The sequence below is a fragment of the Lissotriton helveticus genome, chromosome 8, assembly GCF_964261635.1.
Source record: "Lissotriton helveticus chromosome 8, aLisHel1.1, whole genome shotgun sequence".
NCBI classification, from domain to species: Eukaryota; Metazoa; Chordata; class Amphibia; order Caudata; family Salamandridae; genus Lissotriton; species Lissotriton helveticus.
Window position 1 is genome coordinate 1,498,263,546 of NC_136069.1, and position 144,179 is coordinate 1,498,407,724.

Below are 144,179 nucleotides of genomic sequence, written 5' to 3' on the forward strand. Positions count from 1 at the left end.
CAGGTGGTTGACCATGGAGCTGGGCTCATCCAAAGCTGATCCATATTCATATTGTTATTTTCATTTGTTTACATTTTATCTCCTATTGCTTGAACAGGTTTTGCCAAAAGTGAAGTGGCTATTGTTACTAATTTCACATCCACTTGATGAGTTACAAAGGTATCAATGAGCTTTCCTTGGAGGTCTGAGAGGCATTTCAGTAAGTCCTTTTTTGTTAAGGGGCTTGGATTATTATTTCTCGTCGCCATTGTCACTGGTTTCCTGGTGCTCATCAAGTGTCTCGAATGGAGTCTGACCCACACGTCATCCAACAGTAGCACAAATCACGTTTGTCTTGTTTGCTTTTGTCATTGAGCCGCATCCAGCTGCAAAAAGATGTCTTTCAGTACACCTCCTGCTAAGTGATGCACTCTTAGAGTAGGCCATAGGAGGCTACACCATCTAAATAACTGCCTGAACTTTCGTGGTTCCTTATGAGATTGGGGGAGGCGTGGTGCCTGGAGAACCGTGCCTCAGGTTCGCTTTAGATTCTGAAGATGTCCCTCTGACAGGGCACTCCCTTTCAAGCCTAGGGCACTGGCCATCCTCACCTCTGTCATGGATGCATTAGGAACTACAGGCGAGTGTGGCAACTCTCTCCCTGGTTTCCGACAGGCTCAAGGTGGCCAACGTCATGGCGTTGCACTTCCCCACCACCAGGCGGTACTGACATTAGTTTGCAGGTCTCTAGTTCCAAAGCCAGCCTGGGCTGCCTGTGCCAGGATTTCCCAGTTCATTCTGAAACAGCTGTCTGTAGTTCTCCATGGAGGAAGGTTCCTAAGCAGCCAATACGGCGATCGGCATAGAAGCCATCTATCCATGCTCCAGCATCGGTCATGCCTCCTTTACAAGTTAAAAAAAAAAGTGCCAAAAACTGGACGTATGTTACAATTTTGGCAACCAGATGCAATGGCAAACAAATCTAAAATGCAGGAATACCTAAAGTAGGAAGGGAACCCTCTGACATAAAGCAAGCCAAGGAGTGCATGAAATATGTACCCTTAGAAACAAGCATTTACAATGCAATAGGTCTCGCATTATTTAAGTTTGAGCTACTAGTACTGTAAATGGCAATGTTTTTATTTTTATTTATGCGCTATTTTAATTTTCTTTGCATAAAAAGGTACATATAAAATATGTGTTGTATAAAAATTCATTTATGCAGTATTTACATTTTCTTTGCATAAAAAAGTACATATACAATATTTCTTGTAGAAAAGTTAAACATTTTAATGATGTGCCTAAATAATTTTTATATGTACATTCTATTTGCAAACGGATGGGGGGGGGGTCTGAAAACTGAAGGAGGGCCTCGGGCCAGAACATCCTAACAATCATATTTTTTCATGTTTCAAATTATTTGTGGACACTTTTTCCAAAACAACATACTTGCAATTTAACAGCGAACAACAGGCTGACTCTATTTGGCCCCACCCCCTTTTGCGCCTATGACCCCTGTCCTCACGCCCTTCCCAGTGGAACTCCGGGCAATTTGTGGTATCCCTTAGTAAATCTTTTTAATTTCTAGCACACGAAAGGAGACCACAGTCACTTATGTGCCTGCGTCACCGTGGTGGATTCAAGAAGCTTCCCACGGCGTCCAGTTCTTACTGGAAAGCCGCTGTTATTGGCGAGCTCGCACTGATCCTAAACAAAGTGGTACTTTCTGTGTAACTGGTCCCCCCGGCCAGGGCAGACTGAAGTGGCTCTAACCAGATTTCTACTGCTCCTTGCTCAGTAATTGCTGCTTCTACATGCCGGCTGCAAACCTGAAAACACCTGGAGATCTTTTCCGTCCGTCTGAATTTCTTGAATTTAGCGGTTGTGTTTTTAATTTGCTACATTAAAATATTAATGAAGCACTCAACAAGAGGAACAATAAAAATACACCCTTTACATTTGTTTCACACCATACTATCCCACTGAGACACCCACACTGCCTTCAGCTACAACCCAGTTGTGCCCGGCTATATATACCTGGATGCAGCTCAATTCAAATTATGCACAAGAGTGATATGCTGCCTGGAAAAAAAAGTACCTTCCTGGAAAAAGCACCGTTTCAGCAAGAGAGACAGAAAGAGACGGGGCAGCTGACAACGGCAGATGAGGAAAAGCGGACTTCAAAATGAAATTAATCATACCTGAATACACTGGCACCTGAAGAACCTCCGCAACAGAAGCAGGCTGCACGATCGGGCACCGACCAGTTCTTTGCTTGCCGCTCCTGAGATGCATGCTACACGAATCACGGGCAGCCCCCCTGGTCCCCCCACATTGGCAGGCCACAATCAGTGATGGATGCGTGCCACACAGAGACGGTACAGACCTGGCTGCCTTCAGCTCGAGGGGTGGGCGGGGTAATCATGTGCCTGCGGCCTGCGCAGAGGCAGGCCCATTAATCATCGGACCTCCAGGCTCCAGTTCGTGACTGCTGTGCGCGAAGCGCTCAGAGAGGTGTGTGATTGTGGGCTCGTCACCCAGTTCAGCAGTAGAATTTTCCTGCGACCAGGAAGTCAGGCAGGCCGGGGGCGGTACTGCGGGACACCTCTGTGACGTCATTCCCGGGCCGCGCTCTGATTGGCTGCTGGCCCGGGACCTGACGTGCAGGAAGAGGAGCCGGCAGCAGGAAGTGGCGTGAGCTTTGCGGCCCCGGGGCTCCCGTGACCAGGAAGGAGCCCTGGATACTGTTTCCCTTAAAGTCCCGGTCCCGAGATGGGGGACCGGGTGAAGACCCGCGGGGCGAAGCGGGCGCACTGAGGAGGCGGGGCTCCCATGCGGAGAGAGAGCCTGCAGCTGCGGAGGAAGGGAAGGAGCCTGGAGACCCGGGGAGCGCCCGCCAGACACCGGTGAGTGGAGCCGGGAGGAGAGGGGCTGGTGTGTGTGAAGGGGTCTCTGTGTATGCGTGTAGGTGCGGCGGCGGCGACGGGGGGTGTGCCTGTGTATGCGTGTGTATGTGCGCATGCGTGAGTGCTGTGTATGCGTGTGCCTGTGATGTGCGCATGCGTGAATGTTGGTGCGCGTGCAAGCAGCTGAATCCAGCCGGGGAGAAGCGCGTGACAGTTTTTTGTCCGTCATTCCCCCGTGTCAGCTCGCTATAAGTCTCCAGCCTGGACGCATCCTTCGGATGCGATATCCAGGCGAGACCTAAAAAGGGCAAACTTGTTCTGTAAATACTCGGAGGTAAAGCTTTAGTTGATACAATTCAAGAAATAACTCTTATTCTTAGGCGCCCAACAAAAGTAATGAGGAATTAAATTAAACTATTTTCACAAGTAGCTCCATGGACATTCTTGGCAAATAAATTTGCAGGTTAAGAAATAATATATGCACTTTAATTTTTCCTCAAAACGAATAGTGTATACATTTTAGCTTCACCCCATAAATTGCAGTCTTTCCCTCACTGTGTGCATCTTAAGCTTAGGGGTTATGTTACCAGAATATTGTAGCCTAAATATCGTCTATCAAAAATAGCTTGTTTTAAATATAGTTTACAAAATAATCGCCACATTTCAGATAATAATAGAAAGTCTACACCCAAAGGCACAATATGTCTGTAAACTTTATTTAGGTCACAAATGTATGGTATGCGATATTTTTGTTATTGTTATTCTGACATACAACCAGTTAGAAGTGTAGGGGCAGATTTACTAAGGACTTCCACTGCACTTGCGTGACGCAAGGCAACACAAGTGCTTTAGTGGGATTTATTGAGCCAACTTGCGTGGCTCAGCATGGTTTAGTACAGTACTTTACATGGAAACAGAAGTTCTGGTATCCACTATCTAGAGTACCTGTTTTTTCCTGAAAAGAGGTGGTAATCTTCCATTAAATGTATTATAACTGGGCTGAGAAGTGCAGGTACTCTCCCTTTTCAATTAAAGAAGTGGCGGCACTCGGTACCGGATAGTACCTGCCCATTAAAAGCACTGGTGTAGTAAATCCAAAGTAACGCAAGACAGTGCATGAAGTGGCCTTGCATTTATTTGCAAAAGGGAGACATTCCATGGGTGCAGTATGGGCGTTCCCATCATCTTCATCACGGAACTTGACGGAGTAAGACGTCCGCCTCCATGCAGTTTTCATCCATGAAACTATAGGAACTCCTCGACAAGCATTTATCATCTCCACGTGTTTTCATAGTCATTGTGCGATAGCATTGAAATTTAAAGAGCCAACATTGGAGGCTTGGAATCGAGCACGGCGATTTAGCAACATACCGAACATCAGACCCGACATCAAAAACGGTCGCGATTTTAAAAACCACCTGGTAACTTCTAGCCTTAGAGTTCGAATCAGATTGTGGAGGCGTCGAAATTCAAAAGCTCCGTGTGCAGGAAGTTCGTGATTCCTGGCAACATAGACCTAATCAGCCATATTGCTGAGGCACATGTATACCTGTCTACGATAATAGAACTGTAAACTTAGTTGATTAGAATTGTTCACAAACCGAAGCGGCAATTCTATTTTAAGCACCATATGGATCCCCACAGTGTGAAATTCTAACCACTGTATCGTGAATCGCTGTCTAATTTCACTTTTTTGTTAGAAAGTTGTAAACTGTCTTGAGAAAGGCGCTGGCCGCCGAAACGCGTCGACACACAACTTATTCGCTCATGTTCACAAATTTTTTATGTATATGTACTTTCTAAGGAAGGTATATTTTTAATTATTGATGTAAGATACATGTATTTTTTTATGTGACTGTAATAAATTTTGTTACTACTTAGAAACTGTTCATTTTCCAGTGTTGGTCTTTACAATATTGTCTGACATTTTCGAAATACTGCCTAGGTAGTTTTTTCCTCAGAGTATGGGCGTTCCCACACATCCACCCACGGTTTCTTACATAATCCTCGATTTACTAAGGTTAGTAAACCTGGGATTGCGTCAAAATGGTTCGCTCCCCAGACCCAGGCATGATGAGGAGAATTTTTTTTATTTCTCTCAGTTACTTCCTCTTTGCATGTGTGCTGCATCCTGCATTGAGCTAAGTAAAAAGAGGGTGCTACACCAACAAAAATAAAAACAAAACCATGAGCGCTACAAGCATCTTCTCCTTGCACTTTAGAGGGTGTTCTTCCTACCGTGATGCAAGGCAGAAATCATGAAGACAAAAGGCAGAGTGCTCAGCCCCACTCCTCATTCCTCCCTGTGGTGGCAGCTGAGAATGGTCCTGAGTAGGTGTGAAAGGCAGACATTCGCAGGTACACAACAGAAACAGCAACATAGCTAAGAGAAGGGGTTAGAGGGAGCACAGTGGTTGCGAGCATATTCATGCATGCTTTGTGTATGCAGATTTAACACCTTCACTGCGGCGGCTATTCCGCCGCAGCGCTAAGGGGGCGGGGGGGCCGCGCGGCGTACGCATGCTGGTGACGGAACCGCTCCGTCACCAGCCTCGGTTGAGCTGTGCTCATGACGGAGCGGTTCCGTCATGGCCCCGCCCGCTCAATAGAACGCGTCGAGCGGGCCATGACGGAACCGCTCCGTCATCAGCACAGCGCTACCGCGGCTGATGATGGAGCGGTTCCGTCATCAGCTCGGAAGAGGTTAAAAGTAGAATTAAACTAAAAATGATTCAGATGGCTTAGTTAGTTAAACAGCACTGCAGAAAGGTGCGTAGATCTGAAAACCTTGAGTTTACATCCTAGCACGCAGTCTTACATGCTTCTACGGTCAATAAAATGGGTATCATTAAGTTAGTACAATTGTAGCATCTGTTATGTACAGTTCCTAGAAACTGTAGGCATTTGGCAGGAATTGTTATCTAAAAACAAATTTGTATTTATATAATGCACCCCACTTACTCACTTTTTTGACATTATGGCTCTGGTTCGGAGTTAGTTGGAGGACTAGAAGCTATTCACCACACCCAATAAAATCAGACTCCCCGGAATCAGGGCCTTAATAGTACTAACCAACTCGATGGTGTTCACTTTTTATTTTTTCTCGAGTGCAAAGCAAATAATATATAGATGTTTAAGCAACAGCATAAACAAATAATCCATTGCCCAGGGTAGGAACTTGACACCTCTACGTTACAGACGAAAAGCAAGAATTCCAAGAAGAATGTATGACTTTACCACACTTTACAGTTAAAGTAAGTTATATCATTTTAAATTGATTTTTTTGGGGGGTGGGTGGGAAACCCTCCCCACGTTTTTGTTTAGATTACAATTTATTATCTTTATTGGGGGAGCTGCCCGAAAACCATTTTTTTAACCTTTATCACCACATACACCTACCCACCCTAACCCTTAAAAGTACCCTTACCACCCTATACTCCTACCAACCCCAATCCCTAAAAATACCCATACCACCATATACCCCTACCTACCCGTATTTCCTAAATATACCCTCACCACTCTATATTCCCTACCCATCCCTAAACCCTCAGAAATACCCTTACTACCCTAGGTACCTACCCACCTCTAAACCTTAACAATACCGTAACCACCCTATACCCCTACCCACCACAAAACCCTAAAAATATTCTTACCGACCCATACCCCTACCAACCCCTAAACCGTAAAAATAACCTCATCACTTTATGCCCCTTCCCGCCCCTACACCCTAAAAATACCGTTACCACCCTATACCCCTAACCAAACCACCCCGAATCACAAAATACCCATAAAAGGGTCCTGGCTGCACTTTGAATGCTGGTATGTGGGTGCTCATTGGACTGGAGAGCTAAGGGCAGATTGGTGTCCAGTGGTGCCAACTAGCTGCGCAGGGGCTATTGGAAAGTATCTAAAGGATTCTAGGTGGCATGGTCAAGGAACTGAGATTCCTAGGGCTCAAAGTGAGGGTTTTTGAAGGCTAGCTAAGGTGCTTTTTGGACATTTTCGAGTCATCACAGAACAAGTCTGCAAGCTGGATAGGATGTTCTTCAGTGCTGAATGAAGGGCTCTAACAGCCAGCAGAAGAGGCCCCTTGGCCTGCCCCAGCCATAGGGTGTCAGAGCCTGTAAGGACTGGCTGAGGAAATATGAGGGTCAACTCAAGACTTTTCAGTGTACGGTAAGGGCCTCTGGAGACAGCTAAATGTTTCTTGTGCGTTCAATGGCCCAGTACAGGGTGAGTTGCTATGGGCAATTTACGGGTGCTTGTGGAATGGCAGAAGACAGAGGCGGTTGACCGACTCAATCACAGGCGGAAGGGGTGTGAAGATCTGAGGCTTAGTGTGGCTGTCAAAGGACCGGTAGAGAGTCTGAGGGGGCCGAGAACTAGCATATGGTTGGCTGAGGACTAGCCTGGGATATCATAGGGTTTTGCTAAGGGTCTTGCTGGCTGATAACCTTGGAGGGCTGACAGCCGGTTAGGCAGTAATTCAATCATAACTGGGAGCACTGAGCCTCTCAAACGCTTTGGCTCAGGTACAACTGCCCCTGTAGCCCAAAAGATAGCTATGCCCCTGCTAGCACTGCTGCTGACCATGCTGTACCTTACCTTTAGGGGTCAGGGAAGCTTGCACTGCTTCGGACTGGCTTGCGCCTGGTTGGGGGAAGTGGTGTGAGTGTGAAGCATGGACTGATGTGTGCCTGGTCAGTGAGTGCGCGAGGAAGGCTTGCATTGCTGCCGCTGCATACACTGCTGGGGACACTTTACATTTAATGCATAGAGGAGGTGAAGACGTAAAAAATGCAAAATCAGGTTTGTTCTGATATTAAATGAGGCTAGTCATTTTTCAGCTTCACGCTTTTTAGATTGCATAATTCGGGAGGGGACTGGCCAATTAATTATTGCTCAGGGAGGTGAGGGGCTTGCTAGGCATCAAATGTTTGAAGACCCCTTCAACCCTTGAGTGGCTCCTCAAGTCTCAACAACTTGGAAACTCCTCTATAAACTTTGGGCAGTATGGTATCTGCAAGTCTGAAGGCGAGCTGTATTTTCAGATTTCCTTCCTAAGCCTGGAAGGATATTCCACACCAGAGAGCTGCCCACATGCTCATTGGACGAACATAGCTCCACCCAGCACCTCAACCAATAGATGGAAGTCACAATTCTGAGTGTGAGAGCAAGATGGTCCCACGGCACACCTGCCTGCTGCACTACGCATGCTCTGTTCGATATTTTATCTACCGTTCCAGAACATAAAGGGCTTTATGGAAGGTGAAGTAGGCAAATCTGTCTTCTGGGAGAATCAGAGCTGGTTCGCAGTGAAAAACAAAAGGGATGCATTATCAAAATCAATGTTAAATCGATTCAGGTTTTATTTATTTACAAAGATTTATTTTGCAAATTATACACTTTCATTAACTTGACAAACAAACCGCGCGGGAAGCATTACTCCTTCAGTTCTTCTGCATCAGCTCTCGGTTCGGGAAGTTGCAGCATTTTTAAGTAGAGCGAATAGTGCCTGGAACTTATGTAGGCACCAAACACAGCTTGCAGAATGAAAACGTAGCTCATCCTTTTAAAGACTGGTTTGGACACAGACATCCAAAAGCGCAGCATGTTCCCTTTCTCTGGCATGGGAGCAGAGCTGTACCTAAGAAAGATCAAATATGGAGAATCTTTAGCATATAAAAATACTTCTGAGAATACACACCGTCATTACTTGCGTGTTATTACAGTGGCATAACTAAAGTAAATACCATCTTCTTTAAGGTCAGGTTCTAAAACTAGCAAATTCGAAATTCTGTTGAATTTCTTTGTGTAACTCTTGGATATATCACTGCAGGAGGGAACTTTTTTGTTTAAAAACCGCATTCCCGTCTATAGTTAATCCCTTCAACGCAACGACTGTGCTACCGGGAATGCTCACAAGTTGATTTTATGTTTAAAAGTTCCAATTCATTAATTTAAGGAGTTCTAAAAAAAAAAAAAAGAGTCTATTCCTCTTCAGGCAGAAAAGTCCACATACATAGTGATTTTTTGTTGGAGATTATATCTGCATTATGGAAGGAAAAAGGAGAAGGAAGGTAAATATCGAAGGTTGATGCGGTTGTTACTGCTTACATGTTTATGCAGTTAAGAATAACTGGTGAATTTTCCAGGAATTTCCCTTTTATTTTTGGCTTCACAGGGTCTCAGTTCAAGCTTTAATACAGTAAACAGGTGCATGTTGGCTTCATGCCTTCCTCAATGTTTGCATTACACATTAATGAAGCAGGCTGAATTTAAGATTTAAACCTGCTCTGATTGGAGAACAACACATAAGCATAAAGAGAGGACTGTGCCTTCAAAGTGTTAAATATAGTTCATCCCGCCGCCATATTACTCTTGTTGTATATTATGGCAGATCCACTGTTTTCTTACACGATTTCGACATATTACAGTGTAAATTCTCGTGCTACATTCCAGTTCATCGTTATTTTGCACATTATGCCATCTCAGTTTGGACCGAGCCATAGGCCAATCAGCCTTGACCCGGCTGCAATGAGAACAGTCCAGCCCAGTCGAGCACAGCACTACCAGGCCAGCTCCTTCCTGAGCTGGAACACAAGCAAACCAGGGCCAGTTTCGCACTGTCCTGTGTTGTTGGTGTTTCGGGTCAGGTAGGCTCTGTCCTGTTCCCATTGGAGCAGGGTCTAAACTGAGGTGCATGGTGTGCAAAATAGGGCTAGACTGGGGTGCAGCCCCGAATAATTACCAGTGGCTGAGATTAATTCAAGTATTCCATCCATCACTTTTAGTATACTTTAGAGTGTCACCCTAGGTAGGATGGGCTTAACTAGACGTGGGTCCCATGCACACTGTCACTGAAACAGAGTTACATGTAGCTGAGGAGCTCAAACTAGAGCTAAGCCGTCCTAGGCTGCTGTGTTCCAGTACAGGGAGGACTTTGCCTGTCGGTACAGGCTTGATTTTTCCACTGGAGCAGTGTAAAAACTGATTTGCATATGGCTGGGTCCAAACTGAGGTGGCATGATGTGCAAAATAACAATGGAGTGGGGTCTCTCTCGAGTAATTACCACTGGGTGAGATTAATTCAAATTCCATCCACTACTTTTTTGTATACCATACCAGTCACCCCTCCATGGACTGTATGCTGGCCTTAGGTGTTTTGGTCCGTATGGTTTGGGAGGACATACTGTGCGCCTGTGGTTTCGCCTTACTGGATCCTATTAGGTCACAATGCAGCCAAACCATTATTACAGTCATGTGTTGTGAAAACTCCCTACTCCATCTTTCCAAATATGGCATGTCTCTGATAGGTAGTGATGTGTACTTCCTTTGGCATGTTGAGAAATGGTGGACTTTACAGTTAAGGGTACTTGTACTGTCTTGACTTCCTGCAACAGACTGGCATCGGCATCTTTAATCACATCATGGCAAATTATATCTCAGCCGCGTAATATAATCGGACTAGGATTCTAGAATATACAGTGCCAAGGAAAGTAATATCCACGAGGTTATTGTGCCATTAAAATGATTTTACAAAAAAGAACATTGTTGGTTGACTAATGGGCAGGAAGAAAGTATCTAATGCAACTCTGACTGCGAGGTGTCCCTATGGAAAGCTCCAACATTCTATATGTCAATACAATGCACTGTAGCGAAACAAATCTAGCCATAACAGATACATGATGGATGTGAACATTATAGCGCTTTACCTGCACACAATCCCGGTCCTTCTGGACAGGCCAACATGAACAGGCCACACTTCTGTAAACACCCAAAATGGCATAGCTCCATCCTAACTCAGTGTATTCAGATTATAGAACATATGATAAGGTTGGAGCGATCGGAGTACCCACCTGACCCGAGTAAAAATGATCTGGCTCAGTAAAATTGATAATACCAGCACTTAATGTACAAGTGCCAAGAAACAATTCTGCGTGTAGGGTGCGCTACATCAGAAATCATTAGTAATAGGACTATGGCCTTAGACTTCCTAAACAACCACAGTACCCTACACCAGGTTGCCTGCTACTCTACTCGGTATTTAAAGTGGATCCTGCGGTGAAAGAGACAAATCCCACCTGAGACAGGGAAAATATTAGGACCCAGAACTAGGGAACTACGGGTAGGAATACATTCTAAGGATGACATTAGAAACACAACGTTGCTATAATAAGGACCCAAAGAAGAATACGTAATGGACCTGACAAAAGGTAAAAATTAAAGAAGTAATGTTAAAAACAGGAAAGAGCGTGATGTAATGGAGGCACGTGATAGTGATACCAATAAATACATTCCTAGAACCGCACTTTTAAATTCCTCCTACCAGCTATCCCACCTGCTCCCTCTATGTTCATTTCATCTCTCCTTTGGCCACACCCCCGTTGTTGAAATGGAGGTTATTTGGGAATTGTTAGTTTTCATAAGTTCAGTGTCCAGTTGAACCACAGTTTGATATTATTTTGATGTATTTTCCTTAAGCTTCGGTTTCTTAAAACATTGTATGTAAAAGCCTTGGCTTCACCATGCTTCAAGGAGCTATAGGTGGCAGGGTTCGAAAAGGCACAAGCGCATTCATGCTCTTTGCTGCAGCGCCCTATGTATATATATCACAGAATAACAGGCATATGTTCATTAGGGAAGTCACTTTGGTTAAGAGCACCTTCATTTACCAAACTCCAAACAATTTATTCATACATGTGTATGGAAAATCCAACTTACCTGGCAGCGAGTCCAGCATTTATTGGCAATGCTAATGCAATGGGGTACAGGCCTCCTACCACCGAGCCAGCCAGGGCACCTCTCACCACTGCACATGTAGCGCAATTCAAGTCACCTAAATCAAGCAGATATTAATGTTAAGAGCATTGCAAATGAAACTATAGGGTAATGGGTCTAATTGTATTTTGGTGAACCCTCTTTACCTGTACTCAGAGCAGTTCTGCTCAGCCTAGAAGATCTTTTTTTTTGTGGAAAGGGCTTAGGGTGTCATTAGGGTTAGTTAAGAGGTGGGAAAACAACCAAGTTTTCAACAGAGCAATCTCAGTTGGCTCTGTTATCGGAAACACTTGATGGGGCAGCCCACCCGTCAAAGTGGCGGATGCCCTACCTTATTTAGGACTGTGCTTCGGTCACAGATTAGGTCGAGCCTAGCGCAGAGCGCATGCAGTGCTCTATGGGAGGCTTCTGGTGAGGGCTCAAAACTTCTCTGTGTGGGTCGAACTCCTCCCACACATCTGATTGGCCTTTGCATGGGTCTTTCAATAATGAAAGCACGCAAATGGCCAAAGGCGGGTGCATGTCTCACCTCTTCTTCAAATGTTCACTCCCACTGCGTTTTGCTCTCGAGAGCGAGCAGCAGCGCGCCGATGGCAGCTGCACTCCTAGTGGCTCAGGTTACACGCTACGCGCCGTGCTTTCGCTCGTGTTCAATCCGGGCAGCGCGGTCCCCTCCCGTTCTGCGTCTGTCCCGCGACACTTCTTGTGTCAAACAACTCTCCCCCGGGACTCTGCGGCTGCCGTCCCTACGCCTGGTCTGTGTGCCCTGTCATATCTCAAGAGTGCATGCATCCCCACTCTCTGTACTTGTGTCTGTTGTCTCTGTGTCTGCAGTGCCAAGAAGCTACTGCGCTCTGTACACGTGTTTGCGTCTTTCTACCCTGGCACGGCCTAACTGTATCAGCCTCTGAGTTCTGCAGGACACTCAACAGAAGGGCAAGCATAAAAATCCTGTCAAAACACAGGCGCTCCCTTGTATGTGTGTGTGGAGGTGTGTTGTGTGTGAGCGCTGTGTGCCCTCGTGTTCTGTACTACAGGGATAGCATAAGAGTAACACAACACACACTCAGCTGTATAACAAACAATAAACAAACTACACTCACTTGCCGCGTCTGTGTGCTGCTGAAATGTGGATACCATGCAGCTAGTAAAAATAAAGACCTAAAAAAGCAAGATGGGGCCGTGCTGTACCGCTGGAGGGACGGAGGGGTGCGGAAACAAAGTCACACACTGTGCGAAGACTTTAGCTCCTAGCATCCTTCCAAGGTCAGGGCGTGGCGCTCCTCTGACACTTAACTCGTTTTTAACTGTCCGTTTGTGTTCACAAGTGGTGAGGATCCAAATGTCCGACCCTTTCCCTCCCCATCCGAACAGGCCCGGATTCTGTTGCATAATTCCAGTTTGGTTTTTATTATGTCTAGACAGCGGTTTTACATTCTGTTTCACCTTTCCCCACAAAGCGCTTTAAAGTTAGACGTGTTGCTTTGCAGCTGTTGTTTACTAAAAGTGCATCTCTTGAATCGTTCAAGGCTCTTGTGAGCCTCTGCCAAGGATGTGTAAGGGAGGCAGGGCAGATGGGGAAGCAAGGATGAGGCGTGTGCATTCCAGGGTTATTCCCGTGCAGGAAGCCGGCAGGATATGAGCGGTGGTGAGCTTTACTCTTTCACTGCAGGTAGAAAGCTGGGTGGGGGAGCACGCACTGTTGGCGAGTAAGCAGGGGCAGGGTGTGTTCAGCACGGTTTACGTGTGTACGGTAAGCAGGGATGTGACGTGTACATGACAGTTTACTTACAGAGAGAAGGCACGAGGAGTGCATTGCAGATTTGAAACAGGTGGTGCGTGTATGACATTTTACTTGGGTAAATTATGTATTTCAGTTGTACGTTTAGAAAGTAAGCAGGGCTCGGATGCGCGCAGTACAGCTTTATTTTTAAAAAAAGTAAGCAGGGCTTCGATGCCTGCAGTACAGCTTTACTTTACAAAAATGAAACTGTACAGAGGACATCACATCCCTGCCGGCCTCACACACGTAAAGGTGTAAAGTACACACTGCTTGCTTCCTTTGTAAAGTGTGTAAATAACCATTTACAATTATAAAATATATTTGTCCGTTTTACTTATGTAAAATGAGCAGGGCACTCTGTACATCGCTGTACTTTTCTATAGTATGAAGGTATATAAAGGGTACATATCAGTTTTACATGCGTACTGTAAGCAGCGGGTGTTGCGTGTGTGTTACCGTCATAGTACTACCCGCATTCAGAGGGTTACTTACCCTTCACTTCTACTTACAAAGCATGGATGAAATGCGCACATTACAGTTTGACTTTTATGAAATGTGCCAGGCAGGTTTAATAGGGGTGTGTGCCTTTCGGGGTTACTCATGTAAACAGGGCTGTGAGTGCATCTTTTATTTTTGTTTATGTAAAGTAAGAACGGATACATTGTCTAAAGGACAGTGTTACTTATGAACCGTAATTTAGAGAAGAGGCATGTACAGAGAAGTGGTGTATGTCAATGCTTTACTTCTCTAAAGTGATCAGACCTTGCTGTGTGCATTAACCCCTTGGCCGTGGCGGTAATTCCGCCGCGGCGGAGGGGGGGCCCGCGCGGCGCCGACATGCTGGTGACGGAACCACTCCGTCACCAGCCACGGGTGGGCTGTGCTAATGACGGAGTGGTTCTGTCACGGCCCCGCCCACCTAATAGAACGCGCCGCACAGGCCTGTAATCAACGCTGCGCAGGCGCAGCGGCCGGGCCGTGACGGAACTACTCCGTCATTAGCACAGCCCACCCGTGGCTGGTAACGGAGTGGTTCCGTCACCAGCATAGAAGGGGTTAAAGTTCTACCTCTGTAAGCAGGGATGGGATTGTTTCTCTGCAGAGCCACTTGGGTCAAGTCAGCAGGAGGGATGTGTACATCCTAGCGTCATTGGTGGAAAGTTAGCAAAGGTCACACGCTTACTTCTATAAATGAAGAGGGTTATGGAATAACACGCAACAGATGCTAGATAGTGTACGTTACAGCTTTACTCCTGTACAGTAAGCAGGGCTATGACATAACAGGCAACAGAGGCTAGTGAGTGTACGTTACAGCTTTACTACTGTAGAGTCAGCAGGATATGAAATACACACCAGAGGCTAGTGAGTGTACCTTACAGCTTTACTCCTATAGCGTAAGCAGGGATTCCCTCATCTTGGCTTCGGGACACCGTTTGCACCGTATCCCCCCCCTTCCTGCACTCATTCGCCCTGAGTGTTACTTCCGTTACAATGCCCATCTCCCTCTCTACTCCTCAGATCATTGGCAGCGAGTGTTCCCAGGGCACACGGATCACATACTGCATGGGTGATCTGCTACCACAGCTCATACGGGACAACAGTAGTAACATTGCAATTAAGCCCTGGGACTGCGGTGTAGGCAGCCGCGCTGAGTGACCTGCCAGTAGTGCTAGACATGTGCAAGGAGGCAATAGCCCAAGCGATATATGGTCCAAGACTGCAGTTGAAACAGCGTTGCATGTATGTGTGACCTGAGACGACTGCTAGTGCCAATACCTCTAGCTAACAGTCCCAAACGCGAGACCTATTGGTTATGCCAATGCTTGTTTTTCCCAATGAGACCCATCTGTTTGTAATCAAATAGAAATCTCTCCCTAGCGTTTAGAAGTACAGCACTTGGTTGATCCATTGACCCCCAGGTAGGTTTGAGCTATAGACCTTTAAAATACATACACGCAATCTGGCTTGTAGCCTTGTACATTACAGATGTTAGTATTCCACAACTTCATTTCATCGGTTGTAATACTTAGAACTCTCCCAAGACGATTATGGTTGCCAGAGGAGGTTTCTGAAGCTATTTTCAATCAAATGTATCCATGGCAAAAAAGAAACAAATCTACAGTACGATCAATGCACCAAAAAAAAATCACTCATGACCGTATAGGATATGAAGTGACGGTAAAGCCTCTGTCACGCTGAAAGTTTCATCAAAGGAGAAAAGCAAAGTACCAGAAGAGGAGGTTGCAAAATCGAACAAGGGTAACCCAGCATACCATTAGGAACTTTGGTACTCTACTGTAATATGGGCTAAAAGTCCCTCTCAGATTCACTTTAAATTCAATAATGATCTATATGTACTTAAATACTATTCAGCAGATGCAGTTTTTCAAATTAACTGATATATACGAAATATGCAGCATAATAATGACAGTTTATGCGGAAAACTAACAAGTGCACATTGTTCGGTGTGACTACGCAGTGATGTGTGGAAACTTTTTAAAATTTGTGTTTTAAGAGGAACAGTTGGCAACTCAAAATTGGATAATCACGACACTTTGAGCACTGTTAACTTCCATGGTTCAAATGCAAATGCTGATAACATTTCACTTTGAACTAAGGGCCTGATTACAGGTTTGGCAATCCATCGGGCCGCCGAACCCGTGGTGGTGGTCCCTGGACTGCCAGCCTGGCGGTCAACCTGCCGTATTACAAATACGGTGGTGGGACCGCCACAGGCTCGCTGCAACCACCGGGGATCATGGATTCTGCAGCGGTGGTCAGAGGCCCTAATATGCTGGCAGTGCCGCTGCGACACCGCTGGGCATATTAGGAGTTTCCTTACGCCACACTTTTCATAGCAGTGAGGCCGCCATGAAAACTGTGGTGGTCAGGAAACAAAAGGGGCCTACAGGAATGAAGGCCGTCGCAAAGTGGACGAGGAGCAGCCGTCTGAAACTGAACTCAGACAAGACGGAGGTCCTCATCCTCGGCCTCACCCTCTCTGCCTGGAACAACTCCTGGTGGCCGACCACACTGGAAACAACACCAACACCTGCGGACCACGCACGCAACCTAGGATTCATCCTCGACTCCTCCCTCTCCATGTCGAAGCAGGTCAACTCCATCTCCTCCACCTGCTACCACACCCTCCGCATGCTCCGCAGGATCTACAAGTGGATCCCGACCGAAACCAGAAGAACGGTGACCCAGGCCCTCGTCAGCAGCAAGCTGGACTATGGCAACGCACCCTACGCAGGAATCCCGGCCAAACGCCTACGACGGCAGCATCGCATCCAAAACGCCTCCGCCCGCCTGGTCCTCAACATCCCTCGTCGCAGCCACATCACCACCCACCTGAGAGACCTGCACTGACTCCCCATCAACAAGAGGATCACCTTCAAGCTCCTCACCCACGCACACAAGGCCCTCCACAACACCGGACCAGCCTACCTGAACAGCAGACTCAGCTTCTACACCCCCGCCCGCCAGCTCCGCTCCGCCAACCTCGCCCTCGCCGCCGTTCCACGCATCCAACGAACAACCTCCGGTGGCAGATCCTTCTCCTTCCTTGCCGCCAAGACCTGGCACACCCTCCCTACCCATCTGCGGCAGACCCAAGACCGGCTCAACTTCAGAAGACTCCTCCAGACCGGACTCTTCGAGCAGTAGCAGCACCCCCTCCCCCAGCGCCTTGAGACCCTCACGGGTGAGTAGTGCGCTTTACAAGTTATTGATTGATTGACAGGACCCCCTGTTGCCTCATGGCCATGGGGTGCCTACAGGGGGGCACATGTTGTGCCTCCCTTTGTGCAGTCACCCCCTTTCCTGCACGGCATGGACTTTACACAGGCTTTAGAACTCTCATTGCAGTGCCTTTTTAATAGGCACTGCCGTAGGAATGCCAAAGACCCGCCTACGTGACCACAAGATAACTCGTAACCTGGCGGTCCGTCGGAGGTCGAGTTTGGTGGCCTTGGCGCAGGGCGCAGACGTGGTGGCCTGCTCCAAAACGCAAAAGTCGTAATCAGGCCCCTTAGAATGCCAACAGGTCAGCGCCTGGATGCCTTCCGGGTAGCTACGCCCTATAGAAGTGCTGTTTCATTCATTCAACAGGTGTGGCTTATAACTAAAGGGCCTCTTCAATCACTGATGAGTTTAGGCACTAAATTAGTCATCACACATGCATTCTGCCACTCATTCTTGACCTCATAATAAACAGATCAGTCCAATGGCATCGGACGTATCCTTGCCAAATAAAACAATCGTGTTCTATGGCATCTGACTTAACAATTCCAAAAGAGCCAATCAGGCCTATAACATTTATCAATGGTCTGTTAACTTCACCAACTCAGACCTACGTTTAGGTGCATACTGCACTAAAATCCACATCCTGCTAAATACATGAACTTTTCCCCACAAAAAATTCCATAACATTGGACCTGCTGAAATTTTACTGAGGGTGAAAACTTTATTGTACCCAGTAATTATAAGGTACTATAAACATCTCACCACTTACAGCAGCCAAACTTTGGAACTCTTTACCCCAAATATAAGATCCACGGACAACTGCCTTATCTTCAGAAGGCTACTCAAGAGTTGGCTCTTCCCGACATAAAGACCATACTCAAACAAAAATATACAGCATATCCCTCTGTATACAAGCATTTATTTGGAGTGTAGATGTGTACCTACATGTGTATTGCTTTGTATAAACGTGTATAATGATTATTTTTTAAATATATAGATATTAGTTAGTTCCGCTTAACAAATGTTCATATAGCCTTATAGCCCGCCGTAGCGGGCTATACAGGCTATTAAAGGCCCGCTGAATCGTTAAAGGCCTGAGCCGAAGGCGAGGGACTTTAACGAGACAGAGGGACTTTAATAGCCGGTATAGCCCTGCTACGAAGGGCTATAAGGCTATTAGAACATTCTGCTACTAGAGGGCAGAATGTTCTAACAAATTAAACAAAGGGTTCTCGGAGCTCGAGGGGATATAAATCCCCTCGAGCTTTGAGAAGCCTTTGTAGAACATTGGAATGTTGCTCTGCGGGCCTTTACCGGCCCGTAGAAGCAGGGAGCACTCCATTGTCTGCAATGGAGCTCTCAACATTCCAATGTTCTAATATTACTTATAGTTACATTATTCCATGTTTAACATGTATATAGGTGACCGTATAAATAAGTACATCTCTTATAACTATTTATCTACAGTTGCTTTACTGTTGAATTACACTTAAAGAAAAACAACACTTGAAAGTCTGAGTCACCTATACACCTTCCATGTACTTATGTATCTTTATATTTATTACTTTGCTTCTAATTCAGCATATCCAATGCACTACTCTATATCTCTTGCAATACATCCTCTACCTCCGACTCATCTCAAACCTCATTCTACTACTCTTTCTAATGCACTACCCTATTTCTCACCCAATTCCTCTCTCACTATATCCTCTACCTCCACTCGCTCTCATCCCAAAACCCATGCCACTACTATGATCCCCAAAATAACCCTTTCTAGACTCTTCCCTCCACTACCCCTCCTTGCATCATCTCATACCAATTTTACTATTCAGATTTTCAAAACAAGCTTTTCTAAACCTTTCCCTCTGACTCTTCCCCCTCCATCTACCCTTTACTCAACCCCCTCCCCAAAAAAACCTTTCTATCCCTTTTCGATCCCTCCACTATCCTTTTCAATCGAAATAACAGACTAAAATGTCAACCACTTAAATTCATTTTATATTCCACTATACTTATTCACCACCAATCATTTTTGTGTTCCGGAGTAGCGTGCTACTCACCAAAAAAGAGCTTTGACGCCTCGTATGGGGTAGTAAGCGCTATAGAAATGCCATTACAATAAATTACAATCCAAAATACTATATCGGGCATAAGCCTTCTCACAAAGCAGCCATTGGGCAAACAGTCAGTAAAATCAGACATAAGTATAAAGTTACCGTTTACAAAACGATATATAAACCTTCCAAAGGATTATCACAGTACAAATTGTCTACTTCCAATGTTTGTAAAATGGTAACCAGCACCAAAACCCTTGCTTATTAGCATACCACTAAACATCTAAGATTTTGGCAGGGGGTGCAGCCCCTTGGGAAAGGTCATGTGCTCCCCCATCCAAAATCACTCTTTATACCCCCCCCCCCCCACACACACACACCGGGAGGCGGATGGGGGTGATGCTGGGTGGGTGGAGGTACAGTGGATGGGCAAGTGGGGGATGCCCTAGCAGTCAAAATGTTAAACTCAAAGTTATAGTTAAATTATAGACACATTTTACATCACTTATGTATATGACAACTACAATAAAATATAACAATAGAATTGCTGCCTAGCAGAGGTGAGTACTGTGATTATATGAAAGTCATTGAGTCAAAGCCCACACTAAACTTTCTAAAGTGGCTAAAAAAATAAATAAAAATAAATGTTGGCTGCAAAGCCTAACAAACATTAACACACGTGATTAAAGTAACTCACACAATCTGCAGAGACTTACCTGAAAGCAATGGCGTGGTTACAGCTCCATTATAAACTATTACTGTTGTCAAAAAAGGAAGAACGGCCATTGGCAAACTAGATGTAAAGCGAGCCTGAGTGACATTCAGGATGCGTCTGAAGAAGCTGTTTCCGATCAGACCAGCAAAGGAGCTGTTGATTCCTATGAAGACGGATCCATATGCAAACACTTTCCTACAATTGAGAGAATGTTAAAAGCATTAGTTTAACATGACTGTGTGTACTTTTTCTATGTTTACGCATCAGAAAGTACTGTGTGCATAAAGGTTGGAAAATCAAAATGTTGTGGAGATTTCTTAAGTGCACTCTCACCCGGGTGGGTATTTTGGCACTGACAGACTTGTCAAGTAACACGCATCAGGTGTGATATTAACGCATTTTAGCGCAGTGGTCCACATCACCGCACTAAAATGCAACGTCACGCATTTGTGGAGTCCCCTTGACACCACTGTTGGTGCAGAGGAAGAGACAAGCGGGACCGAAATCGCCGATCTGGTGCTGCCCTGGCTGTAGCAATGAGCATTCTTTATCAATGGCTCAGCTGCTGCGGGCCGTCCGGCACGGCATTCACGTAACGTGGTGCGGTCACGTGAATGCAACGAACACTAGCAGGTGTCAATATAGCCAAGGATATGCCCTCATGAAAACCGACCACAAAGTTTCAACAGTAAACATTCAAGCAACTTGCAAGTGTCCTAATCTGGTTGGCCAAAAACAAGTACCAATTTCTGTTAAAAGGTCCAATCTTTTATTTTAATTAACTCCTCGGTCCCTTTGGCACCAATATGCGATAGTTGGAGCCGTTTTTGAATTTGTTTTTCCCCTTTCGCCACTGTGGTAGAAATCACGCAAACATAAGGATCTGTCACCATTTTAGGTAGGGATATGACAGGCAGGGGCGACCATTAGTAAATACAAGCAGGGTTGTAACTTCGTGCCTATTCACAAACATTTCCAAATGATTTCTCCACCCCAAAATTAAACGAGTTCATTATAATATAAATATATTATATTATTGCAGTAAGAAAGCTTTCTGTGAAAAAAGGAGGCTATAGCTGTCCACCTTCTCACTCCATATTATTGAAAGGAGCTTCTTTGCTTTGCAGATTTGTCAGATACATATCGACTCCCATAAATGCATCCACACCACAGCAAAGGCTGTGAATATGGAAGGTTTTTGCATAAAATCTAAAATCGATGATGACTATTCGAACATTGTTGTGTATGGATTGTTTTTTATATTTATGAACGCTTTGATATGCTTACTTTTTATTCGTTGTAATGACTGTGCAAGAAATCGGTTTTTAAAGAACAGACTAAAATAATATATACATAGGGTATGACTTAATCAGCTCCTACAAAGACATGAGAACATTACAGAATGACAAGTCAAACTAACATTTTCAGCCATTTGGTCGTCCCATTGATGTCCAAGGTCAGCCTCCAAAGGCAGCAGCTCTGTCGTGCTTCCAGGGTTTCCATCTGAGATAAACTGGCATGCGATTATCCTAAATGAGCATGAGTCACAAAGCAAATGGATATTATGAAACCTGGCATTGCTCTGAAATTCCTGGAAGAACACTGGATAAGCCTGGATTAATGTGTCCGCGTCCATGAGCGGACTGGCCGCCGGGCAAGCGGGCAATCCCCCGGGAGGCTGGAGCCCCAGGAAGCCGGCTTTGACACTTGGAGGCCGTTTCGACCTCCAGGAGACCTCCTTGATAGAGTTGCACTGGTCCTGAGGCGCACTAGTGTGTCTGCACATGGGGGCTGAATGTTTCATTTTTGCCACTGCTGTTTTAAGCTCCCAGTCCGGCTTTGCCAGTGTATGCTTGCTTCCTCGGAAAGGGGGGGTGGCGGGGGGAGGATCTGAGGATGTCAGAGGGTCAAGGTTCTGGAGCACATTTAGTCGGTGGTGTAGACCTCTTTATTTCTATCTATTGCATCTTCGACTCATCTACTTAAAGAGAAGCATTCATCTGTACAAAATGGGCAAATGGTTGTCGCTGAGGTGTGCAGTGATCTGCAGATCCCGAGTTTAGATGACAGCAGGTCTGCATCAGTCTTTCATCCATGAGATATGCAGTGATTTAAATGGCATGAGTTTAAACCCAGGCATGGCCGATTCAGTCTTTCATCCTTCTGAAGTAGGTAAATAGAGTACCATTACATTTGCTAAATAGTAACATGTTATTACAATGTTTATAACTAGCAAAAGTATTCCAATATGAGATATACATTCTAAATATCTTACTCATCCTCCATCTCATAGAACAAGTTCTATTTCTTCTGGTGGGTATTTAAGTGCAGATTCTTCACCTTGTGAATACCCTCACGCGTCAGACTGGATCTGGAGAGTTTGATCAGCATTGGTCCTGTGTGCCAGCAGGTGGCGTTATGTGGCTCAGCATTGACTTGAAACCGCCCGGAAGTGATGGAAGTACCACATATATGTGCCACCCCAGAGCGCTAGCATCAGTTACTTTCTTGAGTCTGTACACGTCGTTGAAGCTTACTAAATGATCAGGTATGACAGTGTGCAGATCTCTAAATTAGGATCTTTTATCGAAGGTGAAAACAGTCCATTCCACATAATGGGGATGTGGGAGTTTAGTAAGGAATCCAGAGTTAGATAGGTATATCCACGGAAAGAGCGCTAGTAAGTAACTTATTCTTCCAATGGATAATTCGAACTGCAGATTCCGCACCTTGTGCATAGATACAAAAGCAGTTCCACCCAATGTGGTGGGTCTGTGGATGGTCTCATAACAGAAAGTCCTAGAGAACTGAATCGGAAAAGCGCCCTTCACGCTAGACCTGGCTATAGTGCTTTGGAACATATGGACTGACACCCATGTTGCCACCTGGCAGATGTTCAGAACAGGAACTCCATGTGCCAACGCAGTGGTGGCAGCCTTCGCAAATGATCCCTTAGCCCCTCCAGGGGTAGATTCTTGGCCAATACGTAGCATATTTTTATACAGAAGACTATTCACCTTGACATGGCCCTTTTCTGTACTGCCTTACTTTTCTTCATCACAGCAAACCCAACTAAGACCTGATCATCCACCCGATGGCCATTGGTGCGATCAATGTAAAAACTCAAAGCTTTCTTGGGGTCCAAGTGACGGAGCCTGTCCCCCTCTTTTTAGAGGTGAGGTGGAGTAAAGAAAGCCAGAAGGGTGATGGATTATCTGACACGAAAAGGTGCCAGAATAAATTGGTGTTATGGATCTTTGACAGGAATGCTGCTCTAGTCCATAGCATCAGTTTATCTAGGAAAATGGTGGTGCATGGATTGCAATGATCATTTTGCCCAGCAAATGCACTTATGGTCAAAATTTGTCCACAGAGTCCTGAGAGAATATAAGTTGTTCCACTCACATTGGCCCTAGTACTCACATCATAAAGGAGACATGTCTGGTCCAACAAGTACTCTCGCTTGTCGTAGACCACCTGGCAAAATCTTTGAATGCCAGGCGGTTAAACTCAGCTGGCAACACCTATTGGATCATGTATGGCAGCTACACCCTGAGCTGGCGTAGGGGAGAATCCCGGCTCGACCTATCTCCACTGCCAAGAACACAGTGTCAGCACTTCTATGTGCTGGAATTCCCAAGAAGGCTCTCCCTCTGAGAGCCATTCTGCCTAGATTGGAGCACAAGGCTCTAGTATGGTTTCTCACCCTACCTCTCCTGCCCAGAGATCTGAAGAGGATCAGACACAACCAAGCCCAAGTTATCCTGGGGACTTCGGATTGGGCTGGACAGTGTGCTACCTAGAACTTCTGGACATGAGCATCTGTCCTCGGTTCCGGCTGCCGATTCAGGACGATCTTCTGTCGACAGAAGGGCAGGATATTGTACTCCGGTATGCACAATCTACACCTCCATTCCTGGAAATTGCAGCAGCCAGGCATCCTTCTTTAAAAACAGTTTACTCAGGAGGCTGGGATAAATTTGTGACCAGGAGTAATTCCAGTCCCATTACAGGCAAAGTTGTTGGATGTTTTGGTTTATGTGCAGTCTTTAGCCCAGCAAGTCATTGCAGAGGGCAGTGTTAAAGATTATTTGTCAGCCCTTTTTGCATTTCCCAGACCAAATGTCTTTCTCTAAAGCAACTGTTGTGATGCATTTTCTTAAAGCTCTGGTCCATATGTAGCCACATAAACATTTTGTAGCTCCACAGTAAATCCTTAAATTTGTTCTCAATGTTTTATCTATGTGCTTTTGAGCTAATAAATGGTTGTCCTTTGCATCAACTGACTCTCCAAACAGTCTTCCAAATATAGATAACTTCAGCTCATTACATGAGTGAGCTGCAAGCTCTGTCTGTTAGTTCACCATCCACCACCCTTCTGGCGGCTTGTCTATTTTCTGGTGGGCCAGAACAAGGCTTGGCCCAAATAACCATTAGTGTGTCCATCAGAGTTTCAAAATGTAGAAGCAGTTCTGTAGAAAGCTGTTCAGGTTGGAGGACCTCCGTAAGGATACTAGTCTTAACTTCAATGAATGGAAGTTGCAGGCCTAAAACCTTTGCAGACAGTCGGATTACCACAGCAAATAAAGGTGATCCCTCTGTGAAAGGGCTACGTTGAGAGACAATCTTGTGTCCAGGCAGGTGTCTAGTCCACTAGCATCCTGACAGTCCATACAAAAATGTGTCATCATAATAACAAGATGCATCATAACCAAGGTCTTCAGTATCAGTGTTAACTGTGTTGTGAGTTTGAGGTAAAAGGAATATGCAGCACATGAGGCAATGCCAGTGTTATGTCTAAGTCAGAATGAGGGTGAACCGGCTGCGCAAAAAGTTGCGGACAGTGCGACTTTGGTCAAGGTCATGTCGGGTTTGCTTCAGAGTCTGAAAACACAATAGGCTATTTCTCTGGGGTCAGTAGAGTCAGTGCCAGAGTCGACGTGGCAAGGACCAGTATGAATCATTGCATTGAGTTTAAAATCAAGTTGAACATTGGCCCTGAATATGCCACATGCTCTGCAGTGGGATCTAGAGGTGCCGATAAATCACTTGGTCGGGAAACGGGCCACAGGGAGCCCAAAGGGTGCTGAAGGTACAAAACATTGCTTCTTTAGAAACCTCTACTTGTAGGGGTGTCGCCAATGGACCTCGGAATTCTGGATGCATTGGTATCAGCTGGGGAACTGGTTCCTAGGTAGGGGTTCGAGAACAAGATCGGGGGCTATTTTCACGTCCTTTTCTGAACAGGAGTGATAAGACGAGGGTCATGCTTCGTCTTCTTGCATTTTAATTTCGACTTAGACTTACCTGGCAACTTGGAGTGTAAAGAGAAAATTTTGAGGGAAGGGGTTCGAGGATGGAAAGAGGTTCACTTCCAGTATTTTGACCTGGACTGACCCATATGCGCCTTCCAACAGTTTTTACCTCCGTAGACTTTAGCTTTGCAGTCCTGGGTCGACTTAGATTAATTCAGGCACAGTCTCTGCAGGACTTGGAGTTGTGCAAAGACCCTGGGCATGAGAGGCATAACTAGTGGGGATCTGCCACAGATATTTGCTTACACAGTCACTAAAATATTTTAACCTTGTAGTCTTCAGAGGGGACATGCACCCGTGTGCAATGTTAGTCAGAAAGATGAGAAAATATTGAAGAAGCAAGCTCTGGATTTGCAACCAGAGACGCAGAAAGAAAGAGTTGATGTTAGAACTGAGGGGTGATGCACAAATGTGGCCCCGGTGTCGCTTCAAGGGTGATACAAAGTTGATGCACGGCAGGACTGTCTCCTGCTGGCACAGGGGAGCAATGCTGAAAAAAAGGTTCAGATCCAGTCTGGCGCATGGAGGTATTCATTAGGTGAGGAATCTGGGGTTAGAAGTGTCTACCAAAAAGTGGAAACACCTTTATCTTGAAGTGGCACCTCAAGATACCTCCGGCGTTAGAAAAGGCCCACAATCTGACAAAATAGAATGAGCACCTGCATAAACCCAGATGCTCTGCTTCATGTATGCACCATATGTCTTATTCACAGTTTTGGACGAGGCTCTTTGTTTCTGGGAGCAAAAACCTGTTCCTAGTTGTGGAACCAAAAGAAAAAATTGGTACTCTGCAGAGCTGGAAGAGGGTAAACTTTTCTGTGATCTTAGATCCACATTTACAGTCTTGGCTTCCTCATATTATTGTAGATGTAAGAAACCAAAAATCACAGTAAATGAACTCCTAATCATGCTAAGGAACTCCCATATCACTTCTTAAGTGCTGTCACCCAAAACAACCTAGACAAGGCTACATTCTTCCCAAAAACTCTGCATATATATGTCAGCTTTCTTCACCAATAAGATCATCAATGTATGCACTGCTATGGCACTTTATGTCTGGACAGATTAATAAAAATGCTCCTCCCGGTTTGTAAACATTAACTTCTCCAAATCTTTTAACAACTGTTTATCCCACGGAATCTTTCCTTAAGTATTGAAGTCATTTTAAAAGGAGGCTTCCTTAAATCCTCATGATCTGAATAATTTCCGTCAGATCTTCCTGCTGCTCTCTCTAGGTAAGCTACTGGAGAAACTGGCTTTTGGCCAGTTGAAGATATTTCCAGACGAACACGGCCTTTTGGCACTTTGAGGCAGGGGTTTGAAGAGGGCACAGCACTCAGTCAAAGGTTCATTAGGTTCCTGATGTTCTCAGGAGACTTGCGGACCATGGTGGTGTCGGTCTCTGATTCTGTTCGATCTGTCAACAACCTTCACCGCCACCAACCACAAAATCCTACTTAAAAATCCTACAAACCTTTGCTTTCCTGATATGGTCCTTAAATTGGTAAAATTCTTTATGTGTGGTAGAACTTAGGCAGTAGGTTACTATCCTTCTCATATATAACACACAAATTAGGGAGGGCCTGAGGGACATTTAAAGACCTGCATAGGTTATATCCCCCTGTACTAATATATGAACAACCTAACAAACCTATGGGTCTATCATCTGAGAATTTAATCAGGAATGCATATTATATCTCAGCAACACATTGGTATGCTGAAGGGAAATCAGAGACAAGGATTCTGACTCATGGCGTCATACAGAAGATGGTTAACCCTGTGTTAGCAAAGTGAAAACTATATTCGGATTCCCATCAATATCATGTGTGATCAATATTATCATATGGTCCTCCGTCCTAGGTCTTGTGTCTCTAGATCACAGAGACAGCTATAGTACCCTCCACGGACTTATAGTTCACATGTACCAACATTTGGACAACCATAAGAATCTGATCTGACGGGTAAGTGCAGTGCAAAAACAGAAAAGTGCGTGAAATTTAAAATAGGATAGAGAATCTCATATATAATTTTTATTCAGCCAAGATCCCTTCCTAACTAAAAACCAAGAACAGCGCAAAGCATTACTACTGCAGTTTAACAAATATCTGCATAGGGGCCAACATGTTTCAGCCTTAACGGGAAATGGACCCTAGGCTTTCTTCAGGGCCTCTGTTCTTATATCTAATGCGACTGCAAAACTAGTGTTGGTGAAAAAACTCAATTAAAAGGAAATATTGCTGTAATACATTATTAACAGTAAAGGATATAAATCTCCATAAACTGTAAACTTCACTCCTTCGGCACCTGGTACCTCTGTTGGACCTGTAGCGGAAGAAGCAAAATAAATACACAAAACACGGAAAAACCACCTGTAAGTCAAGGATCATTCCTTCACTCAATTGCCTTTATTATATGTCTGACTTAAGTACATATAACCACTCACCCAGTGTGCCCGGGGAAGAGACCTCATCTCGTCCTGGACCTGGCTCAGGCGTAGTGAGACCCCGCTCTGAAAAGCAAAAGGACACTGGCACTAATCATGGGTTGCAGGACTCATTAGTCCTGTATGATCCCACTTATTACATATACCAGTGTGTATACCTCGCTTTTCAAGCAAACTCTGTGCTTCTTAGATCCTGCTCTCTGGGACCTCACCCTACCCCTCACATCAAATACTCCTCTCATTGTCAAAAACTTAGTAAATCAAGGAGATAGCCAGTAAACCTACAATAAGCACACAAAGTGGTGTGTCTCTGTCAATCTATTCCATCAACTAAGTGTGCTATACTGGCTTCAAAAGTATAGTTAGTAAAGGCCTTATGTGGCTCCTTACCTGTCCGGCGTTGCCTCTGGCCGTGGCTGAGACAGGGGGGAGGCAAGGAACCCTCCTGTGACACTCCTTATCATTGGTCACAGGGGGGCCTATCCACCAATCCGGAATGATTAATTGGCGGTCGAACAAATGATTGTATCTCTAATATATTCTATTTCTAGAGCCGTGTCTCTAGTTCCATCTTGTTGTCATAGTACTCTGATCCTCACTGTGTGCGTAATGTTTTCAAAAGATCGAAAAACTTCTCAGTGGTAAACCTCGATCGCGTGATCTCGCGATATGTCTTTGGACTACAAAATGACATCATGGCGTCAAAATTTGTAGTTTTATTATCCGTTATACTTAATTATGTTGTCTTCGCTAATCCTGTAAAGATGTAGTGTGTCTTATGGGCCATTCAATGTCCACGAGACTGCCGCTTACGAGTTAACAAAAACGGTCAAAAACACAAAGTCGGTGCCTGCCGGTGGAAATCTAGTAGTATCGCGAGACGTGTGCCACTAGACTTGTCTGAACTACAAGATGACGTCACCACGTCTATTCATGTAGTTCATTCTTCGAGACCCAATCATATCGCCAGGCTTGGTTAGAGGCACGCGTTCTCAAAAATATCATGATAACAGAAATACAGTACATTCCCCACTCAGAGGACCCAGTGCCTCATACAGATGGAAATTTGAAGTTTGAAGTTCTTGCACTAATCACATACAGTTCTGATAGTGTCAGTGGGCAAATTACCTAGTGTGGTCACTTTTAACTGAGTGTGGGTGTAATCCCTATTTTCACTTAAGGCTTAGCCAGGGTATGTCATCATTAAGCCCCTGTGTATCGGTACATAATTTAAAAACCCATTTTTGTTCCTTCTTAAAAAGAAAATTAGCTACGTCTGTGACATATGATGATATGAAGGGTTTTTCAAGTACGGTCCATGTAAAGTCTGTTTCTTCATGGTTTTTTACCAGGAAATGTCGTGTCGTGTCGTGTCAACTTGGAGACATTCTTCTTACATCGAAATGTGCTTTTGTGCTCTAGCATGCGAGTCCTCACTTTCCTGGTCGTTAACCCTGGTCAGCACCTTCAATACAAAGTCCAACAGTGTGCAGAAGATCATAAGACGACATTGGCGGATACTCAATAGTGGTAGAGAGAAGATAGAGTATCCGCTCTTTGCGTTTAAAAGAGCTAGTAGTTTGAGAGATTGTCTAGTGCACACTCGTCCACGAGAACAAACAAAGAGACAGTTAGGGACCCTTTGGGACCTACCTGCGATTACAGGGCATCACCCGTGTGGCACTTGCTCGATGTGTGCCCTCACGTGTAGTACCACCAGTATTGACATCGGCACCACGAGACCATGGGAATTGGGGCAATTTACCAACTGTAATAGTGAGAACCTAATCTATCAAATCACATGCCCCTGTAATGAGAAATACATTGGGATGACGACCAGGAAAGTGAGGACTCGCATGCTAGAGCACAAAAGCACATTTTGATGTAAGAAGAATGTCTCCAAGTTGACACGACATTTCCTGGTAAAAAAACATGGAGAAACAGACTTTACATGGACCGTACTTGAAAAACCCTTCATACCATCATATGTCACAGACGTAGCTAATTTTCTTTTTAGGAAGGAACAAAAATGGGTTTTTAAATTATGTACCGATACACGGGGGCTTAATGATGACATACCCTGGCTAAGCCTTAAGTGAAATTAGGGATTACACCCACACTCAGTTAAAAGTGACCACACTAGGTAATTTGCCCACTGACACTATCAGAACTGTATGTGATTAGTGCAAGAACTTCAAACTTCAAATTTCCATCTGTATGAGGCACCGGGTCCTCTGAGTGGGGAATGTACTGTATTTCTGTTGTCATGATATTTTTGAGAACGCGGGCCTCTAACCAAGCCTGGCGATATGATTGGGTTTCAAAGAAGAATGAACTACATGAATAGACGTGGTGACGTCATCTTGTAGTTCTGACAAGTCTAGTGGCACACGTCTCGCGATACTACTAGATTTCCACCGGCAGGCACCGACTTTGTGTTTTTGACCGTTTTTGTTAACTCGTAAGCGGCAGTCTCGTGGACATTGAATGGCCCATAAGACACACTACATCTTTACAGGATTAGCGAAGACAACATAATTAAGTATAACGGATAATAAAACTACAAATTTTGACGCCATGACGTCATTTTGTAGTCCAAAGACATATCGCGAGATCACGCGATCGAGGTTTACCACTGAGAAGTTTTTCGATCTTTTGAAAAAATTACGCACACAGTGAGGATCAGAGTACTATGACAACAAGATGGAACTAGAGACACGGCTCTAGAAATAGAATATATTAGAGATACAATCATTTGTTCGACCGCCAATTAATCATTCCGGATTGGTGGATAGGCCACCCTGTGACCAATGATAAGGAGTGTCACAGGAGGGTTCCTTGCCTCCCCCTGTCTCAGCCACGGCCAGAGGCAACGCCGGACAGGTAAGGAGCCACATAAGGCCTTTACTAACTATACTTTTGAAGCCAGTATAGCACACTTAGTTGATGGAATAGATTGACAGAGACACACCACTTTGTGTGCCTATTGTAGGTTTACTGGCTATCTCCTTGATTTACTAAGTTTTTGACAATGAGAGGAGTATTTGATGTGAGGGGTAGGGTGAGGTCCCAGAGAGCAGGATCTAAGTAGCACAGAGTTTGCTTGACAAGCGAGGTATACACACTGGTATATGTAATAAGTGGGATCATACAGGACTAATGAGTCCTGCAACCCATGATTAGTGCCAGTGTCCTTTTGCTTTTCAGAGCGGGGTCTCACTACGCCTGAGCCAGGTCCAGTACGAGGTGAGGTCTCTTCCCCGGGCACACTGGGTGAGTGGTTATATGTACTTAAGTCAGACATATAATAAAAGCAATTGAGTGAAGGAATGATCCTTGACTTACAGGTGGTTTTTCCGTGTTTTGTGTATTTATTTTGCTTCTTCCGCTACAGGTCCAACAGAGGTACCAGGTGCCGAAGGAGTGAAGTTTACAGTTTATGGAGATTTATATCCTTTACTGTTAATAATGTATTACAGCAATATTTCCTTTTAATTGAGTTTATTCACCAACACTAGTTTTGCAGTCGCATTAGATATAAGAACAGAGGCCCTGAAGAAAGCCTAGGGTCAATTTCCCGTTAAGGCTGAAACATGTTGGCCCCTATGCAGATATTTGTTAAACTGCAGTAGTAATGTTTTGCGCTGTTCTTGGTTTTTAGTTAGGAAGGGATCTTGGCTGAATAAAAATTATATATGAGATTCTCTATCCTATTTTAAATTTCACGCACTTTTCTGTTTTTGCACTGCACTTACCCGTCAGATCAGATTCTTATGGTTGTCCAAATGTTGGTACATGTGAACTATAAGTCCGTGGAGGGTACTATAGCTGTCTCGGTGATCTAGAGACACAAGACCTAGGACGGAGGACCATATGATAATATTGATCACACATGATATTGATGGGAATCCGAATATAGTTTTTCACTTTGCTAACACAGGGTTAACCATCTTCTGTATGACGCCATGAGTCAGAATCCTTGTCTCTGATTTCCCTTCAGCATACCAATGTGTTGCTGAGATATAATATGCATTCCTGATTAAATTCTCAGATGGTAGACCCATAGGTTTGTTAGGTTGTTCATACTATCCTTCTCAACCAAAGACATAATTTTGAGTTGTGGTGTTCGGCAGCAATCTAATTTTATCTCTTTCGCTATCAATCTATGTATACAGCCGCATGCAGCCGACTCCATCAAGCAGGGCTTCGCTTATACATGTATGCAGAGCCTAACTTGAGCCGGTGATTGTTAGTGGGGGCCGCCGGCTCTTGTTTTTGGGACTGGCGGTTGTTTTTTTTTTTTTTTTTACATGAGACATTTACAAATAACAAGAGAACGAAAAACATACAAAGAGGAAAGACTAAGGAAGAAAAAGATGGAAAAACGTCACAAGGGGAGGAAGCAGGAACCTGCAAGACTGAGCTTAAGGGGGAGTGTCTGGTAGTGCATTAAAGAGAGCTGAGGTGAATTGAAGGCTACGCAGCTTTGGTATTCGGTGCACTAAGATTTAATTGCTCCGGCCCCAGGCTACTGAGCAGAGCTTTGGGCACCAGAACTCATTTATTTACAAATTAATCACTGCCTGTATGCAAATGACATCCAGGAAACACTTTTACAGACAGGCTCTCCCTTTTAATGAAGCCCTGATGGACACACTGATGGACTATTAGCCCACACCTTGTTCTTAACCACCAGTAAATAGATAAGTCCTGAAAAGACATAGACCTGTACCTGGTGACACTCTTTTCAAAGTGCAACATCCTACGCCTACATTTAGGTGGTTCTTCAATCATTATCAAGGCACTGACTACTGTCAGCAGTGTGATGAATAACAGAAGCCAGGCCTCTTTAATACATAAATTGTATCATCCTACTTGTTCATTGTGTTCATCTAAACCATCTTTTTGCTAGCAGTTCCCAAAACAGGAACTGTCCCTTAAGGAAATTGATTTACATTTGTTAGCCACGGCGAAGCTGTGAAACTCCCTACTTTATGATCTGCAAGATCAAACAAACTTGCCTCTTTATCATTTTGTCCTGTATTAGTTATGTAGTATTCCCACATATGCAGGCCGGCCTCGGAGGCCTGGCAGCAACAGGGGCTGCTGGAGAGCCTGAGGCTACCTGCATGACCCATCAGCCGTGCCAGACAGGCACATCCGAACTCCCAGGACCCATTACCAAGCTGCTGAGGACATTAACGGCTTAAAATTTAGATCTATCCTGCAATCGGACTGATCCTGATGTTGCAGGTCTCCTGGCTAAAATGCAGCACTGGGTGGAGGAGGAACTGTGACGCTGCCCACAGATTGTACAATGCTACCTGCTACATGTGTGTGAGTGGTGGGAACAACCTAATGGTGCACCTTTTTGGCTCATCTTCTGAGATCTGCGCACTAAGAACTGAGTGTGCGATATAATACATTGTGCTCATCAGACCCCGGGGAGTGTCTGCATGGGGCAGTACAAAATAACTTGTTTAACTGTGTGAAGTGTTCCGTAGGTACTTGTGCTAATGCAGAAGCAGAGGTGGTGGCGCAATCAAATTTTGCCACTATCAAAAGGTTGAGCCAAAGCCTTGAGGCCAGCAGTTTGTACTTGGCCTTGAATGCGAGCAAACGTTTTGGAGGATTGAAACACATGGCAACTTGTCCCCTGCACTTCTGTAAATTACCTGACCACCTAACTGTCTGGAGGTTTGAATAACGGGTGTCATGCATAGGCACCTGCATCGGTGCTGTACATGGTCGAAAGCAACTATAAACAAGGTAAACTTGTTTCAAACCGAGCAGGTCAAGAAAACGCACAAACACTGCCCTGATGGTTGATCCTCCCATTCTCTCTAACTTTCTGCCAATCTCACTGTTGTCGTTCCCCATTAAAGAGTTTGAGACTTTGATCAATAAACAACTCTGCAGATATCTTGAGCTCAACTATATACTGGATCCTTCCCAGTAAGGTTTCAGGGCAGCCTATAGCATTGAGACGGCTCTTCTTGCTGACACCAACTGTATTTGGAACAGTTTGGACACTAGAAATCAGTGGTACTTATATTGCTTGATCTCTCCGCTGTGTTAGATACGGTGTCACATGCAGGGCTGATCAATAGACTTTATGACATTGGGGTGCATTCACTGGCCTTGGGTAGGTTGAAAGATTTTTGGGATGGTAGATCCCAAGGAGTGTCTATTCCCCTTTCAAATCCAGGATAGCAAGTATTACCCGCGGGATGTCTAAGGTATCCTCTTCAAACCCTATGCTTTTTAACATCTATGTAGCCCCATTGGCAAAGGCTGTAAGGCCCTTTGGTATAGAGATTTGGTTTTATGCAGACAAAACCTAATTAATGTTGTTTGGTCAAGACACTGACCAAACGAAAGCCAGTTTTGTGGCTGCTTAGATGAAACAGAGTTCCCGCCAATGACATGGAGGAACACTCAAAGTTTTCTTTGTGGGAAAGCACTTCAGAACTGGTCGGATGACTGGTGGCCCCTAGAATTGGGCAATCTACCTTGTCCAAAAATGGTGATAAAAAAACCTTGGCATTTAAATTGATGAAAAACTTTCTATAGAAAAGTAAGTGAATGTAACGTGCAGTTCCTGTTTTGGTATTTTTCACATTCTTAGCAAGGTGTGTCTGTGGCTTCTATTGTTCTATTGGAAGACAGTCAGATGGGCACTTATAGCTAGTCTCCTAGATTATGGAGATGCACTGCTGGTTGACATGAATCACTCTCTTGCGTCACAATTTCAGGTGGCTCAGAACATGGTGGCACACTTCGCCTGCCATTTACCAGCAGGCTCTCCGACAGGTGAGGTGCTGAGGTCTTTGCACCACACAGTTAGAAAACACTGTATCTTTTTACCCATAAAGCCCTGTATGGTGATGGCTCATTTATCTTCATTCCAGAATCAGTTTCTACCACCCTACTAGGGACTCTTTGATCATCTGGCACTGCTCTTGCTGCTCCTTGCCGTATTCGGACAACTCGAAATGCCAGTTGTTCCTATTTTGGGATCAATCTGTGCAACATGAAAGGATGCGGGAGGACACACCCCTGTAGTCACTCATTGTACCATATTTGTTTCTTTCACTCTATCTGATCATGACCTGTGCAGCATGCTCAGGAACCATATGTTGTAGGATATTCATATGTGCTGTAACATAACAGCCATCTACACCCAGGACCAAGGCTAGCTGTCGCCTGCTTAGGTCATATTTGGTGACAATGAGTAGTGTCGGCACACCCTACTAGGCAACTAACATTACAGGAATGGTGGACCCTTCTTGGTATGCAATTGAAGACATCCTACGCATGCAAGGGAGCAGGCGAGGCATACTTCTTGATGTCCTACCTGCAGACAAGACCGTGGACATTGAGTAAGACTGAACATTGCTGAGACTATGGGGCTGAGATGTGCTATGCAGGCTTAGATTATATCATGCAAGACTGGAAGCAGGTAACATTGGAAGGGACTATGTGTTAGATACTATGCTTAATGTGCGTTGCCAAGTTACTGAAATACCAATGTTACGCTCTCATTTATAAAATAAGTGGAGAAAAAAAATCAGACACACCATGATGGCAATGGTCCAAGAAACAGAAAATCATTAGTACCTGTCACCTTCTGGAAGTTGCTCCAGCTTTTTAATCAAGAATGCCATGACGTCTGGCCTTGAAAGGTCCATCCGGCCCATCTGCGAAGAGTCGGGTTCCACAAAACCTTTCGCCGACATCTTGACCTGAAAATTCAATAGGTAATCTGTAGCACAGTTTGCATGTGTTCATAGCCAATATATAAACTACAAGAAGGAAGGTGGCACAGGTGCCACCCCATTCTAGCATATTTGCAGACAGATATACCAGGCATGTGTACATAAGCTGCCTGGGTAGTGCTAATCAACACAAGCAATTTTTCATCCTTTCTTTGCACAGAAGCCTATGCTATTTTCTAAAAGAGCATAAACCACTACAAAGAGAAGTACAGCTGCATATAAACACAATTTGATGATCCAATACGGTACAAAAAGCACTTCTGTGCACATTAGTAGTCTACGACATCCTGCTACACATAAGCCTCTTCCAACATTCACAGCTTACATTTATTTCTTGGCGAGTTATCATTATACCTTTTTTGCGTATGAAAATGAAGAAATTACACTGTTTATTTATTACCGCATCACCCTAGGAGCATGCACTTTACACTACTTGAACCAGCATCACGTAATACAAACAATATCAATATCAGGGCTAAATACCATGAGCTTTTTAGACAAAATAGAGCGATACAGTCTCCATGGGTTCCCTGCCATCGCCATACCTGTATTTGCGCATCAGCACGGATGAGACACGCAAACGGCTCTATTGCCAGAGCAAAGAGGAGGGGGGACAGGGGGCAGCACTGTCTCATTCCTCTTCTAATAGGGGAGACCTCCAAGAGTGCTCCGTTTGTAAGGACCCTGGCTGACGGGTTGGAATAGAGTACTCGTATCAGTTTTTGGAAAAGTGTGGGCCGAATCCAACGCACTCCAGCACACCCTCCAAGTATTGCCTTTCAACCGTATCGTAGGCTTTTTCGAAGTCGATCAACAATAAAGCGAGGTATGGAGAGAGAAGGTGGTGGCAGGCCAGTGCAACATGGAGGCGTCTCAGGCAGTGCCTTGTGCTACGATTCGGCATGAATCCGCATTGGTCTGGATGTATTAGTGTGTGCTAAGTATTGGTTTAATTTGTATGGCCAGGATTGTGGCGTAGATTATAACTTTAGTGTTGATGAGGGAAATTGGGCTATATTAGGGAAGAGGTGTGGCGCCGCGGCCAGGGCGACTGACTCCGGAATCTGAGGATCACGGTTCGATCCCCGGCACCGGCGGCAGATTAGCCCAGCACCATGTGACTCTGGGCAATAGCTTGCTTAATCTTCCCGACGGCCCCCAGCGCCTAGAGACCCTAACGGGTGATTGTGCGCTTTACAAATGTGGATATTTATTCTGAACAGGTGGCCGAGGGGGGGTTTGTTTTAGGAATGACCACTACGGTGGGCATATCAATTTCTGGGGCGAAAGCGCCTTTCTCGCCCACCTCGCAGTACAGAGCGTGAAGGAGGGGGTGCTAGGGTTTCTTTAAATGCAATATAGTACTCCGCCAGGAACCTGTCTGGGCCAGGCGTTTTCTCAGACACGATCTGCGAGATTGCCTCCTCAATTTCTTCTCACGTGATGGGGTGGTCCAGACGTTGTGTATCGAGTTTCATTAGCCATGGGAGGGGGACATTTTGTAAAAAAGGGAACCGGACTCTGGTGTCTGAGGCTCAACCGCTGAATAGAGTGATGTGTCATAGTTAGCAAAGACCTGCGCGACAGCTGCAGGGATGTGGTGTATGCATCCCTGGTCGTCTTGGATCTCCAGAACTATCTGGTTAGCCAGGGGGCGCGAGGCCAGCCAGTGGAGCAGCTTGCCATTTTTGTCAGCCCAGCCATAAACTAGAGCTGTGGAGGCCCTCCACATCATTTTGGCCGATTCAAGCAATACATCACTTATTTCTTCTCGCAACATATCAAGCTGTGGGCGTTCAGCCTCACCATCCGCCACCACAGTGCTTTGCTCCAGGCGAAGGGCCTGGCCCTCCAGCTTGGAGAGGTGGCTCTTTTGTGTCAAGCGTTTGTGTTTGAGATAACCTTTGGTGTAGACTCTAATCGTGGCCTTGCCAGCTGCTCACAGCGTACCGTGTGAGTCGACTGTGCTCGTTGGTTTGGAAATACCGTTTGTGTTCTTTTCCAATGGCCTGTTCGTGATCCGTGCCTTGGAAGAACCAGGCGTTAAGGCTCCAGATGGGGCGTAGAGCTCCTGATGGGTCCCCTTTGTGTAGGTGAGAGGGGTCAGATATGCCACGAGCTAGGATTTGGATATTGGTGACCGCCCAGCATTCGGTGGCAGGCATAAGTAGCAGATCATTGCAGGAGTGGGTATGGTGGGCAGCGGAGGTGTGAGTATATTGGAGCTTCCTGGGATTCCATGTGCGCCATACATCGCATAGGCCTAGTCTGATGGCCCACCCTGCAAGTCATTTGGCGCTTAGGCTTCTGTGGGAGGACGGTGTCCTGGTGGCAGCTTTAGCGCATTCCATGACTGCTTTGAAATCCCCTCTGACCACTGTCAACCCCTGGAGAAAGGAGAATAGTACATCTACGATGGTACAAAGGGTGGGCTTGAGGGTCGCTGGAGGCACATAAAGTGACATCCGGTTAAGAGTGGCGCCCCCAAGCGTCCCCATAATGGGTACATAATGGCCCTGAGGATCTTTAATCTCTCTGACAATTGTGAAGGGATCGCCGCAAGAGGATCGCCACCCACCAGGAACCCCTTGAGAAGCCTGAGTGCCAGACCCTATCGAATCCCTGGCATGCAAGGGACAGTGGTTTCCCAAGAGATGCGTCTCCTTCAGAAAAAGGATGTCTGGGGTGGACCGCTGTGAATATTTTAGCACCGCCGTGTGTTTCACCTTGTCCAGGCCTCCGTTGATGTTCCAGGAGAGGACTCGTAGGGCCTCACACTCATTGTGGGGTGTAGCCATGTCACTTGGGTGTGTGTATGTGTGTAAGAGGGCATCCGATCAGGCAATCCATTGCATTTGATTGTCCAGGGCTACAAAATGGGAGTAAGCATCGTGCCCTGGGTCGAGGCTGGCGCACATGTGTAACAAAAACATTGTGCCAAGTGCTGGAAGAAAACACTTTGTTAATATTAATGAGATGGGTCGAACTGCGACCCGCTTCGATTTGGTATTTTGTGAACCAACCGATTTGTACACAGGTCGTTTCACAAAAAAACAATTCATTCAGCAAACTTCGCGCAGTTTTACAGAATGTACTGCACGTACATCAGGCCCTTTATCCCTATAAGTACTTGGGCAAATCTACACAAATATTAAACAGGCTCTCTGTAAAGGCAGAGCAGGATGGATCATCTCAACCTGTATTAAAGTGATCAGACCCTTGTGGTCTCCCTCCACTACCCGAACACAGTGACCGTTCACTTAAGTGATGCTGCGTAGAATCATCCTTGATGTCAAAATTGTGCTTTTTCCTGTTCATGTCTTTATAATTATGACCTCTCTCTATCAATCAATCAATCATTTGTAAAGCGCACTACATAACCGGGAGGGTCTCAAGGCGCTGGGGAGGTGCTACTGATCGAACAGCCAGGACTTGAATATCCTCCTGAAGGTCAGGAGGTCTTCGGTCTGTCGTAGGCTCAGTGGGAGGGTGTTCCATGTCTTAGCGACGAGGTGGGAGAAGGATCTCCCGCCGGTGGTTGTTCTTCGGGTGCGCGGGACGGTGGCGAGTGAGAGGTCGGCGGAGCGTAGCTGGCAGTTGGGGATGTAAAAGGAGAGCTGTCTGTTGAGGTAGGCTGGGCCGGTCTTGTGGAGTGCTTTGTGTGCGTGGATGAGGAGCTTGAAGGATATCCTCTTGTTGACAGGAGCCAGTGCAGGTTTCTCAAGTGGGGGTGATGTGGCCGTGTCGTGGTACGTCGAGGATCAGTCGTGCCGAGGCGTTTTGAATGCGTTGTAGTTGTTTGATGAGCTGGGTCGGGGCTCCCGTATAGAGGGCGTTTCGGTAGTCCAGTTTGCTGCTGACGAGGGCCTGGGTGACTGTCTTTCTTGTATCTGTCGGGATCCATCTGTAGATCCTGCGGAGCATGCGGAGGGTGTTGAAGCAGAAGGAGGAAACGGCGTTGACTTGATTGGTCATTGAGAGCGTTGAGTCGAGGATGATTCCCAGGTTGCGTGCGTGGTCGGTGGGTGTCGGGGCTGCCCCCAGTGCCGTCGGCCACCAGGAGTCGTCCCAGGCTGAAGGGTTGGAGCCGAGGATGAGGACCTCAGTCTTGTCCGAGTTCAGCTTCAGATGGCTGATCTTCATCCAGTCGGCGATGGCCTCATTCCTTCGTGGAGGTTGGCTTTGGCGGTGGTGGGGTACTTGGTGAGGGAGAGGATCCGTTGAGTGTCGTCGGCGTAGGAGACTATGTTGAGGTCGTGCTGTCGGGCGACGTGTGCGAGCGGGGCCATGTAAATGTTGAATAGTGTCGGGCTGAGGGAGGATCTCTGTGATATCTCTACACCTCTCCTTGTCTTTCTGGTCATCTCTCCCCTTCCAATCTCTCCTTTCTTCTCCCTTTCTCTCCATATTTCTCCACGTGGGGCCAACCCTCTTGCTCACTCTTCTCCTCCCCTTCCCCGAGGTGGCAGTTGTTGCAAAATTGTTAAATTGTTCTTGTTTGGTTAAACAGATGGGTAAAATGTTTTATAAAACTTAGCTGCAAAACCGCCATGGCTGGGCGCTTTAATTTCTTTGAGTGTGCAGAGTCTGCTTTTATCATTTCCTCTGTGGAAACTGATTTATGTAAGGTCTTCTTGTCTTCCTCTGACAGGTGAGGCAATTTCAATTTATTTGAATAATTAGAGCATTGTTCTGGCATTGTGTTGGTCATCAGAATACAGACCTTCATAGAATATTATGAAGATTTCTAGTAATTTTGGGGCATTAGTTTGGATACATTTTTATGTTCTGTAAGGGAAGTAAATCTTTTTTGGTTTTGTTTATGCTTGAGGGATGAGGCTAGCAGTTTGGTGGCTTTGTTGGCCTCACATAGTTTAAGGCCTTTAAATCTATTAATCCACACACCAGCTTTTTCACTTAAAGCCTTGTATTCACATTTTTTGTTTGTGAAACAGGAGAGAGTTTTTTATGTCTCGATTTTTAATGTGTAGTGATTCAAGTTGTTTTATTTCTTCTTTCAATGTAATTAATAAGGGTTATTAGTTTTATCGATTTTCGCTTTCATGTTGATTAGTGTGCCCCTTAAGGTTGCTTTTAGAGCATCCCAGAATGTTTGTATATGCCCCGTCAGTGAAGTGTTATCTGATGTACAATTTGATATAGTTTCTTTAATTTTTTCTATTTTGTCTGGATTAGCTAAAATGTCATTGTTAAATCTCCAAATGTTTGCTTGGGGTTTGTACCAGCAACCAATATAGTGATTCAGGAGTGATCGGAAAGAAGTTGTGAATAAATGTTTGCCTGGTTTATTAATTAGGTGTAGATTTCAGGGATGACAATATATTCAATTCTACTGTAGAAATTAAGTTTTTGTGGGGCAGAAAAGAAGGTGTAGTGCCTGGAGTTTGCGTTTTGAAGTCTCCAGGTATCCTTTAAGTTGTAATTGGTATAGAGCTTCTGTAAAACCTTATGGGCTTTGGGAGGGTGGTACTTGTAGCTAGACTGGTACTCAAGAATCATACCTAGTGGTAGGTTAAAATCGCCTCCAGCTATAATTAAATCTTTGGGTGGTAACTGGCCTATGTTGTATGATATAGTATTTCAAAAGGAGGGGTCATCATTATTGGGGCGCATATGTTAACAACATGAATATTTGAGTCTCCTCTGCTTAAAATGGATATCATCTATCTACCCTCGGTGTTGGTAATATAGGATAGGTTTCAAGTTTGTGGTAGGGTTTTTTTGTAAATTCGCGATGATTCTTTTTAAGGTCTCGACTACAGCATTGCTTTAGCAATGCATGTTTGTCGAGATTATAGTAAGGCTTACAAAAGTCCACCCAAACTGCGGATCGGGTACAGTTCATGTGAGCCGGGCATGTGCACATCGCACACCATCGGCATCAGACTCAGACTTCAAAGGAAGCCCCGCTCCCGCCACCCAATGTCGCTCCCCTGCCCCCGCACCCAGCCCCAAACTGATAGCTCGCTCTGCGTGGCATTTGCTCTGGATAACTCTCATTCCCCTGCGAGCATTTGGCTTTCACCCAGCACCAAACCAATGTCTCGCTCTGCGTGGCATTTGCTCTGGACAAAACACAGTTCAAAATATAAAAGCACTCTTACCAGGCTCATGCGCGTTGAAAATAATGAGGAATGATAGCTGGCAGCAGATGTTGTCATCCCCACACCACGTCATAAAGTGTTCTGTGAAACAAGGAGATTTACACCACTCCCATGGTTGTAACGCTTAGAGCCCCTCGCTTCTTTGTTTTTTTCCCCTTCGTATGCAAATTTGCTTCATTGAGAAGGTTCTTCTTGCTGTGACCTCACCCACTTTATTCAGCCTTCGTTTCCTCCTCGCAACCTTTCAACTTCCGCTCGTAGTGCCCAGACAAAGCGTTGCCCCGCGCACCCTCCTCTGGCTCTGTGCCCCTCCTCACCCTCCCACTGCCCTCATTCTGGCCTCCACGTTCGCACTGTTCTCTCGCTCTCTTAAATCCGACTAAAGCAGAGTTGCCTGGCCCAGATCCCCAGCCTTCTTGCTCCTAGGTGTTTGTTTTCCAGTGTGGAATGAGATAGAGCATTGTCTGTAATGTCTGAAGGTCTGAGAGGGAAAAGAAACACGCTGACCATCCCTACTGAACTGTTGTGTGCGTTCTTAAATCGGAAACTATTTAACGTATTCCAGATTCTCTCTCCCAGCGACCCGATTTTCCTTCTTCATTTGTTTATTAATTTAGTTTTAGAACTATCGGAAGCGTTAGTCATTTTTTTTCCCTCTTAAATCCTCCAGATATTCCCTTCATTGTGCTAAATGTTTTTGCTTCTAGCCTTTATTATTTGTTTTTACAGATTGAGAGCCCACCAGCTTCACAAACAATGTTTTGTAAAAAACACAAAACAAACATTAACCAAGACAAAACCAGACTTACTGGCTTTGTCAGTTGCCCTTTTGCTTTTCCAGTGTTTTCGTTTATTTCTGACTGCTTCCTCTCACCTTATTGCCTTACCCCCATCTCCCAGCCCCTTACACCCTGTTCCCAGTTGTTTGCCCCAGGCTCCTTCCTCAGCTCCCTGCTCCAACTCATGTTTCCAAACTGGGTGCCAGTTAAGCCTCTCTTGGGGCCTGATTCGTTATGCAGTCAGGCAGAATACACACACAGAAGCTGTGAAGAAAGAGCCGGTGGCAGGGTTTATTTATTTTTTCTGACACTTGTGGGAGAGCTGCCATCGCCTACACTAAAATAGGTGCACAACACTATTAAGCTCAAAGCAAAGTTATCAGGACAACGGCACTAAAATGCTTCATTTCCCACTACATTTCTCCCAATGATCCTCTCACAGGGCCCCCATTTCTCCTGGTGAATGTGCTTCTACAGCTCATGCATACACATCCACTTCTTCAGCCAAAACGCATTCTGTCACAGCCCAATCAGTTAGAAATCCATGGGTGAGCCCAGCCGTCAGAGTGGGCCTGGGCGCTATCAGGAGGCGTCAGAGGGTCAGTCCATGGGGTCTGGGGGTATCTATCGCCCTCATTCTATCTATCTATCGCCCTCACCCTATCTATCGCCCTCTCTCGATCTATCGCCCTCACTCTATCTATCTATCGCACTCACTCTATCTATCTCCCTCACTCTAGCTATCTGTCTATCTATCAATCGCCCTCACTCTATCTATCTATCGCCCTCACTCTATCTATCGCCCTCACTCTATCTATCGCCTCACCACAGCATCACTCAGCACCACCACAGCATCACTCAGCACCACCACAGCAGCACTCAGGGGCACCACAACATTACTGTGCGCTATCACAGCATCACTGAATGCCACAGCATTACTCGTCGCCACCACAACATCACTCAGCGCCACCACAGATCAATCTGTGCAACCATTCAACAACAACAACTGGTTCAAATATGTTCTCTCAATGTTTCAAGCTTTATTACAAATGTCACAAAAAGATGGTAATATTTCACTTCTGTTCTTGGATTTTCGTCACAATAAAATACACTGAACATAATCTTCACAAAAGTTATTTACAAAAGTTTAAGCTATTGCCATTATAAATTACAGTAAGCTTTATTTAAGTATTAATTATTAAAAAAATTAAAAGCCATTGTTATTTGTAATATCAATACATCCAAGTCACGTAAATACCACACATATTGCATTACAAATGCTATAGGTGTCACATTTGCGAAAGTTAAAACTATTGGCATTGTAAATGACAAAGCTATTAATTTCGCTATTTTCAAAACCAACACATAAATAAACAAGCACTGGCGTTGCCAATAGGTTTCGCATTTGGAAAGTTGGAGCTATTGGTTTTGTAAATGACATTTTATGTTTATATATTGTTATTGACAATGCCAATAACGATATATAAATATAAAATGTCATTTACAAAAACCAATAGCTCCAACTTTCCAAATGCGAAACCTATTGGCAACGCCAGTGCTTGTTGGGAATAACTGTTCAAAATCTAGTTTTCCGATGCTTAGACGTAAAGAAGGAAAACCGAAGTTGTTACCCACTTTTCTGATGTCATCTGAGGAAGACCTTCCTTCTCCTGTGTCCTGCTGTCTTACCCCGGGTGTCCAGAGATCTAAGCGTTGGACAAATGGTGGCTGATGGCCTATCTTGCCTTCTACCGCCTCTCCTGGGTCCCCACAGACTTGAGGGAGGCGGTTGATCTTGGACATAGCTGTTGTTACACCACATGCCCCCTTGCCCGGTCAGCATAGGTCAATGGAGACTTGCACTGGCAGAGGTGTGGTTGATAGGAGGCCAGGTGTTTTTTTAGGGGATGCCGTGTTTTGTAAGACTCTTCCATTACGTGCTTATATGGATGTTGAAACAGGGGCAGGTGATTGAGCGGACATATGATGTAAAGCTGAAGCTGGGTTAAAAAGTGAATAACTCGAGGTGTTTCCGCCTCCAGGTTTTGAGTGACGACGTAGAAAACTCGAGCTTAACGCCCGGTGTCTATTTAAGGTCATTGCGAGCCAGTTATAATTGTGTGGTGGCTCTGTTTCTTACCTTTGTTGCTTGTTTATGTCTCTGACAGAGGGAACATATTTACTGTAACACATTCAATTGGTGTTAAAGAACGTTTACTGTAAATACATGCAGAGCATGGTTGCAGTGATGTGCTGAGACTGCAGACTGTAGCTCAAGGAGGCAGTCCACAGTCACAGTCTATGTCTTCCTTTCAGTAATTCTCAGTGCCATCAAACATGACTGCCTGGCCAGTAGCTGTGCAGATTGCGGCAGGAGAGTTACAGAAAAAAGAGAATAATTCTCTTAATTAAGTTGGGTATGCTGCCATTTAAGGTGTCCGACAAGGTTAATGTGTCCAGATGAGTATATTATATTGTATTGCATGTCGCAATTATGTACTGCTAACACCGCTTAGGCACTCGAGTATGAGGACACATGTAGTTGTTACATGTGGAAATATACGAGTTGCAGTTTAATTTTTACACTAACAAAACAGAAATATGGATAATTACAGAAAAAATGGGGAAAACAAAGTGTGGTTAAATGCAGACTTAAATCGAGAACAAGATGTAGGATTGGCCACTGGAATACACATTGTCTATAAAAACGTATGCACCCGCACTCACCGACTGTCTTCTGGTGGGCGGGGCTCTCCTCCTCACACGGGAGCCTTGCTCCCTGCAGCACTCCTCCGGCGGTCGCTTTGGGGCCGCGGGCGGGGTTCCTCTCCTCCTGGGCTCTCCTAGATGCAGCAGGGCTCCCTCGCATCACGGGAGCCCTGCAAACCGGCCGCCATGCTTCTTCTTTCTTCCCCCCGGGCTGCGGGGGCGGGCACTTCCGGCCGGCCGCGCTGGGATTGGCCGGCCGGCCAACCACTTCCGGGTCGCTGCGGGCAGCGCAGCGGCCCTTCTCCTTAGGTAGGCAGGCGGGGGCTGATTTTTACGGGCAAATGCCGGGTGGGCACCGGCTCTAGATCACCATCAATCGGGGCGGGAGTGGACACGGACGGCGGGAGGGGGCGGGAGTGGACACGGACGGCGGGAGGGGGCGGGAGTGGACACGGACGGCGGGAGGGGGCGGGAGAGGACACGGACGGCAGGAGGGGGCGGGAGAGGACACGGACGGCGGGAAACGTGCACAGGACAGCGAGGGGACAGCGCATCAGTGAAAGGGGAGGGAACGGGAAAAAACGTAACTCCGCCCTGGGAAAAAATCTCGGGAACGCCCCCGAATCTGGTCCGGCCTTGACGGACAGATCTCTGTTCCAATGGCTAGCCTCCATTTATGGAGCTAGCCAATGGGACAGGGGGGCGTATTCCATTCTCCTTACTGGAAATCAAGAGATTTCTCTGGAGGCGGAGCTAAGAGCTCCGCCCTCCAGCGAAACCTAAAAATGTGTCATTTACAATACCAATAGCTTAAACTTTCCTAATGCGAGACCTATTGCATTGCAAATGCTTGTTTTGTGTATTGCAAGGGAGCAAGTGACTTCTGCGACCCAATTATTGCTGAATGTATTGGCTTCTTTTTGTGGAATTCTCATGTCTTGTAGTATAAGGATGTCCACTTTGGTTTTGAAGAGGTAGTCCACTATTTTGTGGCTTTGTAGTGAGCAGTCTAAACCCTTCACATTCAGGGAGACAATATTGAGATTGTGAGTGGGTGTGGGACGTGTCATGTCAATTAAAGTAGGGTTGGTATGCAAAAAGAATAACTATAGTAAAACAGAACACTTGGCTAGACTTATAGTCCCTTGTCAGTTATAGATATAAGAAGTAACTGATTTTGGAGTGAGTATTGGCATTGCGTTAAGCTATTCCTCATTGGGTATCGTAATTGGGATAGGAGCCAGTTAGTATCTTATGTGGACCTAGTCTGAGTGTGTACCTGAGACTCGGGTAAGACCTTCTACACATATGTCTCTGAATAATGGAAACAGAAACAAAGAAGTTCTTAACGGAAAAAAACAAAAGAACAATGAAAGAAAGGAAAAAGTCCACCCTCAACCCCCCTGTGCTATCCTCCCTCCCCCTGGTCCTCGTTGCACAACAGCGATGATGCATTGGCTGTGATGCGATGCAGAGTTTGACGTTGATGCTGTTGTCTTGGGAGATGCAAGGTCTTTCCTTTAAGAGCGTTGCATAGTGGTGGTTCCAAAGGTGAGCCACATGGATGCAGAGATGCGTTGGTTCACGCAAACAGGGGCGATGAGCCAGTTCCGTTTCAGCAGCAGTGATAGGTTGGACAAGTACCTTACGCTCACTTCCAAGGGTCCAGGACTGGAATGGCAACACTTGGCAGAGAATACGCAGAGATGGCAGAGTCCAGGTGAAAAAGCAGGATAGCTGGAAGTCGTTTATGTACTGAGACCTCAGATCGGGAGGCAAGCCAGTAAGCCCTTGGAGACACTCTGTGTTCTAAGGGTCAAGTGATGCAGGTCCAGTCCTTCTCACCTAGACCAGTAGGGCAGCAGGCAGCACAGCAACACAGCAGGTTTTCCAGAGCAAGTGGAAGTCCTTCAGCAGCACAGTAGTCCTTTCTGGCAGAGTGTCCACAGGTCCAGAAGTGTACTGAGTTGGCAGGGTCTTAAGTCCAGTTATTATATCCACAGTGGTGCCTTTAAAGTGGGGTAGACTTCAATGAAGGGCTTTCAACTGCACAGAGGTCCATCCTTCCTTCCTTGGATCCAGACTCACTACAGGGGGGTATGCGACCCGGTGTGTGTGGGCAGGACACAGCCTACTGAGGTGTAAGTGTGAGGCTGTGCCCAGCTCTTCCCTCCCATCCTGTCAGATTGGCCCATCACATCACACCAAAGCTCCCTTTGTGTGTGACTGCCTAGAGGGAATACACAAAGGCCAGCTGTCACCAGACATGCAATCAGATCAGATACAGGCTGCAGGTACAACGGGATAAGGAGCAGTAAAATGGTAACATTCTAAACGTGGTAAAACGATAAATTTGACTTTGCCATTAATGATGTTTTATCAGCAAAGGTACTAAACATGAAAGATCGCCCTCCTTCTAATTGGGAATTACAGCTTATTAGATGTAATGAGGAAGCCCTAATGTTAACCTATGGGAAAAGTAGGCCGTAGTGAAAAACAAATTTGAGACATGTAAAACTTAAAAGTATACGTCCTACCTTTTAATTACACAGCACCGTGCCCTATGGGCTACCTATGGTCTACCTTAGAGAAGCAGCAGGCAGGGTTTCATGCCACAATTCTACAGCAGGTCTTCTGTTCTCTGGTCAGCAGCTCTTCTTTGTCTGTATCTTCTTTGTAACCACTGAATCTGGAGTTCAGGGTCCAGGGATACGGCAGTTCGGGCTGGACTGTTCCCATGAGGCACAGGGTCAGACTGATTTGCATATAGCCATGTCTGAACTGGGGTGGCAGAGTGGGCTAAAGAACGGTGATGGATTAAACCCAGATCTTTTGACTGGGTGTGAGTGTTTTATTGATTCAGATGCTCCGTCCATCTCCACCCCCTTTTGTCAAGAACTGTGGCCCGAGCATTGGCTGCTAATAATACCACCATTTGCTGGAGTCGAATGGCAGTCCGTGCGCACTGTTCAGCCGACTTGGGAGCTGGTTGAGCTGCTTGCTAGTATGTAACACTCTTGATTAAATCCCCGCGCGGCACGGCATAAAGATTAGATACTGATTGCCAATGGCTAGTACCGCGACATTTTGGCAGTGAGGTCAGGAGTGTGAGTTTCCATGAGACTCACAGTTATAGGCAAGTGCGTGGGACAGGTCCTTAGGCTGCCGCCCACCCGTGGCCTGAGCGGTCAGCAGTTGAATTTCAGATTAGTAGCTCACGGAGCTAGCTTCTCTGTGGTAATGAGTGAACGACCTGACCCTGCCAGGCTCGGCGGCGGCTCACTAAACACGGACTGCGGCAGCCGTTTGCAGCTCAGCTGAGTTGTTCACCAGGCACTGAGAGAGGCTACTCTCGCTGACCGTTGGCTGTAGCTGCAAAAGTAAGTGTGCCTAGAGCGAGGGGCATAAAATTATTTGCGGACGCGCTGGTGGTGTAATGCTTTAAATTACAAAGTGCCTGCACGACACACAATCCGCACTTGCAGCCACACACACTTTATTTACACATTTTAGCCTGACTTGCACAGACTGCAGTGCTGCACTACCTACTAACAGTCTTACACAAACGGTCAACACATTCGACCTCTATGGGCGGTGCAGGACGTGCATGATCTGCACGATGTATTCGGAGCCTGCCCTGCATGATGAAAGGAGCGGGGGTCTGAGTGAGCGTAAATCTAGAAAGTCAAACAAAACCTTAGCTACATTCAAATTGTACCACCTGTGTCCAAAGCCAGCACCAGCCACGTGTCTGCAGACAGAGTGTGGCTTTTTACTACACAAAATATTTTGAGACTAAGACAACAAGCATTGACATAGCCAATAGGTCTCGCCTTTGGGACCTTATAAGTATTTAGCCATGCAGCACATTATCCTGGGTGCCAGAACATTTACTGTTCTTTATTGTGTAATGTCTAGAACAGCGTGGTGTGAGCAGCCGTCACGTTCGGTAAAACAACATAAACCCGAATTAAAGTATGAAGTGTTTTGTTAAACTTCATAAAGCACACTTGTGCAAATAGTTACATCCTGAGGAGCCGTAGTAGGACAGTTTGTACTCATGTAAGCTTTCAGAAAACTGTGGCCATCAGAGCACTCACTTAGAAGACAGTCACAGGTCTTTCTTGTGCAGGAACACACGGATGCTAGACCCAAGTTGTGCTGACCTAAAAATCACAGTGAGACAGTGAAGCCAAGTGCTAACCTACAAATGTGCTTTTTTATTACAAGGTATGCGATCAGCTGCCTGCCGCTCAGTGTTTAATGACTCAGACTCACTACCAACGGACACAACAACGAGGATGTCTATTGTAAAATGTCCTAAATACTGTGTGGCACCCGGCCGCCCATGCTGAGGCACTGGCAATCGCCGCCTTCTGGTAGGAGGCCTGAACCTGCCCGGCTGGAAGCAATTTTCATATGCTCAGCTCTCCACATGTTGGAGGGGCAACACTTCTCCGGCCCCCCACCTGACCTAGAAAACATAATCTGCCCACTTGTGATGGTGCAAGGGGGCAGAGGCGCACTTGTATGGTCCTGTCAGGGTCACCGTGCACAGTCACTGAACTCCGTTCGGTCAGCAGTATGACCCCTCTGCGTCAGCCCAGAGACCCTTTGCCTTAAGCAGTTCACCAGAAGCAAGACTGAGGCCAGTAAGCTGTGTGACCTGAACTGATGCATGATTTGCGGCGACTTAAAACTGTCCTGAGCTCAAAGACAGTGAGAGATAACCTCAGATAGTGCCCCAGCCTACCGTACGTAGGATGCCAATGCAGCATAGTAAACCACTGGTAAGCAGGGTGCCACCTTTTCCAAAGAAATACCTGCCATTTGTTCACCTCGTGTTTAAGATTTAAGAGTCAAACATGATATATAATCTTATAAAGACTCTCTTTATAAAGTTTATTCTGTCTGCTTACTATAATTAGCAGCCAGTGATCATTAAGTTGGCAGCTCCAGAACATTGTAAAGTGCCTTCTTCTTCTTACTGTTTAAGGTATGAACTAATGAGCAAAACATACCAGCTTTAAGTGCTTTTCACAATGTTTGCAAAGGCAATAAAATACTCCTCATGCCAATAAAAAGACAACCAGGTGTAACTCTACTGGTAAGTGGCCAGTTCAGGAGGGCTTACCTGTGAACTGCTGCAGTTAATAAAGGCAATAATCCCCAGAGGTCAGTCCAGCCCTGGTGAGACACAGGTGTTTATTACTGGGAGGATTGTGAATGTGCAGACTGAGAAGCATTCTCTACAGAATTTGAGCTGGACCAGGCCTGGTCCTATTTATGAGGTGACATTTGGGAAAGAAAGCGACTTTGAGGGTCACATGGAACTGGAGAGGGGATACACGGTTTCGTTCTGGTGCTTCTCAGCACAGTTTGATCAGTTTATGCAGAGGGAGGATAAGGCAAGTGGTTCTGCTTAAGTCCACCCATGGGAGATCTATCCTGTTTTTGTGGTCGGTACTTATTTGGTACAGTCAGGTTCCACAGTGCACTTCCATTTCAGATGCTTTGCAGCAGTTGTAAGATCTTAAAGGTTCATGTTGCTCAAATACGTTTAATTTCTGATATTTATATTTTGCTGTCGACTTGAGAGAAAGTGTCACTCATAGTCGTTGAAATGTCACTCGTAATTACATTGAAATTATGAAAATGTCACTCAAAGCAATCTGAAACCTAGGGAGCTGTGTATACGAGAATAAGTAAATTCACAAATGTTCATATGAATCAAACCGATATTAATAGCTCTCCTTTCTATACAGTGTACACTCTGCTTCTCCAATTTCATGTGCTCATGACTAAACACACATGCATTGCTATAAGCGATTACATTAATTGACCATGATGAGTCACTTAAGATGCTCATGTCATCTGCCTTGTCCACTATGCAAGCATCTCATTTTTTAATCGCAGACATATAAATAGCATCATATTGCTATTAGCGTGGCTGTGCAGCGCGGTGGGTTGCAGATACCTTCTCTCCCAGGTCTCAATGATTTCGTCACAGAACAGTGTGTATTAGTTTTGAGTAGGAATTTGGTGGAGGTGTATATTACGTTAATAAGTTTGACTCTAGCTGGATTATGTCCTTACCAGTGTCATTCAGGGTTGCTCATGAGAATGCACTTTATTAGCAAGCATTAAAGGCAAGGTCTATGATAATGGTGGACAGAAATCAAGTGCATGCAATAAAATAAAATGTCTCTTGGTGCAACAATAATGGATGGTATTATTACTCAACACGATACTGCTCGTTCTACCGACTTAACAATGATGAATGCCTGGGTCGATTTGTGGGAATTTCAAACTGTAACCTTCAGTTAACACACAGACCTCAAAGGGCACTCAAGTCATTTTAAGGCTGACTACCAATACCTTTATGAAAATCCTAATTTTAAGGTTTTCGAAACAGATGAACGATGAAATGACATGCAATGAAAATTGGAGCTTTTAAAACGGGTGGTTATTCCAAGGAGTGCAAACAAGCACTGGCAAAGTCAACACTTCTGTCTATTTTTGTTAAGGGAAGTATATGGTAATAGTTGGGCGACTTTGTGTATGTTTCCCCAACTGTCACGGAGAGGCTGATAATGAAGAAACATTGTAGGAAACACCAATATGGAAACTGGGAGAAGGGCTCACTTTAGGGTACAGAAAGCATTTGCAGAGTCAAGCTGTACACTCAATAAAAAGTATTATGTAGAGGAGTCAGAAAATGAAGTTTGTGTTGAAAGGGATGAACTTAACGGCAGACACTGCAAACTATTATACAGTAAATACTTTTCAGAAAGGGACAGTATTTTGGTTGCATCTGTAAGAAAGCCTACACGCACGAACATCTTCACTTTGTGAACAACAAATCCATATTTCCAGCATACTCTCATGACAGCAAAGTGAGCAAATGAATGAATAAATAAAGGTGATAGATGAATAGTACCGGACCTTTATGAGAGGCTAAGGCACTAAAACAAAAAAACACGACCTAAACTATAAAAGTCATAAAACAGCAATTACAACGCTGTCACATGTAGGAAGAGCCCAACCAAGCCAAGTCAAACAATGAAAACACATGACATCCAGTGGGTGAAGGGGCGGACCCACAGCTAACTTTCTATCTCGACTCTTTAGGTGTCCCCTACTGGCAGTGTTTGGTGTCCGTGGAGAACCCATTTTACCACACAAACAAAACACACTGCACAACATACACATACATATAGACACAAAAAGGACACATACATATAGACACAAAAAGGACACATACATATAGACACAAAAAGGACTTCTGGACAGCCTGTTCAAGCCATTGGCTGCTGTGCTTTAGTCAGCTTTATTCACTAGATGACAGGATTGGCATTTTGGTAGTGGTATCAACCCATTACATATCACGGATGTGAACACTAAACAAGTGGTCCGTACACACTTTGGCAACATTGCTTTTCATGTTATCCATTTCATTATTGGATGACAGGGGTCCCCTCCCGCTTGATGCTCTGGTGGATCTTAGCTCAGTCCTAGGACTCGTTTCCAGCCAGAACTTATGAATAAATAAACGTATCAGTCACAGCAAGCTCCAATTATCGGGTCTGGTACTCACCTTGGACAGACTCACAGAAAGGCGGCCCCTTTTGTAGGTGGCAAGGAGGGGCAGGCTCAGTGAAGAGTTTTTCACGCGATTGTGAGGTAAGCGGGAAATTAGAAAACATTTCTTAACCGCCTTTGTAGCAGGAGTTGGCGCTTAGGTCAGGCTGCATCTCCTGTGTCGTTCTTTTTTCGCTCGCTTTCTTCCCGTACCCCAAGCGCACACAGCCTGAATATCTCTCGTTATTCTGCTGTGGGCGCTTGCAATACTAGGCTTTCCACTTACCAATATGTCTTTGCTGAGCCCCCCTGCCCGCTGGAACCCCCCTCTTCACCAGGCCCAGAGCACCATTAACATACACTCACATTCCTTCTCTGTCCTGTAGGAGAACTACTTTTTTTTAAATGTTTGCTTTCCGCCCATCGCGGACCTCCATCAGCACTTCCACCCAGTCTGCTTTTTAGGTCGAGCCTAGCGCGGCACACATGCGCTGTCTGTGGGAGGCTTCTTGTGAACACTCCAAACTTCCGCAAGACTTTTCCATGTGGGTCTGGCAACTCCTACACATTCCATGGGCCTTTGTGTGTGGCTTTCAATAATGAAAGCATGCAAATGGCCAAAGACGGGTGCATGTCCCGCCTTTTCTCTAAACGTTCACTCCCATGGCGTTTGGGTCTGGGGAGCGAGTAGTGCCGTGCAGGGTGGCAGCTGCATTCCTCCCTTGTTGTGGATCATGTTACCAATGAAGACAGCACGGTCGCTTTCACTTTCGCGGCCGCGCTTGTTTATTTTATCTCCCCTCCACATGTGTTGTGTTTTTTTCTTTGTCTCTCCCCACCCCTCTCCGTGATCTCTGTTTATTTATTAAGTGATCCAGCCCACGCCGAGGCTCGAACCCTGTTCTCCAGCTCTAGAGTCGGCAGCGTTATATGTTGAGCCACTTCTTCGCTTCGAATCTCTGCACCGTTTGTTGCAGCTGGTTTCAGATTCTACATGTGCCATGTTTTTTTCATTAAATGTGCTGTACAACTTGTAAAACGTGAAGGACTAAGCAAAACCCATCATAACTGCAGTTTATCGGAAGCAGTAGATGTTCGCATTGCACATTTTTTTTTAAGCCGGAGAGAAAATTCTGCGTCACATGTTCTGTATTATCGGGTTTGCTGAGAGCCTGTGACCAGTGCCCCTAAATATCAAGCTGCTTGAACTAGTTTCTTCAGTCTGTACCACCTATTATATTTGCACATGATTGTGTTGTGTGCGTGTCTCTAATGAAGGTCTTCCTGCCCCATGGATTAAAGAAGCACATTTGTAAAATGTATTGGTCAGTAAATCTGAGGGTCCTGGGAAACCACGAGCTCTTGATAGGGAAACTGTGTTTGCACTACATTATACCACGTCTCGCAGACAACTCTCACAAAAATAAACAATAAGCAAAATCCCAACCCCGACCTTGCACTACGATAAATCCCTCCACCCACCAGTCCCTAAACCAGAAACAGCCAAACTTCTTTAACGTTTCCCACACCCCTGGAGTCTGTGTGTTTGTTTGGTTTTTTTTTTTTAGGTTTTTTTTAACACCAGCCCTCCCAGGCTCTTCCTCCTCCTCCCCCACTCCTAAGGTTCAGCTGCGTCCTTCGGGCTCAAGCTGTGCAGGAAGATTAACCCTTTCAGGCGGCTACTTTTTCTGCACCAACTCGGACTGTGGTTTAGTAGAAGCTGCATCCTCTATCTGCAGAAATGTAATGCAGTAAGCACACTAAGACATTTTATTTTGCAGGAATGTTTCTCTTAAAGGTAGTCTTTTTACTTTAGAGGTACCTTTTAAGCAGCGTGAATTTCCATGCGTCTTTTGTTATTTGCAAGTATCATTTCAAAATGAGTGTGTTGAGAAACGTTCTTTTTTTTGTGGGGAGGGGTGCGGGTAAAGTTAAGGTAAACAGTGTGCGCTGTGAACCAGTTACATTGTGCTGAATATTTGATTTTATTACATTATTTACACACGCTTATTTATAAATGAAGAAGCTTTAAAAACATGATATATTCAGAAATATCAGCAGGGCGCTACATTTTTCATGTTGTGGCCAAAGCTATTTATTCAATTATCAGACGTGGGTAGAACAACACACGTAACAGGACATACAGTGGAAAACATTGCTCCTGTAATGTGTTTGCATATTGGACGCCCTTGTATAATAATTGTTGCTAGAGCCCATTATCTGTAAAAATAATTTTGAGCACAATTACTGTGTTCGTTTACAGAAAATACACAAAGTCCTTCCTTTCAAGTTTATGGTACTCAAATTTGCGAAAAATGTAACATTTACAAACTATACAGTAAGCATTATTATAAGGACCTTTGACTGTGGCACGAGGCCAAACAACTACTAACACAGCTTCCCCATACCACTAATATTTTCGTTTGTTAAGGTCTTAAAAAATGCCCATATCAGATATCAGCATACACTTTGTTTAAAACATTAAAGGGCCTTTTGTCAATCAATCAAAGACATTTATAGAGCGCACTACTCACCCGTAGGGTCTCAAGGCGCTAGGGGGAGGGGGGGGTGCCGTTACTGCTCGAACAGCCAGGTCTTGAGCTTCTTCCTGAAGGAGAGGTGGTCCTGGGTCAGGCGCAGGACGGTCGGGAGGGAGTTCCAGGTCTTGGCGGCCAGGTAGGAGAAGGACCTTCCTCCTGTTGTCGCTCTTCGGATGCGAGGGACGGCGGCGAGGGCGTGGCTGGTTGATCGGAGGTGGCACTTGGGAGCGTAGAAGTTGATTCGGTTGTTGAGGTAGCTCGGGCCTTGATCGTGTAGGGCTTTGTGTGCGTGGGTGAGGAGACGGAAGGTGATTCTTTTGTTGACGGGGAGCCAGTGCAGGTCTCTCAGATGTCCGGAGATGTGGCTGTTTCGTGGGATGTCGAGGATGAGTCTGGCTGAGGCGTTCTGGATCCGCTGGAGTCTCTTCTGGAGCTTGGCGGTGGTTCCGGCGTAGAGGGCGTTACCGTAGTCCAGTCGGCTGGTGACGAGGGCCTGGGTGACAGTCTTCCTGGTCTCGCAAATAAGACTGAAGTGGCAAATTAGAACACAGGAAACCAGGTTACAATCATTACTTCAGTTCAATATCCTGCTACTGTGAACACATCACTTTTCTCTGTTACATTGTTACTGACGATGTCATTTCAATATTGGCGTCATCAGAACATATAGTGATCTTGTGCAACTCACACAGTTTAAGCCACATTCACTGTTAAGACTTCACGAGCTATGAAACTATAATATAAAACCTCTTACCACGTAAAAAAAAAAAAACAGCTTCTAACACAATGCAGGAATACTTCATTGTATTACCTTGTATATACCCCATACTGTTACAAGCTGTCTTTTTTTCTATTGGAATAGATTTTATATTATAGTTTAATAGTCCCTAAAGTCTTCAGAGTTAATATGGCTTAAACGGTGTGATTTACCCAAAATTACTATATGCTAGTGCGACTCCAAGACTTAAATGACTGTCAGCAACACTGTAACACATTTCCCCTTTTTAGGTACATGGATAGAAAACTGATTTGGACACAATAACAAGATGTTAAGCGGAGATCGTAATTCAAAGCTGGTTTCCAAAGTTCTTTCAACTCTCAACAACATAAACCTCTTTTTTTTTTTGTGGAAAATTTCTTTATTAGCAGGATATATGAAGTTATAGTAAGCAGTGCATAACAGGTCGGTACATGAGTCACATATTTGCATCATATGGCCGCACTGACAGGATATACACATTTTTCATTATGTTATCACAACACCCAAGCTAAACTCCCCCCACCCTCGCCCTCCCCCCCTCCAGGCACTTCCTATTCACATTTATACCAGCCCGTGGTGTCGGACATTCTTAAACAACATAAACCTCTTAAGGGGTTGTCCATTCTAATTCACCACCCACACACAGCGTTATTTTTACAATGTGATGGACATTGTTCTCTAAGGGAGCAACATAAACCGCTTTAGCACCAAGATATAAAGTGCTCTAGTTATCGGTGTGATATGAAGCGATTTTCAACTCTCTACCGTAACCACATGGCGACACTTTGCATCATTTATTTTATTTATCCTCCAGATAGTATAAACCGCTCTTTAACAGCACCATGAAGTGTTTTTTCCTGCATCTGCTGGTATTTTACCTACGTGTATTCCTCAGATGGATTCCCTTCATCCACCGACAAGCATAAACCGCTTATCGCAGCTGTGTGAAGTACTTTTCTGTTCTCCGTCTCCTAAACATGGCATTGCTCTGTCATTTATTCCGCGGATGGATAACCACCACTCCACTTAGCTCCATAAACCGCTCCATCACTGCAGGGGAAAAGAGGTTTATAGTCTCTACGGTCTCTGGAATCCTTTGAGGGGTTGTATTTGATCATTTATTATGCTGGAGGCTGACACTCTCCACTCAGAGATGCATAGACCGCTTCATCACCATGAGATGGAGTGATTAAAGAGCTTAAAGACATTAACAAAGCCACTAGCTCTGGCTAAACACTTATACGGTCCCAACGGACCTATTGGCTGTGCCAATGCTAGTTAATTGTTGCTTTCTGCCTGTGGTTTTAAATATCGTGCTCACCCTATAGGAGTTCGTTTAGTACTGATAAATAACCAACTTCCATGAGCCCTCAGTGTGTGTGGCAAAGCGAGCAAAGTTGCTAGTTAGTTAAACTAGGGAGGAGACTCTTCAAACCTGTGCATGACATTGTTGTCAATATTTTATTTAAAAATAAGAAATTTACTGAGGGCACCTACCGATATGGCAGGGGTCCTACATGCCAACCCTCCAGAATTGGCTGGGAGGTTCAGGGTGCTTGCCTTTATTTCCTCCAACTTCGTCGTTCTACTCCTGCTGCACCGGAACAGGTAACGCTGCTCCCGGATGACGTTACCCAGTCTCTATGAGCGATAAACAAGACCGTCCCACTCATTGCAAAAAACCAAAAGCGCCTCCACTGCTGCATCGGGAGACACAACAGTCCTCTGCATAATGTTTGCCAGCCGCATTGAACATAAGCTGACTGAGCCAAGTAGGTGCCTTTCCATTAGTAAATATTATACCAGAAGCAAAATACGTCATTCATGCCTCGTTATACTGGCCATCAATTACTGTGAGCTCCCACAAATGCATTTAATGTGCCTTCTAAAACCAACACGTTCCCCCGATAGATTATTTTAAAAATACCCCTAACAGGAAGGAATGCACTTTTAGGGAGCATTTTCAATGGTACTTAATAAGCTAAACAAAAAACCTTCCTGTTAGTTTATTTACACCTTCCGTAAAGTGAAAGTGTTTACTGTTCAAATGCAGCTATTCCTGGCCTCGTTATACTGTCCATCAATCACAGCGAGCCCCTGATAATGATTCCATTCGCTTTCTAAACACAACATGTTCATCGAACTGCAGTATTTAAAAACTCGCATTTACAATACAATCGTTCTCGCATTTGTGAAAGTTAGAGCTCTTGGTGTTGAAAATGACAATGTTTTATACTTTTGTTTTTTATTTGCAGTGGAATTGTCATATTTGCATAGTGCTATTGCCATTCCTATGACCCTGTGGCGCTGGAGAAAATGAGAAATAGGCTATGAGGAATGGGAGACAAGAGTAAAATGCTGCCGGAATAAAAAAAAAAGGTAACAGAATCCTGGAAATTCCAAAAACTGATAGGGAATGCAAGATTAAGGAAAGCATGTGAAATGTAAGCAGGAACAACATGGTTACCTTAACGCTTTTACACTTATTATTCAGAAATAAATAAGTGTTTTTGCCTCAAAAGATAAGGACCTGACTACAGGGCTGCCTAGGCTCGACCTAAAAAGAATCAAAAAAAAAAATGTTTTAATTTATTTTTTAAGGCCTAGATCTTACTGCTCTTTTACCGCTAGATCAGTCTCTCTTGCAGATACTGCCGGGCTGCCTCATATGAAGCAGCTGTGCGCTGTATAACTGCTATTTGAATGATTGGTTCATTGGCAAACTTGAGCAGGCCATGGAAAGTCACCCAAGGGTACTCTTCCCTGGTGTTCAGTCACAACTAGAAGGAAGGAAAACATCATTACATTTACAACCAAGACATTGCTACTCTCAGAGGCAGGCCTGAAAGCTGCAGGCTTTATGGGGGTCCCTTGGAGTAGTAAGCAGGTAAAAGGATAATTTTACATTTAAAAATGCTTGCACAGCATCCATCAAGCGGGCACCTTCCTAGGGTGCTGGGCGTGGCCAAATGCACCTGATAGAAACAGGAGAACCTTAGCATTGTGGTTAACAAACAGTACTGCCAACTTAGGGACGGGGGAACCGGGTTTGAGTGTCAGCGTGGATGTACAAAAAATGCTGATGGTAAAAAATTTTTTTTTTAATTAACTCACAAAAAATACAGTTGAACAATGGTTGAATATGTACAGTTGAACAATGGTTGAATATGTACAATTACAAGATCGGTGCACAAACCATGCAGGAGCAAAAGAAAACAAGAAGGATGGAGAAGTCACGGAACAGGCACCCTCTGAATTTGTAGGATTAGATGCAAATTTAACAAATTCACTAAATCACATCCCATGAGACGGATATGTGATCCATGCTGAAAGCTTCCAAACCGCTTGCATCAGTCAACACAGACTACATTTTTAAACTACAAGTGGTTCTTCTAAAGGTCGCCAATGCTCATCTATGGCACTGTCCTGATGGGTCGCTGCACAGTTGGTTATATGCTTCAAGCTAGAGTATTCTAAACAGGAAACTTAAGAGATGCAATTGCAGTACTGCCAAGAATGTTACAAGGGGTGTCTCTCAGCAAAAGTATTCAAACCTTGCCATGTTACAATAAATGGTGACCGTATATTCCTTCTACAGTGCATAGCCACAAACTGGATTACGGTTAACATTTGCGGAATACCCAACTAAATGGTGCTAACTGTTCTGCCTGAAGAGGGTGAAAGCTTAGATGACCCTCCACAGCTGTTTATACAAAAAATATAAAGCAGAAGGCTCAACACAGTGATAATACATACAAAAAGAGGGACTACGAGCACTATACAATGAAGACAGAAACCAAATCCCACATACAAGATGAAAAAATAATACATGAACAAATACACCAAACCATACTCGCACGAATAAAGGTACGAAATTATGCACAAATGAAGATAGACACCAACCTTGCATGAATAGGAGACACCAATGTAGTAACATGTGTTTATGTATGCTAGAATTTTCCAAAATAATTTCTAATGGAAAAAAGTGTAATCAGTTTCAATAATATTATGGCAAACCACCATTGCCAAAAATGTGAACCGTCAAAGGACTTTAACTTTGATGTAAACAATGCATATTCTAATAAACTATTGATGCCATTTCTATTGTGCCTTTAAAGCAGCACTCTATCACTGTTATTCTCATAAGTAAAATGATAGAAGACAACAACCATAAAGTTCTCAGACTGGCACTGCTCCATAAGGCACAGTCCAGTCTAGAATTAAAAAAGGATGTCTCTACAGATAAAAAGCATGACTAAACGAGCATGTACTATTTTGGATTTTACCACGAGATGTACTCGAGTTTCAGGACAGAACAAGCAAGCAATAATTTAAGCAAATATGAATGAAAAGATCTTTGTTGTTGCACAACTCAATTGTACTCATTTTATTGACCTTGAAAGGACGAAAGGCTGAGTGAACCCACAGGGATTCCTCGAATGGATGAATGGCCGAGTGAACCCGCAGGGATTTGAACATTTGACCATGATGTCAAACAATGACTTTTGAATTCCACCGAGTCACCAGACATGGCTCCTGAGTAACATGGTCTAACTTTTTTTGCTTTACAAACACTGTCACCACCACCATCTCCTAATGCTGTAGTTTCTTCAACAGGTTACGGTGGAGAATGGGATACAGTATTGAAATAACCAGTTTGGATAGCACCCAGGCTCGTATCCTTTGAAGAGGGAATGGAATAAAAAAAACTCTTCACTAGGTGCTCATTGTGCGGATATGGAAGGTTCCCCCACTACCATAACCCCCGCTTTTCCATTTTGATCAATTCGCCTCATCCAAGCTTCTTTTGCGGATAGCCAGTGGATATTTCTACAAACCTTAAATTCCTTTATTTCTTTCCCAGCAACAAAAGGGACGGGTCTTTTTAAAGCAGCCAGACCACTTCTCAAATACAAGAAAGAACAATGCTTTGAGACATGGTATGTGAAAGAGCGCTTTGCGCATGTGTGATTCGCCCATCCAAAACAAATATTAGATGTGCCACTGCCCCATTTAACATAGCCAGTGAAATAATTGGAAGCAAATAGTCAAAACTGTACAGAGAACAGAAATTACAATACATGTACACAAAAATTATTTCAAGGCAAAATGCAGCGCAGAATCAACACTATCAGTAGGATCTGGTACTGTATGTCAGTGAGCCATGACCCTTGGAGAACATACAGAAGCCCAGATTTCGAGGGCTAGCACACCAGCTCAATAGACATATGTGAAAACGAATGCTGTACCACTTTATTTCTCTTGGAGTACACTGCTACCCGCGCAAATAACACTCACTTCAAAGTCTCCTTTATTATTTTCAAATAATAGACTTTTGAACCATGCTGCTTGTTGCTGCGCTCCTTATCCCTTGAGTCAGCTCCTCCGCTGCGCCGCAGTTGTCAATACCTGCTCCTGTGCCACCCTACGCAGACGCATCCACGGACCTCTCACTAGCAATGACAACCATACTATTTAAATAGATTTCCGAGGGGTTTGAACGCCCCGGAAGAATAATCTAAATACACACACACATTCAAGACAAACCCGGAAGTGAACTCACGCATGTGGTGAGCTTCAGTACGCCGCAGTTGTAGTCTTCGTAGTTACCCGGCTGGCTGACCGCATTCGATGCACCGATGTGCCACCAATGTGCACCTCGTTTGGGGAGTGGTACCTTTTCAGGTACCAGAACGGTTACAGTATAGTGGGGAACAGCGTTAAAGTTGATACAGAACTCATTTCAAGCACTGGCCGTCACCCTTGAACTGTCATTCACTTCCTGTTCCGTGCTCCTTAGTCATAGAAAAAGAAAGAGGACTAACGAAGATATTGTGAACTACCTTGAACATCCGAAATTAATGCCCTGCTTTATTGTGTGCACATTTTAAACGCCTATAGCTGGTTTTCAGCAGAATCACTTGGCTACTGTCGGCGACAGCGCCCCCTGCACGAGTCACTGCAGCATCCTCATCGGGGTAGACGTGCTGCACAGCTGCTGCGAGGGCTAAAATGCTCTGGCAGGCAAAAGCATTTTCTGGCTACTATTTTTATGTCTTTTTTGTATATTAATCCCTTTCAAAATAAAACAAGTAAAAATGATTTTTTGGCAATGTCATAAATGTTTTCTTCATTTATTTGCACTCTCCATGTCTATAAATTTTTTTGACATGCGGTCATTCTTAATGTACTTCAACATTAAACATGAACAAAAATATTTTTTAAACAAATACAATTTTTATACAAAAATTTGTTTTGATGCTGTCGTTAATCCCAATGCATTTCGAGATCAATGGATCTCTTCTTCAGGGGAACTGAAATATGAGAAAATAAATGTATGTATCAAGTTCATGAAACAAATAAATAGGATCGATAAAGATTTTGACAAAAGAACAATTCAAACCAAGTACTTAATTGACTGAGTTAGTCTAAGTCAAGCATGTAGGTGTTAATCAGTCCACTTAGCTAACAATGAGTGAGAATGTCTGTGCAACGATGCCATATTCAAAAAGATACCGCTGATACCAATATAGACCATTAGAGAAAAAAAATATTCACGATTGATTGGAAATTAAATAGCTTACCAGCAGAAATAGGACAGACATGCTTTCAACACTAGGTGGGGTAATACTAAACCCTTAGGTATGTACGACGCAGAGCTAGAGACAGGAAACATGAAAATAACCAGTGTTGGTATTTGAGAGAAGCCACATAACGTGTGCTGTTCGAGGCAACGTTCAACAATTTCATGAGTTTTAACAGCGTGGGAAATAAAACATACCTGAGGCTGTGCGGTAGAAATATGACTTGGTGTCATTCAAATTCAATGAAGTTCCTAAAACGGAAATGCAAACACAAGTTGCTGTACTAAGTTTAGAAATTATAGACTATAGACTCTTGGAAAAGCCTACAGAATACCAGCAATACCTGTAGTGCTGAGCGCTGATCATAGACGATTCTAACCAAACTGCAACAACGTTATGTCCTGAAATAAACCAGGACATGCTATTAAACACGAGTCTACCTGATAAAATACTGCGATGTCTGCAGATCGCTCTGAACAGAGTTGTTTACCTTTGAGAATAGCGTGCCATTTCTCCATGAAGTGTTTGTTATATTGAAATTTGAACAGCATTGGTTTAATGGGTAACCGTAATCCTCGGGGTATCCTCTGCACTTTATGGTACTGTATGAGAGTGGAGGCATGCAGTTTTTGGTTCAAGACTCTTTTGGATAAAAATTCCAACTGTTGTAGTTGTTGGGGTATCGATCCGCTTTGTTTACTGAAAGTTTGAATGTCTGTTATCAAGGCGTAAATGTCCGAAGCTTGAGCTGATGTGTAAGTTTTGTTTCCGCTTTATTGTCCGTAATATTTGATATGGAATCGAATTGCATGATGGTGGTGCTGCAGTACTGGTTAGCGTTATGAATTGAAAATTGAGGGTTGTACTGCGCACTCGCTTTTATTTACTCTGATCCTTGTTTTCAACAATTTTTAGATCTTTTCTCAGTGTGCGTGCTAGGTTGGGAGGAGGGCGCTAACCTCCTGGGGATCAAGTATACTGGGTAGGTGATGAGTTATCACTGACCCTTCCTGCACAGCGGGTGCTAACCATTTAGGTTGGCTACTATTTTTATGTCTTTTTTGTATATTAATCCCTTTCAAAATAAAACAAGTAAAAATGATTTTTTGGCAATGTCATAAATGTTTTCTTCATTTATTTGCACTCTCCATGTCTATACATTTATTTGACATGCGGTCATTCTTAATGTACTTCAACATTAAACATGAACAAAAATATTTTTTAAACTGTTAGACGGGGACCCTGAGGGTCGGCCGGATGCTGAGGGAGAGATCCCCGAGTGGGACCGTCTCCTGCGATCGTACAGACAAGTTACCTCCCTCCCCACAAACAGGCACCACACCAAGTTGAGTTCAACGCTTTATATAAGGTTCTTAAGGCAAGGATATCAGCGATACAGGATATCTCGGACCCGGGGGTCCTCTCACTTCTAGTCTCTGTAGGGAAAAAGGGGGTAGCGGGACAGTCTTGGTACCGGATCGGTACAGGTAGTGGTAAGAGGCGAGCTCACAATCCTCGAGCTGGAGTGTCTGTGGATCGGGCCGCGGCGGCGCCCGCAGGCCAAGATAATAGTCTCCCTAGGTAGGGGGCCGCGGCAGCGCCAGCAGGCCAAGTCGATGGTTTCACGAGGCAGAGGGCCGCGGCAGCGCCAGCAGGCCAAGTCGATGGTTTCACGAGGCAGAGGGCCGCGGCAGCGCCAGCAGGCCAAGACGATGGTTTCACGAGGCAGAGGGCCGCGGCAGCGCCAGCAGGCCAAGACGATGGTTTCACGAGGCAGAGGGCCGCGGCAGCGCCAGCAGGCCAAGACGATGGTTTCACGAGGCAGAGGGCCGCGGCAGCGCCAGCAGGCCAAGACGATGGTTTCACGAGGCAGAGGGCCGCGGCAGCGCCAGCAGGCCAAGACGATGGTTTCACGAGGCAGAGGCCGCGGCAGCGCCAGCAGGCCAAGACGATGGTTTCACGAGGCAGAGGGCCGCGGCAGCGCCAGCAGGCCAGTCACAGATGAGTTCTTCTCGGGTCTCTCGACTCCAGGATACAACTGGTTTCCTGGTCTGGTCCTGCCCCAGTTATAGGTCTGGTCCCCTTTGATGTCCGGACCCTCGCGCCTGGGGGGCCGGGAGGTCCGGGATGAGGGAATCCAGACACCCAGCAGGGGGGTGGAGCCAGCGCCCAGGCGGCCGGGGGTGATCGACACCTGGCGGAGGAGAGCCGTTGACGATTCCTTTCTCCCATTGACTCGCCAAGTGGTCACTCTGCCTCCCGGGGGGAGGTTGGTGCCTCGATGTCGGGCCCGGCTGGGCCCAGGGTGAGGGTCGAGTTGAGGCCACGCGGCCTCGTGCTGTAGTGGCCCAAGATGGCGGCTGGGCCGAGGCCGTGGTGTGGATGGTGACCCGGGCCAGCTGGGTTCGGAGCTGGTGTCTTGTGGGTGAGGAATTGCAGTGTACTTCGGGTGGTCGTCGGGGACTCTGGCTGGGGATGCAGGGGGAGCCAGGGTCCAGGTCCCATTGCGGGGAGGGGGCAGCCCGACCATGCGGCCTGTCCAACATGCGTCCCCCCCAGCTGAAGGCGGGGAGAGTCAGCCATCTTCCTGGGGACTCTCCTCGCTGAGGCGGAAAAAGCGTGACAGGCCGTCGGCGTTGGCGTGGTCCTGGCCTGGACGATGTTCCACCGTGAAGTCCATCCCCTGCAGGGAGATGGACCAGCGTAGCAGCTTCGGGTTCTCCCCCCGCATTTGCATCAGCCATTGCAGGGGTCGGTGGTCTGTTTGCACCCGGAAGTGGGTGCCGAAGAGGTATGGCCGGAGCTTCTTGAGTGCCCAGACTACGGCGAAGGCCTCCCTCTCAATGGTGCTCCAGCGCTGTTCTCGGGGCAATAGGCGTCTGCTGATGAAGACCACTGGCTGGTCGATCCCTTCGGCATTGAGTTGGGAGAGGACGGCCCCCACACCATGATCGGAGGCGTCCGTCTGCACAATGAATTCTCGGCTGTAGTCGGGAGCCTGGAGCACGGGGGCCGTGCACATGGCGGTCTTTAGCTTTTCGAAGGCCGATTGGCAGTCCGGGGTCCAGTTGACGGTTTTGGGGCTCTTTTTGGAGGTGAGCTCCGTGAGAGGCCCCACGATGCTGCCATAGTCCTTCATGAACCGCCGGTAGTATCCGGTGAGCCCCAGGAAGGCCCGGACCTCCGTTTGGGTCGTAGGGGGTCGCCAGGCCTGGATGGCAGCAATCTTGAGTTGGAGAGGGGCCACCAGCCCGCTTCCCACTTGGTGTCCTAGGTAGGTCACGGACCCTTGGCCCACCTGGCACTTGCTGGCTTTGATGGTGAGCCCGGCTTGCTGGAGGGCGTGTAGAACCTCCCGCAGGTGGCGGAGGTGGTCGGTCCACTGGTGGCTGTACACGGCAATGTCGTCCAGGTAGGCGGCGCTGAAGCCTTCCAGGCCCGCCAGTACCTGGTTTACCAGCCGTTGGAACGTTGCCGGGGCGTTTTTCATGCCGAAGGGCATGACTTTAAAGTGGTAGTGCCCGTCTGGGGTAGAGAAGGCGGATCATTCTTGGGCCCTAGGGGTGAGGCCGATCTGCCAGTAGCCCGCTGTTAGGTCGAAGATGCTCAGGTAGCGGGCGGCCCCCATCCGGTCAATTAGCTCGTCTGCCCGGGGGATGGGATGAGCGTCGGTCCGGGTAACTGCATTCAGCCCCCGATAGTCCACGCAGAACCGGAGCTCAGGGACAACGCCCGGGGCAGCTGCCTTGGGAACTAGGACGACTGGGCTCGCCCAGGGACTGTCTGAGGGTTCGATCACTCCTAGGGTCAGCATTTTGGACACCTCGGTCTGGATGCAGGCTCGTACCCGGTCTGGTACGCGGTACGCTCGGTGTCGAATAGGAGGGCTGTCCCCGGTGTCCACATCGTGGAGGCACCAGGGGGTGACTCCGGGGGTGAGGGAGAACAGGGAGGCGAACTGCCTCAGGAGCGTTTGGCAGTCTTGGTGTTGCTCCGGGGACAGGGCCTCGGAGAGCTGGACCCCTTCCACTGAGCCATCCTGCTCGAGGGCCCTCAGTAAGTCCGGAAGGGGTTCAGAGTCTTCTTCTGTCCCATTATCGGTAGCCATCAGGAGGCTGAGTTCGGATCGCACGAAATGGGGTTTGAGCCTGTTGGCATGGAGGACCCGTAGGGGGTTCCGGGCGGTCTCCATGTCGATTAAATAGGTGACGGGCCCCTTGCGTTCGATTACCTTGAAGGGCCCGGACCATCTGTCTTGGAGCGCACAGGGCTCAACCGGGGACATCACCCAGACCTGTTGTCCAGGTTCGAACTCAATGGAGGACGTGTGCTGATCGTACCACCTCTTCATGTCCTCCTGACTGGCCTCGAGGTTGGCTTTGGCGGCGTCTCTGAACCGCCGGGTCTGGTTGCGGAGAGCCAGGAGATACCTGTAGATGTCCGGGGGAGTTTTCTGGGGAGGCTGCTCCCAACCTTCCTTGACTAGGCTGAGGGGGCCCCGGACGGGGTGCCCGTACAGGAGTTCAAAGGGGCTGAAGCCGAGGGACTTCTGCGGGACCTCCCGATAGGCAAACAGGAGGCAGGGAAGTAGCACGTCCCACTGGCGTCGAAGGGGTTCTTCTAGACCCATAATCATCCCCTTGAGGGTGCGGTTGAATCTCTCGACCAGTCCGTTTCCTTGCGGGTGATAGGGGGTCGTGAATTTGTAGGTGACCCCGCATTGTTGCCAGAGGGACTTCATATATCTGGAGATAAAGTTCGTGCCCCTGTCACTGACGACCTCCCGGGGGAACCCCACCCGGGAGAAGATCCCCATCAGGGCCCGGCCCACCACGGGGGCCGTCACGGTCCGAAGAGGGATGGCCTCGGGATAGCGGGTGGCGTGGTCTACAAGGACCAGGATGAACCGGTGTCCTTGGGCTGTTCGAGGGTCGAGGGGCCCCACAATGTCTATCCCCACTCGTTCAAACGGGGTGGTGACGACAGGAAAGGGTTGTAACGGTGCTTTGATTTTTCGGCCACTTTTTCCGCTGGCCTGGCAGGTGGGACAGGCCTTGCAGTGGTTGGTGACATCCTTCCGCATGTGGGGCCAGAAAAAATGGGTCACCAGGCGGTCGTAGGTTTTATCCTGCCCCAGGTGTCCGGCAAGGGGGACATCGTGGGCTAAGTTCAGGAGGAAGCCTCGGAAGCGAAGGGGCACCACCAGCACCCGACTGGCCCCTAGTTCTGCAACTTTCTGCTCGCTGTAGAGCAGGTCTTGGTCCCAGTAGATCCAGTGGGCCCCCGAGGTATCCCCGGTGCTCTGGGCCAGGGCTTGCTGCCGGAGTCCTTCGAGAGAGGGACAGGTTTTCTGTTCGGCCCGGAATTGTTCCTGCGTGGGGCCCCCCTCCTGCCGCCATTGTGCCAGGTCAGGGACGTCCCGAAGCTGGTCGGATCCTTCTTCGGTTTGGGTCACTGGACTGGCTTCTGGGGCGGCCTCCTCGGGGATGAGCGCGGGAGGAGGTTCTGGCCACTCGGGCTCTTCTGGGCTGGGGACCGCGCGGGCGGTCATGGACCTGGTCGTGACGCAGACCCATTCGGGGAGGCCGAGCATCCCCAGGTGCTCCCTCCGTTCGACAGCTGCCCAGGGAGAGCTTTCAAGGTCGTTTCCTAGGAGGCAGTCCACGGGGGCATCATCGCGGACAGTTACTTTTAACATCCCTGTTACTCCTCCCCACTCGAAGGGGACGCAGGCCATGTGGCATAGGCTTTCGGAATTGTCGGCTGATCGGACAGGGCAAAGAATGTTCGGCAAGATTTGGTCTGGAGTGACGAGGTGGCGTCGGACCGCCGTTACACTGGCCCCGGTGTCGCGGAGGGCTTCCGCCCGGCGGCCATTAATGTTGACCCATTGACCGTACTTCTGGGTGTTGGCGGGAAGGGGGGCCCGCGGAATCATGTCTCTCTCCCCTAAGCAGACCAGTGCCATGGCGGCGGGTGCCCATTCAGAGGGATCGGTCTCGTACTCTTCCTGGTCTTCCGGGATTAGTTCTTCCCCTAGGGCCGCCGCTGCAACTTGGCGGGGGGTAGTGTTCGGATTCTTTGGGCAATTGGGATCACTGGCGTAGTGGCCGGGTCGCTGGCACCTGTGGCACGTAATGTTGGCCCGGAAACCGGCCCGGACGGCAGGGCTTCCTCGGCCAACCGGGGTCGAGGGGTTTCTGGGGGGTGACGAGGGGCCGGGGTCTCTCCCCCGACCCTGACTTCCTCCTCCCCCTCGGGGGCGATACGGTCTGGATAATTCGCTGGGTGTGTTCCTGCCAACTCGGGTGCTTTCCCACCGGTCGGCTTCGACGGCTAGTTGTCGAGGGTCGGTTAGCTTACTGTCCAGGAGGTGTTGCCGGAGCTCCACGAAGCAGTTGTTCGACAGGTGCTCCCATACGATAAGGTCAAAGAGTTGTTCGTAGGTGGTTACTTTGTTGCCCTTGATCCACCCCTCGAAGGCTCGGCTAAAAAAGTTCACGTACTCCACCCAAGTTGTACCCGGAATCCGTTTGCAGTCGCGGAACCGTTGGCGGTACATCTCCGGTGTGAGCCCGTATCGAGTGAGGAGGGCGGCCTTCATGTGGTCGTAGGAGGTCATCAGCTGGTCCGGGAGTTGTAGCAGGGCGTCCCGCCCTTCGTTGACAAACCTCCCCCATAATCCGGCTCCCCAATCGCTTCGGGGAATCCGGTGGGAGGTCATTGCCACCTCATAGGCTTTAAACCACTGCTGTATATCATCGTTCTTGTGGTATTCCCGGATGACATCTTTGGGGATGTGAACCTTGGGCTCGGTGGAGGCAGGCAGGGTCGGTCGTTCGGGGAACCCGAGTTCTTTATTCTGTTTCTGGACTTCCAGTGTTTTGAGATTGCGCTCATGTTCGTACTCTAGTTTCTTTTCCTCTAGCTCTCTCTGTCTTTGCTTGTCTTCTCGCTCTTCCCTGAGCCGTAAGTGTTCCAGGGTTATTTTTTGTTCTGCCAGCTTGAGTTCCCCATCCAAGCGAAGTCGGGCTAGTTCTAATTCGTGGAGTCTGGTTTTTTCTCTTTCTCGGATCTCTTCCAGGGAGAGACCCGCTCTTTCTTTAGTTGGTGCGGGGCTCGTCTCGGTTGTTTGTGTTCGGGGTACGGCCGTACCCGTTTCCGCCCAGGCTTCTAGGGCTCGTTTGAAGTCTTCCTTCGTACTCAGACCCGTGGTTGGGAGACCAAGTTCCATGCAATATTGCTTCAGTTCTCGGTGGTTGTAATCTTCCAATTTTTCCATCTGGAATTTCTCCGTTGTTCCGCTCTCTGTTGTCATGGTGGTCGTGTGTCATGGGTCGGGTGACTTTCTGTACGATTATGCGTAGGTTCGGATCCCGTCGCTGGCCACCAATGTTAGACGGGGACCCTGAGGGTCGGCCGGATGCTGAGGGAGAGATCCCCGAGTGGGACCGTCTCCTGCGATCGTACAGACAAGTTACCTCCCTCCCCACAAACAGGCACCACACCAAGTTGAGTTCAACGCTTTATATAAGGTTCTTAAGGCAAGGATATCAGCGATACAGGATATCTCGGACCCGGGGGTCCTCTCACTTCTAGTCTCTGTAGGGAAAAAGGGGGTAGCGGGACAGTCTTGGTACCGGATCGGTACAGGTAGTGGTAAGAGGCGAGCTCACAATCCTCGAGCTGGAGTGTCTGTGGATCGGGCCGCGGCGGCGCCCGCAGGCCAAGATAATAGTCTCCCTAGGTAGGGGGCCGCGGCAGCGCCAGCAGGCCAAGTCGATGGTTTCACGAGGCAGAGGGCCGCGGCAGCGCCAGCAGGCCAAGTCGATGGTTTCACGAGGCAGAGGGCCGCGGCAGCGCCAGCAGGCCAAGACGATGGTTTCACGAGGCAGAGGGCCGCGGCAGCGCCAGCAGGCCAAGACGATGGTTTCACGAGGCAGAGGGCCGCGGCAGCGCCAGCAGGCCAAGACGATGGTTTCACGAGGCAGAGGGCCGCGGCAGCGCCAGCAGGCCAAGACGATGGTTTCACGAGGCAGAGGGCCGCGGCAGCGCCAGCAGGCCAAGACGATGGTTTCACGAGGCAGAGGCCGCGGCAGCGCCAGCAGGCCAAGACGATGGTTTCACGAGGCAGAGGGCCGCGGCAGCGCCAGCAGGCCAGTCACAGATGAGTTCTTCTCGGGTCTCTCGACTCCAGGATACAACTGGTTTCCTGGTCTGGTCCTGCCCCAGTTATAGGTCTGGTCCCCTTTGATGTCCGGACCCTCGCGCCTGGGGGGCCGGGAGGTCCGGGATGAGGGAATCCAGACACCCAGCAGGGGGGTGGAGCCAGCGCCCAGGCGGCCGGGGGTGATCGACACCTGGCGGAGGAGAGCCGTTGACGATTCCTTTCTCCCATTGACTCGCCAAGTGGTCACTCTGCCTCCCGGGGGGAGGTTGGTGCCTCGATGTCGGGCCCGGCCGGGCCCAGGGTGAGGGTCGAGTTGAGGCCACGCGGCCTCGTGCTGTAGTGGCCCAAGATGGCGGCTGGGCCGAGGCCGTGGTGTGGATGGTGACCCGGGCCAGCTGGGTTCGGAGCTGGTGTCTTGTGGGTGAGGAATTGCAGTGTACTTCGGGTGGTCGTCGGGGACTCTGGCTGGGGATGCAGGGGGAGCCAGGGTCCAGGTCCCATTGCGGGGAGGGGGCAGCCCGACCATGCGGCCTGTCCAACATAAACAAATACAATTTTTATACAATAATTTGTTTTGATGCTGTCGTTAATCCCAATGCATTTCGAGATCAATGGATCTCTTCTTCAGGGGAACTGAAATATGAGAAAATAAATGTATGTATCAAGTTCATGAAACAAATAAATAGGATCGATAAAGATTTTGACAAAAGAACAATTCAAACCAAGTACTTAATTGACTGAGTTAGTCTAAGTCAAGCATGTAGGTGTTAATCAGTCCACTTAGCTAACAATGAGTGAGAATGTCTGTGCAACGATGCCATATTCAAAAAGATACCGCTGATACCAATATAGACCATTAGAGAAAAAAAATATTCACGATTGATTGGAAATTAAATAGCTTACCAGCAGAAATAGGACAGACGTGCTTTCAACACTAGGTGGGGTAATACTAAACCCTTAGGTATGTACGACGCAGAGCTAGAGACAGGAAACATGAAAATAACCAGTGTTGGTATTTGAGAGAAGCCACATAACGTGTGCTGTTCGAGGCAACGTTCAACAATTTCATGAGTTTTAACAGCGTGGGAAATAAAACATACCTGAGGCTGTGCGGTAGAAATATGACTTGGTGTCATTCAAATTCAATGAAGTTCCTAAAACGGAAATGCAAACACAAGTTGCTGTACTAAGTTTAGAAATTATAGACTATAGACTCTTGGAAAAGCCGACAGAATACCAGCAATACCTGTAGTGCTGAGCGCTGATCATAGACGATTCTAACCAAACTGCAACAACGTTATGTCCTGAAATAAACCAGGACATGCTATTAAACACGAGTCTACCTGATAAAATACTCCGATGTCTGCAGATCGCTCTGAACAGAGTTGTTTACCTTTGAGAATAGCGTGCCATTTCTCCATGAAGTGTTTGTTATATTGAAATTTGAACAGCATTGGTTTAATGGGTAACCGTAATCATCGGGGTATCCTCTGCACTTTATGGTACTGTATGAGAGTGGAGGCATGCAGTTTTTGGTTCAAGACTCTTTTGGATAAAAATTCCAACTGTCGTAGTTGTTGGGGTATCGATCCGCTTTGTTTACTGAAAGTTTGAATGTCTGTTATCAAGGCGTAAATGTCCGAAGCTTGAGCTGATGTGTAAGTTTTTGTTTCCGCTTTATTGTCCGTAATATTTGATATGGAATCGAATTGCATGATGGTGGTGCTGCAGTACTGGTTAGCGTTATGAATTGAAAATTGAGGGTTGTACTGCGCACTCGCTTTTATTTACTCTGATCCTTGTTTTCGACAATTTTTAGATCTTTTCTCAGTGTGCGTGCTAGGTTGGGAGGAGGGCGCTAACCTCCTGGGGATCAAGTATACTGGGTAGGTGATGAGTTATCACTGACCCTTCCTGCACAGCGGGTGCTAACCATTTAGGTTGGCTACTATTTTTATGTCTTTTTTGTATATTAATCCCTTTCAAAATAAAACAAGTAAAAATGATTTTTTGGCAATGTCATAAATGTTTTCTTCATTTATTTGCACTCTCCATGTCTATACATTTTTTTGACATGCGGTCATTCTTAATGTACTTCAACATTAAACATGAACAAAAATATTTTTTAAACAAATACAATTTTTATACAATAATTTGTTTTGATGCTTTCGTTAATCACATTAGGTACAGCCTGTACTGTTCTGCTTTTCTGGGCCACCTGTGGCTTAGGTGGGCCCACGCTCGTGCGCAGGGGCAGGACGCGCCGCAGCAGAGACAATCACACCGACACCGGTATCATGGTCGGAAGTGACGTGCCCGAGCGCCCGTCCTTCTTTTATTGGACCCCGCAGGCCACGCCTGGCCTGCGGATGTAGGGGTGTGTGTACATGCATAAACTAGAGCGCTACGGTCATTACATCCCTATCCAACTTCGTAATAATTTTTTTTTAAACAGATGAAAATAGTCTTAGTCATGATGCATTAACTAGGATGCCTGAGTACTTGCGTGTCCCTTGTTGACAGATTCAGGGTCTCAGCAGGCAGGCATAGTCTTTCAGTTTCTGGCTTGGTGGTGGATTGGGCCTCAGGTTGTATCTCCGAGCATTGCCTCGACCACCTTCAATATTCTGATGAGTGTCTCTGACGGCAGCCGCCGTGTTGGAGATACCACTGTGGATCCATGTTCTTCCGCTTCGCTTTCTGGGGGTTGAGTGTGTTCTTCCCCGGGGGTCGCTGCCCCGCTTGACGGGCTGACTCCTTCTGGTGTCTCCGGTCGCTGTCTGGATTCTGACTGGAGAGCCTTAAACCAAGAGGTGTTTCGCGATACTTCTTCTTCTCCCTTTTGGGCCGTGACCATAGTGCCTTTGGTTGATGTTACTGTCCAAGTGCCCGGTTCATAGCGGGTTTGGAACTTTCCCCCGGGGCGTCTGTTCCGGATGATCACTCGGGTCCCCAAGCTTAGGTTCCTTGGATTGGCTCTCCTGTGTATGCTGGAACGCTGATTGCCGCGTCGTCTCCGTGTCTGGGCCTCTTCTGAATCGGCTGGGGGTGGTGTCCAGCCCGGGGCAGTGGGAAGGAGGTCTCTCCGTGGCCCTTGGAACATGAGGGCCATGGGCTCCTTTGTGTGGCGCAGTGGGGAGTGCCCCGATACTCCAGCAGGAATTCGTGCAACCTTTGCTCCGGATCGGCTTGTTCCACCAGGGCTATCCGGAATACTTTGTTAAGGGTCCGCATAAACCTCTCCACATCTCCGTTTGCCTGGGGCCACTGAGGTGTGATGCGACGGTGTTGAATTCCTCTTGTCCTGAGAAACGTGGCAAATTCGGCCCCTTGGAAAGGGCGGCCCGTTGTCGCTCCGTATTTCCGATGGATAGCCGAACATGGATAACATCTTTTCTAGCGCCGGTCCTACATGTACAAATGCAGTGGAGACGACCTTCTCAACTAATGGATACTTGGAGTAGGAGTCTATGGCTACCAAGGTATGTCCTTCTCCTGGGAAGCTCCCAAAGTCTATGCTAACTTTTGTCCAGGGAGATGTGCAGGCTTCTTCCATAATTATTGGCACAGGTCTCTCAGGGTCGCTTGTCAATTGGCAGGCCATGCAGTTCCTCACATATTCCTCCACCCTGATCTCCAGATCTGGAAACCATACCTTCTCCCTCATGCGCGCCTTCATCTTTGTTGTGCCTTGGTGCCCTCCATGGGCGAGTTGTACCGCCCTGTGTCTCAGGCTTTGGGGTATGACCAGTCGTGACCCTCGTAGTAACACTCCGTCGTCCGTGGCACTCAACTCATGTCGTATTCGCCAGAATTTGGTGAGTGATTCCTTGTCTTCCGCAGTCCAGGAGGTAGGGGGGCGTAGGTACTCAACCCACGATCCGTCTTGAACGGCCTGCAGCGATCTCCGGTATACATTGTCGGTGTTTGCTGCTTCTTTTATGTCCTCCACGGTCATGCTGTTCGGGCATGAGGTGAGGGCCACCCACTGTGCGTATTCCTCACAGTCGTCGTCCGCCGGTTCAGGTTCTTGTTGTGAGGGATGGCGCGATAAGTAGTCCGCCGGATTCTTGGCCCTTGGGCGGTAGGTGACTTACATTTCATATGATTGCAGTTGGATCACCCACCGTTCGATGCGAGGTAGCGGGTGTGGGGCAGTTCCCTTGAAAAGGGACACTAGTGGTTGGTGGTCAGTGACCATCACGAACGGGTGACCTTGTAGGTATAGGTGGAAGTGGCCGCAGGCCCATTTAATCGCGAGAGCCTCCCTCTCGATCTGGGCATATCTGGTCTCAGTCGGAGTTAAAGCCTTACTGGCAAAAGCTAATGCCGTCCACTGGCCGGGTTCGTGTTCTTGTGTCAGGACGGCACCGAGGCCCACCGGGCTGGCATCCACGATCACCTCTCTACGTTTCGTGGGGTCGAAGTAGGAGAGGGTGGCCTTCTCCAAGAGCGCATCTTTGATTCCCTGGAATGCTTCGTCTTCTCTCGAACCCCACTGCCATGGGGCATCTGTCTTGGTCAGTGCTCATAGCGGCTCACTCGGGGTGGCCAGACCTGGTATGAACCGGCCACAGTACGTGGCCATACCGAGGAAGCTTCTCACTTCTGTCGGGGACTTCGGTGCCAGAGCGTCTTTGATGGCCTTGGATTTCCTCGGATCAATCTGGATGCCCTCCTGGTTAAAGACATAACCGAAGAATTCAATGGAGGGCTGGAAGAACTGACATTTCTCTTTGTGGAGCGTTGCTCCGTGGGTGCTCAGTCTCTTCAAGACATCCCTCAGTTGCTTGTAGTGCTCTGACGCGGTGGCAGAATGGATTAAGATGTCGTCGCTGACATTTATGACTCCCGGCAGTCCAGAGAGGAGTTCCCGGATGGTGTTCTGGAACACCTCCGCCGCTGATGAGATGCCGAAGTTCAGCCGTTTGTAGCGCCGGAGCCCCAGGTGAGTGCTAAAGGTGGTGATAAAACGGCTTTCCTCCGCTAGGGGCAGCTGATGGTATCCGGCATTTAAGTCTATCTTCGAAAACCACTTCGACCCATTTACATCCGCGACAATGTCATCCATGGTTGGGGTCAGATGCCTCTCCCTTCGGATTGCGGCGTTGGGTAGCCGCATGTCGATGCACAGGCGGATCTCGCCTGGTTGCTTGGGCTTCTCGACAATAACCATGGGCGATACCCATGGTGTGGGCCCCGTGACCTTCTCTATGACGCGCAGGTTTTCTAGTTTTTCCAGTTCCTTTTCCACCAGTGGGCGTAGGTGGAAGAGTATCCGACGGTGGCGCAAGGCAGTGGGAGTGACTGATCTGTCAATATGCAGCTTGATGGGCTCACATTTGATGCAGCCTAGGCCTTTGAATAGTTCGGGAAAACGATCCAAAAGCTCATCTACTTGATGTGTCCTTATGCGATTCGCAAAGGCTATCAGTTTCAAGTCTTCTGCTCTGTGACTGCTTATCAGAGTGTCGGCCTCTCGGTTGATGATATGAACCGTTGCCATTACCTGTGACTCGTCGGCCTGGATTGGTATTGTAATTTTTCCTTTTAGGGGTAATGGTGTGTCTGCTCCGTAGGCAAAGATCCTGGTCTTGGACGGCATTACCTCCGGCCGTGGGCGTAATTTATTGAATTGTTGCAGGCCCATCACGTTGACGGTGGCGCCAGTATCGGATATAGCCTTGACCTCATTTCCCGCCATCTGCACGATACATGTGGGCTGTGGCCGTCGTCGTTCTTTTAGCTCTCGTGCGAACGAGACGATATATGCTTCCTCGTCCTCCGACTCCGAGTCGTCGTACACTGTGGGTAGGTGTTTCTCTGCCCTTGCTGGTGGTGAGTCGTTTAGTGAAAGTTGACGGACGGCTTTTGTGGGTGTCCGTGACTTCCTGAATGACTTTGATGTGTTCCTTTTGCAGCACACCGACGCAAAGTGGTTCGGGATCCACAGTTTGCACATGTCTTTCCTTGGGCCGGGCAATCCTTGGCCGCGTGAGGCTCGTGCCCACAATATCCACACCGTGTTCGGGGTGGGTCCCTCCTATATTCCTTTTGCGGTGGTCCACGTGTTTGAGACCGTACTGCATCTGCCCTCTCCACTTTGATGGTCTCTGTCTTGACCGGTGGCTTGTGTAGTGCTTGTTCCATGGCGGTGGCTCTAACGCTTGAGAGTTCGTGGGATCTGGCGAGGATTAAAATGTCTTCCAGCGATATGCCTGGCTTGAGCAGAATCGACCCTCTCAGCGCCTTGTCTCGACATCCTTGAATTATCTGCCTTCTTATGGCTTTAGGCTGATCTTCGTCGGTAGAGCTAGCTAGTCCCTGACGCCGGCATGGAACTGGTCCATTGTCTCACCTTCCCTCTGACGTGCTTGTCCCAATTTGAAGACCTCGAAGTCTACATTCAGTTGGGGGTCAAAATGGCCATTCAGAGCAGTGACCGCTGTGTCATAATAACCCGCCGCCCCCGTATTGGGCAGGTGTTTGAACAGTCTAAAGATTTCGTCGCCAGCGTAGTGTAGCAAAAGCGACCGTTTTACTGCTTTATCTGTCTCTCTTGTTACTACAAAGTAGTTTTCCAGTCTTTCAAGCCAAATCTTCCACCTTGGGGAGGCTGTGGACGGGTCTTCCGCTTCGCTGAATGGCGGTAGCACCCCTGTGGCGGCATGTTGAAATGGGATGTTGATGGTTGGTGCAGGCGCGTCTTCATCCCCCATGGTGACAGTGGGTCTGGGTGGTGTCTGTGGGTCCCTCCTGACTGTTTTCCCCTCCTGCGCCAGTTCTGTGATGCCCCGCGGTGGCTGTGTGGCTCACCGTAGTTCTGTCGCGACGTCTGTAGGCCTCAGTGACGCCACGTGGTGGCCGCGCAACTGGCCGTGCCCCTTCCCGGGTGTCGTCAGTCCCAGATGGCGTGTGGGTGTCGCGGTCTGTTCTGGAGACTTCCCTACCTCTGTTGGCAGGTAGAGGTCCTTCTGAGGTGCAGTGGACACACCCCAGTGAAGTCCACCACTCACGCTCAATGCGTGAGCTTCTGTAGGGCGATTTCGGTGACTCACGCGCAATGCGTGAGCGTTGGCAGGGTATATTGCCGGTCCGCGGCTCACGCGAGATGCGTGGGAGACGGCAAGTAGTCGCAAAATGCGAGTCGGCTTCGCGCACTACGGCGCCGCGTTCTTTCCTCTCCTCCAGGGATGATGCCGTGGCACAGGCTTGGAGGCAAAACTGGTCACACAGGCCCCAGCGTCCCAGTGGAGATGGGTGTGTCAGTTAGTTGACACGCGGTAGGCACCGCGGAATGGAGCAGGACGCTCCGAAGAGGCACAGGTGCACGGGCGAGGGTTGGGCCCCCTCCGCTCGTCGCCAATGTACTGTTCTGCTTTTCTGGGCCACCTGTGGCTTAGGTGGGCCCACGCTCGTGCGCAGGGGCAGGACGCGCCGCAGCAGAGACAATCACACCGACACCGGTATCATGGGCGGAAGTGACGTGCCCGAGCGCCCGTCCTTGTTTTATTGGACCCCGCAGGCCACGCCTGGCCTGCGGATGTAGGGGTGTGTGTACATGCATAAACTAGACCGCTACTGTCATTACACAGCCCAGAGAAAAGTGAACTCGGAGCAGCATCGTTAGTTTGGGACAGGAAATAGCGCAAGCCTATAGCCTGCAGAAATGACAATGAAAGGACGATGCGTCAATGCACAAATATATATATATTTTTAAATTCTTTTTATTAAAGGTTTTGCATCAGCAAACATATAACAATATAAGAAAAGAGAACATTACCGCAATTTACCCAGTGCTGCTGTCAGTATAATGGTGTGTGTAGCCTCATTATTTCAACACAATGTCCAGTATTGATAGTGTTACACAGATCACGAATTGCACTCAACACAAGTGATATTTCAACATTGAGTCATGGGATATTACAAGACTTCTATATCACCCATGCTTACGCGTGAGTCTAATTTGCATGATCCAGGACACGCTAACTGTACCAGATATTTCTACAATGCGTCACTGTCTGCGGCGCTAAGCCAACTTTTAAATGGGGGCCAGATGTCTTTAGGGCGGGAACGAGCGGGTAAGAGCTCCCAGTAGCATGACAGTTGATCCCTGCAATAAGTGATGTCTTTCACCCAAGCCTTTATGGTTGGGGGTGATACTTTACCCCAGTGCAAGGCCACTTGTCCTTTGGCCAGTAGTAACATTAGTGGCCTGAGACGTCTCGCGGGAGTCCGGTGTTGTGTATGTATCCCAGCAATGCCACCAGTGGATTCCTCGGCAGGGTCTGCCTAGTTCTGTGATCCATGCGGGCAAGTATCTCCCCCAGAAAATAGCTATGAGTCGACACTCCCAAGCCAGGTGCAGGAAAGTTGCCTGCGGGGGTCCTACACCACCAGCAAGTCGCGTTGGCCCGTAATCACATGTGATGTAATTGTGTCAGGGTACGGTAGATACGGTGTATATATTTAAAATGAATTATCCTAAGATGGTAATTAGGAGAGAGCTGCTCCAATTCACTGTAGCAAAAGACCCATTATTCATCTCTGATTTCTTTTCCCAGGCGGTGCGTGATTGGGGGATGATGATCGGGGATTCCCATTGTGTAATAGTATATACACGAGTCACCAGCTTGCGGGCTGAGTTTACTGTACGTGTGAGTTCCAGCACCGGCAGTGGTGATGGGGTATTAGGGAATGTACTGTGTCTTGCCCGGGATGCAGCACGCAACTGGTAGTATAGTAGAGTATCTAGTGCAGAGTGTTGAGGTGAGTTGTACATTTGTTGGAGTGTGAAGAATTACCTGTGTGGGTACAGGTCGCTGCCTGTGACAATTTTATTTAAGTGTGCCCGAGCCTGTGTGGTTTTCTCCAGCATCGGGGGGGATCAGTGGGTTGTTTGCTATTGGCATGGGTGGTGCGTATATTATGCTTAGTTTCGTCCTCTTGCAGAGACCTTTCCAGGCCCACCGCAGGGTTTCTGTGGTGTCGATTTCATGTCATGGGCGTTTGTTAATTTTGATATAGTGCCGTGTTCAGGGGTAGTGGTGCCACCCTGTCTATCTCAATGGCCACGTGTGATTGGAATGGCGTGGGTGTTGCCAGAATTGTAAGAATTGGGCCTGAGTGCTGTATGCATATAATGCAAAATCCGGAGCTCCAAACCCCCCCTGTGCCAGCGGTAGCATAAATATTTCTACGGATATCGTGGGCTGTTTCCCTGCCCACACAAGTTCGATCATGCTGGACCTAAGGTGTGTAAAGACTTGTGCAGTTATTGGTATGGAGATGTTCACAAATAGGTACAAAATTTCCTGGAGAATAATCATTTTGGTGAGGCGATGCTACTCGCAAGGGACAGGGGCAGAGTTTTCCATCTTTGAATTCTGTCTTCCATCCAACCCATTACCCTTCCATAGTTAGCTGAACAGATTTCTTGCATATAATTCCTGATCCAGACGCCCAAGTATCTCATCGGGCCATCCGCCCAGGCTATCAGGAATTTAGTTTCAAAGGAAAGTGTGCCTGTCGTTAGTGGGAGTATAGTAGATTTCACCCAGTTGATTTGAATCCCAGATAAGCCTCCATATTGCACAAGTTCTCTAGAGATGGGTGCAGAGTTCACCGCCTGGTCAGTAACGTACAGAGTAATGTCATCTGCATACATTGATACAATCAGACCTCTGGTGGTGAAGCCTATCCCCGATTTGCATGGTGTTGCCTTAATCTGGCTGCGAGTGGCTCTGTGGCTATAGCAAATAGCAATGGTGATGATGGGCAGCCCTGGCGAGTGCCTCGTGTTATTTTTATGGGATCAGATATTAGGCCGTTTACTCTGACTCCGGCAGTAGGTAGGGTGTAGAGGAGCTTGATTTGTTGGATAAAAATGGGATTCAGTCCCAGCCGGGTTAAAAGAGTGAACATGAATTTCCACTCTAAGGAGTTGAAGGCTTTAGTTGCATCTAATAGTGCGGCAATTGCTGATAAGTGGGGGGGCAAGATAGTGTAAGAGTGCAAATATTTTACGCAGGTTGTGCGAGGTGGAACGGCCCGCACAAATCCAGATTGATCCGGCCGCACAATTAGTGGAAGTAGTGGTTGTAGTCTGTTGGCTAATAGTTTCGCGAATATTTTAGCGTCTAGGTTTATTAGGAAAAGCGGTCTTTATGAGTTGTAGTCTGTTGGCTAATAGTTTAGCGAATATTTTAGCGTCTAGGTTTATTAGGGAAAGCGGTCTTTATGAGTTGCATTTTGAGGGGTCTTTGTCCAGAATTAATAGGGTAATTATGATAGCTTCTCGCATGGACTGCAGCAGTATTTTGTAACCATTTCGTAACACCTCTTGGTGCACCTCCAATAGGCGAGGGGCCAGCAGTTCCACATATTCTTTGTAAAATTTGGCTGGGATGCCATCAGCCCCAGGGGCCTTGTCTGCTGGTAGGCTCTGGATGACTTGCCTGATATCATCTGCAGTGAACAGCACATCGAGGTATTCACGGTGAGCCCTATTTAGCCACAGTGTGGAAATTTGGCAGAGATCGATGTTAGCATTTAGCATTTAGCTGAAGCCATCTTGTTTCCGGCAGCCATTTCGTCTGCCATGTGCTCTTTCCTTCTTCTCTGTCACTTGCCCTTGTGCTTTGCTCAAATAACTAGTTATACTTAGCTCTGCTACTCTGCACATGTGCAGAAGAGTTTGTAGCTGCCCATGCACCTGTTTAGGTTTGTTACTGTCTGGATGTTTCTACTAGTCAGCAACTGTTGGCTCCTCCTTCTTTATTGACTGTGCATTTCTGTATGACCATTTATGTATGTAACTCTCCTATGTGTGCTTGTACCCCCTTCTTTTGAGCTCCTGTGTGGGTATAAAAGACCCATGGTTCTTATACTCTTTGTGTTACTTTATACACTACCGAAGGGTGTTGTGTGAATGTAGTTCCACCTCAGGAGGTTAATAAAATATCTCTTTGCTATTTCAGTTACCGTGCCAACTTCTATTTACTGGCCTGAGGACTTGTGTGCAGATAAGGGCAAACCCCTAGCACTGGTAGGCCTTGCTGAGGTCCACCTTTACAGATTGGCGCCCAACCAAGTGGGGCTCATCGGCGACCTCGGATGCCCGAAGGAGTGGTCGAAACGAAGGATTGGAATCTCGCTGCGTACGATCACTGCCCAAGGAGACCCGCGTCTGTATTTTTCCTCTCTTTCTGATCTGACCCTCCAGGTGGTGCCGGTCCTCGACTGAGATCTCTTCTGATGTTCGCCGTGCAGAGACCATTTGGTCGATTCAGAACTTGGCAGTTGGAATCTGGAGACTTTTGCTTGGTAAGGTCGTTTGTTGCGATGCTTTTGGTTTTTGGAATTGTATGGAAATTGGCCAATATTTGGAATTTGGATATATTTAAATTGCAATTTATAAATACAGGTAATGAGGAGACTTTTCTCTACTTTTTATAAAATTTGAACAACACATCGTAATTTAAGTACCACTTTGCGTATAATATTGCATATACTGCAATATTTTTGGCATGCCTGTTCTTAGCACACTTCGTGGAATGTGTTGCTTTTGTGGAGGTACCAGTATGGAACTTGAAAGGAATCAGCGGGCTCACCCAGGGGGGACACCAAATAGGGACATGTATATTAAATATGGTATTTCTTCTATAATGTACAGCACTTTATGGAATAAATATACTAGTAAGGATCCTGAGTTGTGCTGGCCTATACATGGGTCATTTGATCTTAAAAAGATTCAGTATGTGGAGCAATGTTTGTTTAAACATAAGAGTAGACAGGATAGGTTTGATTGTGTACGAATGTGGGAGAAAGAAGCGCGTGAACGAGTGAGAAGAGAGAAAGCCTTGATAGACAAAGAACAGCGCAAATATATCCATGCGAATGCCCTCGAATTAAAAAATAAAGAAATGAAGGAGATAAAACAGAGAGAGGATAGGGAGCGTCGTTTACAGGTAAATGGCCAATACCCTCTCCGGCGCCCCCTTTACCCTCTACTCAATAAACCACAGTACGATTCTATTTTGTTAGATCACTCCCCGCCACCATATACTTTTCCCTCTGCCCCTACTATTGATTCGGATGATAAAAGCATGGGCGGATTTTGCGGATTGGCAATCCGCGAACTTGCGTATTTACGGATTCGCAATCCGCGAAGATCCGCGAACTCTAGCGGACTTGCGGATTTTTCCGTTTTTTGTGTTGGCGCGTGTTCGCGCCGATTTTGGGACAAGTTCGCAATTGCGAACTTACTTTTCGGCTTGCAACGGCCGCGACTATGTTGTTTCTACGTCTGGTTTATCATCACAGGTTCACAGCACCCTCTGTTTCACCACTGCCACCCTCTGGGACACCCATGCCACCCTCTAGTACATCCTCACAGGCACCTATTAGGTTTATTTATTACTGTAGATTATGGTGGTTGAAAAAAGCTAGCACACCTGCCCTTCTTCAACTGCCATCAATTAATTTGTGTTTCATTAATGTGTCAGTAATTTTGAAAGTTCCAGTCTGGCTGGCACCTGCTTCCTTCCTTATCTGTAATTTGCTTTTTGTTGCAGTGAAATTTTTTTTTTACAGGACCTTTATGGTGCTATTCTATGAGCCTGCTGTTTGGGTCATAGCAGGGTCATAGAATTGTTGCAAACTCTGGAGGGGCCCATCAGGAAGCACTACCTTGAATGTTACTAATGTTAAGTTTGAACTTTTGCACCTGCTCATTGCTTTCATTTTAGCTAAAATCGTTTTTTTTGCAATTTCGCGCGTTATTTGGGGCGCGAATCCGTGCGAGATCGATTTCGGAAGCCGCGAATACGTGCGAATACAAAATTGTTTTTGTTGCGACGTGTATGTTCGCGTGATCTTGCGCGTGTTCGCGAGGCGCTTCTAGCTATTCGTTTGCCAAGTTACCCTATCGGTCGTACACGGGCGCGGCCATCTTGTTGGCGTGACGTAATTCCGTTTCCGCCCGCTATGTGTAATCTCGCAAAGTGTGCTGCTCGCGAGTACAAGTTCGCGCGTACTCGCAAGGAAAATCTCGCGCGAACTTACCCACGCGGTCGTGAACGGGCGCGGCCATCTTGTTTCTCATTCATTGCTATGGTTCTGGGCATGCTTTCTCTATCCTCTCTCAATCTCTGCCATCCTTTGCTTGTTTGAAGTTTTTTTGATCTAATTTTACTTATTATCTAACCCTCTATTTTTCTAGCTCTATATTTTTGTGTTTTCTGCAGCTTTTAGTTACTTTTAAACTACTTTTTTAAACTCTTTTATTTTCTTCTTCACTATTCTATTTCTTCTTTATCATTTAAGTTTATTTCTGCCCAGACCATGGTAAAGGGAGCCGGGAAGCACCCTGAGAAGGGGAAGGGTCCCGCACCCCGTGCCCGGCTCCCGTGCGGGCGTTTAAGGGGGGAGCAAGTGGTCCCGAGGGAGATCTTTAGCGCGGAGGAAGTGGCGGCACTGATCTTCCATGTCCAGCGCCGCCTCCCCAAGACGATCCTGGGAGGCGGCAAGATCGCGACCGGCTATGGCATCCGGGAGCGCCGCCAGCGGTGGGAGAAGGTGTGCCGGGCCATGTACAAGATCTCTGGGGTCCGGCGCACATATAACCAGGCCACCCACCGCTGGACCGATGTCATGGACCGGGAGCGGGACTTGCTGGACGCGCTCGGCGTAGAGGTCCCCGGGCTTGGTGAGTAGTAGTAGTAGTACATTTACTACTCTGTTTTATCCTGCTCTGTTATTTGCAAATCTTTGTTCTTTACCAAGAGCAATAATGCTGCCGATTACATTGAGGTAAATTATATTTCAAAATCTTCTATGCATTTCATTTTCAGGTGCACTGCTCTCCTTCTCAGTAGCCTTGCTTGCTACTATGCTTCTTTGTTTTGTATGTTGTGTTCAGAAGCATTTCATTGGCCTGAGAAATTATGTATCAGTGTACTGTAAAGAAAAGAACTGCGTAATGCTAGACAGTAAGGGTCATATTTTCAATTACCGGCGCATCCCTGCAAAGTAGCAGGGATGCGGCAGTAATTGTGTGCCATGCCACCACCACCCATTGGCCCAAAACGTCACAGAAGCCTTACGCATCTGTGCCGTAAAGGCAGCGCATTGCTGGAGTTGCGTGCCAACGATGGCGCAGCTCCAGCAATGCTCTGGGGTACCCTATCTCCCCAATGCTGCATCAAGCCGTACGTCGGCTTCAAGCGCGCAGGGTTTGAGTCATGCATCATTGTCATAAAAATGACTGATTGACATCTTGTAGATTTCCCTCAGCCACTTTTAGGATTCGTTCCTGCGCAGGTACGCCCTCCCTTGCGCCGGAACGCCCCCTGATGGCGCAGGGCTTTACAACGTGATGCATCGCCCATATGCCCATATGTGTTTTTTTTTTTAATATATACGCCGCACCAACACCATGGCGAGTCTTTTGTTCTGCCGCTGCGTCAGAAAAGGCACGCAACAATGGAGGAAAATCAGCCGCAACTTCCGCAAGGGACTTATAAATCAGCCCCAACAGACTGAAGTCCAGTGTCCTTCCTTTAGACAGTCACATGGCTATCAGAAGAAATAGTGGCGGTGGTGGCGGGTGGATTGATAGTTTGAGTATTCACTGATCTGCAAGCAGGATGGACTTTGTCTGTCACGTGTTGTGCACTACTGCCTGCAGTGCCAGGCCTAGGCAAACCTCTTTAGTAGTCTGTTTATTGAGTTACATAGGAACTTTCTAAGTCAACGTTCCGCAAATCAGGCAATACGAATAACGTAGTATACCACATGAGATAGATCCCGTGGAATAGTTGTCTATCTATTTGCTATTTTTCCAAAATATGTTGTTATTGTTCTTTTGAAATGTTTGATTTGGTTGAAAAATCTCATCCATGTTTTATGGTTTTTCTTTCTTTCATGTTGTACATCAGCTCCCCCCAAGGGCAAGAGGACACAGGAGGAGGGTGCTGAGGATGCAGGCCAGGATCGGGCAGGCGAGGGCTCCTTTGCTGGCCCCAGTAAGTTTACATTTTACTAAACAGTACCTATTTTTTCCTAGCGTTCCTCATTCGATTTTTTCTAAATCGTCTTTGATCTTCTTGTAGACTGGATATAAATTCTTATCCTGCCTCGAATATGACTCCCTGTACTAGACTATTCTTATTAGTCTGTCTGTGTAGCTAACTAAGATTGGACATTTGGCAATTCCATTGGACTCCCATTATATTCAGCAATACCTCTATGCACTGTCTCCTTACTGACTAGATAGTGTGGCAGAGTCATTCAGCTCCCGAAGTCACCGATTATAGATCCCCAATGATCTCTAGATTATCGTACGCAGGACAAGAGAGTAGTACGGAGTCACAGCACAGTCAAGAAGTGTCAGAGGCACTCATGCTTGCAAAAATTCCAAAACCTTTAGCTCATCCACTCTAGTCTAGAGGAACAAAAACCACAGAGTCTATTTAAGTGTAAAAGCTTTATTAAAAGTAAACACATTTATTGAAATCTACTTTGTCATAAAACTATTTAACTGTAAACGGAAAAGTGGTTAGTGCTGACGATTAATTGGACACATTTCTTGTGGTCGAGCCGAACTCTCACCTACTTTGAACTTGATCCTGGTCGTGTTCTTAGGACTCAGGAGTCAAGCTTCTGTCTGTTAGGAGAAAAAGTGGTGCGTGTTAAAAATCAAAAGCAAGCATTCATCAGTTGTGCATAAAAGTGCAGCAAGACAACAGCCTTCCCTGGAAAATGGGACATTTTTACTATGGAGTAGACAGTCACAAATTATTACATTGTATTCTGTTTTTTTAACATTTCTCCTAGACCAAATATTATATAGTAGTGAGTGGTGTATTCTAACTTTCTTAAATGTACTTTGTAGGTGTAACATCTGGTGACGGGGCCAGCGCGGAGGTGGCTGATGTGTTGGACTTGGACTCGGAGGCCTCTGGGGAGGATGCGGCGGTAGAAGAGCTGGTGGCCGTTCCTGTGGGGGATCAAACGGTGGTGGCGGAAACAGGTAAGCTATATATTCCTTACTTATTGAGATTGAAGACTGCATAGTGTGCTTTCTGCACGGGTGTATTACAATTACAAATCAACCAGGTAGTAGCCTCCTCGAAATGTACTTCGACTTAGCTGTGAAGTTTTTGGTGAGAAGAATCCCAATAAGTTCTTAGACGAACGTGATGGATGGGATGAACGAAAAGCGAAAGAAGGGTGTAAGTAAGTGGGACGCGAACTTGTATGATGGCTGGCAAAGAAGAACGATATGTGTTTGCTTGGACCCAGAGGTGGCTGGGAAGGAAAGAATATGGTATGGTGCATGGCTGGGTCAATGATGAAGCAAGGATGGGTGGAAGGACAGCAGCCTGGGTGGGTGAAACAGAAACTGTATGTGTGCGTATACTTTGAATGAATGGATGCCTGGAGCATGGTATTCTCTGACTCTTACATAGCAAATGTGTATCTAGAGAGAGTAGATGGTCGCCAGGTGAAGTAAGTGTTACCTTGAAGAGCATGTACCACCGCACCCGCACGTCCGTCCCAGTGCAGGGAAGGCAAGGAAAAGAAATTGTAAATGTGTCCAATACTACCATGAATAGTAGCAGTACTTTGTATTGCGTTTGCATTCACAGCATATATCTGGTTATTACGGTGGACACTCCGTACCTCTCTTAATAACTTTAGTTTACTTGTAGTACGTCATTCATGTGTGGGTGTATCACTGTGTTCACTCAATATTAAGCAAAGCACCTAAAGTCATCTCATCTGTCATTAAATACGTCCCATGTGAAGTGATAGATAATCAAATTAGTTAGCTTCTTCAGTTTCCTTTTCTAGTACTCATTTGCACTGTAGGGTGAAAGGTAAATTAATTAAGCAGTAGCCCTTGTAACAGAGTATTCTCAGTGCCACCCGTAATAGAAAAGTAATAGCTTCACCACCTGCATGTACTGGACCGGTACAGTAACGCAAGTCTGTCTCCATCATCATGGTGTGCAACTTTTTTTCTCGGGTGCAACTTCACTGTGCTGTGTCCATGTCATTCTGCCGGCTTGCATAAGATAACGTACCCATTTCCCTAAACAAGAGAGAAGAAGAAGAATAAGACTGGTGTACTGTCATAGTCGACTGTAATGGAAGTCCATAGTGGTCGTAGAATTAGTTCATTAAACTACCACTACTGTTAGAGCAAGGATGCAGAAGTGGGAGGGTTACATAGATACTGTCCTCAATAGTTATGTACTGTGCTTTCAATTTGCTACTTGTACTCTGTGACCCAACTTTCGGCTCAATCACTTTGTGTTATTAATAAGGAGCATTGGTTACAGACTATGTCTTTCTTTCTTCATATAGTTGCTCCTTCCAAATCAACAACAAGGAGGGAGCAGGCTAGATTGGCCCGGCAACGGAGGCTGGAGGCCACAGTCGCCGAGTATCGGCGGCTGGTGGCCCTGGAGGAGGAGGAGGACACGCAGTCGAGCGGGGCAACATCTTCGACTGTGACCACTGCATCCTCCTCCGTGACTAAACCAGCGGGACCGAGCCGGGCTAAGAAAGCCGACCGCCACCGCCAAGCACCCGAAACACCAGCTGCCCCCCACAGGAGCTGCAAGGAACGCCAACACCGCCTACGAGTCCGCATGTCCAACCTGGAGCAGGAGGTCCTGAGGTATAAGACCTTGGTTAAGGGCCTCCGCTCCGAGCTTGCCACCCTCCGCAAGGAGTATGATGCCCATGCCGCATCATGCACCAGCACCAGCACCCTCCAGTAGTGGAGTGTCCCTTGCCCTTTTTTTATAGACTTTTGGGGGGTGGGATTTGGGAGTTGGGATCGTTTTGGGACGTTTCAGAGACAATCGTTGGGGTTAGGGTGGGTGAGGGAGATTATTTTGTTAGGGATAAATAAATATATTTTTCAACTACTTTATCTGACCATACCTGTTTTTTACTGCTTTTCAGTCTGGTGGGTGGGGGGCGGGGGTGTAACAGTAACTTTGTTTTCCTGAACAGTCGTAGGACTTTAGTAGTACAACCGTCAAACTCTTGTCTACTCCGAAATAATACTCCATTATACTACCTCCCACCAAACGCTTATCTTACCTGTAATTTGTGTTAGAAATTAGGGCTAGGCCCAGGGCTGGCTCCAGGTGAAATGGGGATTAACGTTGTCATTCCTGGGCGGGTGACATTTCCTCATTGCGGTGTTACTAGTGGTGTGACACAGTGGCAGTTGCATGCCTATGGAAAAAAAGAAAACGAAACCTTGTTTGTACTCCTTACTGTAGCATTACAACGGTTACGGTACGATCGAGAAAATAGCAGGTGACAGTACACTAGAACAGTGCCATAATGTAGCCTAACAAATGGTAAAGTATTGCAAGTATAACTAGTACTTGCGTTGAATTTATTTGACATTGGCTACTACTACTAGAAGATATAGTACTGAAGCTGAGTAAGTCTAGAAGATATCCTCGTATTCCTTCACCAGCCTGTTGCTGCTATCACCTTATCCTCCCCAGCAAGTGTGTGGAATTATTGATGTCATTTTAGTCAGACATCAAGCAAAACAACACAGCCCGGGGGAAGAGGGTTAGGGTTTGTAAAATGGATGGGAATGGGGGTTTCTTTTTGGGTAGGTTTTGTTGAGAGAAGAAAAAAAAAGCAGAGCATGGACAAACAATAATTGAAGATACAGAGTTTACAGACAATCTTTGGTTACAAAGTAAAGGTAAGCACATGCAGTCACACTCATAGAATAAAAGACAACAATGGATACTGTATCTGTATTGCGTATGTTGTTGGAGTTGTCCTGTTGAAATTGGTAAGTAAGTTGCATGCAGCAAACAATTCCTCTTATTGGCGGCACTCCTCCATTCCAGCTGACGCTTCGTCCATCAATGTGGTGGTGACCACTGACAGAAGAGACACCCTGTCCACTGCCTGCCTGGCGGATGTTGACTGAAACCCGGCCTGTAATTATTGAACGGAAAACAGGAAGTGCTATTACAATACCACTGATAAATAAATAAAAGGTATGTACGCTGTGTGGTTCAAAAAGTCACACTTTGATTTCCCTAATAGACAGTACAATATTTTTGAAATTGCGTGCTCTGTCTGAGTCACCTTTTTAAGGATCAATAAGTATGGCCAAAATATTATAGCGGATCTTTCCCCTCAAGGTGGGTGTACTACTGTGTTTTAGAACAAAATTTGACCTTCCCAGCAATGCTCCCACCAAGACCCTTACTAAAGCCAGTCGCAAAAATGTAGAAGAACCCAATCATATCTCCAAAAACGATGCCTAGCAGAAAAATGGTTACAAAACGTACTTTGAAAGTAACAGTAGACCCAAATACAGACCGTGGATTGTATTCAAACCACTTGCCTGCAAGCAAAAGTATCCATAGCCAGCATCGCTCCAACAGTGCTCTACAACAACAGAACCGCGTTGCAATAGAACCCCCCTAAACACATGCAATCCTGCTGCTAGGGCTAACCCTAACGAACCCTAACTTACAAAAAGTGCCAAAACTGGTGTTTCCTTATGGATTTTGTCCAACTAACTTCTAGCCGGTATTAGACCTTCCCAGGAATGCCCCAGGCAAGACCCGCCAACCCACCCGCAAAAAAACACCCGACACAACACCACCAAACAGCGAAAAAGCTAAATCTCATACTTACAATGTCTCTCGGCCTTCGGTCCAAACGCGGCGCTGTGCAGCTAGGTCGTCATCATCATCATCAATCATCATAACTCCTGTTTTCCACCACGGATTTCCTGAAAAGCAAATGCAATCAAGATTAGACTGTCGCAGCAGTGCTTCGACAGAGACCCCGGCCGCAACCCACCCACGAACAGCAGGAAGCCCCCCAAAACGCTACATTGAGCAAGATGTCTGAAGAAATGGCAAAAAAAAGGCTGTTCCTTATGGATTTTGTCCAAAACACTTGTATCCGGTATTAGACCTTCCCAGGAATGCCCCAGGCAAGACCCGCCGGCGCCAACCCACCCGCAAAAAAACACGCGACACAACACCACCAAACAGCGAAAAAGCTAAATCTCATACTTACAATGTCTCTCGGCCTTCGGTCCAAACGCGGCGCTGTGCAGCTAGGTCGTCATCATCATCAATCATCATAACTCCTGTTTTCCACTACGGATTTCCTGAAAAGCAAATGCAATCAAGATTAGACTGTCGCAGCAGTGCTTCGACAGAGACCCCGGCCGCAACCCACCCACGAACAGCAGGAAGCCCCCCAAAAGGCTACATTGAGCAAGATGTCTGAAGAAATGGCAAAAAAAAGGCTGTTCCTTATGGATTTTGTCCAAAACACTTGTATCCGGTATTAGACCTTCCCAGGAATGCCCCAGGCAAGACCCGCCGGCGCCAACCCACCCGCAAAAAAACACCCGACAACACCCCCAAACAGCGAAAAAGCTAAATCTCATACTTACAATATCTCTCGGCCTTCGGTCCAAAGTAACGCGCTGTGCAGCTAGGTCATCATCAATCATCATAACTCCTGTTTTCCACCACGGATTTCCTGAAAAGCAAATGCAATCAAGATTAGACTGTCGCAGCAGTGCTTCGACAGACACCAAAAATTACACACAAACCCCCGGAACCCCGCCAAAGAGCACCTCAAAGGCAAGCAAGTCAGCAAAAACGGCAAGAAATTTCCACCTCATATTTGGTCCAAAACACTTTTGTCCATTATTAGAGCTTCACAGCAATGGGCCCAAAACCGTCAACTCACCCGCAAAGAAGTACAACACCCCCACAAGTGCTGAGTCTTTCTTTATTGTGCGTAATCCAGCACTCTGCTTGGAGGGAAATCGCAGTCTGGAGGAGGAGGATAGAGGAGCATGTTCTTCAGAACTTGTGAACCTGAGGAATGTAGACTGCGGCACCTTCAAATCAATAAGCAAACAAGTGAAGACAGTTCTGATGATGGTCTTGTTTTTGGGATTAGGTGATTAAAGTTTGAATTAAATTAACTGTGCAAAACAAAGAAAGAGAGACACAAAGCACACAGGAATAAAAGTGAATAAGGACGAAAAAGAAAGTTCTTGATTGATTGTCTCATTTTCAGGGCTCGGTGTCAGGGAATAAGAACAAGATTTCGTCATCATACTCTGCGAATTCAGGCTGGATGAGGTCAGTGGCACCGAACAGAGAAAAAATCCCCTCATCTACGTTGCTGTCCTCATCGTCTTCATGTGGCGTGCTTTCTCGCACTTTGTAATCTGGTGGTATGAGGTGCTGATTCATCTTGATCATTGTCAGCCGCTCCACATTTTTGGGCGATAGGCGGCTCCGTTTGGCAGTTACAATGCCACCAGCAGCACTGAAAACACGTTCAGAAGACACACTTGCGAGTGGGCAAGACAAATAGTTTATAGCCAGGTTGTAGAGCTGTGGCCACAATTGTTTTTTGCCATGCCAATACTGCAATGGCTCCTCATTAAGAAAGACCACTGTTGAGTCATTCAGATAGTCCTGCACCATCGACTCAAGGTCATCAACTGTTCCTCCACTTTGCTTACTTTTTGCTGTGCCTGTGACATTTTTTAGAGAACCATACCCCATCAAACTTAGCCAATCCTCCTCCCCAGCCACTGTTAGTGTTGTCATTGTGTGTGGTGCAGATGATCCAGTTGCCGGTGTCTTTAACGGCTGAGAGGTCACTTGTGCCCCAGCCACAGGTGCAGAAGTGGATTCTTGTGACTGCGGATGGCCTGCTGATGCTGATGCTGATGTACTGGCTTCTCCTTCAATAACCTGCCGTTCTTTTTCAAACCTCTTGGCTGACCAGGCTAACCAATGTTTGTACTTTTGAACATCTGCATCAGCGAAAGGAAAGAATGCGTTGTCTGCCAGCGCCTTTTTGTAGCGTGGATCCAGAATAGTAGCACAAATGTAATGCTGATCTGAGTTGATGTTTTTAAGACGTTCATCACCACGTAGGCGATGTAATAATTTCTCAGACAAAATGAAATGGTTTTTTTTTTTTTCATCTTTTTCAAACTCAGAAGAAACCGCCATCAGTTGGTGCTCCAGTATGCACAACAATGGGATAGCTTTTCCCAAATTACAGTCCTCCTGGCTGACTGCACGCGTGAAGAACTCAAAAGGACGAAGCATGTCTGTCAGGCTTTTAACTATGGCCCATTGCGCCTTACTCATCCGCAGGTCCTCCTTCTGAGATGTAGCCTCTGTCAAGAAATAGTGATCGAGTACCGTATACTGCTCATGCAGACGCTCAAGCATGTAGAAGGTTGAGTTCCAACGTGTTGCCACCTCCTGGATGAGTGCTTTCACTGGCATTCCACGTTGAAGTAGCAGTCTCCGCAGATGCTTCCGGGCCTTAAAAGAATGGCTGAAATGGTTGCACATTTTGCGGCAGGTGGCCATTACCTCGAACGCTGGACTCTCTTTATCACTCAAGAATTTTTGAACTACCAGGTTGATACAGTGCGCCAAACACGGCACTCTAACATGGTGACCCTGTGACATGGCCTTAACTACATTGGCGCCATTATCCGTGGAAACATAACCAATCTTGCGTTTTAGGGGGGATAGCATTGACAACACCTTTTTGTCAAACTCTTCCAAAAGGTTTTCTGCTGTGTGACTTTTCTCCAAGGCAAACATGGCTAGTGTTGCATGTTTCCGAGCAGCTTTGAAAACTTGGTCCGGGTCAACACCTGCGTTTAGCTTTGCTATAACACCTGAAAAAGAGACCCAGTGTGCAGTGATGCACATGTAATCATCGCCTGGGCCACTGGTCCACATGTCTGTTGTCAGATGTATTGTGTGAACAGCACTCTTCTGCAAAGCTGCCCCAATCGCCTGCAGCACATCTTCATGTAGTGCTGGAACCGCAACTCTGGCAAAATAGAACCGGCTCGGAACCTTCCATTTAGGGCAGAGCGTTGCAACTAATTCAAGAAAACCTACCGCTTCTACAAAAGAAAAAGGTAGAAGGTCCACAGCTAGCATTTTAGCCAGCTTAGTGTTATACAGACGCGTCAGTGGGTGGTTGCGTTCATATGGCACGTCTGAAGTAAGCATTGTTCTAATGTTGGCCTGGACCAAGCATTTACGGGCTGATAATGACTTCGTTGACCCAATTTTGCTCGCTGGTGAACTTTTGTGCGTTGGTGTCTCACTCACTCCAACACTCTTAGTGTGCCTCACATTGGGTGTGCTGCTGAGAGGGGTACTGGGTGTAAGGGAAGTGTTTGACACGTCTTCTTCCTGCTCGTCAACATCAGATGAAACATCAACGTTTCCTTGATTTTGGCCTTTCTTGATCGCAGCTAGGTGCGCAAACCATTGGACACCGTGCTTTCTGTCAAGATGACCACTCTGGCCGCCGGTACCATAGTTGCTACCTGGCTTACCACGACTAACTGCAAGCTTACAAAGGGTACAAATGGCAAACCTTGGATTTTTGGGACAAACAGTAAAGAAGTCCCAAACTGGGGACTTGAAGTGTCTGTGGGACCTGGAGGAGGCGGCGATACTGGTGGTGGTGGTGGTCATGAAGCTAATGCCAGATGAAGTGGAGGATCTGGATTGGCCAACTTTTGTACGTTTTCCACTTTCACCGCCACTAATTAAGGTCGAGGTTGACGCAGGTCTCTTCTTGCCAGAAAGAAATATGGAAGCGGGACGAGTTGGTGTACTACTTAACTCCAATGATTGTGGTGTTTCCACTGCCTCCTCATCGACAACATCATCATCATCATCATCACGCGCAGCAGCTCTTCGGGCTAGGGTCAAAATGTCTGTTTGCTGCATGCCCGCTGGGGCTGCAGTGACCTTTATGATGACTGGGTCGTCGTTGGCAGAGTCTTCATCAGCAGCAGTATCCGCCACTTCTTGTTGAGCCTCATCACACTCCATAAGTCTGAGACTTTGGACGAGCTTCCTTTTACGCTTAAGTACCTTTGTTGGATCATGGTGTGCCTCACTCTCAGACGGCTGTGGTGCTGGTTCCCAAGTTTGATCCGTATCATCAGAAGGAGGTGTGCTTGAAGAGGATGTAGACACCACCCTTGATCTCTTCCTTGCTAGGGTTGTGGAAGACAATGAAGGATCATCAGGAGGAGTGGCTTCCTCAAATGATACCTCGCCTTGATTGTCGATTTCCTGATGTGCCCCTACTTCGGGAGGAACAACTATTGTGGGCACTTGTTGTGACCCTCCATGCACCTCTGCATGCGCATCTCCTTGCGCTGCCTCTCCTTCCACATGTACTTGGGCTTGTACTTGCACATGTGATTGTTGTTGCCGCTGTGGTTGTTCAACACTCGTCAGATGAGCTACAACAACCTGTGTTGATTGAGGGACATTGCTGCTGCTTTCTTGCGATGAGCCAACATCACTGGTCGATGGTGATTGAAGAAGTATACTGGCTGCCTCTGCAGCACTCAAGGGCTTGGACTTAAGTTGGCGTGGTGGTGGTGGTGGCACTGAGCCCAATGGAGCGGGGGTGCTGCTGCCAGCTTGGTCCCCAGCAGATCCCGCTGCAGCTGCTGCAGGCATACTTTTTTTTTTACTCACAAAAAAAGGGGCGGGCGGCACACCAGTGTCCTTGGTAACTTGCTTCTTCTGCTCCTTACTGGCACCTTTCTTGCTAGAGGAGCTACGGGTTACTTTTTTTGGGGCCATCTTCTTCAGAGCAGGTCAGCAGGCAGCAGTTGCACGAGTTGCAGAGGGTTCTGTGTCCAGACGTGACGTCGCGTGACGTTATGCTGCACACACCGCTGTAGGACTTCTTCCTGGCACTGGTGGTTCTATTGAGTCTTCTTGTGCACCTAAAAGCAATGGAAGACAGAGGAACATCAGTTCAGTTATACACCCCAAAAAATCGACAAAACACAGAAAAATGAGCACAATCCCATGCCATCCATGATGTTTACATTGAAGACACCCCACAGAAAGACTAGGGACATGCAAGTATGCAACACTCACTACCCCTGGGCATAAGGGATGAAAAGTAGGCAAAATAAGTGCAGGCCTCAGACACTGCCTCTCCTCAAAATGGCCCCCTTACACCCCAAGCACATGTTGCCTGTACCAGCCAGCACTCAAGATGGCCACCACCACCACCCACATGGCCAGTCCACATCAACAGTACACCCCCAAAAAACAGAAAAACAGCCAGAAATCACCACAATCCAATGCCATCCATGATGTTTACATCAAAGAGAGTGAGACAACACCACAGGCACACTCAGTCCATGCACCACCACCACCCCTGGGCAAGCAAAAGGCCACACCAGCAGCCCCCCAAAAACGACAAAAAACAATAAAATAAGCACAATCCCAGCCCATCCATGGCCTCAATTATGTTTAAATTCAAGAAGACACCCCACAGAAAGACTAGGCCCATGCAACACTCACCACCCCTGGGCAAAGGGCCACACCAGCAGGCCCAAAAAAACGACAAAAAACAATAAAATCTGCACAATCCCAGCCCATCCATGGCCTCAATGGTGTTTAAATTCAAGAAGACACCCCACAGAAAGACTAGGCCCATGCAACACTCACCACCCCTGGGCAAAGGGCCACACCAGCAGGCCCAAAAAAACGACAAAAAACAATAAAATCTGCACAATCCCAGCCCATCCATGGCCTCAATGGTGTTTAAATTCAAGAAGACACCCCTCAGAAACACTAGGCCCATGCAACACTCACTACCCCTGGGCATAAGGGATGAAAAGTAGGCAAAATAAGTGCAGGCCTCAGACACTGCCTCTCCTCAAAATGGCCCCCTTACACCCCAAGCACATGTTGCCTGTACCAGCCAGCACTCAAGATGGCCACCACCACCACCCACATGGCCAGACCACATCAACAGTACACCCCCAAAAAACAGAAAAACAGCCAGAAATCACCACAATCCAATGCCATCCATGATGTTTACATCAAAGAGAGTGAGACAACACCACAGGCACACTCAGTCCATGCACCACCACCACCCCTGGGCAAGCAAAAGGCCACACCAGCAGCCCCCCAAAAACGACAAAAAACAATAAAATAAGCACAATCCCAGCCCATCCATGGCCTCAATTATGTTTAAATTCAAGAAGACACCCCACAGAAAGACTAGGCCCATGCAACACTCACCACCCCTGGGCAAAGGGCCACACCAGCAGGCCCAAAAAAACGACAAAAAACAATAAAATCTGCACAATCCCAGCCCATCCATGGCCTCAATGGTGTTTAAATTCAACAAAACAGTTGTATCATGCACCCATAACCAACCCTGGTCCTACTGGATACTGTGGCTACCCACAATATAATTTATTTAATTTTCTGAAAAAGTTCCAAAATTGTACTTGCAGCAACTGTAATGCCCCAAACAAACTTACTTGTGAAAGTTGATTTCTAATCCAAAAGTGATCCAAAGACAGTCAAAAAGGCCTCAAATCCAAATATCCAGCAGCACCCACAAAAAGTAATCCTTCCAGCTCCAGATCCAAATGAAAGTGACCAGGAGATGGACAAAGCACTGGGAGGAGCCTGCTGGACAGGAACAGGAAGTTGGAGACTGTGGGGCACTTCCTTCCTCCCCCCCCCCCCAAAATGGACTCCTTGCAAAAAAAAAGGCCATGCAAATGTCAACCTGAGGAGTGATTCTGATAAAAATCATAATTTTCTGAAGGTTTATCCTGTTTGCTGGTGATTTTCTTGTGCGAAATTGCAAAATCTCTATTTCGCAAGTGCGAGATTGTTCCTTTCCGCCGCAACTACATGTTCGCAATTGCGAACTCTCGCGAGGTGTGCTGTGCAAGGTGGCAAGCCGCGAGTACGTATTCGCGGGCGACAAACTCCCGCGGGAACACGCAGCAAGATCTAAAATGGCGCGTCACTCGCAAAGAAAAACAACTCGGCAAACGCTAAAATGACGGAAAGTGAACGCCGTGCACCACGCCGCGCGCCGCAACCAAGCAAAAAATCCGCCGCGAGCGGATTCACGGATTTTCGACAAATTCGCGAGCGTTCGCGGATTGCGGATTTGCCGAAAATCCGAAAAATCCGCGAGCGGAGCGGATTTTACGCCCATGCTTAATGATGTTTCTCCTTCAGATCAGGATAAGTTAGGATCTGATGCTCAGCGTCAGACTCGCTCAATCCTACCGGCTGATTGTGCAGCCACTCTTAGATCAGCTGCTCACAAAGCAGCTTGTGTTGATATTTCTGCTTCAGATCTTGTAGCCAAAATGCGATAATGGCAGGATAGAGAACAGTTATATTAGTAATTGAACAGTTTAGAAGGCATTCCACAGAGTTAGAGCCCGTTGATATAGCAAACGATTATAAACAATTGCGTGACGGTCTTTTTCTCCCTTCCCAGGTGGTTGACTTAATTAGATGCGTGGTTAAACTACGAGCTGATACACTCTGTTTGCGAGAGGAGAAAAAGGCGCTGCTGCGCAAACAGTTCAGACCTCCGTGCCACAGGATGATACTTCAGGGACAGATAAAAATGTTGTGGTTCATGTGAAACCTATGCGGGAAGCAGCGCCTTTGCATGTCCCCCGTAAGGGTACGGGAACAGATGACAATAAGGATTCCACTGATGCGAAGGGTTATTTTATTTATAATTGGCTTTATACTCCATGGAGTAGAGCAGATGACATGGCTCTGAAAGCTGCTTTACCTGACCCACGGAAAAATCCGGCCTCCTTTTATGAAGAAGTTGAGGGAGCTATTAATTCTTGTACAATGACTTTGTCTGATATTGATATGTTTTTTGGGCTTATTCTACCACCTGATATGTGGAGATCTATTCGTAGAGTTGATGATCATGTAACTTTTGGGGATGTTTGGAAGGAATTAGAGAAGATTGATACAGAAAGGGAACCCGCACAGAAACCGCAGCAAGTGATTTTAGATCTTCCAAAAGCTATAGTAGTTAAATTGAAAACTCTTATTCCAGCCAAAAATATAGATTGGACTGTGTTAGCATCTTGTAAGCAAAAGGCAGATGAATCGGTCTCTGACTTCTTTACATGTTTTGAGGAGGCATTCCACGACTTTAGTGGCCAGTCATTGACAGATGACACGGGCAGGCATCTGTTTGTCGATAAATTTGTCATGAATATGTTGCCAGGAATAGCTAGTCGCCTAAAGGCCAGCGAAAGTTCATGGACTACGTCTTCCCCATTCTCTGTTTTGACTATGGCTCAGTATTATGAACATCAGGAATTGGAAGCTAAGGACAATGAGGATAAGAAGACTAAGGAGTTGAAAACAAAGGTTATGCTAGCTCAGGCTTATGGCCCATCCTATAGAGGTGGCAGAGGCGGATGTGCGTCTTAGGGTCCGACCATACCCGCTTATGCTCGACCAACTTTGTCTTCTGATCAGTATGCGTATTGTAGGAAGATTGAACATTGGGCTATTGATTGTCCAGCATTGCGTGCTCAGCAGTATCCGCGTGGACGAGGGCAAACGAGAAGTCGTCTGGGGTATTCAGGGCATAGAGGAGGCATGGATGACCGTGCTAGGTTGACACTGTTGTGCATGATCAGAATGCTTTCAATACTTTTGTTAGACGGAACCAATATCAAATGTCTGATTATTTAGCATCTGATTTGAAAGATTCTGCTTACGCATAGGACTGCCTAGGATGGGGTAAGGAATCAGTTGAAGTTCCAGTAGATCAGAAGGGTCCCTATGTTCAAGCACATGGTTTGGGTTCTACTGATCGGTTTCTGGTTGATACAGGAGCTACTCGTAGCGCCAGGTCTAAACAATTGGTTCCAAGGGCTCCCCTGTCTGGCTTAATCATTAGATCGATAGATTTCGACGAGACACCTTCCCTTAGCCCACTGTCACAACCACTTGCATTCCTTGTTGATAAATTCAGTGCTCCATGTCCATTTTTGCTTTCCCCTAACACACCGGTCAATATTGTGGGTCTTGATATGCTCAAGTATTTTAGGCTACAATACCTTGTTCCCCAGAAGGTGTGCGTGTTATTTTGAATGATAACTATCCGGTGACTGAGAAGTCCTGTCTCATTAGAGAGGATATTGCTTTGGCTTCACTCCCTAGTACTTTGTGGGCTACGTCAGACACTGATGTGGGGCAAATGTTTATTCCATCAGTGCATATTCAGGTAAAGGAGGGCGCTTATTTGCCTCGATTGCCTCAATACAAAATTTCTCGAGAAGGTGAAGAGGCACTTGTCCGCATTGTTCATGATCTGATTGAACTGGGGGTTGTGGAAGAAGTCTCTTACAATACTTGCAATAGCCCTATCATTCCTATTCTGAAGAAAGACAGGGATACTAAAATCTACAGGTTTATCATTGATTTACGAGAAGTTAACAAGATTGTAGTGCCACAATACCCGCTAGTCTCTGACATCACGACACTCCTTACCATGCTTCCTCTGACAGCGACTACCTTTACTGTGATTGATTTAAAAAACACTGTCTTCTCAGTCCCTATTTATCCTGGCAGCCGATATTTGTTCGCCTTCACTTTGAATAACCGACCCTTTAGATTCTGTAGAGTTCCCGAAGGGTATACTGAGAGTCCTAGTATTTACAGCCAAGCATTGGAAATGCAACTTTATTCTTTTCCTGTACCGACTGAGGTGGCTCTCATACAATATGTCGATGACATCTTGTTGGCAGCTGATATGCCTGAACAATGTGAAGAAGTAACGCTGCCATTGCTGTAATTTCTTGCATCACACCATCACAAAGTTTCACGGAAGAAATTGCAGTATTGTAGACAGAAGGTTACCTATTTAGGTCACCTCCTGTCTAAGGAGGGACGTGCACCTACACCAGATCGCATTCAAGCTATCTTAGACACACCAGTGCCCCGTACTCAGAAAGATGTCAGTGCATTCATTGGTCTTACTTATTTTTGTAGACAATGGCTTTTAGGCTTCTCACACATTGTTAAACCTTTGTTGGCTCTTCTGACTAAAGACACTCCAATGTCCCTTTCATGGACGAATGAATGTCAGAATGCTTTCCACCAGTTGCGTCAAGCTCTTGGTACGGTACCAGTATTGGACACTCCAGATTACACTGAGATTTTTACACTCTATGTACACAAAAGAGATGGGCGTGCACTTTCAGTTTTAGTTCAGACACACAGTGACAAGCAACGTCCTTGTGCATATTTTTCAGCTGTTCTTGATCCAGTTGCTCGTGCATTGCCTGGGTGTTTCCGTTCTGTCGCAGTGGCAGCTGTGTCTATACGTCAGAGTGAAGGGATAGTCTTGTCACATAGACTGTTGGTGTTAGTCCCTCATGCAGTTGATGCTCTTTTGAGTCAAAATACTAAAACGCAGCATTTAACTAGTGCTAAGCTGATAGGATACAAATTTACACTCTTGGCCCCACATATTACCTTGAACAGATGTTCAACCCTGAATCCAGCTACTTTGTTGCCATACCCAGTGACTCAGTCCCAGTCACTAGAGCCTCATGATTGTATATTCCTTATTGAGGAACAGACAAAGGGTTGTGTTGATTTGCAAGATACGCCCCTTTCAAATGTTGATGGAGAACTGTGGGTTGATGGGTCCTGTTTGAAATTACCAGATGGCCCGACATCAGCTGCATATGCAATTACAACACTTCACACGATAGTTGAGACAGCTAGTATTCCACAGAAGTCAGCTCAGGCAGCTGAGCTAATAGCTTTGACACGAGCGTGTGAGCTTAGTACCAACTTGTCTGTGAACATTCATTCGGACAGCCGCTATGCTTTCGGAGTGGCTCATGATTTTGGGTTACTCTGGAAGGTAAGAGGCTTTCTTACATCCCATGGGATGCAGATAATGCATGGAGAATTGGTACATAATCTTCTGACGGCCTTGACAAAAGAAAATAGCAATTGTTAAATGTAGCGCGCACAAGAAAGTGACCGATAAAATAGGACAGGGCAATGCATTCGCAGATCACACAGCCCGTGAAACTGCAATGCAGCGAAGCACCACATCTATGTACGTAGTGAAGTCACAGGCTAAACGTTGGCATGATGTTAGGCAGGAAGTGTTAGACACGCAGGGTTCTGCTTCTGCAGAAGAACTTGAGCAATGGTCTAAAGAGGGAACATTGGATGATGAGGGCTGTTGGCGAAATAAAGACATGGCTAAGTGGAAACTGCCCACAGCCTATTTACAACCTATGATTCATATGGCACATGGGCCGGCACATGTTGGTGCTTCCTTGATAATGAAATTACTTACGCAAGTTTGGGAGCATCCAGAAATTGCCGCCACAGCTAAAAAGACAGTGCAGTCCTGCTTGATTTGTCTCCAGTACAATCCTGGTAAAGGGACACAAACTCCTACAGGAGGGTTTGCTACACCAACTAAACCTTTTGAAGTTTTGCAAATGGATTACATCCAGCTTGAACGCTGTAACAATCTGAAATATGTCCTAGTAGTGGTATGTGCCTTCAGTATATATTCAGTATACTACGAAAGATATTACAGCTCTTACTACAGCAAAGGTGCTTCTGAAAGAATTCTTCCCCAGATTTGGTGTTTGCAAAATTTTATGGAGTGATAACGGACCCCATTTTATTGGGCAAGTTGTTGAGTATGTCCTTAAAGGATTAGGGATTAAACAGAAGTTTCATGCTGCCTTACATCTAAAATCTGCAGGGCTAGTGGAGAGATACAATGCTACTCTTAAGCTGAAGCTAACTAAGATTCAGGCTTCCACATCCTTGAAGTGGCCTGATGCACTACCTTTGGCTTTGTTGTCCATTAGATCAGGGCCACATTCACAATCTGGTCTTACACCATATGAAGAGGTATTTGGAAGGCCTATGAATATTTGGGGAATCCCTAAACCACACCCCATACATGATGTACCATGTGTCTTGATGAGTGACTACTTATCACAGTTGACTGACAGGTTGATTTCTATTCATCAACAGGTTTGAGAATCTCTTCCTGACAGGTCTGAAGGTGAGAGCCATGGACTACGGCCTGGTGACCATGTCATGTGATGGTCCGATCCTTCCAGAGGTCGAGCAGCTTGGAGCCTAGGTGGCACGGCCCAGAGCAAGTACTCCTGGCGACAAGTACTGCAGTTCGAGTGACGAGCAGGAGGAACTGGGTGCATTCTACTCACTGCAAGAAGGTGCCGTCTACCCTGGTGGAACCTGCTGCCCTGATCGACCGTCAAGACATCCTGGATACGTAGAAATGCCAAGCCAACTCACCTAAAGAACCTGCCGAAGTCTTCCCGGACCATACGATCCTTGGTGTATCCCGATATCAACTGCGGCCCCGGAAAGAAACTTCATTGTTGAAAAAGACTAGTTGAGCAACCATCCTGGGTTAGTAAAAAAAAACTGAGCTGAAGGGGGGGAGGGTCTCCTGGGTAGTGTCACCCGTCTTAACCCTCAGTGAAGAAACCAACGACTGCCTAGGACTTTAGAGCTCCAATGATTTTGTTACTTTAACAACGAGATGAATATGTCTGTAGAGAAAACATCAACTGCTGCAAGGATCTGTGATAAGAAGATAATGTGCATTGTTGGCTTTGTTGTCACTGTGGTCACTATGGCAGTGATAACTTGGGTTGTAGAGGAAGTGGCTTCTGCTCGACAAATACTGACTGCCACTACTCCGGCACCCATTGAACACCACTATTTTACTCTCCCTTATCATGAGCAGAAGCATAGACAGTCTTATCTGAACAACACGTTCATCCTGATGTTGCACCACACGTACAATGCTACGAACATTACTGACTGCTGGGTATGTGGAATGATGCCAGCTCATCAGAAAAAGGGAGGAACACCTTTCATTCCTCTTCCCTTTTCCTATAATGGCTCTTGTCAAGCCTGGTTTGCACTCCTATTTGCTTCTCCAAATATTACTGATATGGCTGTAGGGAGACTAAACTATTATCTTATTAAAGTATGTTATCCTAATGAGGAAGGTGACCTGCAAGCTAAAGGGACTAAGTGGGAGATGGAGTAGTACCGACAAGGAAATGCTTCTACACATTATGTTTACCCAAATACACGAACTGCAAAGGGTAATGGACCATTTGTTAATGCTGCAACTAGAGCTCGAGCAGATTTGTGTGTGAGCAGTGTTGGGAAAATTCCAGTGGGGAGAAGCGAATGTACTCAAGTTGTGACCATTGAGGGCACCAATACCAGCTGTTTACGACTTCACATAATACCTACTTCATCTGTGGGAATGTATGACGTTACAACGCATACTTTTGCCACGCATGCCTTTACAACGCGGTATTTACAACGAATACCTTTACAACGCATAGTGCTTTGGGGCGCTGGATAGTGAATAGTTTAATTTACTATTCATACTCCAGTCCCCGTGGATAGTAGGGAAGGTGTTGGATAGTAAATTAAATCTATTCCCTATCCTAGAGCGCCCCCCAGCGCAATGCGTTGTAATGGTTTGCGTTGTAAAAGTTGCGTCGTAAAGGCACTGCGTGGTAAAAGTTGCGTTGTAAAGGATGAAAACCATCTGTGGGAATAAGGGGTACTACCACCTACCTGTTGGATGGTCTGGAGTCTGTTATGTGTCCTTTTTGCTACCTCCTGTGTTTCTGGCACCTGCATCATACCACAAGGACTATCGATTGTTTAATGACATTTCTAAGAACAGATACAAAAGAACATTAAGTAATGATGAGGTGGACCAGATTGACACCGCACTACAGCAATACATTGATTTTAATTGGGGACTGTTCTTCTTTGTTGGTGCTGCCTTGAACAGTAGGAAAATCAGACGTTTGACTTGTGTCGTAGAAGCTGTGACCAACCAGACAGCTATGGCACTTGGAAACATCACAGAGGCTCTGCAAATTGCGAGGATTGTCGAGCTCCAAAATCATATGGTTCTAGATGTGGTTTTGGCTGATGGAGGTCGTGCATGTCGCATCATCGGAAGCAGCTGATGTACATACATTCCAGATCATGCCCTTTCAGTTTTTGATGCGATCTCAAACTCCACAAAATTGCTGCTGAGATCCACCCTAATACTGGCACATGGACTTTCGCCAGCTGGTTTTGGACGCTACTTTTTACCTGGGGCTGGAAACTGTTGACAGTCCTGTGTATATTATTTGCAATTCTGCTGACATGCTGTCCATGTATACAATGTGTTCCAATGCTTTGCTCCATCTGTGTCACTGCTTGTACACCTGCCAGACATGATGTTAAACAAATATATGCAGTGGGAGAGGTGTGGCGCCGCGGCCGGGGCGACTGACGCTGGAATCTGGGGACCACGGTTCGATCCCCGGCTCCGGCGGCAGGTTAGCCCAGCACCATGTGACTCTGGGCAATAGCTCGCTTAATCTTCCCGACGGCCCCCCAGCGCCTAGAGACCCTTATGGGTGATTGTGCGCTTTACAAATGTGGACTTTACTTTACTTTATGCCCAGCGTATACTAGACAAAGAAGTTGATAGAATAATGAAAATAGGCATACATGATGTATGCTTAGACTCCTCTAGATTGTAAATGTCTTCAGCTAATGCTAAAAGGGCAGTCTGTGGAAATTTGGCAGAGATCGATGTTAGCATTTAGCTGAAGAAATCTTGTTTCCGGCAGCCATTTTGTCTGCCATGTGCTCTTTCCTTCTTCTCTGGCGTTTGCCCTTGTGCTTTGCTGAAAGAACTGGCTATACTTAGCTAGCCTCTGCTACTCTGCACATGTGCAGAAGAGTTTGTAGCTGCCCGCGCACCTGTTCAGGTTTGTTACTGTCAGGATGTTTCTACTAAAGTCAGCAACTGTTGGCTCCTCCTTCTTTGTTGACTGTGCATTTCTGTATGACCATTTATGTATGTAACTCTCCTATGATTGCTTGTACTGCCTTCTTTTGAGCTCCTGTGTGGGTATAAAACACCCTTGGTTCTTCTACTCTTTGTGCTACTTCATACACTACTGAAGGGTGTTGTGTGAATGTAGTTCCACCTCATGAGGTTAATAAAATATCTCTTTGCTATTTCAGTTTCCGTGCCAACTTCTATTTACTGGTCTGAGGACTTGTGTGCAGAGAAGTGCAAACCCCTAGCACTGGTAGGCCTTGCTGAGGTCCACCTTTACAACAGAATTTCCAGCGAATCTAGGTATCCTAATAATTCTGTGTCAGACGGAGTTTGAGTGGAGTATAATTGTGCGAAGAGGTTTTTCATTGTATTCAAGACTTCTGATGGTGAACGGGACGGAACGGTGGTGCATCCTGGATGCGAAGTTCAGCTATATATGACAAAGCTCTAGGGGCGCTTTAGGAGGTTGGCCAGTGTCTTCACTGGCCTGCCCCCTTCCCCGTACCTGTGCGCTTGTGCGTATTTGTGCAAGAATTTGGTTTCCCTCTCGGCCTCTTCTTGGTAGGCAGTTAATTTTACGCGTATCATGGATCTCGCCCTCCAATCTTCTCAGACTATTACAAATATCTCTAAGGACACCCGACTGCAGTGCTAAGCAGACCCCCGTATCACCAGCCTGAATGCTTCCCATGTTGTACCCACTGAGTAAACGGTTCCCGTGTTGTGTTCAAAATAGCCGACTATGTTTTTCCGGATCTGCTCTTTGAAGACTGAGTCCAGTAATGCATTTGGAGGGAGACGCCAGGTGAAATGTTGAATGTAAGGCTTCGGGACTTGAAATTGAATCATGAGGGGTGTGCGATCGGATAGTGTGCATGGGTGATGCGAGACTCCAGTTACCCATGAGTGCATGTCGTTGAAGGTTAGCCAAAAGTCCAATCTGGACCACGATTGGTGTTGTTGGGTTATGCATGTGCCTTCTCGAGCCGCTGGATGCAATGCACGCCATGAGTTGATCAAGTAGTGGTAGTCTATTATACTGTGGAGTGCTGCGGCCGCCTGCGGGTGGTGTGTGTGGGATATGCCAACTCTGTCCACCTGTGTCGATAGTACTACATTAAAGTTGCCACCCCACAGTACTGCGGAACTTCCCATTGATTGAATCCCGTGCCAGACTTGATTAAAGAATTCGGGATGTCTGTTTTGGGACCATAAGTGTTTGCAATAATGACCTACTGGCCATAAAGCACGCCTCGCATCAGTATGTAGTGCCCCTTGGGGTCTGAGATGACCTGTTGCATTGCCCATGGAATTCCTCTCTGTATCAGGATTGCCACCCCATGGGAATAATTGGAATATTTGGACGTCAGTACCTCCCTCCATCTGTAGGAATTCAGTCCGGAATGGGATGAATCTTTCAAGTCAGTTTTTTGCAGAAGGCAGATATCTGCCCCATGCCTATTAAGATATGAGTGCAGCACTCGTGACTTTCTGTGGTCATTTAGACCACGCACATTCCAAGTGACACATTTTAGTGAGAACATATTATCCTGTTAGTGTGTGTTTTAGTGCATTGGCAGTAGCACGCAACTCTGCATGTGATTCTCTGTCTGTGGCGTAGTACACTCCCAGTGCAGTGTCCTCTACATGTGTGTTAGATGGACCGTGTGGTATGTTCTGAGGCTCGATTGGGGTATATAGCGACAGCATTATTGACAATACCTTTGGCGGTGATAAACAACAACAATTAACAACCCTTTACCACCCCCCAGCCCACACCAACCCCCAAAACAGGTTGAGTTTTCATCCCCTACAATGACCTTAACCGTATGGGAGTCCTAGGGTAGCCTGGGACTGTTGGGAATTATCCCTTGGGGAGCTTGGGGTCACCGGCTAACACCCCTGCCACTTACTCCAGGGTGGGCGAGCCCGTATGTAGCAGGAGTTTTGTAGGTTATGCTAGCGACCGTTGAACCTGTCACCAGGTAGGTCGCCCCCCTAGCCACCGCGTGGTCCTCCGCCTGCTGTGTGCTCCGCTCTGCCAGCTGGGCTCTTCCTGCTCTTCTCGCCCCCCTGTGTCTGTGTTCGCCGTTACCCCGCCTGTGCCTGTGTTCGCCATTACCCCGCAGTGAGCCCTCTGTGTTGTCATTTAGTTCATCTGCTCCCCTTTTGCCTTCTGTCACCAATTAGTTTCGTCTGTATTATTGTCATATAGTTCACTTGTTCCCCTTTTGCCTTCTGTCACCAATTAGTTTCGTTTCTGTATTGTATTAATTAATCTTTATTTTCCCGCGCTCCCCCCTGCCTTCTGTGCCCTCCCGCCTCGCCCTCGTATTCCCGCCGCTGCTCCCGGTGGCCCCGCCCCCCGCCACCCCGCTCCCGCCTCCCAGCTGCTCCTCCCTCCCTCAGCCCCTCATATGGAGGCCGCACGGTGGTAAAGGGAGCGACCGTTGACCCTGTCACCAGGTAGGTCGCCCCCCTAGCCACCGCATGGTCCTCCGCCTGCTGTGTGCTCTGCTCTTCCCGCTGGGCTCTTCCTGCTCTTCTCGTCCCCCTGTGCCTGTGTTCGCCGTTACCCCGCCTGTGCCTGTGTTCGCCGTTACCCCGCAGTGAGCCCTCTGTGTTGTCATTTAGTTCATCTGCTCCCCTTTTGCCTTCTGTCACCAATTAGTTTCGTCTGTATTATTGTCATATAGTTCACTTGTTCCCCTTTTGCCTTCTGTCACCAATTAGTTTCGTTTCTGTATTGTATTAATTAATCTTTATTTTCCCGCTCTCCCCCTTGCCTTCTGTGCCCTCCCGCCTCGCCCTCGTATTCCCGCTGCTGCTCCCTGCGGACCCGCCCCCCCGCCGCCCCCATTCGCCACCCCGCTCCCGCCTCCAAGCTGCTCCTCCCTCCCTCAGCCCCTCATATGGAGGCCGCACGGTGTACGCGCAGCGGGCGCGTCGATTGTGCGCCGAAGGCGCGCCAAAGGCAAGCCCGTCTGCGCCCGTCCGCGCCTGCACCACGCCCAGTGCCAGGAGCCCTGGCCCCCGCCGACACCAGACCACACGACGGACCTACAACGCCGCCTCCCTCAACGCACTAAACGCCGGCCGGAACCCCGCCTGCTACAGAGCCACCCCGAAACGCACCCACGGACCCTTCACCTGCCAAACCTGCCGATACACCTGCCACCGGACCTGCACTGTACCCGCCAAGCCGATCACCAGCAGCAACCACCTCAAGTGCATCCTGCTCAACACCCGCTCCGTCTACAGACACGCCGTGGAACTCTGGCACCTGCTCGACACAACATCACCAGACGTCACCTTCCTCAAGGAAACCTGGATGAACGCCTCCTCAGCGCCCGACATCGCCATCGCCATCCCGGACGGATACAAGATCACCCGGAGGGACCGCGGCAACCAGACTGGAGGAGACATCACCATCGTACACAAGAATACCATCCGCATCACGACCAACTCCGACGACACCTTCACAGCCGCTGAACACCTCTACTTCCAGATACACACCTACACCAAGACCACCCTCAGAGGCACCCTCATCTACAGTCCCCCGGGACCACACACACAATTCAGCGAAGACATCGCCGACTTCATCAGCCCGCACGCCCTCCCCTCCGCTGACTACATCCTCCTAGGGGACCTCAACTTCCACCTGGAGAACAACAAGGACAGCAACACCACCACCCTGCTGGACAACCTCACCAACCTCGGACTCAAGCAACTGGTGAACACCCCCACCCACTACGCCGGCCACACGCTTGACCCAGTCTTCTCCTCTAGCAAACACATCTCATTCAGCCACTCCACCGGACTTCATTGGACTGACCACAGCTGCGTCCACTTCAGCTCCGGAAGAACCACGACCCACCACCAGCCGCAACAGGTCCCTCGCAGGAGCTGGAACAAGATCACCGCCGACCAGCTCACCACCTCCCTCAGCCAGAACCCTCCCGCCATCACAACGGACCCCAACGAAGCAGCCAGCAACCTCACACAGTGGATCACCAACTGCGCAGACAACCTCGCACCACTGAAGACCCCTCCCAGCAGACCCGGCAGCAAGATAGCATCTTGGTTCACCGACGAACTTAAGAACTTCAAGAAGAACTGCCGCACCCTCGAGAAAGCCTGGCGCAACGACCAGACCACGGACAACATGACTTCCCTCAAGCACGCCACCCGCAAGCACCACCAGCTGATCCGCACCACCAAGAAGACAGCATTCAAAGAACGACTGAACAACAACGCCCACAACAGCAAGGAACTCTTCAGCATCGTCAAAGAGCTTTCCAACCCCAGCGCCGGAAACAACGACATCACTCCCACGCAAGACCTCTGAGACTCACTCGCCTCGTTCTTTCACAGCAAGATCGCGACATACACAACAGCTTCGGCGCTCAGACCACGCACCCAACTTCAGAACCAACGCCCCCACCACCACCCTCTGCGCCTGGACCCCGGTCAGCACCGAAGACACCACCCGCACGATGAACACCATCCACTCCGGATCGCCAACCGACCCCTACCCCCACCACGTCTTCAACAAGGCCGACTCCATCATCGCAACCCAACTCCGGGACATCATCAACACCTCCTTCAACACCGCCACCTTCCCGGAGAGCTGGAAGCACGCCGAGCTCAGCACCCTCCTGAAGAAACCAACAGCGGACCCCACCGACCTCAAGAACTTCCGCCCCATCTCGCTCCTCCCTTTTCCCACCAAAGTCATCGAGAAGACTGTCAACCGACAGCTTGCTGCCTTCCTCGAGACGAACGGATCCCTCAACCACTCGCAGCCCGGTTTCCGAGCCAACCACAGCACTGAGACCGCCCTCATCGCAGCCACTGACGACATCAGATCCCTGCTCGACAACGGAGAAACAGTGGCCCTCATCCTCCTGGACCTCTCCGCAGCATTCGACACTGTCTGCCACCACACCCTAGTGCAGCGCCTCAGCAACATCGGAATCCAAGACAAGGCACTGGAGTGGATCATCTCGTTCCTCACCGGAAGAACCCAGAGAGTCCGCCTCCCCCCGTTCATATCCGAGGCCACCGAAGTCATCTGCGGCGTACCACAAGGATCATCACTCAGCCCCACCCTCTTCAACGTCTACATGAGCCCCCTCGCAGCCATCGCACGCCAACACAACCTCAACATCATCTCCTACGCCGACGACACCAGCTGATCCTCTCACTCACTAACGACCCCGCCACCGCCAGAACCAGCCTACACGAAGGGATGAAAGACGTCGCCGAGTGGATGAAGAACAGCCGCCTGAAACTGAACTCAGACAAGACGGAAGTCCTCATCTTGGGATCATCGCCCTCCGCCTGGGATGACTCCTGGTGGCCCCCTGCCCTGGGCACCGCTCCCAAGCCAACGGACCACGCACGTAACCTGGGCTTCATCCTGGACTCCTCCCTCTCGATGACCAGACAAATCAACGCCGTCTCATCATCGTGCTTCAACACCCTGCGCATGCTCCGAAAGATCTTCCGGTGGATCCCCACCGAAACCAGGAAGACGGTCACCCAGGCACTTGTCACCAGCCGACTGGACTACGGAAACACCCTCTATGCCGGAACCGCAGCCAAACTTCAGAAAAGACTCCAACGCATCCAGAACGCCTCCGCACGACTCATCCTGGACATCCCCCGACACTGCCACATCTCCGGCCACCTGAGAGACCTGCACTGGCTCCCCGTCAGCAAGAGGATCACGTTCAGGCTCCTCACCCACGCACACAAGGCTCTCCACGACCAGGGCCCCAAGTACCTCAACAACCGCCTGACCTTCTACACTCCCACCCGCCAGCTACGATCAACCAGCCTCGCCCTCGCCCCCATTCCACGCATCCGCAGAGCCACCACAGGAGGAAGATCCTTCTCCTACCTGGCAGCCAAGACATGGAACTCCCTCCCCATCCACCTCCGGCTACCCCAGGACCATCTCTCCTTCAGGAAGCAACTCAAGACCTGGCTTTTCGAGCAGTAACGGACCCCTCTCCCCCAGCGCCTTGAGACCCCTCCGGGTGAGTAGCGCGCTATACAAATGTTATGATTGATTGATTGATAGCATGATTAACAAAGAAGAAATAAAGCATCACTGTTGCCTCCTCCCTCCCTCTCTCCTTCTTGTAGGTCTGACAGCGATCTTAAAAAGGGGACATGTGTATACTGCTCTTTTAGGGGCATATGCATCAAAAATCGGTATTCCATGTCCTTATTAACGAAAAATAAGGAATCGCTAATAAGGACATGCAAACCGCGATGCATCAAGAGATTCAGTATTAATTACCGAATCGGTAAAAATCGGTACTCCACAGCGAACGTACGATAGCGAGACACCATTAGCAAATACCGAATTAGCAAATACCGAATTGGTAATTGCGAATTCGGTATTTGCGAAATCGGTAAAAAGACGCGACGCATCGGAAGCAGGCTTATGACATCACAACCAGGAAGTTGGACAGCCCATGCTCCATTCAGTGCCCGAGGAGCTCAGAGGAGGAGGCAGAGCACAGGAGCTGAGGAGCTACACAGAACCAGCAGCAACCAGGACCAGCCAAGCATTTGATGATGGAGAAGGAGGCACCCCAGCAGGGAAAGGACACACCCAGGAAGAGAAAGCGCAAGTTCTCTGATAAGGAACTTGAAATACTTATTGAGGGTGTCAGCAGCAATAATGAGAAGCTGTTTGGGAAGCTGTCCCTGAAGGTGCCTGAGGCAGAAAAAAGAAAGATGTGGCTGCGCATCAAGGACAGGGTCAATGCTGTCGGAGTCACCCACCGCAGCATTGACGACTTAAAGAAACGCTTGTATGACCTCCGTAAAAGGGCAAAGGAGAAGATTGCTCAGAGGGTCAAGGATGCAGCAGGCACAGGTGGGGGTCATCCAATGTGACACCGAACACAGCCCTGGAGGACCTTGTGGAGTCAACAATTGAACCTGAAGCTGTTGTGGGGGTCACCCAACTGTACACCTCTGGTGCTGCGGAAGGAGGACAAGGTAAGATGCATGGCAGCGTAGATATGCAGCGTGTTGTCAATCCCTTCTCACTCCCCCATGCCAGACACAGTGCACATGTAGCCGTGCCTAAAGCAAAATACCCTCACCATAGTGTTGCATCATGGGAGTTGTAGTCAAAACATGAATGAGTGCATGTCTGACCCCAGAGGTGAATGATATGAAAACAGCAGCAAAGGGACAAATGTCAGTCCAAATATGTACTTTATATAGACAAAAGAATCCAATATCCACATATAATGACAAAATAATAACAATGCACTGTTTCACACACAGATGCATCCCCCATGGAATCTGATGACAGCGGCCGCCTCGTCATCTCTGGGACCCCAGTGGTGACCGATGCGGAGTGCACACAGGGACATGAAGCCATGTCCTCCCCTTCACCACCACCGCGGACACCCCCTCCACCACCGCCATCCGTGCGGACAAGAACAACACCTCCACCACCGCCATCCGTGCGGACAAGAACACCACCTCCACCACCGCCATCCGTGCGGACAAGAACACCACCTCCACCACCACCACCAGTGCGGACAACTCCGCAGAGCCGCAGGGCAGATGTCCCCTCCCTGCACGAGATGTAGACGGAGCAGAGTACAGCAGCCCCAAATGTCCCACGGCAGGCTGTCGTCACTCCAACCAACCAAACAGCAGCACGTCAGCGTGTCAGACAGAGGGCCGTGCCCCTGGGTAGGGCTGCAGTGAGACCAGTGGATCCGGCAGATGGGTACGGAGTCGTTGAGACCCAGATGTGGCGTGTCCAGCGCCTGCAGGGGAGACACATGGGTGGAATTAATCTCACCATGACAAAACTGTCCAACAGAATTTGCACCATGACTGACGCTGTGCGTGAGCTCACCACAGCCGTAGCTGAGGGCAACAATGACAATAAGCTATGCCTGCAGGAACTGACACGTGCTGTTGTTACAGACCAACGAAGTGAGCGCTGGAGGCACAGGCAGAACATGCTCACTACAAATTCCACTATTAGGGCCATCACTAAGCTGTGCAACAGCACAGCTGTGCTCTCCCGCAGGTCCGTGTCCCTGCAGGTGGACTTAGGGCATTATATTCGGGGGAATGTGTCAAGGGCCCTCGAGAGAGTGACCACTGCAGTGGAGCATCTGCGGTCTGGAACTGTCAGTGTCAGCAGTGTGGGAGTGGATGAGGGGAGTGAGGCAGCCTCAAGTGTGAGCAGCATCTCCTTGCCGGAGACCAGCTGGAGGAGGTGCAGTGTGCGCGGTGCAACTGCCACTGACACTCATCGTGGAGATGTGGAGGAGTCACGGGACCGGAGACTGGGGGTACGTGGCAAACGCAAGTAGCCATGTGGCAATGTCTCCCTATCCATGGTGATGTAACCATGGGCCAACTATAGTGTCACATGCAGCACCCGTGTTGACAACGGACAATTTAAGTTTTGCTTTTATTTCAGCTGCATCATGTTTGTGTTAAATTTATCTGCACCAGTCAGATGTTCATGTCCATTAAACCCTTGCACACCTGATCATGTTGTCAAGGCTCTTTCTTACCTGTCTCAGAAATGATGCAGTGTGATATATGTCCGCCTCCGTTGCCCTTCTGCTGTGTTGGGCACATGTGCCTGTTGGTGTTGGGGGGGGGGGGTTGCTGTGCATGTAGTTCATCCTCTCCGTCCACCTCTATGGGTATCCCCCTACGGGTGTCGATGTTGTGCAGGATGGCACAGACAGCTATAATCTTGCAGCAGGTCACTGGGTCGTACTGCAAGGCACCTCCTGTCTTGTGCAGTATTCAGAAGTGACTCTTAAGGATGCCGAATGTACGCTCCACCACATTCCCTGTGCTGATGTGTGCTCTGTTGTAGCGCTGCTCTTGAGGTGTTGCTGGGTTGAGGTAGGGAGTGTGTAGATACTCACGCAAGGCGTAAGCGCTGTCACCTGCAGGATGGGGAGAGAATGGTCAGAAGCATGAATGCAATGATACATGTGGGGATGGAGTAAACGATGATGCATCCATATGTACCTAGTAGGTGTCCCTCTCCAAATTCACCGTTGATAAGGCGCCTGCGGATGCCACTGTGACGGAAGATGTATGCGTCGTGTGTGCTCCCTGGGAATTGGGCTACGAGGTCCGTAATGATGTGCTTAGCATTGTACACGACCTGCACATTTATGGAATGATATGACTTCCGGTTGCGGAGGATGTATTTGATGGCTGAGGGAGGACAGATGGGGACATGCGTGCAGTCAACACAGCCTATCACATGGGGGAATTGTGCCACCTGGTAGAACTCCCGTTTAGTGCGGGTCAGCTGCTGGGGGGTTTTGGGGAAGGTGATGTTGCGATGTATGAATGTCAGCATGGCCTCTGGGAACCGGTGGAAGAAGCGTGAAAATGCGCTTTGCGACACACCTCCGGTCTCTGCTATTACCCCCTGGAAGCTTCCAGACGCCAGCAGGTGCAGGCTGCATAGGACCTGGACATGGGCTGGTATGGCGTTAGTCCTACGGGTCTGGTGCTGCAGTAATGGTTCCAGATCTGCTATTAGGCGCATGATCATGGCACGGTTGAGTCTGTACTTATCGTACACCTGTTCCTCTGTCTGCCCCAGCAATGTTGTGATGTATTCCTATAGGTTCTGTATCGATCCCCCTATTCCTGACCCTGTTCTGGTTAACAAGTTAACTAGCAGCCATTCCATGATGCAGAAACCGTTATCTGATGAAGCCACACTACGGCACAGGAACGTGTTATCTGATTAGGTCATAACGCTTGCCATCTAATTAGACAAGCGATAGTCCTCCAGCCCCTGATAAGGCATACGGAGTTCTCAAAACAAATCAAACCTATGACAACCTGGGAAAAACCCTGCGGCCATTGTTTTGATTTCACCGAGAACTTCAGCAAAAGAATGTGCTAACGACCAAGTCGTATGACATCCTTATTGACGTATCTATGTCCATCCTTACGTCAATCTCGGCACCTTACAGGTATAAATATTACCGGTATTGCCTTAAGCAAACACACGCGGTGGTGCCGAGATCGGAGCAGCCAGACTTGCCGAAGCCCAGAGCAGAGCAGACCCCGCTGGCGCAGCCCCGCCTTCCTGACGCGCTGAGAACGAGACGCTGCTTTCTCCTGCCGAGAAATCCAGCTCCGGCGCTTCCGAGCAGCCCTCGCAGGCAGCTTGGAATATCGAGACCAGAGACGAGAGATACCATCCCTCAACCATCCTAGATTTCAGGTACAGAACTGAATAACCCCTCGCAGAGAATTCTTGAGTCAGTCACTTGGCAAAACAAACTTAACTTAAACTGCTACTTTCTATTCCCGCCCACGTATTAGGCTTAGGTCAGGTACACTGGGGTAGGCGTAGTTAGAAACACCAGTTGAGTACGATTAGTCAAATGTATATGTGTATGTATCTATTTTATTCATTTTAAAACACCTTATGGCTTAGAAACCATATAAATGTTTTTACAGTATTATTTTATACTTCTGCTTTTAATGTATGCACTTTACTTAACCATAAGTATTGCGATAATATCGATCCATTTCTCTTGTATGAGAAAAGAGACTGATCAATAAATACCATCTTTTATTGAACACGCCCGTCTCTTCCTTTTCTCTACAATCTGGTGAAACTAAGAATGCACGTACTGACTGAGTAAAATAAGTTGTCTTTTGTTTTCACACGACTCTAGAGATACACTCTTGATTAGGGGAGAGCAAAGTTGTCATGTTCTATGGTTGTCAGAAACTAAATCCCTTCTTGTCTATCCAGGGAGGTTCAACTCCTCCTTGCCTATTCGAGAAAGTTTCTAGTGAACTCTGAGCTAGCTGGCAAACCCAAAACTTTAAGTCTAATATCGACAGTAGAAGACCTAGTTAACGTCTGGTCTAGGCCTATACTATTGAAGGTATTATTCCAATGCGCAGAGCCTATTGGGATAATAGGAACTACACTACATGGCGCCCAACGCGTTTGGCAAAGGCGATAAAACTAACGCAAGACATTAGAGTAACTCAGTCGTGCTTTTTCACTCAGACCCCTTTTTTCCCATAATACTCCAAAGACGTCTGGAGTGGGTGAAAGGTAATATCCGCCAAACCTCGCAGGAGGAAACTCCTATGTAAGGTTCTTGGTTTAGTCAACGTTGAAGGATACACTGTTCCAAAATACTGTGCATCTAATCTTTGTTTCCATAAGAAACCTGATCTGCAAACAAACGGAATAACCTTCTGGACAGTACAATGTCAGACAGTGAAGGAGATAGAGAGGCAGCTAGAATAAGAGCTGAACTCGTAGCAGCTGATAATGCACTGCAAGAAGCAGACCCGGGTATAATAATCATCCCGGTCAACACAAGGAAATCTATAACTCTAAAACTTATAGAAAATGGACTGACACCTAGAGGTGGCACAGTCATATTCGTAATCGAGGCACACGAATATCGGCAGACAGAGGTATTCTATACATGGATAAACTTTCCAGCAGCTAACGCTGTAACAAAGGTCTTCCACTATTACAAAACAGAGGAACCTCCTGAAGAATACACTCCTTTCGAGGAGGTGGAAGTACCACTTAAATTTCAAGAGCACCTGCTCTTATTTAATGGCGCCCTAAAACATAATAATCACCACACCAGGCTCGGTCCTTTAGGTAGACCAGGAGCAACGTGGCCGGTCCTAGCCGGATACACACCACATCCAGACATCGACAGGATGTCTGCAGCAAATCTTTTAATACAACTAAAACAATTAATAAAATTGCATAGACAATTAGTCCAATATGTAATGCGGACTTCAACAATCCAACCAGCAATTAAAATTCCACAGCTGACCCCTCATCAGGGGAACACAAATAAAATTACACAACAGAACATACAATCCTGCCTGGGTAAAGTACCAGCTAAACGGGAACAAATACCATTCTGGTTAGCACAAAAAATCACCCAAATAGAGGCGGTGTTTCCAGACACCACCCCGTTAGAAAAACACAGGATTCTGACTATCTGTCTTCCAATGGGAATCGCACCACACGTGGAGGACTGTGACACTTGGGGTACAGTCTTTGCTTCCATTTACACAAAAACTCATGGCGTTCCGTCCATCTCGGTAATACCAGATGTGCTAAAACAAATTCAAGATGAATACGGTCCAGAACCCGCTTTAACTCTTGGTATGAAATTACTGAAAGACTTCAAGCAGGTCTCGGCTATATTACTAGCCAATATAAAGGGAGAAGCAGCAAACGTGGCGATCCGCCAAAGGTTAAAAGAAACAGATATAGCAGACCAACCAGCTGAAATTGCCAGAATTATAGAAAAATCCTATGAGGAACTAGGTAGAGATAGTTTAGGTGGAATACCAGTAAAACCCCAACTGATTGAAAGTCCTGAAAAAGTATTTTTTTAAAATAATTTAACATCACAAAAAAAGAGCTGGGATGGAAACAAACAATCCAATCCTAAAGAAAAGAAATTCCAGTCCAGAGGAAGGTCTCCTCGGCGGAGAGAAATATCTCCAAACCAAGGACACAGGTCTCCCCAAAGTGAGCCCTCTGGGAAAAAATACAACCTTAGAAATAGGGATAATATAAAGAAACCTGATACATATCAAGATATTGATACACGCCCCTCTCAATCTTTTCAGACTTCCTCGCAGAAATCGGAAAGAAGAGGACGATCAGAACAAAGAGAAGAGCACGCCAAGTCCAAAGACAAGGAACCTGCTCATCTAAAAAAGAAATTACAATTTCCAAAAAAGAAGGTAGCCAGTATTAAAGTAGTTAACAATGCCGAGAATACTGAGGACACAACTGAAAAACGGAGAATAGGCTCAGACAATGCTAGACAGCGCAGCAGAAGTGAGCATAGCTCGCAAAGTCCTTATGAATCATCTGGAGACAGTGGACACGAATGAATATCTTCAAGTGGAAACTGCAGACACCAGAGTTAGCAAACCTCACAAAATATATGAAATAACTTTACGTATAGAAGGGGATAAGACTAGGAAAATAAGGGGACTATTTTGGGATAATCTCTCCAAGGGCTATGACATCCTTCTAGCTGAAAAAGACTGGCCACCAGAGTTTGTCAGGGACTGCCCTCATGGCGAAGAAATAATTATGCCTGCCTTCTCAAATCATATCCCAATTCATAAAAAATACACACTTGCTAGAAAGTGGGCAGTAGCTCAAGCTCCTGCTTTATATAAAAATCACGTAGGATGGGATGAGGACTCTCCTCCTAACAAAATCCAGTTAAAATCACAACCTACTGCACAAAGACAGTACCCAATTAAGCAAGAAGCTAAAAAACAGGTAAAAGAAATCCTAGATCAACTAGAATACCAGGGGGTGATTGAAACTTGCACCTCAGAAATGAACAACCCTTTGTTTCCGGTCTCCAAACCAGACAATTCATATCGTCTAGTTTTGGATTACAGACACCTTAACTCATGTTGCAAAACTTTTGCAGTACAAAACTCGCATAGTGCTGCACTAATGAATAACATAGTGCGCAAAAAATACAAAACAACATTAGACATCTCTAACGGATTCTTTTGTCAGAATATAGCACCAGAGAGCAGATATTTGTCTGCGTTCTCAATAAATAGCACTCAAAAACAATTCTGTCAGTTGGCCCAGGGATACAAGAACAGCCCTGGAGTATTCTCAGCGAGAGTAACAGAGTTACTACAAACATATGATGACGAAGCATTATCTTATGTCGATGACATATACCTAACAGATGATGACTTGGATACTCACTTGAAGAGAGTGAACACCATAATACTTGGGTTCGCAGCAGAGGGTTACAAATTCAACTTTAAAAAATCTAGAATTGCCCATCTAACAGTCCTGTTCTTAGGATATGAATTATCAAGTGAAGGCAAAAGCCTGGCTGACAATTTCCTAGAGAAATGTGCCAGACTCCAATCACCTAGAACACTAAAAAACCTACAGTCAATTCTAGGCTTCCTAAATTTCGGAAGAACATACATTGCAAATTACGCAGAAAGGGTCAAGCCCCTTTATGATCTAATAAAACCAGATTTTAAAAGAACCAATTGGACTCAAATACACACAGAAATTCTGAGATCCTTACAAACAGACATGTTAATTAAAACAAAATTAGAAACACGTGATAACACACGCAATCTTGTGATTCGAGTCATCCCAGGAAGATGCGGATTCACATACCTGACCTCTAATGAGGGAGAAAAGGTACCAATTGCATTCAAATCACACTAGTACACTAAAGCTGAAAAGAAGTTCAGCACTAAAGAAAACATTGTTCATGCAGTTCAAACCGCAATAGCTAGAGAAAAAGATAAAGCTGACGGAAGACGTATTATAGTCAGAACAGCAGAATCAGCCTTAGAGGCATTAACAACACCGTGTAATTTACCAACAACAACATTGAATCCGGAATGGATACAATGGGTGAATTCAATTACAACGGACAAAGTATACTACTACTTTGATCCAGAACTAGAGGAACTAAAAAATCTAGAATATGAAAGAACATTCCCTCTGCCAATCGACATTCTGCCCTTACGACAATACGCTTGTGTAATCTATACAGACGGACATGCTCAACCCTCCGTTTGGGGAGAACAAGCATACAACCCCACATGTGAGATTACAAAAGAAGTGTGGCGCGGAGGTAAACTAAGACCTCTATTAACAAAAACACACTCAGTAGAAACTAATTCAGAACAACAGACTGAAATAATAGCATTGAAAATGGCGCTAGATAATGCGGATCGCGAATTCCCGACACTTATAGTGTCCGATTCATATTACTGCGTCAAATCATATAACAACGATTTGCAGACATGGATTCAAAACGGTTACAAAGATGACACAGGTACAACAATAAAGCAAAAACTGCTTTGGGAACAAATAGTTCTGTTACAAAAAGAACTACCAAAGACTCACGTGATACATACACTGAGTCATCAACGTGATGGCGTTCACGTTGCTAGGAATTCATTGGCTGAGACAGCCACAGCGGTAGCAACTAAATCGGCTTCCGTAGCTAGGAAAAAGCGTACAATGAAGTACATTGACGGTGAAACAGTGCTGGCGGTGAAAACGTCATCAAAAGGCGACTGCTCAGCGCTACCGATCAACTATCCACTCAATTATACATACATAATCGATGCAAACTCTGTCCCTTTTGCTCGAATCCCTGGAGTGGGGGATAGAGTGATTCCAAACATGGACAGGAGAACCTTGTTAATCGCAGACGCACATATGGGTGAGGGTCTCGGACACCTCAAACTAAAAGATTCTCTGGAAGAATTACAATCAAGGTACTGGTGGCCAGGCATGAGCCTGCATCATACCATTTTTGTAAAAAACTGCCCAAACTGTAACAGGAATCGCAGTGGTGAGAGAAACGGTATACTACCGTGGCGTTTCACTCCAGAAAAGATCAACAATAAAAAGCAAAGCGTCCGATTAACATATACAGGCTAGTTTCCACTTATAATGTAGATCACCAGCACTCGGCTGACGTCTGGACTGTTATAAAAAGATTTGCGAGTCTTTATCGGCACATACGCAATTGGCATGCTGCATTCTGACCAGGGTCCTGCTTTTAGCTCTCGAGCTTATAAGGAGGCCATGACCAGCATGGGCGTTGCATTGCGGTATTCTTGTCCATTTCACCCTGAGGGGAACGGAATTGTTGAAAGAAAAAACCGTGACATAAAGCAATCTATAACAGCGAAGGTATTAGGTTCGGGAGCTGGGTGGGTCAAACATCTAATAAGTGTCCAACGTAGTCTAAATAACCTGCCAAGAAATTCTCTGAAGGGATTCAGTGCGTACGAATTATTGTTTCGAACTAGGATGTTAGTCTTAGATCTCGACAGTCAGACTTCAGTGGTAAAGGAAAAAAGCTTTGATATCAAAGATCGTTTGGCTATTTTGCAGGACTTCAACGAAACAAGAAAAGACCTGAGCAACATAAAGTTGAAACAACAGCCAACAACCACTGAAGAACCACCACCTGTCCCAGCAAGACCTGTCTGGATTCCAAAAGTCGGGGATCTAGTCAGAGAAAAGATCGCGGTAAAGAAGGAATTTGGGCCTTCTTACAGAAAAGCAGTTCCTGTCTTGTCTATCAACGGGACAAGATCAGTTGTACTACTGCCGCTTGCTGGTAAAAAGGAGAACCAAGTTGTATCCATCGACCTGGTAAAACCACAGTCATGTGGCCGATAACAAATAGTAGGCCAAGTGGACTCCCGATAAGTAGTAGAACACCAAGGTTTGCTACCAATACAGAGGTCCTAACTAAGAGGCTAATCACATTCGAAACGCCTACAGAAGAACAACAAGGACTGTGCAACAATGCAATGGAACTTAAACCTCTGAAAACCCAAATAAAAACATTTAGTAGAGACACACCAACCTACAATGAAGTAACAAACTAATATGCAAGAAACAGTAATCCTGAAGCAATTGGAAAAATTGACAGAACTGCATCCGGCTACTTCATAAACTTCGATGATTCCTCTGAAGATCTCATTGAATCAAAGACACAGCCATCAACAAAAACCTTTAAAGATAAAGCTAAAGAACTTTTGAAACAACTAAAAGAAACATATCTAATTTCTCCATGGATTGAATTTTGGGTGGGTTTTGGTGCATTTATCCTCATACTTTGGCTCATCATGGTACTAACTTTGGGACGCTTCATTGAGGGAAAATATGCTAAAATGGACACAGCAAGTCAGAAAATCAACTTGATCCTCAAACCACACACATCTTCACACGTCAAGAAAAGAGAACTTTCTTCAGTCAACTTCACAGCCAATCCTATACCGGGTGGGGTAGCATGGGACAACACTGACTACGAAATTTATGGTCCGGTTGAGATCCTGAAATATCCACACCAAATCAAAATCTCGTTGAGTGACTTTGTAAAACCAAGCTCATTTGCTGATGATTGGGACTTTGAAAGTATAAATAATATGATGTCTGACTTAGTGATGTCTGCTAAATTTACAAAACATGATTATTTGCAGGGTTAGTCTAATTATGATAGTATGTACTGTTACAACCACTATGGTAACCATTTTCTACATAAATCTGCACAACCTAGAAATGTTTTAAATTATAATCAATGGGAACATTGTGCAACCCCTCCAAAAGGAAGCTCAAGAACCTTTTATGACAAATATTCATACTTTTCAGGGTTCAACACAAGTAATGCTGAAACATTTTATTTCAAATTGTCAAATAAGACAGGGACAAAGATCATGATAACAAACACGAAATTGATATATTCAGACTCATTTTTTGAACAAATGAATACTTTTGGGTTTGATTATTGGGACGAAAATGTTGAAGTAAAAAGTGTTTGGGGTACAAAAGAATGGCAAGTACAAGGTATAGAATCATTGTTTAGAGCCTGCATGATCCCAGAACAAATTATATTTTTAAATGACACTGTTCAACAAACTACCTGTCTTGGCTTAGCCAAAATCAAAGACTTAAATAAACCGTCTATTCCAAAGCCAACTATGAACAGCAATAGCTCTACAGATGAAGAGATAGACGTAAACTATGTATTAAACCAAAACAGAACACATCCTGATTGGAAACAGTGGTTGAGCTGGCCCACAGATACTAATAACTGTCAAGACAGATTCCTGAACAAAACACAGGGGTTCACATTGACCAGGCCAGACCCTAGATATTCCCAAAGACAACACCCAGGGATAATAACCACCTACAGTGTGGGCAAACTCTGCCTTCAATGGCTACAAACTTCCACACTGGCAGAAATTAAGCAACACCTAACCTTACTTACTGATGGTGCTGACTTGCGTGATTTCATTATGGGACCGCGCAAACAGCGTCAAAAACGCTTCATAGCAGCCTCTGTATATGCAGCTTACAACGAGGCCTGGAAGGTTACTCAAATTGAGACAGCAGAAAGTATACGGGAAATTGACCGTATTAATTTGGAAAAATCACTTTCTGTAGTGGACAATGGGTTAATGACTCTGTCCTCCAGAATTTTTTCTTTGGACAGCATTGTGTCTTCAGCAATCGACATAATATCGCAAGACTTACTGTTGTTACAACACGGTCAGTCTCAATTGCGTTCTATTGTACAGCTTGGCTGGACGTTACAAAATCTGCGTCTTGGCGTTTAATCAACACAACGTCACTATTCAATATCTTTAACCTTACTGATAAACAAATCAGTATGGCACAAAAGGGTGCTGATTATACAATCCTGAGCATTGAGAAACTCGAGAGATTACCAGTGACAATGTCAGAACGACCTGTCAGTGAATGGATAATACATGGAATAAATAATATTCCAATATCAACCTTCAGGTTTCAATACTGCCAAAAATATATACAGGCTGGCATGTACGAAAAATTGGGAAAAGGGTACATTAAGACAACATGGAACTTGCCCTATTCACATGCATGTGTCAGTAATAAAGGACAGAAAGTGTTTCTTAGTGGCAATAATTGTGCGATGTCACTAAGCGGTACACTTCTGTGTAACGGAATTAGTTTGCATGGAGCCTGTGAAGGGAACTCAAATAACCTTTCATGTCACCAGCTAGGCGCACCTGCAACAGAGATAGAACCATTCTTTCAAAGACTCTATAATGGGAGTTACATTCTAATTGTGGATCGCAGATGTTGTAGTCTTATGCCAGGGACTCCTTATCTCGTAACTACGACTGCGAAGGTCAAGTGCTGTGGACGCTTATTGTTCCCCAGCTCCTTTCCAGACAGGGAGGCAAGGGCATGGCCTAACTTGAAAATTACTTCTATTCGAATAGATACTTTAAGCTGAATGAAAACAGTGCTTCTTCAGACGCCGACCAGGCTCACGTCATCAAAAGGAACGTATGATCTCCTAGTCGCAAGGACGACTGCAGAGATTCACTCATTGTTATCAACTAATTCCCCCATACATTTCGCAGAAATCCTGAATGAAATCTTAAATATTTCTGATACCAGTGGAGTCTCAAAAGTATTTAAGACAGTATTTTCGATGGCATTAACACCATTCAAAGCCATACTGGGTATTTTTCCAGATTTCGTCCATTCGATTTTTGGCGGACTTCCCCTCATTTTGGGACTAATTGCAGGAATACTATTCCTAGTCCTTATATTTCGTTATGGCAAACCGTGTCACAGACAAAACACCTGCGACAAGGGAAGAAACAATCCGAGCCATTGGATACCGGGACCGGATATCAAAAATCCTGGGACTTTCCCGGCTTAGAGACCTGAACATGACTTGGTTTCTTTCATTTCGACCAATGTGGCATCGATGTGTTTTACCTGTATTAAGGTGCCTGCTGTGCGGAGAAGAATGCGTGTTGGACACCTGTCTGACGCTACAATCAGATGCGCCAATGGATGCAGAAACATTGTTGAGTCCGATAAAGGCTCATGCTTTGTGCTGCCCTCAACGGCTACCAATCCTGATGACGGCATTCGTGGAAACTTCACCACTACGATTAAGGGGTAGTGAAGTTCAAGATGAAAGCAGCATCGATCAGGTACGACCTTCTGTCAGCAATACTAATCAAAACGTCAATGGAGACAATCATGCGCACGAATGCATGGTTACACCTTTTTCCGAGTTAGTGGAACTCTCCCAGGAAGCTGTTGACAGCTTTTTCGACTGTCTAAATGATATGATGTTCTCCCCAGAGCAGAAATAACGACTTTTGAGCAAGCTAGCACACGGCGTTCCCTGAATTTGGCCTTCAACTTTAATAATAAAACAACATGAACAATTTTCCCTCCAGTTCACGGACCGCAATTTTTCAGCAGCCCCAAATATTTTTACGATTTTTCGGGACACTTATCTTCTGCTTAAAGTAAGAAACTATTCTTAGAGAACTAAAATTTCTATTTTTAGAAACTTTATAGACATTAGCTGCCCGCTGGTATGTTCATAATTATTTTTATTCTGTGATGAAATGGTCTCGAACTTTTTTCTTCTGTATTAAGAGCCATTTCATGTGTAAATTCTCATATACCAATTAGCAATAATGTATACATATGCGTGATTACTTTAGCATTATTCTGCAGCTTGAGTGCATATAATACATGTGACTGTTATTTCCGTATATTAGATAAATTCAAAATGCATTTTATGTATTTTGGGGTGGTAAGGTATACACAATACTCTACAGTATGTTTTACTATGCCTAGATTCGTAAACATGGCCATAGTTAGCGTGGAGTGGGTGTGATGTATTCCTATAGGTTCTGTATCGATTCCCCTATTCCTGACCCTGTTCTGGTTAACAAGTTAACTAGCAGCCATCCCATGATGCAGAAACCGTTATCTGATGAAGCCACACTACGGCACAGGAACGTGTTATCTGATTAGGTCATAACGCTTGCCATCTAATTAGACAAGCGATAGTCCTCCAGCCCCTAATAAGGCATACGGAGTTCTCAAAACAAATCAAACCTATGACAACCTGGGAAAAACCCTGCGGCCATTGTTTTGATTTCACCGAGAACTTCAGCAAAAGAATGTGCTAACGACCAAGTCGTATGACATCCTTATTGACGTATCTATGTCCATCCTTACGTCAATCTCGGCACCTTACAGGTATAAATATTACCGGTATTGCCTTAAGCAAACACACGCGGTGGTGACGAGATCGGAGCAGCCAGACTTGCCGAAGCCCAGAGCAGAGCAGACCCCGCTGGCGCAGCCCCGCCTTCCTGACGCGCTGAGAACGAGACGCTGCTTTCTCCTGCCGAGAAATCCAGCTCCGGCGCTTCCGAGCAGCCCTCGCAGGCAGCTTGGAATATCGAGACCAGAGACGAGAGATACCATCCCTCAACCATCCTAGATTTCAGGTACAGAACTGAATAACCCCTCGCAGAGAATTCTTGAGTCAGTCACTTGGCAAAACAAACTTAACTTAAACTGCTACTTTCTATTCCCGCCCACGTATTAGGCTTAGGTCAGGTACACTGGGGTAGGCGTAGTTAGAAACACCAGTTGAGTACGATTAGTCAAATGTATATGTGTATGTATCTATTTTATTCATTTTAAAACACCTTATGGCTTAGAAACCATATAAATGTTTTTACAGTATTATTTTATACTTCTGCTTTTAATGTTTGCACTTTACTTAACCATAAGTATTGCGATAATATCGATCCATTTCTCTTGTATGAGAAAAGAGACTGATCAATAAATACCATCTTTTATTGAACACGCCCGTCTCTTCCTTTTCTCTACAATCTGGTGAAACTAAGAATGCACGTACTGACTGAGTAAAATAAGTTGTCTTTTGTTTTCACACGACTCTAGAGATACACTCTTGATTAGGGGAGAGCAAAGTTGTCATGTTCTATGGTTGTCAGAAACGAAATCCCTTCTTGTCTATCCAGGGAGGTTCAACTCCTCCTTGCCTATTCGAGAAAGTTTCTAGTGAACTCTGAGCTAGCTGGCAAACCCAAAACTTTAAGTCTAATATCGACAGTAGAAGACCTAGTTAACGTCTGGTCTAGGCCTATACTATTGAAGGTATTATTCCAATGCGCAGAGCCTATTGGGATAATAGGAACTACACTACATGGCGCCCAACGCGTTTGGCAAAGGCGATAAAACTAACGCAAGACATTAGAGTAACTCAGTCGTGCTTTTTCACTCAGACCCCTTTTTTCCCATAATACTCCAAAGACGTCTGGAGTGGGTGAAAGGTAATATCCGCCAAACCTCGCAGGAGGAAACTCCTATGTAAGGTTCTTGGTTTAGTCAACGTTGAAGGATACACTGTTCCAAAATACTGTGCATCTAATCTTTGTTTCCATAAGAAACCTGATCTGCAAACAAACGGAATAACCTTCTGGACAGTACAATGTCAGACAGTGAAACTTTATGTCTAATATCGACAGTAGAAGACCTAGTTAACGTCTGGTCTAGGCCTATACTATTGAAGGTATTATTCCAATGCGCAGAGCCTATTGGGATAATAGGAACTACACTACAATGTGATGCGCACCCTGAAGACCCTGTCCTGGATCATCCTCCTGCGCTGAGCCTGGGCGTTGATCCTCCTCCTCCTAACAAGCACGTAGGGGGCAGACATTTTGGTAGACTTGTGGGGTTTCCAGGGGCATTTTTGAAGGGTTACTCATTGTCAGCACCTGAAATGTTTTTTCTTTTCATTCCTTCAAATAACTTTACCTCTAGTTTGAGATTCCCCTTATTTTGCTCATGCAAAATAGCGATTTTTGCCATTTTCGGTATTTGCGCTTTTTCATGCATTCCATTGCGATTCTTTATCAGCGATTCGGTATTTCCGAGGTCAGCTTTGGTGTTCGTTATTTCCGATTGTCTGAATTGCGATTCGGTAATTTACCGAGGGGATTTTTTAGCGATTCTTTAGTTTTTTACCGATTTGGGGTTGATGCATTGCATTTTCTGGTTTTGCGTTTGGTATCGGCCTGTTTTACCGATTCGCTATTTTACCGGGAGGTATTTTGCTTGATGCATCTGCCAGTTAGTCTTTTATAACCAAAGATTTTGAGCCTAACTGGTGGTGCCCCAAAACTTATCTGTTTAATCATTTCCAACCAGTTTGTGGAATTACGGTATTCAGTCATTGTCACTCAGGCGTCCATCTGGCGAGGTATCTCCTGCTTGTTTCTGAGGTTTGCATGCCTTGGCCGCTTGTTTCGCAAACTTTAAAGTGCCTTTCAAATCTGTAAATATTATAGGTCTTCCAGTTCCATGTATCTTTAACTTTGTTGGGTAGATCAAGGCGTATTTGGTTCCTGTCTGCTGGAGTAGCTTCTGGGCAGGGATGAATTCTCTGTGTACCACCTGGACCTGTTAGGTGAAGTCAGGGTACAGAGATATAGTGTGGCCCTGGTATTGTACCGATCCCTTTTCCCTAGCTAGTCTCAAAATTGTATCCCGGTCTCTGTAATTTAAGACGCGGGCAAGAATGGGACGTGGCTGTGCCCCCGGAGGTGGTCTGGGACCGAAAGAACGGTGTGCTCTGTCAATGAGGAACATGTTCGATAGCTGTTTGGAGATCGTCAGCATCTGACACTCTGGTTTCAAATGCATCTATTCGATTTTCGTGCTTCTCCTCTTGTTGTGTTATCTGATCCATTCATGCTGTCAGGGTGTCTATTTTAGAGTCTATGGCCTGCAGGCTAGCTTTGACATCCTTTAACATAGAGTGAATATCTTCTTCCTGTTCAGCATTCATACCCTCTAAAACTGCCTCCTCCGTGGCGGTTTGCCTTCCCTCCGGAAGTTTGGTGGACCTTTTATGAAATGTAAGTCTTGTTTGTTTGGTATCCGTTTTCCCCATGATTGTTTAGGCGATGTGGTGAGAAAAGTGGGGGATCCCCACTCAGCGATCCGGTTTGCTTATGATCACGCATTGGGTCTCTTTCATGTGGGTCCCGGGCCCCGGGGCTGCTTAGCAGCTGCTCCACGGGTGTGACCCACCAGGCCCACGCAACTTGATCCGAGCACTGTCTTGCAGTGCCACGAGCCCCCAACCAATTTCTATAGTCGCCAGTGTAGTTGCGAAGCTAATGAGAGCTCCTCCACAGAGAGTGGGGTTCATGGCAAGGAGGTGGGGTGTAGCCCATGTGCAGACAGCTTCTGGATTGGCCCCTGCAATGTAGGCCCCTGGCGTCGCACCTATGACCAGTTACTGATGAGTGATTGTGCTACCATTAATGATGTTGGAGACTGTCCTGACCCCTAAGATTTCCGTTTTCTAGCACACCACTTCTTTTATCACACCAGTGTGCTTGAAGCGGTGACTCTCCGATCCCCGGAGTCACCAGGGGCACCCCCCCGTGCCGCACCGTCGGATCCAAGCCACACCCCGAGAGTCCGGAGCACGACCGCAGCACTTCACTCACCGCGTCGCTACTACTCCGCTCCGGTCGATAGCTCAGGCCGGCTCCAGCAGGGCGCCAGCCCCACAAGGATCTTCATCACAGGCGGGAAGGTGCAGGCCAGAATGTCCGTGTTGTGTCCTAGCAGACACAGTCTAGTTGTTTAAAATGTAATGCTACACTTAACACACACCCACCACTGATGTCACGAACCACGTGACACAGGCAATAAATAGGGCGGAGCGCACGTGCTCTTGGCCCATTAACCAACCATACTACTGGTGTCTGTGTCGCAGTCCTTTACACCATGTGGGCCTAGGGCCCCACGACACAACATTTGGCGACGAGGAGTGGTTCTAAACCCACGCGACGCAGCCACTGCAAAAAGGGGGAAGAATGCTGCCCGTGTGAAGGGCACCCCCTGGTGAGGCGGCGCCGGCCGCCGAGTGACCCGTGGGGCGAGTGCTGTGCCCCGGGCCGAGTCACCGATGAAAAGCGGACCGGACAGAGCCCACCTGCACTGGCCGCCACTGACCCTCGCCACGATGACGGCATGCGTTGCCCACCCATCACCGCCGCAGCAGAAGATGAGGCCCGCCGGACGGAGGTGAACCCGGGGACTGCGAGTGGCCCCAGGGGGTCGCGATCCCCCCTCCGATTGAACATTGGCGGAGCCCACCCGCATGGTCGGGCGCCCCACCGGGCGTGAAGCAGCCGAAAGTTGACTTTAATTAAAGGCAGACCAGCGTAGCCCACCCGCGGCCTGCCTGCAGCGTCCCCGCCGCGCAGCGTGTGAGCAGTGCGGCGGCGGGGTGAAGAAAAATGCCCGCAGCGTGTGAAGTGCTGCGAGGCGCTGTAGGCCGACAGCGGAGCCTACCCGCGTGGCCGTGGTGCCCGACAGTGAACACTAACGAAAGCAGCGCCAGCGGAGCCCACCCGCGGCCTGCTGGAAGTGTCATCTCTCCCCAGACCCGCGCAGCGTGTGAGCAGAGGAGCTGCCGCGGGCGGGGAGAGTGAAAATAGTGAAGCGGAGCCCACCCGCTATGATGAGGAATGCTGCCCGGCCTCAATGAAGTGGCGAGTGACCCACAGCGTGTGCAGAGCTGCGGGGCGCATATTACTGTAAGCGGAGCCTACCCGCTGTGTTCACTAACTTTGACCCACCTTTGAAAGCGCCACGGCCGGGAGCAACTCTATCAGCAAACCCCCGCCCCCCCCCTCGCGCAGCACGAGAGCAGAGTGAAGCTGCGTCGGAGGGGAGAAGGGGACTGGAAGTGGCGAGGAAGCGCCCGCAGCGTGTGAGGAGCTGCTGGGCGCTAACATTGAAAAGCACTTTCCCATAGGAGGTGGGGGAAAACGAATGAGGAGACCGCGGGTGGCCCGTGTCTGATCAGGGAGGCCAGCAAGTGTTAAAGCCCCTCAACAATGGTGCGAGTGTCCTGTATGGACTGAGGGACAGAGGAGAGTTACACAGGGGCAGATCTGGCCCTCCCCCACGCAGCAAAGTGACAAAGAGCGAGGAGCTGGCTAAAAAAAAAAAAAAATAATGACTTACCTGGCATCCGTGAGACTGGCCCCCAGCACACCCGTGGAGTCAGAGGAGCTGCAGCGCCACAGGCTTCAACGGAGAACACAGCCCAGCACCACACAGCCCAGCACCGGCAGCCCCATGAAAAGAAAGCTCCAAAAAAAAAAAACAACGTGGACTGCCAGCAAAGTACACTGCCACCTAGTGACCTAATGCAGAAATCACAGCCTGGAAACAAATCCAAAACTCAGCAAACAAGCACAAGGCAAACCTGCAACAACGCAGACTAAAGACTACAGCCCACAACAGTTTGCGGAAGCAGAACAAGGATTAGTACAGGAAACAAGCACAAGCTAAACCAAGGGAAAGCCTACGAGGGAAAGCATGCCTACAGCGACGTAGACGGTGACCCATCACCACTGCAGAAGTGACGCCTGTGGCCACAGGTGTTCATCTCAAAAGCAGGAAAGACAACCTCACGCTGGACGTTGAGGGAGAGTCAGAAACGTCTACCGCAAGCAGCAAGCTCCAAAGGCAACCGATGGAAGAGCGCAAGTGTACCCCGGACGCGGACAGTACAGGACAGCGCCTGAAAGTAAGGAAGCCACACCCAAAGCACCAGAAGACGTGCGAGGCAAGTACCCAAGTGAGAAGAAGAAAAGTGCGATACGTATGTGGAAGAGCGACAACGCCAAAGAATCAAATACACCGCAAGGAACAAAGCTACACTGAAGATGTATCACGACGGTACCAAGTGAAGCAAGAACTTGCCACTGCAATGCACACTGACGTGCACCGGAAGAGTAACGCAAAGTTACCCCGCAGTCAAAAGGAGGCGAAACAACCAAGCAAGGTCAACGCCCCAAGAAGCTAAAGAGCCTCACCGGCGAGAATTGCGCCCACTGGAGAAGGTCCATGGAGAGGTGAAGTTAACCCTCCGAAAAAAAAATAAGCAGAGCACACGAAGAGCGCAGGAGAAACTGCGCCAGCGCAAAAAGCACTGCAGCAGAAGAACATGGCGATCCCAATGATCGCGGATAGCGAGAAGAATCACGAAGAGGAAGCTGTCCACCCCATCTGGTAGCAAAGAAGATCGCCCAATAAGAAAAGGATGATCCGACAAGCCAGAGGGGCGCCCAAACAAAAGCCGATCACCCAAAATGGTCGCCAGAGAAGAAAGAAGAAATTCTGCCAAGTCAGGATGAATATGTCCTGCCAGAAGACGTCAGTGAACTGAGAAATCAGAAGACCTGGAGAGACGGACGCAACACCAACAATAACTAGAAGTAATAGGAGGCAAGAGAGAAGATCGTAATGACCGGTCCAGTCACCGAAGAGTGGAGAGAAGACAGTGTCCTAAAGACAGGACAAGACCAGATGGAAACAGGCAGGAGTGCACGCTGCTTGAAGAAGCCTGGTCAGCAAGACAAAGAAAGAAAGGTGACCGCACCGTGTCGCGAAAAGGAGAAGGGAAAAGTCATGTGGCAAGATGCCATCAGGAACATCTGGAAAAGGCGAAGAGAGGTGTAACAAGTCCACACACCTACAAGAAGAAGAAGCGGTGACACACCACAACATCGTGTACAGTGACCCGCACGTCCAGGAGAACACTGATAACACCAAGAACAGAACAGGCACCTATTCACAAGACCACGACGACCCGTGGACTGCAGGAGAGCACAGGCCGGACCATTGGTAACACCCACCTTTGGGATCGAGCGGAAGTCTGGAAACGGAGGGAGCTCAGATGGCCTGAATTATGAGAACTGACCATTCCACACCAGCCCGTGGAGATCCAAGGGGCAAAGGCCTCAGGGACACCGGTGGCAGAGGGTCCCGACACGAGAGATGAATCCATCGCCGTCTAACCTGCACGTCCCAGGAAGATGAGGAACTTGTGCGCAAAGGACAAGACAACTACCCTTCAGGTGGAGCTACGGACTTTGCGAGGTAGTACCCCCATCGTCTCCTGCATTCACACGCAGACTGTGGAGTTGGAGCAACGCTGTGGAATAATACCCGGCCCAGTGGAAACCTGGTGAAAAGGGCCTCCGGGACATCTCGTGGCAGGAGAACACCCGAGAGAGGGACGTCCTAGTGAGAAGAATGTCCTTCGAACACTCCATCCTTTGTAAAGTAAAGCCACGTTGCATACAGTGAAGAAACCGACGGACCAGCAGAAGACAACATCGTCCAAGTCTAACATCTGGTCATCCTGTTTGACGTTATCCTCAAAAGCAAGATCTCAGTGGACTGTCCAACACACTTCCACGGCGCAAGTAAAGAAGAGCACGCCCGCCGAGAACCAAGACGTCAAGCCAAGAAGAAATAAAGTTTCAGCAGCAATTTCCACCGTCATCATCAAGCAAGCAGCTGAAGAGACTCAATGTAAATTTGTAATTATTGTATATTTGTGTATTTCCTCCCACAGAGTCGGACTTTTGTCTTTCCTTAATTTTTATAAAATTTTGGGAGGAATGTTGTGCCCTAGCAGACACAGTCTAGTTGTCTAAAGTGTAATGCTACACTTAACACACACCCACCACTGATGTCACGAACCACGTGACACAGACAATAAATAGGGCGGAGCGCACGTGCTCTTGGCCCATTAACCAACCATACTACTGGTGTCTGTGTCGCAGTCCTTTACACCATGTGGACCTAGGGCCCCACGACACAACAGTCCGCAGGTACGTTGGTGCTGGGGTGATAGTTTCTGGACTGCATGCTGGTCTGGGGCCACATGCGGAGGTTCGCCGCCTGGTCCGAGTTATGTGAAGGCTTGCTGCGATATGCACCACATGCGCGGCTTGGCGTCTCGGGTTTGGGGGCCCACTCAGGCTCCGCGCTGCCTCCTCTCTGATAGCTCTGCTCCGGGCCGCACCAGTCAGGCCACACCCAGGTCTGGTTAGCGGTGTGTGAGGCCAGTATCCGCCACCCAGGACCCCGGCCGGCACTCCCGGCCCCTCTGGTCAGGAACAGCCACCCTCTGGTTCGCTTTCGGGACTTCGGTCCCCCTTCATGGATACCGGGAGGTGGGCGGGGAACCTAGGCAGCGGCACTTCTCCCTACGCTAGTCCCCGGTTTCTGTCCGGACCTCGTGTTTAGGCGCAGGCAGCTTTTTGCATCCGCGGTCCCACCAGCCCGATGTTGACTGCCAGATTATGGCGGATAATGAGGCTCGGCTGGCAGAGACGATTTAATGTGCGGCCATCTCTCAGTTCGGCTTGGCCATGCCCCCCTATACAAAAATAATTCTTAATGTCAGTTAAAACTGATAGAGGGACAATGCACATAAAGGGAGACAGTATAGGCATCTTTTATCAATGATGTGTGCAATATTTTCAAACACATTTAGTATCTGCTACTTTACACATAGGGCTAGGTTCAGAAACTGCAGTTTGTAGTATGGACGTGGTATTGTGGTGGTACTCACAAAGCTACAGCCAGAGACCTCCACCCATTGGCTGTCCTACCTTTTCCTTGCAGAGATCTTTGCAGACGTAAGTATAGTACTTGTACAGACTATGCAACAGGAACCTGGGTATGGTGGATAAATGGGGAATAACTGCCCAAAAATAGGTGGGTTAAGGGAAATCTAAAGAGAGGGCTGGGAGGGACATACCCACAAAAGATTAAGAACACTGTGATTCACAAAATACACTTCTAACATTACTACAGCCCTAAAAGAAGCAAAACGGGTGACTGTACTCTTGTGCAGATTTGGAGTAAGTCAAGCACCACACATGCCCAACCATTGGTTGCAACACTACTCCATAGAAATAATGGCGGATTGGAATTAAAATAACACCCAATAGAAACTAATATTAATTTAGCTTGTCATTTAAAATATATATTTATGCATATATTACTTATAAAAAAATATATATAGTGATTACTTTTTAATTTGCTTTAAACTTTAATAATACGAATAATTTAAAACAAAATTAACATTTGTAAAGTTACACTGTATTTAAATTAATTAAATGTAATAACTTTGAAACATGGTCATTAAAAATTAAATGAAAATGTTAGTGATAGTGTGTATTTTGCTTTAAATTACTGTTTAAAATTAATATTTATAAATTATATTTAAAGTATTGCATTTTAGACACATTTAAAATGATGAAAAAATGTGATGTAACACTTTAGTATATTAGTTCCAAGTTAATAAGAAATATTGTAATTGCAAATTATACATGAAAATATTCCTTTAAGTAATACACTTTATTATATTTCCCTCCGATTTCCATCACAGAAATCTCCACCACAGTGAAAACCTACTAGCAATAACTTTACATAGATTTATTCTGTTGTAGAAGGCTCCACCCCTTCATTTGAGGGAGTGGAGATATGCAAGTCAACACCCAGGTGTAAATGTCCACGCAGGAAAGGTGAGTTAAGTGGAGACCTGCCCTTAAGTGTAGTGGTAGCATACATACACACCTTTGAGAATCGGGTGAAATATATTGTAGTGTAAATGGTACTGCTCTTCTATATGACCTTCTTCCACATACAATTAATTCTCTGCACTATAAAAGAAACAAGTGACTTGGATATTGTCAAGAAGATACACACACTGTCTATTGCCTTGCTTCATGTCAGTCTCAGTGTCATACAGTCATTAGAAATGCTATGCCCGTCCTAATTTGCATATGAATTCTGACCCTCATTGCACGCACCTTGAAATCTTATAAAACGATCAACTTCTTCACATCAGCACTATTAATAACTCTTTTCTGCTTCCTGATGCTTTCCACAAGTCTTTTAAATAGGATTATGATCCCCCCCTTTTCGAAAATCACACTTTGGAGTCCTTTCTGCCTGTCAGTTTAAACCCAGTATGTGTTCATCAATACCTGCTTAATTTATTGAACTTTAGACTGTTTCCCTAATTCTGCTGGCACTCTTTTATATATTACTCTAAACTCTCTCATCATTCTAAACTGTCGCGCATTCTTGTTCTTTGAATTGGGTTCATGCTTCTCAATCTTCAGAGGGAGGACTGGCAGCAATACCTATAGGTCTAGAAATGGCAATTGCATCTTTAATGCACTTATGTTCAATGATCGGGCCTTATGCAAGGCATCCTTTCGTAAGCAATAATCATCAAGTTATATAAACAATACAGTTCCTTGCCACAGGCCCCTTCCATATTTTTTATACAGAAAAATAAATAAAGCTATCCCTCCTTATGATAGTGTTAGACCAAATATTAAGAACCCTGTAATGGTTATTTGGGTGCGAAAGAGAGCTCATGGTACTCAATTTGAGCTTAGCACCTTAGGCTGGTGGTCAAGGAACTGTGCCAGTATGCTAAGACACTGCAAGGGTGCTGTGGAACATGCTGTTGTGCTCACCCCTTTCCCCCATTATGTCCAAATTAAGCCACACTGTGGGCTTGCCATGTAGGTGTGCTTGGTGTGTAGCACCTGAGCATCTGCAGTGTCTTTGACATGCACTTGGGGAAATGAGTGTCTGTGAGTAGAAGAATCTATAACTTTGCAGATATTATACTAGTGGAGAACTCACTATGGGACGACATCACTGTATTTTTCTATTTATTTATTTATTATATTATGTAAAAAATATCTAAGAGCAATTTAGTTTCAAAGCACAGTGAAGACGTAGGAGGGGGCGGGAGGGAATGAGACTGAATGTGACAAGGAGTTTGTACATGAGCACTACCTACCACACTACAGCAAGTTCAAAATCCTTAAAATAGATCTGTTTATTTTCAACCTTCATACTGTTGCAGAGTTTTTTAAAGCTGGAAGACCAGGTTCGGTCATTTAACACCCCGAATCCCAATTTCTTTAGATTTCTAAGTATTAATGTGGTTGTTCTGTTTCCAAAAGAACCCCCATTTATCAATTACATGTGAGCATATCAGATTTGGATGAAGAGGTGTTATTTCATATGTTTTACCTTTAACCTTTCTGCAGAATATATTCTCTCCTACCTATCCCTAAATCCTTCTACTGGCAGTTTTGATGCAGTTATTCAACAGCTTCATTCACAAGATCAGCATTGGAGTCTGGTGACATTACTGTGGGCTCCAGTTTATATATATAGAAGGATCCTAAAGTGGATTCAGACAGCCAGTAGCTATGAGCACAGGGCCAGGAACACAAACCTGTGCCAACAGCCTTTAGCTTAAGGTCAGCTCTGGCTCAGGATTTTGTATCTCAATTCTTTATTGGCATTTACAATTCTACAGTTGTTCACATCACATGAAATAGAAAATGGTGATAATCCTACACAACAACATATGCCAGTAATAAATGAAAAAAGAAACAATGAGATCTTAACCTAGAATCAAGTCAGAAGAAACTCTTTATAACAACACTTTCGAGAGTAGGTAGTGGCTGCATTCTGAGAAGCTCCAACTCACTTCTCATCCCCCCTAAGCTGGAAAATAAATGTACCCAGGTGCGCTCCTTCTCAGTAAACGCTCCCAACATATGGAACTCACTCCTTGAAGATTTCCACTGCAAACCCTCCTTTTCTTGTTTCAAACAGTACCTCAAATCTCTACTTCTAAACAACTACTGCAACTCGATCACAAGTTGATTCACGTTTCCCAGTGACTCGACCACCCTCTAATGACTCTTCCGTTATAGTCACCTGTCCCAGTCAGTCACTATTTTTGTGCTAACTTCATCATCTATTGTTGTTTTGTAATGTTCTTTTTTATTGTTCTCACTATATTATAGTTATATGCGTATATATTTTTTTGATAGGTTTAACATGCACATATGCCCACAACTTGTAAAGTACTGAGATACCTTCTGGTCTAGCTAGCGCTATATAAAACTCAAGTAAATAAACAAATACAGTTATGCAACTTAGTATGATGCCCCAATCACCCTACAACTCATTTAATGTATGCATTGGCATAGCACAAGTATTGTTGTGCTCCTGTCCCTTCCTTCCGAATGCACCATAACCCACCAGTGCTCTAGCATCTCTGCATATACAATCATTAAATATATACATTTCCTCTCCTCTATGTGTCATATCAGAATAGGTGACCAATTATCTTTACTTTAAGAATTTACCCCATACCTCTTCAAACAGTATAGTTGGTCCTGTAATTTATACATTATTTTGTCATAAGAGGCCATATGGTGCATATCTTTTATACAATGCTTATACTTTGGGAGTATATTTGTCTTCCAGTGCCGTACTATACCTACTTTTGGCATTGTTAAACCCTTAGATAACCATTGTTTACTGTGGAATGGCAATGAAGTCAAAGCTGATGTGTCATGTAGTAAGACGAGTTTTGCTGCCAGCTGTGTGGTCTCACCAAGGTTAGCTTTAAGCACATTCTATATGATGCACTAGCAATGGGATAGCATTGTACACTCTTACAAAAAATGTACAATGTCACTATCTACAGGGTCACATGGCCAGCATTTAGAGCCTTGTGACACATGTGCTCTGCGTAATTTAGCTTGAGACCAATGCCACTGTTGTAGGATGTTGTAGTAACTAAGAGCCTGATTTAGATCTTGGTGGGACTGGTCCCGCCGTCGTTTTTTTGGCGGTCATCCCACCTGCTGTCTTGGCGGTCCACCCACCCGATTAAGATGTTGGCTGGGCACTGGAGGGTAGACCGCTGCGGTCCCATACACTCCACCAGGATCTATCTCCCACTTCAACGGCATCAGAGGGTGAAGTGGCTGGTAGAGGGTGTCCCGCTCAGATTCCTGATGTCCAGATTATGAAGTGCCTTTCCGTTAAGGCAACTGTGGCAGGGAAACCTCCAAGCTTGGGTTGGCAGAAATGAAGAAAATGAGGTGAAAACTCACCTTTGTTTGTGTCCCACCTCCGATTCCGTCTTCACCGCATGGAGAATTTTAACACAGACCAAATTAGCAAATTCGGCTTTGACTGTATCTTATAGGGAGATAATGTTATCTTTCACCATATTGTTAAGGCCTGTTTTTCAATAGATGGCAAGATATTTGCGGTGCGTTTGCAGCCAGTTGAATGATGAGTCACCTATACACGATTTAGTGGTATGTGAAGTCATTAATTACACCTTGCACTTGGAGCCGTTAACCTTGTAGTATAAGAACTTAAAAAGAGTCCGTCAACTATTAGCGACAGAGCTAGGATGGAATCAAAAAGTTTTGAAAACGTTACTAAAATATAATCGGCATAATAGGAAGCTTTATATTCACCTACTACAGTGTATACTTCTCTTATTTTCTGGTCCCAACATATAGCAATAGCCAAAGGTTCAAACGCCATTAGAAACAGTAGAAGTTAAAGAAGACTGCTTGGTCTTGTGCCAAGTCTTGTGTTAAAAAAAAACTTTAGCTCCTCGCCAAACCCATCCTGTCCATTATATAAGCAAAGATCCATATCACTCCACCAAATGCGTTTCCTGCATCTAGTAATGGAAGGACTTTCTCGTCATCATCGTTGTTGTCTTGCCACAATATATGGGATATTGTTCTCAGATGGTTTGCTGAGGAACATCGCTGCAGGAATCCAATCTGAGAACGATGGATCAATGAAGGTGTGGAACCCTCAAGTCTGCTGGCTAAAATATTTGCCAATATTTTTATGTTTGAGGTAATTAGGGATATTGGTCTGTAGCTTGTACATTGCAGCAGAGCTGCAGTCCTTCCAGGTTTTGGTATTAATTTCATTTTGGCTCCATTAAACTCATTCAGGAAGTCATAAGTGTCAGATGTTTCCTTAAATACTTTACATAGCAATAGAACTATTAAAGACCTAGTTATTTTTTTTATTCTATTGGCAGCCCATCCTCTCCTGGTGCTATATTCGTTACCATCTCATCGATTGCTTTTGTGATCTCATTTTTTGCGATTTCTCCTCCTAATGTTATACTCCTAACAATCTGCCTTGGAGCCAGGTGCATGGTGTTTCCGGTCAAGTTTGTTTGGGCAGAACTTGAGATGGTGGGTACACTTAGTCGGCAAGGAAACAGGTCTACGCATGTGAAAAGGTTCTATATGTAAGTAAAATCCCCTAAACAAATATAAGAAAAAATCACCTCCTCCCAGCACATAACAATAACATGAAAAAGTTTACAGTAGGAATCATACAGTGTAGTTTTCCATAACCAATGATGACCCAGACCGATAAATTGTCGCTAGACGTAAAGCAAAACTCAGGCATCTAGGAATGTTGCTATTCAATCTGAAGCAGCATTGTATCCGTTTTTAATCGGCGATCTGGATTTGTTCCCCACAGTGACGTATTTTCTTCAAGTATCTCTTTGACCAGTTCTGCACAACTTTTGCCAATCCCTTGCATACTTGGTCCATATTCCTTGATGGTTTCTGAGTAGCAGATTTCAGTGGATCATCCACAGGAGAAATCAGAGGATAGGAATACTTGTTAGGTATCATGTTGGTAGGGGTCATGGTTCTTCATGCAGTAAGGACTAGGCAGGTCTGCTGGTGGTGTAAGAAGCAAGCTAGAATTGGGTGAGGTGTATTTTCTGGGGAAGCATTACATATCCTTATTCTGTGAGCTCGCTGAAGTTCTAGGAGAGGGTCACATGTAATTTTAAAAAGGTTTGATAAAGTTCACAGAAGAAAGCGAACATATCACTCCCTTCTCTGGGGTGCAGTGATCTGTACATTGTCTATACGACTCCTATTTCTGTACCCCATTCTGGCATGCCATCCATTCTCTTCTTCACATCTCACACCCTGGAATCTGTACAGTTGAGCCTTTGATGAAAAGCAGTGTCTTTAGAATGTGTTGTGGTCTTGGAGGTATTTGCACTGCCTGTGAGAAAAGTAACTGGTGCACAGTTTTCAGTTTAGACATTTACAGGTTCAATGAGTCTAGCAGCACCTTGTAGTGCAGTACCAGATAGTCATCAGGGTGACAGCAATTGCCCCAGTCACCAGATGTATGAGAAAAAGTAAAAAGCAGACCAGACGGGGATCGAGATTTCGACTAAAGTAAGTACTAGTAGATAATATTTCGCGGCGCTCTCAATAACTAATTTCATTTTATAAGCATTAATCTCTTCGATCCCTATCCAATTGTCGAAGAATAAGGTAATGAGCAAAATGACAGAAGAACGGGCACAGTCCAACAGTTGTAGGGCCATATGAAATTAGTCCATTATGAAAAGGCTTCAATGCCCCCAACAAAAATGGCTGCCTTTTTAGGGAAAGATAACTGGTACTGGAGACTTGGTTAGCAGGAACCCAGTATATTTCAATCAAAGTTGCATCAAATACTAGGCAAAAAGTGAGTGTGGGGGAGTACTGCAACAAAAACTGAGTTTCCTACAATACTCAAATATGAACTGACATGCGACACAGCAAAGGGTTCACGCAGTGGGATAACATTGGTATTTCCACGGTAGGTGACATGTGGGCGGGCGGGGGGTGGTTCCCTTCTCCCAACTTCAACAGCAATTCGACTTAGGCCCCAATGAAACTTATAGATATGTCCAAATTAGACATGCACTATTGACAGCCATACCAGAGAACACCGAGGTCCCAGAAGCCTTTCCATTGGAGGATCGCTTACTTACCGACTTCATGCAGTCCAGCGTCACTTCCCTTATATATCGTAAACTAATAAATAACCTACCAGACCCTTTAGACAAGCTAAGAGAGAGATGGGTGGGCGAGCTGGGAGGCTTGGACGAAACGGACTGGAACGCAGCACTGGCGTCCACGAAGGAAGCGGGCATCTCAGCTAGATTCAGACTGGTGCAGCTGAAGATACTGCACTGGATTTATTACACGAGGACCACACTACATAAACTCTACAGGGTGGACCATCCATACTGTCTCCGAGGGTGTGGGGAGGAAGGTACTTTTATACATACAATTTGGGAATGCCCAGTTATAGTTGATTACTGGAGGCAAGTGATGCGCACCATCTCCCAAACGTTGGAAGCATCTCTTACACCGGAACCCTGTGCATGCTTAGTGAATATATGGGAACCTAATGATCTCACGCGCCAAGGTCAACTATGGGCTGTTGTGGGAATTATGGTTGCAAAAAGAGACATAGCGCAGAAGTGGGGGGCGGTAGACTCACCTACTTTGGCGCAATGGTGCAGGAACATGGATACGTTCATGGTGACCGAAAGAGCAGTATACAAACTAAGGGCAAACCCTCAAAAATGGAATAAAGTGTGGTCGCCATGGAACCGTTACCGCTGGGATTTATGTGCCCCATTGATGGAAGAAGATAGTGATGGCTCGAGCGACGAGGGGGAGGAAGACTAAGGGCCCGATGTAGGTAGCCCTTTACCGATCGGAATCGGCCGAAAATACCGATTTTCGGCCGTTTCCGATCGGTAAAGGGCTATGGAGATGTAGGGGCACATTTTCGGTAATTTTACCGATTCGTTATCATTACCGAATCGGTAAAAAGTACCGATTCGGTAATGATAACGATTCGGTAAAATTACCGAAAATGCAATGTAGGTAGCCTATGTTCCATCAGCACATGGCTTACAGAATCGGTATTTTACCATGGAATACAAATCCATGGTAAAAAAACGATTCCTGTGTACATGCACATCTGTGCATGTACACATGTGCCATGTGACAGACAGACGTGCCCTTAGGGCATGTCTGTGTGCCACATTGCACACATGCCCGTTTTGGGGGTGCTAGAGGGTGTCAAAGTGACACCCCCTGCACCCTTGTGAAATCTTTAATTACCGATTCGGTAAATACCGAATCGGTAATGCCTAATCATTCCTATGGGCTTCAAAGCCCATAGGAATGAATGGGCATTACCGATTCGGTATTTACCGAATCGGTAATTAAAGAATTGTTAAGGATTCGGTAACGAATCCAGATGTTGGGACCTACATCCCATTTACCGATTTTGAAATACCGAATCGGTAAAATTCGGTATTTCAAAATCGGTAAATGGGATTTACCTACATCGGGGCCATAGTATCTTAGCCAGGCTGGCATACGTGATTCTAACACAGTTGTAACAGATTAACAACGCTAATGTGCTACGGACCGGGGTGTGCAGTGGGTCGGTGCCAGGTGACCTCTGTGTATACACATTATCGATACCTGTGTCGGTCGCTGTCAAAACTGCCACAGACACAATTCGACGACAATCTATGCAATTGAGTCTTTTAGTTTTTGTTATGGTTGTTTTAAAACAAAAGTAAGATGTCATTTTATACTAATTGAATGAAGACACTACACTCAAAGCTCATCCGAAGTTACGCCGCCGGACCCATGGTTGTCGGCTTTAAGGCTGTGTATTATTTTAAATCCTTGAATGTTTCATTTATCGCAGCCGGCCTCAGGGTTGTAGGCTCACTGCTGTGTGTTGCTACTAATGTCAATAAAGATCTTACGTTTTATAAAAAAAATATATATATATGAACAGACACAGACAATACAATGAATAGCAATATTATTCTCTGAAAGAACATGAATCTCCTTTCCATGTCAGTTTTAGTAAACAAACGGTCACTATTCTTGTTAGGAACGTATACAACAAGGACCCCCTGAACAGTAGATAGTTCAACTCCTAGGTCAGGGATAAATACATGTGTGAAAGAACAAACCTAGGTAATTGTAATTACTTGTCTATTCAATGATAGATGGGAGAGAGGCCAATTCAAAGATTTAGAATACAGTTTTTATTGTCAGTGCATCAACAATTTATATATTAAAAAGGTATTAAAAAAGCTTTTTAATGAGACAAAGATAAAAAAATTGTCAAACCATACATTAGATGACAATATGAAATACAGTATAAAAAACAATCATATGACAAAAAACTAATAAAAAGGTTAAATTACAATGTGGCACAATAGTAAATTATTGACACGCGTTTCGGCGAACCAGCGCCTTCTTCAAGACAGGCCACTTAATTACCTAAATGACAAAAAAATACATAATAAAATATAATCGTTAAACTAACATTTCGTCTAATAATCTGCATACATATTCAATCAATCAATCAATCAATCAATCAAGTCATATATAGAGCGCACTATTCACCCGTAGGGTCTCAAGGCGCTAGGAGGGGGGGGGTGCCGTTACTGCTCGAACAGCCAGGTCTTGAGCTTCTTCCTGAAGGAGAGGTGGTCTTGGGTCAGGCGCAGGTCGGTCGGGAGTGAGTTCCAGGTCTTGGCGGCCAG

At 46.5% G+C, this 144,179-nt stretch overlaps 1 protein-coding gene across 2 annotated transcripts; it reads right to left on the reverse strand.

The window, feature by feature from the left end:
* Positions 1-8,230: 8,230 nt before the first annotated feature.
* On the reverse strand, positions 8,231-61,778 carry LOC144773447 (transmembrane protein 126A-like). 2 transcript variants are annotated; one of them, XM_078658477.1, is made up of 5 exons: positions 61,559-61,778; positions 35,344-35,468; positions 19,967-20,160; positions 11,610-11,724; positions 8,231-8,532 (listed from the first exon to the last, which is right to left on the reverse strand). In XM_078658477.1, the coding sequence occupies exons 2-5, from the start codon at positions 35,460-35,462 to the stop codon at positions 8,328-8,330; spliced, it is 633 nt and encodes a 210-aa protein (XP_078514603.1). In that variant the 5' UTR covers positions 35,463-35,468; positions 61,559-61,778; the 3' UTR covers positions 8,231-8,327. The 2 variants fall into 2 exon arrangements, with proteins under 2 accessions (XP_078514603.1, XP_078514602.1); XM_078658476.1 differs by lacking the exon at positions 61,559-61,778 and adding an exon at positions 61,294-61,489.
* Between the last annotated feature and the right edge of the window lie 82,401 nt (positions 61,779-144,179).

Bases quoted from the DNA above. Each gene is read 5' to 3' on its own strand.
- LOC144773447 (XM_078658477.1), bottom strand. From the start codon at position 35,462: ATGTCGGCGAAAGGTTTTGTGGAACCCGACTCTTCGCAGATGGGCCGG. The intron at 20,161-35,343 runs GTACTAATGATT...TCTCAATTGTAG, and splicing joins CAACTTCCAGAAGGTGACAG to GAAAGTGTTTGCATATGGAT. The intron at 8,533-11,609 runs GTAAGTTGGATT...GATCTTTCTTAG, and splicing joins AATGCTGGACTCGCTGCCAG to GTACAGCTCTGCTCCCATGC.